This window comes from Meles meles, chromosome 1, assembly GCF_922984935.1.
Source record: "Meles meles chromosome 1, mMelMel3.1 paternal haplotype, whole genome shotgun sequence".
Classification (NCBI taxonomy): Eukaryota; Metazoa; Chordata; class Mammalia; order Carnivora; family Mustelidae; genus Meles; species Meles meles.
Genome location: NC_060066.1, coordinates 199,407,867 through 199,529,762, shown reverse-complemented (window position 1 = coordinate 199,529,762; position 121,896 = coordinate 199,407,867). Strand labels below are relative to the sequence as shown.

The following is a 121,896-nucleotide window of genomic DNA, read 5'->3' as shown; positions in this document are numbered from 1 at the left end:
AGGGAGGAGGACGCAGGCTTCCCACTGAGCAGAGAGCCCGATGCGGGGCTTGATCCCAGGACCCTGAGATCATGACCTGAGCCGAAGGCAGAGGCTTAACCCACTGAGCCTTCTAGGCGCCCCTCTATGCCACTTTTTGGTTTTATGAATTTGCCTATTCTGGGTTCCTCCTGTGAGTGGAATCGTACAATACTTGTCCTTCTGTGTCTGGCTTGCAAGATACATCTGTGTTACAGCAGGTGTCAGACTTTCATTCTTTTCAAAGGCTGGATAATATTCCATTGTATGGATGTACTACATTTTGCTTATCCATTCACCTGTTGATGGGCACTCGGATTGTTTCTACCTTTTGGCTCTTGTGAGCAATGCTGCTATGAGGTGTACAAGGATCTGTTTGAGGGGCACCGGGGCGGCTCAGTGGGTTAAGCGTCTGCCTTCGGCTCAGGTCATGATCTCAGGGTCCTGGGATCGAGCCCTGTGTCGGAGGTGGGTGTGTGTGTGTGGGGGGGGGGTCTTTGCTCAGCAGAGGGTCTGCTTCTCCCTCTCCCTCTGTGCTTGTGCTCTCTCTCTCTTGCTTGCTCGTTCTCTCTCAAATAAATAAAATCTTAAAAAAGAAAAAAAAAGGATCTGTTTGAGTCCTTGGTTTCCATTCCCTTGGGTACATACCTAGGAGTGGAATTGATGGTACAATTGTTTATTTATTTGCTTGGTTATTATCTCCCTTCCACTGGAATACTGACTCAGGTGCCTCCGGTAGTGCCTGACCCTCAGTAGGAGCTCAGTACAGAGTTTGGAAAGGAACACATTTCTCTGGTGAACTGAACAGGGCAGCATAATCATCATCCACCTCGTAAGGCTGTTAAGAGGATGAAATGCAACTGCTCACGTCCTAGTATGGGGCCCCGGCCTGTCATCACAATTCTGTGTATGGTGACCTTCCGCCAATGCTTCATAGCCCAAGTTCCTGACCTTTATAACTGCTGTCTTGGCTTCTATTTACTTTTCTGTTGCCAGCATAGAGGTTTTTGTTTGTTTGTTTGTTTGTTTTTTGGGTTTTTTTTTTTGGTCTCCAGTTTGCCCAACACCATGAAGGCACGAGACATCAAAATGATCAAGACGCTGCACCTGTCTTCAAGCAGCTCAGAATCACGTTAAATTCAGAACATTGGCCTGAAAGCAGACTCTAGAGGAAAGGTTCATGGAAGGAGTTAGCTTGTGTTTTAATTTGAGTCAAATTGATTTCACAATTCACAGCATGACTTGGGAGTCCTATTCAAAGTGGGTGAAGAGAAACAGAGCACGAAAAGTCTCCCCCTTATTTGTATGCTTCTGCCACCTCTGATGACCCAAAGAAGACGCCAAATCCTGTGCTAGAAGCTGGCGCCACCCTTCAGCTTTTCCCTTCACCTGTTGCCTATCAGGTGGCAAGAAGCTGCTTAAACTTTTGCCAACGTACAGTCTCATTTCACCCTTCTTGGAACTCTGCTATGTGAATCTTTGGGGGGGAAATCTGGGGGAAAGATGGAAAGATGGAGGAAAAAGAAGCAGGAGCTTTCAGGAATAGACTTCAAACCAGTATCAAACCACCCATGAGTTCTTATTAAGCGCCAACTGTACGCTGCTTACAGTGCAGTGAGAATCAGGGTGGGGGCTGAGGGGAGTTCACTTACTGTCATTTTATCCTTCCAGAGTTTATGATCAGGAAGGGGCAGATAGAACTCCTGGCTGAGAGACTCCCAAAAGACAGAGATGTAGGGGTGCCTGGGTGGCTCAGTGGGTAAAAGCCTCTGCCTTCGGCTCAGGTCATGATTCCAGGGTCCTGGGGTCGAGCCCCACATTGGGCTCTCTGCTCAGCGGGGAGCCTGCTTCCCCCTCTCTCTCTGCCTGCCTCAATGCCTACTTGTGATCTCTGTCTGTCAAATAAATAAGTAAAATCTTAAAAAAAAAAAAGGATGTAAGTAAGTGCTGAGAGATAAGGTGGTTGCTGGTACACACTTAGACTGTCAAGGTGGAAGGGCTCATTGAAATATGGGCTAGTTCCTCATTTCAAGAGGGGGGACGTCTGAGGCTCAGAGAGCATAAGTGGTTCGCTTAAGACCACACAGCTAGATGCTGTCGAAGATCTCTGTCCCCCAACTTCTCTACCGTGGCCTTTTTTTTTTTCCTTCTGTTAAACCACAGGTATCTCTGTTAATTGAACAGTCTAGCGTGGCTCTGTCCAGGTTCTGTAACATGAGTCATATGAAAAATTAAAAAAATTTCTAGTAGCCACATTAAAAAAAATACAAAGAAACAGGTGAAGTTGATTTTATTAACATTTTATTTAACCCAGTGTATTTTAAATCTTATCATTTCCTCACGGAATCAATGTGAAATGATGAAATGAGCTGTTTTATAATCTCTTCATTGTGCTCAGTCCGAGAGGTGAGTGTACGCTTTCTCCTTCAGCACATCCTTCTTTTGGACCGGCCTCACGTCCCGTGAGCTAGAGCCGCGTGTTGGTGGCTGCTGTATTGGCCAGCCCAAGCCAGCTATTTGAATTTAATGATCCATGTATCAGATTTTCAGGGAAAATAGTGAAGAATGTGGAAGGTGTTGTATAGACATCACGGTACACTGACAAAGAGTCTGATAGCTGGCCGCCTGGGGTTTGGATCTTGAGTCACCCATTTGGTAACTGTGCAGACTCTGGCAAACCACTGACCCTCCTTGATCTCCGTTTCCCTAATTGGTTTACAGGCATCAAGGGGCAATTGTAGAGATCTGTTGAGCAGCTTACATGAAATATACATGTGTGTGTGCACATACAGGTAGATCCACATCTCTGTGGGAACGGGATTTGCTAGTAGAACATCTGGTCCTCAGAGTGTTATTTTCATGTTCTCTAGAACATGAATGATTTCAGAATGTTGTCCTGTGCTGAGCACTGAATGGATAATGAAATAACTTTATCAAGCATCTTTAGTATCCTACGAAATCAGTACAAAAGCAAGTGGGAGCAACTAAAGATGTGCCAGGATATTGAGCTGGGAAAGCCAGCTCATCTGGGCAAAGTCGGGAGGTGCAAATCTCTCTGAGCCCCCAATCTGTGTGCCTACTGGGCCCGACCCCAGCTCACAGCCTGTGGGTTTCTGACTGCCGGGGAGATCTGAGCTCTGGGGCTGGCAAGCTGCGTGCTCTTGTAATCTGCTGTGTGAACATATTCCCTTATTCCCTTAAATTTAGGATTCAGAGTTAGATGAGGAAAGCTCTGCTGGGAGCTGGGTGGCCTCAGAGCCTAGCTGCTAGCCATCTTCTGATAAACGGAGAGCATCAGTTACCCAGGAAGGGAGGCATGTTTGCATCACCACCTGGCCGATGAAAATATGGAGTTCTGGAAAGGTTCAGCGATTAGGCCAAAATGAATGGGCTGAGAGTTGAACCCAGGTTGCCTGACCCTCAGGCTGCTTTAGAGATTAGAGGACTGAGTATTATGTACCCAGAAATTGAGTATTAGAGACATAGTCATTAAACTGAATGCAGTTAGTTGCTCTCCCTTCCTCAGAAGGCAGTCTGGAGGCAGCACTTAAAATACTTCTGTTTTTAGTTCTTCTAGTGGCTTCCCGTACAGCTCTAAAGATAGGTTTTGTGTGGTTATTTCTTAATGCATTAATTTTAGACATTGCTGTTGATTTCTTGTCGGGGGTTATAGAACCTCCTTTCCTCTCTTCTCGTTTTGATGTTATGTGGATTCAAGCTGCTTAAACCTCTTTCCTTTCCCTCCTTAGCTTTCTGCTGTTACCTTTGGCTTCCAGTAAACAGAATTTACATATGAGCATCATGTAAGTAGATCCAAGCAATGTGCTGACACGGCGTTTCCTTCTCTGCTCACTTAGTGCCCCTAGAGGAGAGTGTCCCCAGAGTCAGTTTCAAATGGATTCTTCTTTCCTACCCACCAGCAATGGTTTAAAATCACGACATGTTTTATTTTTGGATTATGTCTATCCCATACGATCCCTTCACCCTGGTATTTCTTTTTTTTTCTTTTTAATTTTTTTAAGACTTTATTTATTTATTTGACAGAGAGAGATCACAGGTAGGCAGAGAGGCAGGCAGAGAGAGAGGAGGAAGCAGGCTCCCCGCTGAGCAGAGAACCCGATGCGGGGCTCGATCCCAGGACCCTGAGATCATGACCTGAGCTGAAGGCAGAGGCTTTAACCCACTGAGCCACCCAGGCGCCCCCACCTCCACCCTGTCATTTCTGAGCCTCTGTTTTCTTGTTGGGAGTGGCTAGTAAAAAATTGCTGATCTTTTCTGAGCAATTGCTACATGCTGGGTACATTACTAAGGCTCTACACATAATTAATCCTCGCAGGTACCCAAAGAGGAAGGCACAAGAGTTTCTCTGTTCTACAGAGGAGGAAATTGAACCGAAGAAGGTTAAGTGAGGGAGCTGTGATTTAATGCGGACGGCCTGGCTTTACTTGCCTAGCCGCTGTGCTCTACCCAAGGGACGTGTGCCATTGTCACCGTATCCCCAATCCATTCTCATCCCTGCTCATTCCGTGTACTGCTTCTTTGTTCTAATTTAGATTGGTTTCTTTGCATTTAGACCAGGCCTTCCTTGTCCAACTATTATAGTTTATTTTAAATTGATATCTTTGATACTCCCATTATTCTGCTTTCTGCACCTGTGGGAGAGGTCCATGTAGATCCTGGAAGTGAGTTTGGAGACTTTTGGTCAGGGAATTCTGGTTTCTGGACACTGGGTGCATAGTTAATAAAGGGGGGATGTCATAGACTCTGTGGGGCCGTGTTCCCTTGGCTTCATGGACTCCTTGACCCATCGAGAGGGGTGTGGCCAGCAGAGGGTCAGAGAGTACCCCATGAAAGCATGGGGCCTGGGGGAAGAAGACCCTCTTGCCTGGGTCTAAGGCCAATGCTATTTTCTCCAAGAGATTTTAAGCAGTTTTTGAAAATAAACCCATCCTCAAACCTCAGTGATTTTCTACCATTTGCGGAAATGATTCAAAAGAATGTATGTTGAGTTCTGACTGTATGGTTGTGGGCGGCCACTTAAGGGTCAGACTTGCTAGGCTGTCTCTGCAATGCCAAGGCAAAGGGTGCTCAACCTTCTCCAATCTCTGAGTTATAGATCTAAAATCAGATGGCAGAAATCCCTGGGGCATTTCCCAGAAGGAATGGCTGCTCTGAGAGGCATGACCCCTTGCCCATGTGGGCTCCTCACCTAGAAGGAGCTATTGGAGATTGAAGCAAGGACATTAAATCATTATGAGGAGTTGCACTGATGGTATGTCCATGTAGGCTCTAACTGGACTGATCCTCCTGCAGACTGTAGCTGTTAACCTGTGCTCTGTACCGCCTACACCCCCAAATTTTACCTGAAGCACTGGAGGATAAACAAAAGCAGGCAGATCCTGGAAAGAAGTTTACACTTGGAAGAAAACAATGGCACAGAATGAGTTTCTAATATTTTATGGCCTTCAGCACACTGTAGTCAGTACCATTTGAGGCTCTCTTAACAACCCAATAGAAAATCTACAATATTTCAGGCCTGAAACCCAGAGCGCAAAGTTGAGGGCAACCACAGCCACTGGAAAGTGAAGGAGAAATCCTGGAAAGGTAAGAGTTATAGAGAAGAGGAGCCACAAGTTCTTTATAAACTCTTTCCTAATCTCTGGCTGACCAGTAAATTGCACATATAGAGGAAAGACTACAAGCAGATCAGGTAAGGACACAAGAAGTAAACTGATATTTGATCTGCTTTTCCAAAGACAATGTGCTTTGAATCCAACCAACTTAATTACCTGGCAAAACAACAATCACAAAAATCAGCACTCTTTAGAGGAATATAACAGAATCCAGAGTGTCCATTACATAACATCCACAGTGCAATCCAAAATTATTTGACATGCAAAGAAGGAGAAAACGTGATCCATTTTCAAGAGAAAAGATAATCAACAAAGATTGGCCCTGAAATGAACAGATAATGATTTTAAAGCAACTATTTTAACTGTGCTCTTTGCTATAAAGGAAAAGATGTTCATAGTGAAGGAAAAGATAGGAAACCTTAATAAAGAAATATAACTATAAGAAAGAACCAGATGGAAATCCCAAAAGTAGACAGTACAATGTCTGAAATGTAAAAAGTCATCTGAGTCTCAAAGGATCATGAAGTGAGGGTGCCAGTTACCACTGATGAATGAAGGAAATGAGCAACATAAATGGTCCTGGATCAAGGAACACAGAGAATAAGGAGAGGCTAGTTTAGCCAAGATAGGGCAGATGTCTGTGGTAGCTTTTAAAACATTCAAAAGTCTTCTTTTATGTTTCTGTTTAGAATATAAATGCAGGTTTATTGTAGAGATTTTGGAAATACAGATAAGAGAACAAACATCTATTGTAATTCCACCACCTAGATAACTCACTGTTGACATTTTGATGTTTATTCTTCTAGTCTTCTAAAAATATATATCATCTTTATCTTAATCAAGTACATTCACACTCTATATACTATTTGAAATCTGCCTTTTGATGTTAAAACCTATCCTGAACATCTTTCCATGCCTGTAAATGTTTTCTTTTTTTTTTCCTGCAACATCATGTTTGATGCTATGACTGGATTGTAATTATATATTAAATATATTAGTGTTATGTTTTTCATATCCATTACAAATAATTTTCCCAGTTGGTTTTGCTTTTTTTTTTTAAGATTTCATTTATTTATTTGACACACAGAGAGATCACAAGCAGGCAGAGGGGGAGGTGGAAGCAGGCTCCTTGCTGAGCAGAGAGCCTGATGCGAGTCTCGATCCCAGGACCCTGGGACCATGACCTGAGCTGAAGGCAGATGCTTAACCCACTGAGCCACACAGGTGCCCTGGTTTTTGCTTTTTATACAAATTATGGTGTACCTATGCTTTTCTCAGTTGGCAGCAGTTCAATAAAAATAAGCTCCTGGGTGACACAGTTGGTTAAGCATCTGACTCTTGGTTTCGGCTCAGGCAGTGTTTTCAGGGTTGTGAGATCAAGCCTCCTATTGGGCTCTATGCTCGGTGTGGAGTCTGCTTGAGATTCTCACTCCTCCCCCTGCCCCTCCCACTTGTGCTCTCTCTCTCTCTCTCTCTCTCAAATAATACATAAATAAATCTTAAAAAAAAAAATCAGCTGCCATCTCTCTGGGTAGCCATCTGTTAAATAGCATTTCCCACATGGGCAGCGTCCCTGTCTGGTTTGTTCATCTCCATATTGCCAACACCTAGCATATTGTCTGGAGTGAAATAGCTACTCAATAAAAATATGTGTTGGCTGATCAACTAACTTCTCACCTGTGCCCCTGAGGGGAAGGCCCAAGGTAACATCACTGTTTGCTGGTTTCCATTCTTGCTGCATAGCTAGGTTTGTTTTTTTTTTTAAAGATTTTACCTATTTATTTGACAGACAGAGATCACAAGTAGGCAGAGAGGCAGGCAGAGAGAGAGGGAGAAGCAGGCTTCCCGCCGAGCAGAGAGCCCGATGCGGGGTTCCATCCCAGGACCCTGGGATCATGACTGGAGCCGAAGGCAGAGGCTTTAGCCCACTGAGCCACCCAGGTGCCCCGCTAGTCTGTTTTTGATCTAATAATTCATGCTCTTTGGCCAAGCAATTCCTCTTCTTGAATCTATCTGAATTTTTTCAGAGATGTAGGCAAAGATCTATATCAAGGATGTCCATCTGAGTTTTATTTATAATAACGAAAAATTGGAAACAGTTTCAAGGAATATGGAAATGACACATAATCACATGATACACAAACACAAATATGGGGTTTTAGAATGCTTCTTGGGCATGTGAACAAATTCTTATGATTTAATGGCATATGAAAAGTCCAGAAGGTAAAATTATAAGAGTTCCCAACTCTGTTAAGATCAGCAGGAAATAAACCAAAAAATGTTAACAGGTGGTGTGTGAATTGGGAATGCTTTCAGCTCTAAGGAACTGAAAATCTGACTTATGGTGCCTTAAATACAGAGGGGTTTAGTTTTCTCTGATAAGTTGTCTAGAGGTTTGAGGGAGTGCCATCAGCAGCTTGGAGATGTTAGGTATGGCATCTTGCAATGTTGCTTTCTTTATGGTCACAAGATGGCTGCCCCAGCTCCAGGCATCATGTCCACATCTGAGGCAGGAAGGAAGAAGGGGAGTAGCACGGTGCCTGAAGCATCTGTCCCTTTTATTAGGTACCTCTAGAGCCTACCGAGGTGCCCCAGCAGATTTCTGCTTAATTCTCTGACCTGAATTGGATCGTGTGGCTGTCTCCATCTACAGAGGAGCCTGGAGAAGGGAATATTTAGCCTCCCAGTTTCCAGAGTGGAGGCTGCAGCAGGGATGGAGTAGGAATATCTGTTATGTTAGTTAACAAGCAGTGTCTTCTACTCTGCTTATTTCTGGGTGGCGGGCTTATGAACATTTTTGCTTTTCTTCCTGGTTCTTTTCTGTGTTGTCCAATGTATCTGCAACCCACCTTTATAATTTCTTTTTCTTTCTTTTTTTAAAATATTTTATTTATTTGACAGAGAGAAATCACAACTAGGCAGAGAGGCAGGCAGAGAGAGAGGAGGAAGCAGGCTCCCTGCTGAGCAGAGAGCCTGATGTGGGGCTCGATCCCAGGACCCTGGATCATGACCTGAGCCGAAGGCAGAGGCTTTAACCCACTGAGCCACCCAGGCGCCCCTATAATTTCTATAATTGAAAAAAGGTACAACAGATATTCTTTTAGAAATTCCTTGTGAAGTCGTGGGCTTCTGTCTCTGGAAGCATCTGTATTGTCATCAGTCACAAATGTGCAGAAACAAGTGCTGAACTCTGTGGGAGCCGGACTTACTCATCTGTCTTCCCCCCGCCCCTGCCCCCACTTAGGCACTGTGCTAGTTCCTTGGCCAACCTCCCTTTACCCAATTCTCACAACAGCCACCTTTTCCAGAAGAGATGTAGGAAGGTTGCATAATTAAGTCGCACACAGAATAAAGCAAAGCCAATTCCGTGATGATGGCACCAACTTTAATTTTGTATATTCCTTCCACGCAGCAAGCTCAGTAAAGATTGTGTTGAATGAATGCAGAGTAGATGAGTCATTTGGATGTACAATTTTTTTTTGGATGTAATGGATTTCATAAAAATTTCTAAAAATTATGCTCCTCAAAGAATACCACTAAATAAATGACTATCCAAGCTACAGACAGGAAAGTATATTTTGTGAAACATCATACCGATGGGTACGCAATTTTTTTAAACTACAGCTATTACTTGATAATGATGTCTTGTAGTGTATCTGTGTTAGCACTAATTTTAATCAGTGCGATCGAAAAATAACAGACTGTTCTAGATTGCCTGCAAGAAAAGAACTCAGCTCTCTTGCCTATGTCTAATATCCTTGACTAATATCTGGATAAAAAAAGCTTACTATGACTCGAGATGAATGGTAGTAGAACTGCCTGTACCCACCGAGTCGATGAGTCATCAAGATTTTGCTAACTTTTTCATTTATCTCCCTCATTCTACTTAAAAAAAAAAAAGAAAAAAAATCCCCCAAACCAAAACAACCCAACAAACTGGAGTATTTTAAAGCAAGCCCAGAGACTGATTTCATCATGAACATTTCTGTAATTGGAATAAAAAGGCTTTTGAGTGGCCTCGTGTTTCTTTCTTTAGATCTGCTCACATAGGAAGCAATGACGTGCGAGTCGGCCAGCACCATGACCCAAAAGAGGCCCAGGAGTGGAGGGCACGTTCCTTCCAAGCTCTGCAACTTGTTTTGCTCCCAACCCAGGGCCCTCCTTTGCTGAAACTCCTCTGGCTTTAAGATTTATACTTTTTTTTTTTCAAATGCTGAAAATAAAAAATATCTGGCTTCCTCTAGCTAGAGACATCTGGGGAATGTTACTTCTGAAAGTATTTTTGGCATGAAACATTACCCAAGTTGCTGGAAGTGATTTGGAAATTTTAAGGTATTGAAAGCATCTGACTGGGGTGGTGGCTGAGGCCAAGTGGGTAGAGGTTAAGTATTACCCTGGCTGGTCATTTCCCATTAGGATTCTTGCTCCCTGTGCTGTGTGTTTATTCTTAGGTCTTAATGTTTTAGGTCAAGGATCGCTCCCCAGGCTGGTATGCGGAAGGTGGCAGAACAGGTTCCTGTAGGGAACGAGTGGCCTGGGGGGCAGAGAGAGGGGGGAACCCACTGCCATTGTTCCCCTAACCCTACCTGGCTCCCTGGAAGTCCAGCATGTTGGGAGAACCACAGAGGGCTCCTGGGGGATGCTGGGCTCCTGTGTTCGCTGATGGGCTCCACCAGATAAGAGACACAAGGTTCTGCCTCTCTGAGTCCCACGCAAGGTATCGGGGATTAGGCTAGACCAGCCGAGATGTTTCCCAGGATGAATCATTACAAGAAGAATACAAGAAGCCAGTGGGAATTGCAGCTAAGGAGGAAACATAGGGGTCCAGCAAGCAGGTGCTGAGAATAGCCTAGGCCGGGTGGTTCAGTGGGGAGGAGGCCATTGGGGACAGGCTGGGAAGGGAAGAAGAAGGCGAAGGTGAAGGCCAGTGGTTTGGACATTGCTCGGGTGTGGGGGGGGGGTGGCGTGGTAGAGCAAAACATCCTCTGAACCAGGACCCAGGGATTCTCGTTCTTGTCCTGACTCTGCCGCTTACCGTTTGGACACTCAACAACTCAATGATGCTGTTGCATTTGATGACAGGAGAATGCTGCCTAACCTTTGAAGTGTTGTACGCACGTGACCATCATGACCTCTGCCTACCTGCTCCCTGGGTGGAGACGATCTTGTGGAGGAGATGCGAAAGTGCTTTGTGTTACGATGAAGTACAGACGTGAGCACGTGAGCCTGGTATGGGAGTGAGCAGGAAGAGCACGGCTATTGTGCTTCCTGATCCCTTGGAAATGTGTGCTGTTTTGCAGGGACTCATGAAAGAAGCCACGTCTTCTCTGAGATGCCAAGTACAAGAGTGGGAGCAGGGGCTCGGATACAGCCTTCATTTTCACCAGTTAGGAGACGAGCAAAGCAAAAGAGAGTGAGGTTCGGGGAGGTAACAAAACTCTTAGGGTCAGCTAGAAGGGCCTTCAAAAGTGATCTTTCAGCCTTCTTGTTTTATAGATGGGAGTGAGCCCCAGAGAAGGAAAAGAATTGCCCAAGAGCACACAGCAAGATGTGGCTTCAACCCTAGGAGTGTGTGTTTTCCAGATCTGCCCAATTCCCATGCTTGTTCCCAGCTAGGGACAGTCATGTTCCCCCCACACCCTTCGCTGAACAGCGGGTCTGGCTCCCCCAGGCAGCCTGGAATGGGAGCCGCGGGGCGTGTAAGTTAACCCGCCATGCTGCCCCCATGTGTAGTGGGCAGACGGAGGAGGCATTCATTTTCTCCTCGAGGTCAGAAGGCATTTCAGAAACCAGAGGCAGGGGTTATCTCCTGGTGGTGGGAGTATTGATGATTTTTATTTTATCCTTTATAATGTTCAGGGTTTTCCAAAATATTACAACAAACATTTATAATTTTATAAACCCCACTCCCTCCAAATCTAATTTTTTAAAAAAGATTTTATTTATTTATTTGATAGAGATCACAAGTAGGCAGAGGCAGGCAGAGAGGAGGGGGAAGCAGGCTCCCCACCGATGTGGGGCTTGATCTCAGGACCCTGAGATCATGACCTGAGGCGAAGGCAGAGGCTTAACCCACTGAACCACCCAGGCGCCCCATCCCTCCAAATCTTATTTTGAAAAAGAAGGGAATGGGAGGGCCGCGACATGCCCAGGTCTGGATTGAGGTCCGCTGGGCAAGGCCAACCAGTATCTGTCACACCAGTATCTGTTCCCCGAGCTGGGAGAGGTCCTGAGGTCGTCCACCTCTCCAGCCTGGCACGCAAGGCCAGGCAGGCGGCATCTCCCCACCTCCTGAAATGTCCTCCTCCCAACACCACTGCCAAACTGAACTCGTTTATCAGGGTCCAACACAGTTCTGCTAGGTCCGTAAAGGTGTTTTCAAGCCCACCTTCCCCCACTGGGACGAGCATCTTTCTCCCTCCTCTGACCACTAGAGGCACTTTCTTTGGATCCGTTTTGTCATCCTTATCTGCCTTGTCCTGGAGTCTTTTGTACCCAGGGCTGTCTCTCCTGCTGGGCTGAAGCTGGAGGGTTGGGCCCGCATATCATTTATCTTTCTGCTTCCACTGCCCTCCCCAGCCTGACACTGAGGCTCAGATCAATGTTCGCTGAACTGAAGCGAATTGAAAATACAGACTCCTAAAGGAGGAATATGTCATCCAGCGGTTTACAGCAGGGCTCCTCACCCTTGGTGCCCCTGCCCTTTGGGGTCCGATAATCCTATGTGGTGGGGAGCTATGGTTTAGTAGCGTCCTTGGCCTCTACCTACCCGATGCCAGCAGACACCTCCGGTTGTGACAAGGACATGGCCAAATGTCCCTCCGGAAGGCAAGGTGCCTCCTGTTGAGAACCCCTGGATATGGTTGATACAGGGTGTTTCAGAAACAACCCTTTGGGGTAGGAATTTCCATTTAGCAGATGAGAAAGTCAAGGCTCATGCAGAGTTTGGATGGGGAATGGAGTCTTGCCCATCCCACGACCCCGAGACCCTCCCCAGAACCCCGGTAAGTTCTTTACTTCTGTGCTTTGGCATGCCCACTCCACTCTCACCCCCCCCAACCCCCTGTCCTGGGTTCCATCCTGTCCCCTTCCCCGCTGCCTGCCCCTGTGGCCTGTGCCAGGCTGTGACCTACTGGTTGACCCCGCTGGTCCATGCAGACTAGACCACAGGTGGAACCTCAACCTGCACTCTCTTCTCCAGCACCTTGGCCTCCTCTCCATGCTTGAACACGCTGATGGTGACCTGCCCCGTCTCAGAGCCATACTTATTCTTGACGAAGACACCGTAGCGCCCACTGTCCTCACTGTTGACCCTTTCGATGGTGATGGTGACCTCCGAACCCCTCACTTCCATGCGGTAGCGGTCAAGGAAGGTGACAGGCTGGTCATTCTTCAGCCAAGAGATTTCGGGGGTGGGGTCTCCCGAGATGACACAGGTCAGGCACAGGGTCTGTTAGAAAAGACAGGAAGGGAATGCTCCACCTCACCTCCTTATAATCATACTTGGCATCACCTTCACTCCCCCAGACAGCTCCCAGTACAAGTTGCTCCTGGTGATAAATTTATTATGTGAGTTCTATTATAATCCATAAAAGGATAACATTAAAGGGAGAGACATTTTATTTTAATCCCACATCCTCCATCCTCAAGATTTCTACAGGAATGCTTACTAGTTAGAATTTCCATCATTACCCTAGCAATCATCTATCCCACACTGGCCTGAATTTTGCTTTATTGCTTTTTGTCGCATATATGCCGTTATGATTTTACCATGCAAAAAAGACTATATTGCTTTAATAAGAAGATTTATGAACTGGGTTTGAAAATTCTCGAACAAGCTCTAACACAGAGCACTACAGTGTAAGGGTCGAACACGCTCTGGAGCTGGGCACCGGCAGACTGAATCTCAGCTCTGTCCCTTCAAGCTGTGTGACCCTAGGAAAGTCTCTTGACCTCTCTGGGTCTCAGTTTGCTCCGCTATAAAGAGTGACTAATGGTAGTACTAATATTCTATTTCCTGTGGCTGCCTTGATGGTTAAACAGACTACAGTATGTACACGTACAGGGAACAGTGTCTGGCACAAAGTAAGCACCATAGAGACATGAGCAATCATTTTCTAGAACACTAGGCTTGCATACTTTCAGGTCAAGAGGGGCTTTTAGGGCTCATGTAGTAGAACTCCTATGGGAATGGAAATGGAAGTTCATAGACAGAAGTCTGTGATGCCCAGGGCCACCTGGAGAGGTGGGGTGAGCACCCCCACAGGACTGACACCAGGCTCAGTGTTTCCTTGTGACCAACAAGGTGTGGTCACTTGGCCCGGCTCTTTCTGTCCTCGAATCCATGGTGCTACTTTGTACCATGATCTCTGATGGGTACAGAACAGTGGGAGCACAGGGTGGGCCGGCCAGCCACAGGCTAGGGTTGCTCACTACCTTGTCTTCCATGATGGTGGCTACATCTGGCAGGCCCCTCACCACTTTGGCACGATCTGGAAGGGAAAAGAGAGACTCCCGTGATGAATGGTTTCCCGCCAGCTGCTTCCCAGAATCAGGTTCCACAGAGCTGGGGTTTATTTTTAAGCCATGTTTTCTTTTCTCCCTTTTCATCATTTTGGTTGGAAATCTTTAAGTTTGCATTACGTGTTTCCTTGCCTTTCCCAGCAGAAGATGGGGGACATACTGCACTTGCGGTGTGGACTTGAAGTGATCCTGGTAATGACTGGTACCTGGAGGGGACAGGGAGGTGCCCCTGCCCTCAAGAGTGGGGAAGGAGGAACTGGCTGGGGACACGTAATGAAGCTCAAGTAGGTGGATTTGATGGGGGCGTTCCTGTTGCTCAGCGGCCAAGCCACATCTCTCTGGGGTTGGGCCTGTGTCCCAGACCAGGGGAAGCCTCAGTGTTCCCATTGGCCAGAAACAGCTTTAGCTCGGAGGCTGTCCCTTCCCCAGGCCTCATCCAGAGAGCCCGCCCAGCCTCATTCCTGTCTGTGGGGGCCTTTCAGGCCCCGACTGCTGCCCTTGACCTTGTCCGTGAGCCTGGTCGGTCCACACCCACCATCTCCCGATCCTTGGACCCCCTTATCCATCCATCATCTGCTTTTGGGCTGCTGCTGCCCACGGCTGCACAGACCCCATGGGGAACCGGGACTTCAGACGCCTGCCAGGAGGTAAACTCATGGGAAGGTGCCCCAAACCCAGACACGGAAACACCAGAAATACGAGGGGACTTACTCTTCTCAATGATGGCCAAGGCTCTGAAAAACAGAAGTGGGAAAAAGGCTCGAGTTCCATTTGTGAAAGATCAGGCCCGCCCCGGGGAAGGGGTGAGGGGGTGACGAGGGAAAGGTGGAGCCAGCCGAGGCTCCCAGGAGGGGGTCCTGTACCCAGCTCGTGTCATACCCCCAGGGGCCTATGGTTCACCCAAGAGATGCAAAGGGCACTTACTTCAGTCTCTGGTGCTCAGCCAAGGCGTCGTCAAAAGCTGCCAGAAGGAAAGAGGGGGAGGGGAGGGGAGTGTCAGCCTCTCAGCCCCCCCTGTGACCTGCAGGAACAGGGCTTCGTGCCGACTGTTCCTCTGCTGCCCTCCCCGTCCTGTGTTCTCTTAGGGCAATGCCCGGACTGGGTAGGGAGAAAGGAGTCCCTTTCCCCGCAAAGACACAGGATTCTCTAAGCAGGTTTCTCTGCGGACAGACAGGTGGCCATCTCACCTTGTCCCGAGAGATCCGTTGAGAGCTGCCGGGTGTCCTTCCCTGCGGCTATCTCCAGGGTGTATTTGCCCTTGTCTGAGTCTTTGGGGTCCAGGATGTGGAGCCAGATCTCATCCAGGGTGGTGCCAGCCCTTATCCGGTCACCGCTCTCCAGACGCTTTTCTCTGGGTATGAGGACAAAGAAATGTGTAACTTGGCTCAGCTCATCGTGCTGGCTGGCTGGGGGGCTACAGGCACTCCCTGCCCCAAACTCCTCTCCTGGGGTTCTGTTTCCAGATCTGTGAGCTGGCCAACCACCCACCATCCATCCTTCCATCATTCATTCGTTCGTTCATTCATTTTCATTCAGCAAAGCTGTGGCACATCGGCTATGTTCCAGTGCTGAATCTACTTGTGACCCGTCCTTCAGGCTGCCGGGTCAGTGCCTACCACCTCCCCCACCCTTGGGGGTCACTTCCCCCCTCTTTCTTCTCCTCAGCTTAAACCCTTCCAGCATTTCTTTGAACAATCATCCTTCCCCAGCCCTTAAAAACCATAGAAACTCCCTCCTTTCTTTAATGAAACATCATTCTTGGAGACACTTGGTCCACGTCTTCAGTGTTGGGTCACAGAGGTGACACCTCTGGTCTCGGTCACTAGGCTCAGTAACTCTAGTTGGGAAAGGAGCCCTTGGCTTTGGCTCTCACTCATTCGACAAACTTGACCAAGTCAGTCTAGCCTTCTCCATAGGGCAGGTGCAGCAATGTCTGCTCTGTGAGGCTGAGGCATGCAAATGACAAGCAGCCTTAGGAAAAGAATGCTCTCAAGCTGTCTGTGGTCATTTAGCTCCTAGCTGAGTCTCTGTGGGTGACTTATCCATCCTGCCTTCAAGCCCTGCCCTCAGTTAGTCGTCAGCCCCACAGGTCCCTCTGCCTGCACCTCTCTCCTCAGCCTCGCTGCCTGAGTTGACTGGGGCTACAAAGACCCTGCAAAGACAGGGGCACTGTGACTCCCCTGACCATCTGTTCTTTGTTCTCTCCCCCAGTTCCCAGATGCTGCTTTTAGACAATGATCCTTCTGTAGCCACAGATGTTCAGGAAAAATGGTTTTATCACCAGGGTTCTGACCTTTGCTGGGGAACCTCCCTTCTCTACCTTTAATTGCTGCTCCCTATCCCCGACTCCCTCTGCAGACAGTACGACTGGTGGGAGACCTGTGTCTGCCAACTCCTTGGGACTGGGCTCTGGGGCAGATGCCCACTGTCCTTCCCCACCCTCTACCCCCCTGGCCTGCAGGGAAAGGCCAACTTACTTGTGGAACCAGGTGGTTCTCATATACTGGATGTCAAAGTACTTGACCTTACTGAAGATCCGGATCCCCTCCTCGGTCCCCTGGATCTTCAGTGGGGTCGCAGAGAGGGCTGGGGAGGCAAAGGAGAAGGCCAAGGTCCTTTGGGCAGAGCATTCTGGGGCCAGTCTGCTCAGCCCTGCTCTGGGGGTGTGGTGGTGGGGGGGGATGTGGCATTGCGAGGAGGCAGGGATTCTTTGAGGTTGGAAACGAAACACAGGCCCGGTATCCCAGGCTGACTGGAGGGGCCCTGGAAGCTGTTGGCCTCAGGACAGGGCTAGCAAAGCAGGGAGTGGGTCTTGCTTACCACCAATTCTGCCCAGCTCAGTAAAGATGGCATCCAGGGCTGGAGGAAGACAGAGAGAATGGTCAGCTGATATAGGGACCTCCCAGGGATATGTCTGGGGTGGGTATGTCCCTGGGAAAGGCTGGTGGAACCATGAAGAGCTCAGTGCACAGGGGGCGCAGCAGGATGACTCCCATGGCTTGGGGGTGGAGGGGGTCTGGGGCACTCACTGCTTGATGGGGCAGGGGCGCACCATGGAGGGAGGACAAATGGGCCAGCCTGACAATTTCCTTGAGGCTGGGCCAACCGGCCTGATGAGGAGTCTGGGGCCCAGAGTGGGGCGGGGAAGCGAACTCTGGCTTTGGCTCACTGTGGTATACTGCAGAGAACGTGGGTGTCGGTGTCAGAGACCGGGCCCCTGCCACTGACCAGCTGTGCAGCCTTGGGCAGGTCACTTAGGCTCTCTGTTGCCTCCAAGTGATATGGGGATCCCATAAATTTGACCCCACATCTTCTGAATCTGTGTGATCCCCTGGGTCCCCGTGGCCCATGTCTAACCTCGCCAACTCCTACCTTCCCCTGTGAGGTCCAGAATCGTGTCATCCTCCCCTCGGTCATCAGAAACCGTTGCTCTATAAATTCCCTTGTCCTCTTTGGACAGCTGGAAAGAAAGATGAGAGATGACATGGTGTCAGCATGGGTTCTGGAAGGAGTACCAACCAGCCTGGACTCCGGGCCTGCTCCTAACTCTGTATGATCTCAGGCAAAATTCCCCCCTTCCTCCTCTCTGGGCCTCAGTTTACCCATCTGGAATGGGTAATTGCTGAGGCTCCTTCTAGCCCCAGAGCTCTTTGAATCCAGGTTTGGGTCTTGTCTGGGCCTCGGGGTGGGGATGAGGGGGAACTGAGGGCAGAAGCAGACACCCCACATTTGGAGTCACAGGCAGCTGCGCCAACCAGAGCATGTGATGAGCTCTCCTTGCAGTCGCCTGAGCTGGCCTCCTCCCTGGGGGTCCCTGGATGGGGGGACCCAGGGACCTCTCTGCCCTTGTCCAAAAGGAAGTGTGTTATCTTTGGCCCAGGACAAGGGGCTTCTTTCTGGCCCATGCTTGCCATCCCCAAATGAAGTCTGAACTAACCCTTGGCCCAGCAAGAACTTGGGTTGGACTTTGAAGCCTCTCCTTCAGGACTTGGGAAGTGCTCTCTGCTTCCCTGTCCCCTCCAGGGGGCCCTCCCACCTTGACCATCTCTACGTCTCTAGGTAGTATGTTTTGAGGCAGAATCCAAGGCAGAGACAGCTCTTAACCTGGGGACAGAAGGGCTGAGCCCCAGTAGCCCTCTCTTATGTCTCTCCACTCTTTCCCCAGGGAAGGTTCCAAAGTCCCAGCTGAACCTGGGGGGAGAATGACTGGAGTGACTTCTGAGCCCGCTCTCTAGCCTTGTGTCTTAGTATGTAAACCCTCGGGGCCTCCATTTGCTCATCTGTAGAATGGTGGCGTCATCCTTGCCTGGCTATGCACTGTAGTTGCTGTGGGGATCAAGGGAGGTAACCCTTGGGAAGCCAGAAAGTTCTGTGCCAACTGGACAGACTGTTAGAACAAGTCTCCGTAGCTAGGAAGCAACTACTTGTTGATAATCTCATTCAAGGAGCTTACACTGTGGTGACAAAGGCCAAGTTCTGGCTGGGATTTGGGGGGAAAGACCCTGAAATCATTATTTCCTTCCTAGTCAGCAAACCTGCATGTGCTCCAGTCCTCCTGGACACCCCGTGAGGCCACAGAAACCAGCAGCGGGGCAGAAAAGCATTGAATGTTTGAGAATAAGTCTTGTTATTCTATTGTAACCAGGCCACCCCAGGAGGAGATCGAGGGCTGGAGAACGGGCCTCCAGCCCTGCTTTGCTCTGCCCAGCCCTGCCCCACAGAGAGAGCCTTCCTGTCCCGAATCCCAGACTGTTGACTGAGATAGGACCAGACCTTTGAGAGACAGCATCCCTCTGACCCATTCATGTTATAGATGAAAACCAAGGTCACAGAAGGACAGTGACCAGCCCCAGGCCACACAGTGGCAGGCCCAGAAATGGAATCCAAATGAAAGGAAAAATCAGTGTTACTGTTTTTGACTTTATTTGATATTTTGCTATTTCCTCCTCCATGGGATTTTTTTTTTTTGCTTTAATTTTGATTAAAAAAAAATACTGCCTGAAATATTAACTTGATTACTGAGTTTTCAGTGCCCCCTTATATTTTGTGCTGGAGGCGAGCACCTCACTTGCCTCCCCCGGCCCGGCTCCTGACCCTGTGCCTGGTGCTCTGGGTGCTGTCTGGGGGGTGGGGTTGGGGGGGTGTGAGCCCTGAAGCGGGAGCTGTACATTTTTTTACCTCCTCGATGCACAGAGTTCCCACTCCAGTCTCTGGGTCGTACTGACCGTCCGGTGTCTCTCTCTTCTGGAAGAACCACTGGAAGCGGGTTTCCTTCTTGGTGTTGGTCGCCTGAGAGGGGTGGGGAATGAAGAGAGACTCCCTCACGTTTTCTCACATTTTTAAGTAAAAACTCATCAGCCTCCCCCCAACACCCCTGCAAACCTGACTGTGTCCCACCCCTGTACTCACTCTTAGATCTAATTCCTTCCTAGATCTCCGCTAGTCCTTCCTCACAGATCTCCTCTGCAGGTTCAGCATTCTGGATTTTCACTAATGGTGTTCCCTCCTCCTTTTGCTCACTTCCCTACTCCATTTGTCCTTGTAAGTCCCTGTGCATCTTAAGGAAGCAAGGAAGATGTCACCTCCTCCAAGACGCCTTCCTTGAAGCACCCCAGAGTGCCTCAATCATGATTAACTGATTTCTTGCAGTGTCTGGATCACAGCAGGAGGCACGCTGTTTTCTAAGGATCCTGCCTCAGACCCCTGGGCTCTGAGAGGCCCAAGAAAACCCCACTTCTTCATCTTTGTATGCCCAGGGCCGTGGGGAGTGCCTGGGGCCTAGCAGGTGCTTTGCGTTTCTCTGAATGGATAGGATTCCCGGAGAGCACTCTCCCCTGCCCTTCCCGCCCTTCCCCAGTCGTCTGTAGAGGCTGCAGAGTGCTGAGAAGGAGCCCCAGCTTTTGAGTCAGACGGATCGCGTTAAAACCGAGCTCTAGACTCTTCCCGCTTGGGTGTGGTCTTGAGCTCTTTCTCTACTTGTTTTCGGATCCATGCCTCACAGACGATAGTGAGGCGGATGAATCCCGAGCACAGGGTCTGGGAAGGCGACTAATAAACGTCAGGGAATCCCCCTCAATCTATAGATCCCTCACTTGTTCCCAGATGCCCATGCTCCATAGAACCCCTTTCCGGAGCAGCCGGGAGATCTGGCTGGAGGCTGATCCTAACCACACTAATTCGGCTCCGTGGACTCTTGCGGGGGACGGGGGGGGGGGCGTAAATTTTGTTTCCCAATTAAATGTGGTCTCCCGGTGGCTACTTCTCCTCCGGGTCAGCCAAGCACAGGAACTCGGGAAAGTGGGCAAGGACAGCCACCGGGAGGAGCCACACGCGCCCAACTCTGGGCCAGGGGGCGGGGCTGGAGGCGGGGGCGGGGATTTGCCTTGCAGGTCAGCAGCACTTGGCAGTCCTCGGTGACCTTCCACTGCAAGGGCTCCACGAAATGCGGACCTGGGAGCACAGAACAAACACGCCCACCGTCAGGGCGCCACCGGGTGGCCAGGTGAAGAGGCAGCCGGCGGTGGGGTGGGGCAGCTAGTAATTACAGGCCCCTCAGACTGGGCCCCCACCATGGCAGGGACTGCGGCGACGGCGACGCAAGGGGGGTGCGTAGGGCGCACATTTAAGGAGGTGTTGCTCTCAGGGGTGTCGCTCTCTGTTTTGTTCTTGCACGGGGACAGAACTGGATTGCATTGCAGGGGCCCTCCCTCTGGACCCGGCGGAGCTGAGGGATGGACTAGCCCACCTGTCCAGAACCCAGCAGGTCCCCAGCACGGAAACTGAACACTGGCCTCCTTTGAACTCCCCCGACAGCAATTCTTACCCTGTTTTCTCTTCCAGTCTCTTCTCTGAGCCTCTGCTTTCCTCAGAAGTTTGTCAAAATCTGTGAACACAGGGGGGCGAACTGGCCTGAGTGGGTGGCGCGTAGGTCCGGAGAGGGGCAGCGGGAGGGACAGAAGGCCCCAGGCCAGAGAGCGAAGGGCTGAGGTCTGGCATGTGGGGGTTGGGCAGTGGGCGTGGCTGACCGTCATCCACCAGCGCTAGGGTGATCTGGTTTTTGGCTTTTCCATCCTGGAGCAGCGCGGTGTACGACCCTTTGTCATCCTCCGACAGGTTCTGGATGATCACTTCCACCAGGCCCTTCTCTCGGACAAAATTGATTTTGCGGTTCTGGGGAGAATAAACCCGGAGAATCTTTTTATTTATTTATTTATTTATTATTATTTTTTAAGATTTTATTTATTTATTTGACAGAGATCACAAGTAGGGAGAGAGGCAGGCAGAGAGAGAGAGAGAGGAGGAAGCAGGCTCCCTGCCAAGCAGAGAGCCCGATGCAGGGCTCGATCCCAGGACCCTGGGATCATGACCTGCGCCGAAGGCAGAGGCTTTAACCCACTGAGCCACCCAGGCGCCCCCGGAGAATCTTTTTTGCCCTTTTCCTGTCCCAGGGGATTTGTGCTGTGGGGCACATATCAGAGTGTACTTGGACTTGGGGGGTGGTATGTGTGGAGTGACAGGCTGGGGCAGGGGTCCTGGGAACACCTGTGGGGCCCAGCAGGCACAGGAAAAGAGTCTTGGGTGCTTGAATTAATTGCAATTAATAATAAACCCCCGCCCCCCCACAGTGCCACATTCTCTACTTCTTTCTACAAATCCCTATAAAGGTATGAAGGATAATATGAAAAATGCTTGTGAACTTGCTCCCCAGAATTAACACTCATATACATTTTGTTGTGTTCTAACAGTTTTTAAAAGTTTTATTTTCCACATTTAGGATTGTATTCCCTCTGGATTTATTTGTATGTATGATTTGAGGGAGGCAGCTAGGTTTATTTTGTTCTGCTGTAGGGAAGACCAGTAGTCCCAATGCTGTGCATGGCAGACCGCAGACTTGGTCACACATCCTCTATCATGTGCCAAGGTCCTGATTAATCTTTAGGCAGAACTTTTGGATCAGCTTTCTCATTTGCTGCTTCTGATTCTGGGACAACCCACGATCATTGTACAGATACAGAAACTGAGGCACAAAGAGGTGAAGGGCACACAGCCCACAGGAGGTGGGTAGGAGTCCTGAGCTCGCTCTTCTCTGTCCGAACCAGTGCCCCTCTCTGTAACGCATATCCTCTGATGGTAACTTTGCCACCCAGAGATGGAATGTACAAGTAACCAGAGATCATGATTCAATCTCTCCTGAAATCAAAATCGCCATGTTTGTAAAAACATGATTGATTATGGGCAGTTCATGGCTCAGTCAAATACAACCTACACACATGATCCCCACCCCACCCCCCCCGCCCAGGAAAGCAATGTAATACCAAAACTGTCATATGAAGAAGAAATAAAAGCCAAACAAAATGTATTTCAATAGTAGCTGCTCAGACATAATCTCACTCATGTGCACTGCTTTATAATGAACTGGTTTGAATTTAAGGGAAGTTAAGTAAAGCAAGAAGGTCAAAAGCTATTTTACGAGGAGTAGAGGAAAATGAGTGAAAGAACATAAGTAAAGTGATTTATAGGAAAACGTCTCTGTTCAGTGTATATTAAAACCGTGCAGGAGCCCCTGGCTGGCTCAGTCAGTCGAGTGTCTACCTTCCGCTCAGGTCATGATCTCAGGGTTCTGGAATCGAGCCTCGCCTCGGGCTCCCTGCTCAGTGGGGAGTCTTCTTCTCTCTCTCCCTCTGCCCCTTCCCACTGATTGTGCTCTCTCTCTCTCTCAAATAAATAAAAATAAAATCTTTTAAAAACCCGCAAACTAAGCAGAAGTCCTCTTTGTATTTATGTTACCAGGTTAGGGTCTAAGCTTGGATAATTATGAGCATGAATGTAGGTTTTTAATCTTAAGAATGTCTGGTAGGACATTCAAAAGTTGTGGGGGGGGGCATGGGGATTCTTTATCTATGGGAGAGTCCCTTGCATTGGCGGGCAGCTAGCCAGGAGCCTCCCCCACCACTAAAAGCTAGGTGTCCCCCACAACTCTCACGCCATCCCTAGGACAGCCAAAGCATGTGTCTGTTTCCGAAATTTCCACTAGGGGGCGGTGTTGGGCTGTGGCGAACCACCGCCCCTAGAGGCCCTGTCCCGCGCAGCGGTACCTCCCAGAAGCAGTCTGAACCCCCGCTTACCGGCGAGCTGAAGATCTCCTTCTCATTGAAGATGAGATGCAGCTCAGCGGCTGGAGATAATTTTTCTACTTCCAGCCACAGCCGCACCTCTCCTTGTTCGAGGATGTCGACGTTCCAGCCCGAGATGAGCTTGATCGCTGGGAGGCAGAGGACACGGAGGGGGTGGGTGGGGCACCCATCCGCGCTCCGCACTCCCAACCAGCCCCACCTTGAGCACACCCTGGGCATTTAAAGGGCAAAGTGCCCGAGGCATCTGAAGGCCGTGCGGCTCACTCATGTTGCACCGATTTATAATGAACTGGTTTGAATTTAAGAGAAGAAAAGCAAGAAGGTCAAGAGCTATTTTGCACAAGAACGGGGAAGTAAAGGTTTAAATAATCCCAAATCTGAACTACCAAGGGGCCAGTGATAATGATTATAAGGAGAGGAAACCCCGTCCCCGCCCTGCCGGCCACCCCTTTCCCTCTCAGGGATGGCTGACTCCCTGGGCCCCTGACCTTCCTGCCCCATGACTCTCCCGTCCTCTGCCCCTCAGCTAGGTTCTGGCTCTCCGCCCCATTCAGCTCTGCTCTGGACACCCCAGTGGGCCCAGCTTACTTGGGTTTCTGATCTCATGGCTCAACTTCTTCAGCTTGCCCAATTCTGGGACAGGAAGGAACAAGGGGAAAAAAAAAACCAAAAACACAGAATGAAATGCCTGGGCAGTGGTGTCCATGCGGGCCATCCCAAGAGACTCCCTCCGCCTCAACCCGGAGTCACTTGCTACACAGGGGGTGATGGTGAGCGCTGTGGGGCTTGACCCTGGGGCACTGACGGGGATGGGGGGATGCTGCTGCGGGACACCCTGAGATCAAGGGCCACCTCCTCCGAGAAGTGTCCACCGGGGGCCAGGCACCTCACTAGTCCTCACACAGAGCTGTGGGGCAAGCGCTGTTGTCCACTGCCGCCCCCCACTCCAGGCTCACTGGTTCCTGAGCCCCAGCGCTCACCCACTGTACTCTGCTTCCCATCTTGGAGGGTCTGGCCCCTGCCCTTAGCACTTCAGTCTACAAGTCTCTAGAGCAGCTCGGTGGCGTGCTGTCTCTTCGCTTACTGCCTCTGTGGGTTAGGTCTGTAGATTTGTCTCTTCTGCTAAGCTGAGCTCTGGACCTCCAGGAGTGTCTGCACACGGCACACAGTAGGTGCTCAATAAATATGTGTTGATGGGGGCTCAGCTGCTAAGCATCTGCCTTGGGCTCGGGTCATGATCCCACAGTACTGGGATTGAGCCCCAGTATCGGGCTCCTTGCTTGGCAGGAAGCCTCCTCCTTCGTCTCCCACTCCCTCTGCTTGTGTTCCCTCTCTCGCTGTGTCTCTCTCTCTGTCAAGTAAATAAATAAAATCTTTAAAAAAAATGTGTTGCTAGAAGAACTGGCAGGGGTAGAGCCCATACTTCATTTTCCCTGATGAGCCCCAGCATCCTTAGTATGAGTCTGGACTCGTGGCAAGTAAAAACAAAATAAAACAAAACCCAAAACATCTCCTGTGTGTGGACGGCTTTGGTGTGCCTAGAACATTGTGTCTGAGTAACAAAACCCTGAGGGTTATGATCTCCCCTTACAGATGAGCAAACTGATGTCCAGAGAGGTGACGTAACTTGCTCAGCGTAAGAGAGCCAGAGAACGATAGGACTGCAATTGGACCCTGAGCCTGTCTGGCTTCTGCTTCTTCACAAAGTCAGAGGGTCTCCTAAGCAATCAGCAGGGAAGGCCCTGGGTGGTCCCCCAGTGACTCCGGAGACAGCGGAGCGTGAGTCTCGTCAGAGCTCACTGTAAGGGCCTATTTAGCCAGAGGGACTCCATCTTGGTTAAAAGCCATTTTGTTGTTTGTGCAGTAAAACTCAAACAGACCCTGCCCCCTCCCCCCAGAGAAACTTACTTAGAAGCAAGTCTGGGAAACCAGCAGAATGTGGTCAGCCAGTTCCTAATAACAGAGCCCAGAATACAAGGCCAGGTCGGCCAGTTCCTGATAACAGAGCCCAGAATACAAGGACGAGTCGGGCCAGGTGGAGACATCCAATCCGTAAGAAACACACATACTTTTTCCCTAATCACCAAAGAATGTAAACCCCGCCATTTGGGCACCAACCTTGAGCACCAATTCTGACCAGAGTAATAGGTTAGGTCAAACAGCTACTGTAGGGTAAATTGTAATTCAATTGGCCACCTGCGTGTGACCTAACATGACTACAATCTCATTGGCCACCTATGTGTGGCTAGACTTTTGCTCTATGAAGGGTGGTCTATAAGATGGGGAGGGGTCGCAGCCCTGACCAGTCAGTCAATTCTTGAGCCTGTAAGCTGGGGGTGATCACTCTCTTCGGAGACGGCCCTGGCCGGTCAGTCTGACTTCTAATGCTTAGCATAACATAGAGCTTTGCATAACTTTCACCTTGTCTCAGTCTCATTCCCCTGGCCGATCAGTCTAACTTCTAATACTTATCATAAAATAAAGCTTTAAATAACTTTCACTTTGTCTCAGTCTCGTTTTGTTTAATAATGGACCTAACACTCAGCACTGGTTTTGGTTCTGCTTAAATCATCAAATGTGGATGACCCTTGAGTACAGCATCTACTCTCCGGTTTGCCACAGTCCCCACTGCTCCCTGTTGTCATCCTCGCTGCTCAGACCAGCTGCCATCTGCAATTTATCTTGACACTGCACTGTTGTATTTCTGGGGCTCCAAAAGAAGGGAAAAGGATCCTGGTACCCTTGCTTTTATCAGAAGTAGAAAAAGGAAGGAGAGACCCGAAGGACGTGAACTCCACCAAGCGGGGACTTTTGACTGTTGTCCCCCCTGCCCCGGTGTAATGCCCAGTGCCTTGGACAGTATCTGGCTTAGCGTAGTGCTCGGTGAATCCTGATTAACTGCCTGGCTGGCTGAACGGGTGGGTGAGGGCCTACTTCTCTGGAAATCCCTGGTTTATTAATTTTTGTTGCTTCTCGCCAGCCTCTGGGGCCATTTGCATCTGGGACTGTCGATCGAGGCCTCTCTGGGGCGGTGGTAGTAGAGGCATTACCTTCCTCCGTCAGCGTGTGACTGGCCGAGATGTCTTCATCAGCATCGGTGACCACGACGGAGTAGGTGCCCAAGTCCTCAAGGCCAGGGTCTTTCAGGATGACCTTGGATCTGGCAGACAGAGGAGAGTAGAGCCTTAGTGAGGCACCTTGTGCACCGGAGGCCTGGGTGCTGGGGGCCCCGCACCCCAGCCACAGCTCTGGCCAAGCTAGGCAGCGGGGATGGTTGCCTCCTTGCATCCCCGTGGGGAGCCCTACCCAGGGCAGCTCTGGCTTGGCCCCTTCATTGGCCCTGTGGGCCAGGCTCTCTTCTTACTGGCTGCACTGCCCAGTCTCTCCCCCCAACCCCCCCCCAGGGCTCCAGTCATTGTCTGGACAGGGCTGAAGCCAGAGCTGCTGAGGTTGGCGGAGTGAGACATGGGGCAGCTGACATCTGGTCCCAGGCCCCTTCTTTAACAGATGAGAGTGCTGGGCCCAGACAACTTTTAGGAGCAAGTCACCATTTGCAAGTGCCCATTGCAAGTGCAAGGCTAGAGACCAAGGGCTTCATGTTTCCTGGGAACCACAGGTGCAAAGACACACAGCATTCCTCGCAGAAGGAGAATCGTTAGTGAATGTTGTCCTTTCTGCCCTTAAATTCACTGTCCCCTCCTTGCTCCCTAAGGTGGTACGTGGCATCCTTAGTGAGGGACCGGGCAGTCCCTGGCAGGCCCATTACCCGTGAGTCCTGCCAGGTGGTCTCACCCATGACCTTCTGCAGACTCACCTGCGGACCGGGTAGAGCACCCCCTCTCCCCTCACTTACTTGTTAGCCTTCTCCTCGATCTTGACCCTCTGGGGGTCTGGCGGGCCCTTGTAGTCCTTGGACCACTGAAACTCTGCTGAGTCAGGGGCCTCGGGAGCTTCGAAAGCCAAGTAGATAAGGCCTTCTTCATCCACACCAACCTTGATCTCTCGGGCATCTGAGGGCAGGATTCAAGGGCGGGGGCCAGGAGATATTTAGAAGCGACAAACCAGGTCATACACCTTCCATGGTTGCCCATGGTGCTTGAATAAAATACTAATCCCCGTCCCCTTGCCATGGTCTCCAAGGCCTTGTGATCAGTTTCTTCTCAGCTCAAATGTCACACCTCCTCAGGGATGCCCTCCCTGACTGCTCTAGCTAAAGTAAGCCCCACTCCGCCATACCACCGTGTTCATTTCCTTTATAGCACTTACTAGCCTCTTGGATCATCACCTTCACGTCATCATTTCATCATCACGTGTTTCCTGTCCATCCTGCCCGTCCTGCCCCTCCCCCATGCTCGAGAAGGCGCCTTGCTTTCTCGTCACTGTTGCGTCTCCAGTACAATGTGGGTGTCCCCCAAGATTTGTTGAATGAGTGAAAAAGTAAAAGAATGGAAAGAGAATGTGCTTTATAGTTTGCAGAGTTGAGTGATTCCGTCATGGACTAGCCGTGTGACTAGATCACTCAAATTCAGAGCTACAACAAAATTGGTTCTAGGGTGGGGGCGATGATCCCTCACGCAGGGGCTTGTGGGGAGGACCAGGGCCCTTTGAGGATCTACCTTAGCATCTGGTGTGTGTGGTAGGAGAGGACCTCAGGAGTTGTGACTGCAAGAGAGACAAAGCCTCATGGGGCATCTGGAGTGCAGCTGGGTATTATTTTAAACATTGAGGAAGAGCTGTGTGAATTTATGAATACAGCATATGAAAGAAAGGAGAAAGAAGTGCTCATATCTTGGGATCCCAGAGAAAGAAATGGGAGTGGGGCATGGGGGAGAAACAGGCAAGGAGGAAAGTCAGAGCTGGGTGACGTGTGGCGGGGGTCAGCGGGACGGGGTCCCCTCCTGCTATAGATCCACACGTTCCTCCCCACCCTCCTCTGACCTCACCTGTCCTAGGTGGCACAGTCCGGCCCTATAGGGCTAACACCTCTGCCCGTCCCTACCTGGCTTGTCTTCCAGGAGTATGGGATCAGTGGGCATGGATGGTTGTCCCGGACCTGCCGAATTCACGGCCTGAACTTGGAACACGTAACTCTTCCCCGGCTGCAAGTCAGAGATCTGGGGGAGGTGGAGGGGTGGGCAAGAGTGAGCACAGAGGAAGAAGAAGACCGGCCCTCCCTCCAGCCCTGGCTGTGGGCTGGAGGGAGCCCCGCCCTCATGGGACTCAGCGGGGTGCAGGCTGCCCCGGGGTGCATTCCCCAGTCCCAGGTCCCAGTTTGTAGTGGGTCCTTGCAGGGGGATTACCTCCCACTCCCATGGGCCCTGGAATTCTGCCCGTTCAACTCATCACCTACCTCTCCACAAGAAGACACTCTCCCTTCCTGCGCCCCGACTCTCCTCCATCCATCACCCCAGAGAGAAGCCGGGGGACCATCTCTGACATCTTTTTCTGGAGCCCTATACATCTAATCAGCGAGTTCACATTTTATTTCCCTAACATGTCTTGAACGTGACTTCTCTCCATGTCCCAGCTGTGGCCCCGATCCCGGCTTCATTTCTCCTCACCTGGATTAGTCCAACAGTTTCCTAAATGCTGTCCCTGACTCTAGGCCCTTCTTCCCAGTCAACGTTTCCTTCTGCCAGTTTTTCCAAGATGCCGATCTGACTGTGTTGAAACCTTTCAGTGGCCTTCGGGGTAAAGTTCAGATTTTGCAGTTTAGTCCCCGAAGTCTTCCTAATCTGGCCTTAGCCTCCTGCGTTCTTACCTCTCTGGGGGTTCCCTTTACTCCATGGCTCCCTCCAGGTACCCGCGTTCATCTCATCTACTTCCCTTTTCTTTTTCTTTCTTTCTTTTTAAAATATTTTATTTATTTATTTGTCAGAGAGATAGAGAGAGTACAGGCAGGCAGAGTGGCAGGCAGAGGCAGAGGGAGAAGCAGGCTCCCTGTGGAGCAAGGAGCCCGATGCAGGACTCGATCCCAGGACCCTGGGATCATGACCTGAGCCGAAGGCAGCCACCCAACTGACCGAGCCACCCAGGCACCCCTCATCTGCTTCCCTTTTCATAGCTCCCTGCCTTCATCCTTGCTGAGCCCTCTCCCTGGAATGCCCTCCCTTCTTTCTTGGTCTGGCCAACGCCAACTTGTCTTGGACCGCTCAGCTCAGGCAGATCCAAGGATTCCAGGAAGAGCCTCTTACCTTCCTCCATGGAACTCCCAGAATCCCTTTGGACCCCCTCAATGGTACAGTGCACAGTCTGGTAATTGCCTGATACCCTAAAGACCCAGACTTATTTAACTCTTTCTGTGTAAGACCAGGTTCCAGACCTAGGCGCTAAGTTAGTATCAAGAGGCATTTAGTAAATGACTGAATGAATGCCCGCCAACGATCCACACTGCAGAAATGGGCCAAGTAACCGAGGCTTGCCCAGCCCTGGCCTGGGCCAACCTATGTGGGATCCAGAGGGACCGTCCATCTTGCAGGGCTCTCTGCGTAGATGTTTATTAATGTATGAAATATATATGTAGTATGTTTTCTAACATGAGTAGCCTACTTGTATTCTGATTTTTTTCTTAGCCCCCTATGATGGATATATTTTCATGTCAAAACATACCTGCAGGTCCACCCCATTGTCCTTAAAATACCATAGTCTACTACTGGGCATAGGATTCCGTCTGAAGGATACACTGATTTATTTAAGGGAAGCCCCTATGGATGGACATTTAAATTGTCTCCAACTTTTGCCTTGATAAATAATGCAGTGTCTTTGCCCTTAGATCTTTGCCTGTTTGCTTAATTCTTTCCCTACAATCCAATCCCAGAAGCAGAATTCCTTGCTCAAGGGAGATGCATGTCCAATGCTGACCTACCTGGCTGATGGGGGTTTAGGGAGGAGTCTGCCCAGCCTGGAGCAGGTTAAGACAAGCAGCCATCCAGCCAGCCCGATTGTCAACTTACTGTGTGACCCTGGGTAGGGCCCATCCCCTCTCTGGTCCTCCGCTGACATTAAGTGAGGGCAGCGATCTCTGAGGGTCATTCTAGCTCTGATGTTCTGTAACCCTGCCATGTCCAGTGGCAGGGAAGGCTCGGGGTGGGTGGTCAGAGGGTGAAGGGGCAGGGACTCACCCTCAGGTGGGTGCCAGAGATGAGGTCTGGGGTGACCGGCTTCCATTCTTCAGAGCCTTCCTCTTGGACACTGATGCGGTAGCCCGTGACGGGCCCAGCCCCAGTGTACAGTGGGGGCTCCCACTTCAGCATCAGGGAGGTCGCCCGCACCTCAAACGCCTGCACATCATACGGGGGTCCTGTGGGAGATGGGGGAGAAGAGGAGTGGACCAGCCAGAGAGGTGGGCAGCGAGCTGGGTGGTCAGTCACCAACCCTTGCCAGTCTGTCAGTTACAACCGGGCCCGGAAGTGCCTGTTCTGGGCACAGCGGGACCTGGCAGGTCTTGGCTTCATGACAAAGCTTGGTCTTGACCTGGGCCTGAGATAGGGTTAACTCTTCAAAATGGGCTCAGCCTTACTTTTTCCGGAAGGATCCGTGATCTTCCCCTTCCCTATCCCAGGGGCAGTAACCCTTCTAATGTCTTTGCTTTTTCAGTGATCAGGGTAGGGGCAAAGGCGTGACCTCAGAGTCAGCTCACCGGGATTCATGCCCCATCTCCACCTTCTCAGGCTATGGGGACTCTGGGCAAGTTATTCAGCCCCTATGTTCCTGTCTCCTCATCAACAAAGTAGGGATAATAATAGTTCTTAAAATCCAGCGCTGTTATAAGCACTGAAGGCAAAACTTGTGGAATCTGTTGGTACATGGTAAGTACCCGACAAATATCAATTGTTCATAATTATTGTCTCAAGCATCCCACATGCTAATGATCTGCCCTTCGCTCGAAAAAACCAGCACTGAGCTGAACAGAATGATGGAAAGTTGTGATCCTTCCTCCCTAGGGAGGAGGTGAGGGCTCATTTGGGGAAAAGCTAATGGGGTTGTGGGAGTGGTGGGCAGGGTGAGGGTCACCCTAGCGGTGTGCCCTTGGGGTTTGACTTTGGTCTGTGGCCAGAGCCAGAGCCCCGATGGCGTGTTGAACTAGGGGATAATTATTGCTGAGCCAGTAGATGGCCAAGGTCACGGGTCCTCTAAGGCAGGGTTAAGACTGTCTGTGTCAGAGGTTATGAGGTTTCTTGGTGGAAAGGGCCAGTGGTCTGAGGTCTGGGACCAAAAGAAAGCTCAATGGTGCTCATCTCACTGGTTGGACTTGGGTGGGGGGCGGGGCGGGAGCAGGTGCCGGACTTCGGCATCTTCGGACCTCTCACCTGGTTGGGGCATCGTCCACTCTTTGCACTCAAACAGGCTGCTGGGCGCCGACAGCTCACCAACCCCTGCCCAGTTTGCTGCCCGGGCACGGAACTCATAGAAGTGGCCTTCATGAAGGTTACTGACCTTGAAGAACAGAGACAGATGGTGAAAATCAGGGCTGGAACCGAAGGGGAAAGAGGTACGGTGGCAGGGGAAACATCAGAGCAGGACGTCCAGGGGGCCTTAAACGAAATTGGTCATATGAATCTGCACTTGAGAATTAGCCAGATTATCAGGCTCAGGGAATCTGAGGCCTCTCTTGGCTTTAGGACCTCCAATAGTGACCTCTGGTCTCCACCTGCCCAGGCCAGTGGCCCCATTCCGGGCTTACCTTGCAAACCCGGGTGGGGATGGGCTGCTGGTTGACTGGGTGCCAGTCCAGCTCCTCTGAGTCATGCTGGTCCAGGAAGTAGCCCAGGATCTTGCCACCTCCACAACGTTTGGGGGGCTTCCACCCAATGACCATATCATTCTTCCCACAGTTCAGGAGCACGAAATCATATGGGGCAGATGGCGTGGCTGTGGGGAGGAAGTAGGTGAGGACTGCTGCTTCCTGGGGGTGGCCGGATGGGGCAGGGGGTCCCCAGGGAGCCAACAAGCCTCTCCCAGTGGATGCCCACCCCTGCTCGAGTGTGGGGGGGTACTCGCTTAGCCAGGGGCATTTGCTGGTAACCTTGACTCTGCTCCCTGCAGGGCACTTGGGTCCAGAGCTGGTCAGATATCGTCCTATGATCTCAGGCCATTGTCCTTTCCTCCCAAAGGAAAGGGGGAGGTCAGGATCGCTCTAGATCCCCTCATAAAACTTACAGTCCTTGGCCTCTGGGGTTACACCCTCCAAGATGTGATCTATAAGCCCCTGCTCTCTGCCCAGCCCGGGACTGCCCCCAAGAGACTTGCAGGCTGCACCTGCCCTTCGGACTTACCCAGAGCCTGCTTGACCCTGATGGGTTCAGTGGCGGGTGAGCTCTCGCCTACCCCAGCCTCGCTGACTGATCTGATGCAAAACTCATACTCCTTCCCGGTCCTTAGCCCAGGAACTGTAAACCTGGAAGAGACATGGGCAAGCTTTCAGGGAAGGCCAAACAGGTTGCAGACATCTCTGAATTTTCTAGAACAACTTGTGGGATAAGTGGCCATCAGCAGCAGGATTTCAGGGTTTGGGACTAGCTCTTACCTAAAGATATTGCCCTTGCCCCCACAGTGATGCCTGCACCCTAGAGGGTGATGTTCTTAAGATTTGAAAGGCTGGAGGAAGGTGATCAAAAGGTACAAACTTTCAGCTCTAAGAGAAATCAGTACTCGGGGTCTAATACACACCACAGCGACCACAGTTAACCTCACTGTGTGATATACGAGGAAACTGTTAGAGAGTAGATCCTAAAAGTCCTCATCACAGGGAGAAATCATCTATTTCTTAAAAAAAAAAGATTTTATTTACTAATTTGAAAGAGGGACACTTGGGTGGCTCAGTTGGTTAAGCGTCTGCCTTCCGCTCAGGTCATGATCCCAGGGTCCTGGGATTGAGTCCCGGATCAGGCTCCCTGCTCAGCGGGAAGCCTGCTTCTCCCTCTCCCAGTGCTGCTCCCCCTGCTTGTGCACTCACTTTCTCTGGCATATAAAAAATAAAATCTTTTTAAAAAGTCTAATTTGAGAGAGAGTGAACGAGAGAAAAAATACAAGTGGGGTGAGGGGCAAAGGGAGAAGCAAGCTCCCCACTGAGCAGGGAGCCTGAGGCAGAAATTGATCCCAGGACCCTGGGATCACAACCTGAACGGAAGGCAGACACTTAACCAACTGAGCCATCTGCATGCCCCTCTTTCTTTCTTTTCTTTTTTTTTTTTGTATCTATATGAGATGACGGATGTTGACTAAGCCTCTGGTGGTCATTATTTCATAATATCTGTAAATCAGACCATCATGCTATCCACCTTGAACTCACACAGCCATGGCCCAGGGAGCCAAGCCCAGACCTGTTCCACCGGGCACATCTCCAGGACTTTGGGCCTCGTCCCTGAAACACAACAGTGGCCCTTATTCCGAGTGCTGTGATTCTAAAGCCTGGCGTCCTTTCCAAGGCCCCCAAGGAGAACTGTCAACCAGAGACCTACATCCAGATATGCTCTGGTTTAGAGAAAAATGTCCTCATCCTGTCCCTTCTTGATGACACCCAAACGGCAGAGCCCTTTCTCTCTTTTCCCTTATCAGCAGCGTCCTGCAGCAAATCTGGCCCTACAGGGAGCTTCTCTCAGCCAGGCGTCCCTGATGAGACCCGAGGACCGAAATCAAGTGCGGATGGCTGACAGAGAAACTAGTTCCCTGCTCGGGGACACGCGCTCCAATGCCTCAGTAAGAGGCAGGAAGCACCAAGGGGACAAGGCTCAGGGAGGACCTGAATGGGTGAGGCCATGGGTGACTCCCTGGAGACTGGCCCCTGTGGACCTCAGAAGGTGACAAGGACAGCAGTGACTGCAGCCACGTGCACACATCTAGCCACGGCTGCCCCTGTCGTCTACGTAAACTCGGGACCTCGTCACAACACCCCTGTTTTGGAGATGAGGATGAAGATGAATGTTGGAATGTTGTGGGGGGCGGGATCTCGAGGGATCAAACTGTCCCGTTTCTTCATTTTACAGGTGGGGAGGGCCTCCCCCAGAAGGAAAGAGGCGAGTCGAGACCACACAGCCAGTTAGGAACAGAGTCGGGACTGCAGCCCAGGCCTCCTGAATCCCAGTGCAGAGCCTGCCCTTCTGTTAGTCACCCATTCAGACATTCGGATGCTGTCTGAGCACCTCCAGTGAGAGCCCGGTGCTGTGGGGCCGGCCATAGCGCAGGGAACCGAACCCCCACAGCCCCACGGGGCTCCCTTGATGCCTTCACACAGGCAGCACTCCCGGGCGGTGGTGGTTGCCTCTTTCCAGCCATGACGCGTGTCCCCAACGGCACGCATGCACGAGTTCTCTAGACATTCCAGAGGAGCCCGTGCCCCCTCCCCCAATACCGTGTGTGATACGTGTCCCAGACATGCCACTCCCTTCCAGGGACTCCCTCATGGAAGCGCACCAAATGCAAGCCGGGGGGAGATGTTCTAGAGACAACCCGGTCAAATCTGTCAGAATTTGTAAAAACTTTGATGATTCTCCAACTTGGGATCTTTAGCAATAACAAGTTATGAGTGACCCCTCACAGCTGACCATGAGACGTCAATGACTGGTGGGGTTCAAGGTCCTGTCCTTTTTTCTGGGTCAGATGGTCAAGGGGCTCCTGGCCAAGGGGGCCCAGCTGAGGGTGCTCAGGGCCCAGCCAGCTGGCTGATGGAAAGGTGATGGAGAGCCCTCGCCACCCAAACCCTTGACCCCACAGAGCCTCAAAACGTGAGCCCAGAAGCCTCCAGGTTCACTGCCTACAAGGACCAGGGGCTTGTGAGGCGGAAGCTTCAGCGGGGTGAAGAGTGTGGTCCTACCCAGCTGAAAGCGGGGTCTCTACAGCTCCCCCAGGCTTGGGGAGGCAAGAGCAAGAGCTCCAGGCGAGGGAGGGGTGCAGGCAGAGCCTGAACCCTGGCCTCCGTGGCCGCATCCTCTGCCTCTCTCTGTCTCTAAGGTCCTGGACGAATGAGACTCAGTCCATCTCCTCTACAGACAGCATGCCCTCAGCCAGTGTGTGCTGAAGACGAGGTCGTCCTGGCCAAGTCCCAGTGTCTCCATGACTAGCTGAGGAAGTCTGGGCAAGTTACTTTAGTGCTCTATGCCTCCATCTGAGAAGAGCTCAGAACAGTGCCCAGCATCGCACTGTGAATGGCAGGTGTGGGCAGTCCTTGGGGCAAACTCACTTGCGGCCCTGGATGGGCTTGTTGTTCACTGTTTGCCACTCAGATGATCCCGCCTCCCGGGAGTAGATGTAATAACCCAGGAGCTCTGGGGCGTCTTTCAAGGGCTCCCAGGTCAGGGACACAGATGTCTGTGTGTCTCGGAACGCTTGAACTTGAGCTGGAGGAGGGAGAGTAGCTAAAAAACAGAAACGTGGGCTGTGTGAGGATGCTGGTCTGACAGATTGGGGAAGGGAGGGGAGTGGGGAAAGGCTGGGAGAACCCCCCCCCGCAATCCAGGGGGCCAGGACGGGGGGGGGGTGGCAGTCATGACCATGACCCAGGAGCCTTGAGTGGGGGTGCCCTTCCCGGGCCGGGTTAGTCTCAAGTCCTCTCCCCTCTCACCTCCAAATACCTCTGCTTCCTCACGAAAGCCTCCATTCATTCATCTTCAGTCTCCGTCCCTTTCCCCTCCCTGGCCACTCTTTTTTGCTTTTTTGGTGTTTTCCCATTTTTGTATAATAATCTTACTTTTCTCATACAAGTAAATGCTTTTTCTTTTTTGTTCCCTTCCCTCCCATCCCCCGCTTTCTTCTCTTCTTTCTTTTACTGATGTGTACGAGAACTTTGCCCTAAAACTTCCTTGTGCTTCAGAGACTGCGATCACACAGTCAGTCATAAACCGCTCCCTGGTCAGACCCCAGAATCGTGGCTAAACTGGGCCAGAATCAAAGGAAAACAACACTTGCTCACCAACCTGTTCGTATTTGCTATGAATGTATATATGTATATATATATGTATACATATATATATATACACACACACAAATACACATATAATACATATATATATATGTACACACACACATACATATTTCCTATATTATTGGAACAGAGCAAATCTAGAACTTTGCTCTCTCCCCTAGATGGACCCCGCAGCCTACCAGGCTCCCCTGGGCTCGGTAGTGCTGCAGCTGGGCTCCTTAAAGGGCCGTCAGTTGTGACAGCTGCAGGGAACTTCTGATCTGATCTTATCAAAACTCAAAGAGCCCCAGAATCCGGAGGCCTCAGGAGACAGAGGGGCCCCGGGAGTGGGGACCAGGACGGAGTGCACCAGGGAGACTCAGGTGGGGGTGGAAGTGGGAGCCATAACCAGACCTTGGGAACAACACATTTGGCAGCTGAGGACAGCAAGGTTTGCGGGTACGCAATGACTCGCCCAGGCCCACGCAGGGCGGCTGCTGTGAGGCATCCTGCCTGGGGAGCCAGAGCTTGGGGTGGGACAGCATTAGACCTGAGGGACCCCCCACTCACACTTGGCTCCTACGCTGGACCAGCTGGATTCTACAACATGTGAATTGTTGACCTGGAAAAAAATCCCCGAACTCTCACGAGCTCCCTACCCAGAGAGATGTGATTCCTGGTGTTCTGAAACTTGACAGGCCTGATATCATGTTGCTTTGCCGTTTCAAGATGGGAAGAAGGGGTCAGGGACAGGGAAATGAGCATAGCTTTGTCCCTGTGGGCGATGGGGCCCCGGCCCTGGAGGCTGACAGCCTGGCCTGGCCTGACTTGGCCTGGCCCCCATCTCCAGCATCACATCAGTACCTGGCTTCCCTCTCAAGGCGATGGGCTCGCTGGGCTCCGAGGGATCGCTCATGCCATACTGGTTTATGGCTCGCACTTTGAAGACATACGACTTCCCTTTCTCCAGATCCAAAAGGGCGAACCTTGGGGATTTCACAGGAGTGTCTGTATGGATGGCCTCCCAGGTACCACTACCTATGACTGACTGTGACAAAGGAGAGAAACATGCATTGGTGAAGCAGCCGCTCGCGCCGGGGCTCTGTGCTGGGGGCTCTCATTCACTTCTGACCCCTGGCCCTGGCTGCCTCTGAACACCGAGCTCTGGACCCTTCTGCCTCCTCCACATCTGTGCCCGGTGCCTCCCGAGCATCTCACATCCGCCATGTCCGGAGCTCCACTCTGGATCTTCTCCCAAAATCACCCACATTTGGTTAACGGGACCTATCCTTCCAGTGGCTCAGGCCAAAAAAAGCCTTGAAGGCATCTTGGACTCCTCCCCTTTGTCCCGCCCACCCCAAATAGGCTCCATCAGCAAATCCATTTGACCCCACCTTCAGAATTCATCCAGAATCCCATCCTGGCTTACCGCCCTGATGCCCTTGCTACAACCTTGATCCAAGCCACCACCATCTTTTACCGGAGCTATATCACTCTTTTCTCCAAATGATGGTCGGAAGGATCCCTTCACAACACAAGTCCGATCACCGTCCCCGGCTGCCCACAACCACCATCTCCCTCAGAGCCAAAGCTTCTCCGTGGCCTGATCCCTGCTACCTGTCTGGTCACATTCACTCCCCCTTTACCCCGTGCCTTCCTGCTATTCCTGATGGCACCAGGCCCAACACCTGCCTCTGGGCCTTTGCACTTGCTTACCCCTTTGCCAGGGATGTTCTTCCCTGCAGAAATCTCTGGTGGGCCCCTCCTTTCCTTTAGGTTTTTATTCAAAACTCACCTTTTCAGGGAGAACTCCCAGCCTCTAATCGAAAATGTCAGCCACCCCTTCCCTCAACACTTCAAACCCCTTCCCTGCTTTTTAGTCTTTTGCCTTTGTGCCTACCACTAGCTAATGAGCTAAGGATTTTCCTGATTTATCTCCTTTACCATCAGTCCCCAGACCCCTGACTCGAAGCTCAGCTCCATGAGGCAGGGGTTTGCCTGTTTTATCCACTGCCACGTCCCCAGGGCCAGGAAGAGCCCTGGCCCATGGGAGGTGCTCAGTGAATTCTCATGATAACCGTGAAGGGGGGTGTTAATTTCCCCACCAGGGAGAAAACTTGTGCTCAGGGAGTTTAAGTCCGTTGGCTGAAAGTCATGCATCTAATAACTGGTGTATTCGGTATTTAAGGCCAGGTGTGGGTGTCCCCAAACCAGTTCACTCTCCCCAGCATAAGGGACCGAAAAGGTAGCCACAAATCTTGCATCTTTGGGCAGATAGAGGGTGACGAGCTGAGGGTGGTGCAGGTGCCAGGAAAGACCCGGAAGCACTGGGGGATCTCGCTGACCCCGCCGTGCACCCCACCTCCCCACCTGCCATGCTTTTCCCTCCCAAGGCCCACCTGCCTGCCAGGAGTCCAGAACTCAGCTTGGCCACACACACACACACACACACACACACACACACACACAAACCCACAATAAAACCAGCAAACATCACTGAGCACCTCCTGTGTGCCAGGTTCTCTATTCTAAGTCTGTAGGTGCCTTACTTGGTCCTTGTATTGGCTCTATGAGGTGTGTATGGTTATTATCTCTCTTTTACAGAAGAGGAAACTGAGGCACAGAGAGACTCCATAACTTGCCCAAGGTCACACAGCTAGTAAGTAGCAGAGACAAGATGTGAACTCTCCCACACCCCCCAACCGTGAGTGTGCCAAGAGAGGCCCGTATGAACAACCGGAGGCGGAGACTCCTCCCTGGGACTTTCACTAACCCTGTACTGCCCGCCTGCTGTGTGCCAGGCCCTGTGTTGGGCGCGGTGAGTAACGAGAAGCAAACCTCCCCTCTTCCTCTAGGGGGGTTAGGGCCAAGAATGTGTCCTCGGGATGCGTTTTCAGGCCCGGAGCTGCTGGCCCTGATGTCATCCTCCATTTGCCGCCGGAGGAAACTGAGGCTCAGGGAGCTCAGAAACGTGGCTCGCGCAGCAGAAGCCAGGATTTGAGTTGATCTTAACACCACGCTCTTTCTCACCCTGCCAGCTGCCTCAGCTCCGCGGTGAGATCCGCCCTGCATGCATGAGCGGCCCGCACCCCCCCCACACTTGCCCCCCCTCCATCCGGGTGGGAACTGCCTCCAGGCAGCCCGCCCCCCCGAGCCCCTGCTGTGGGAGGGCTGCCCACTGTGACCCTGGCTCGTGGGTACCCTTCCAGCATGGCTGTGGCCAGGAATTCCTGCTGGATCCGATGTGTGGCCCTGTGCCAGCCGGACCCGGGGGCGGGGAGGTACCCAGGAAATGGTGGATCGTACTGTTGTCACTGTCGTCTGTATGTCTTAATTCTGGGCATTTCCATGAACAGCCCCAGGAGCTGCTGCCGGTCACTGGCCGCACGGGGCTCAGGTCACTTTGGAAGGGGCCCCCATGGAGGGCTATTCTCAGCCCTTCCAGGCAGGGATTCTTCTCTAGTCTCTGAAAGCCACCCAGGGACACCATTTGCTGTCTCTCAAGCTGTCCCCCGCCCATGCCCCCCATGCCTCCCATGAGCCGGCGTGTCTGCTTTTCAGCCCAGCCTGGGACTGGGGCCCGCGGGGTCTCTGTACCTTCTCCAGAGTGTATGTCAGGGGAGCTCTGCCCCGAGGCCTTGGCTCCTCCCAGCTCAGAACCACGTAGGCCTCACGGATCTCACTGGCGTGGACGTTGGTGGGGGGCGAGGGGATGGTCACAAAGTCTGGAATCAGAGTCATCGAGGAGGAAATGGGGTGGGCCCCCAGAGGCCCCTCGTTTCATGGAAGAGGAAATGGACCCGGAGAGGGGCAGGAACTTGCTCCTTGTCATCCAGCAGGGCCAGGCAGAGCCAGGGCCACGAGCCGCGTCTCCCGATGTCCTCCCCAGGACTTTCCCCAACATGCCACCTCCTCCACAAGGGGCACGGCAAGATGGGCCGCGGTCACCTGAGGACACTGGCCTCCTCCAGATGGACCTCACCCGCCCTCGCCTCCCCACATCCCGCACACAGACACCCTCTGACTCTCTGCCACTTTGTTTGCCCGAGTTTCCAGAAACATAAAGGAGGCTGACTCACAGCTGGAGGCAGAGTGTCAGGAGGTTCACACGTACCTTCGAAATCATCTGTGTTGACTGTGATCTTGTTTCCCAGGTCAAAGGAGATCTCTAGGGTGGAGAACGGAGCACGTTGGGGGAGAAGCAGGGGGTGCAGGATGTGTGGGGGTGGGGCCGGGTCAGGGAGGGTCAGGGCAGGACCCGTCTACTCGGGATGCTGATTCCTCACCCTCTTCCCAGTCCTGGCCTTTGGGCCCCTCATCGTGTGACCTCAGGCCGGTGCTCTCTGAGCGCACAATTCTCCAGGGTCCAAAGTGGAACACTGCTGTTCTAGACCCTGAGAGATGCCCTGTCTCCTTGTGACAAATGGGGACAGAGGAGAAGTGATGGGCCTGGGGTCGGATACTTAGGGTAAGGTGGAGCTGGGAGGCAAACCCAAGTAAAGGTGACCCCTCAAGGCTGAAAGGGTGGTGCCTGCAACCCCCCCCCCCCCCATATCTCTCCCAGCTCAGGGCTCCTGAGGCAGGGCTGTTTTTCTCCTTCAGCGTATCTGAAGAAGGTGCTGTGGTCCCCCACATCTCCTGTGGACAGATTTGTGTTTCTTCCGTCAGACTAGTTGTCCCTTCCCCCTCAGGCTAGGGGTTCCTAAGGACAGTACTGTGCTTCCTCCCACAGCCTAGGGGTTCCTGAGACTCTGTCTCCCCCATCAGACTAGCAGTTCCCGAGGGCTGTGCCTTGTTTCCCCCCACCCCTTGGAATAGGGCTTGGAATGGGGTCAGTGCCACCTGTGTCCTGCATGTGGCGGTCCTCAGGGTGCCCTGATGGATGCTCTGGAATGTCCCTCAGGGCCTCTGCACCCACCTGTCTTTCTCCTGGCTTCATCATGGTCGTGCATGACAACCAGTTCTGACGCCTTGGAGGGGAGGCTGCTGCCTGCTCTGCTGACGGCTCGCACCCGGAACCGATAGCTCTGGCCTTCCAGAAGGCCTTGGATGGGGCACCGACAGGTCCCGCCGGGGGCCTCGTGCCAGGGCACCCACTGCCCAGACTCGCCCTGGCACCTGCGGGAGAGAGGCCCCGGCTTCAGGCCCTGCCCCCGACTCACACCTGCCGGGTCTGAGTCCCTACCAAGGCCATTCCTTCACCCCAGGCTGCCAGTTCAAGTCCTGCTCTCCTCTCAAAACCTCGTGAATGATAGAGCTCAGATTTTACCCAAGGGATGCCCACTCCCTAACTTGGTGTGCAGTCCAGACGGACCCTCTGAGTTTGGGCTCTCTGTGCCATCCGGGTACCACTGTCCTCAGGCGGCACGCTGGCACGCACTGCCGGCTGGATGGGACAGTGGGCTCGTGGGGTCTGAATCCTGGCTCTACCACTGAAAAGCAATGTGACTTTGGGCAAAGTCATCACCCCATGTGCCTCAATTTCCTCATCTGTAGAATGGGGCACCATAGAGTCCCCTGCTGCCCTGGAGAGGATTGCAAGGACTCGGTGAGGTTAGGCATAGGCACGTAGCTTCAGTACCTGCTGTGAGCCCCCTCGGGGCAGGGCCATCTGTCATCTCAGACTAGGGCCAGGACCTGGCAGCTTGTGCAGGGGGTGGGATGTTCCGGGCCCTCCCCTCCCCTCTGGGTCAGTGCTGTCCTGTCTCTGTCTGTCACTCAGGGAGGAAGGGAGCCAACATACTACTCAGGCTCACTTCCAAGCACTTCATGTTTGCCCTCCCAGGGTCCACATGGCTGACTCCAGTGGTGGGATTCCAGGTATCGGAGGTGACAGGTTTGGAGGTACGGATGCCTTTCTCTTGCCTCTAAATCATATGACCTGGTCTCCTTCCCGCCTGGTTCTGAGGCTAGGCATGGGCTCCCTCTATCCTGTGGTCCCCGCTCTTATTCTCATGACCAGGCAGAGGTCTCCCCCGGGGGGCTCTGCCCCTCAAGAGGCTGACTCACAGCTCGATGGAGTAGCTGGTGACGGGGTGGCCCCGGGTGTCGCTGGGTGGGGTCCAAGTCAGGATGAGGCAGTCTCTGTTCACATTCAGGCATCGGACATTCAGAGGGGAACCTGGGGCCCCTGGCTTCTCAGCTGCTGCATCTGAGGCCCAGAGCAGGGGGTCGGGGGAGGGGAAGAGGAAGGTTCCTCACTTGGTGTCTCTTTGGCCACGGACCCTCCCACTCCCTCCCAGCAACCACTTCAGGTGAACCCTCCAGGGCTCACTTGTGATCTTTTTATTTTATTTTTTTTTTAAAGATTTTATTTATTTATTTGACAGACAGAGATCACAAATAGGCAGAGAGGCAGGCGGGGGGGGGGGGGGGAGCAGACTCCCTGCCGAGCCCTCCTTTTTAACACCAGCATCTGGGAGGCTGTAGGAGTACCAGTCATTAGGGGCCCATTGCACTCTGTGCCCCCGAATGACCAGTGTAATGAAACTCTGAGCCCTGTAGCATCCCTCCATTTTGTGGTTGGGAAAACAGAGTCTCAGAGGAGAAGTGACTTGCCCAAGGTCACCAGCTAGTGAAGTGGCAAAGTCAGGATTTGAACCCGAATCTGTTTAAAGACCAAGAGGCAGAACTTACCAGATGCTAGAATCATCCCAGCATGCTCAGCGATCCCTCCACAGCTCCCACTAGGTCTGAGACTCAAGCTGTATCTTTTTGGAGGGTCATAGGATGCCGAAGGGATTCTCAGAGACTCTCACTCAACACCCCTATTTACAGGGAAACTGAGGCCCCAAGAGTGCTGGGAAACTTGCCGAAGGTGCCACAGCCAATCTGGTTGCTGGGCTCCAGGTACACCTCTTACCCTCCAACCCCTTACTCACCTCTCACAAACACGTAGGTGCTCTGCTCCTGGAGCCCCAAGGGGGAAGGCACCTGGACAGTGTAGAGCCCCTCATCCTCCTTGTAGGCGCAGGACACTTTCAGGGATGCCTGGCGGTCTTCGTAGAGGATCTGCCGGCGTCCTGAGCGTCTCAGTAGTCTCCCTGAGGAGAGGAGGGGTCCAATATGGGCCCTGGCCTCACCTGGGTACCCTTAGTTGGTCTGGGTTGAGACAGCAGTGTGGCTGGTGTGGCTGGTGTGGGTGGTGTGGGTGGTGGGGCTATAGCCTGAGGCTTAGCCGGGGAGTTGGGGAGGGGGTGGTAACCTCCAGGGCTCTGCCAATGTGGCCCCGAACTCTCCTCTGCTAAAGGTTTGGGGAGTGGGGCCGAGTCCAGGGAAAGGGGACGGTGGCTCAACATGGGAGTGAGTGTTTAGAGAAGTGGTCAGAGGCCCAGGGAGGAGTTGGAGGTGCTGTGAGAAGGTGGAAATGAGAGACGGGTCCTTTTGTGAGGGTCAGTGTCTCTGCATGGGGGCTGGGGGGTCACTGTGGGTGTTGGGGGCTCAGTGGGGGGGATCGTGAGCTCAGGGAAGGGAGCGGGGGCTTGCTGAAAGCATGGAGGCTCAGGAAAGGGGTTAGGGGCTTACTGAGGGAGCTGGGGCATCCGTGCAGAAGGTAGAGGCCTTGTCGAGGGGTGTGGGGATCAGTGAGGAGAGTGGGGACTCAGCAGTGTAACCTCAGTGAGAGGGACGGGGACCCGGTGAAGGACCTCTGGGGCTCAGGAAGTGGGTCCTGCCCTGAGGTCACACCGAGGCCACACTGTGGGGCCGTCCTGCTCTGTGTTCCCCTCTCCTGTCAGGACCTCCATTCTGGAAGATCTACAGGTTTGGGAAGACATCTCAGCCTTATCACAACTGTCTCTCGGGGCTTCCTTCCTGTGGCTTCCCACTCTTCTGTCTCCCCGGCCCCCTGTCCCTAGCCCCCAACCCCCAGCAGGTGTGGTCTCCCTAGGGGTGCTTGCCGGCCACTATGTTCCTTGTCCTTTGGCTGCAGGCCTGGTCACAGGTGGGGAAGGAGGTTCAGACATCCTTCCCCTCCCTGGCTATCACAGTGGCTGATAGGCAGTGGCTGTGACTGCGCCTTGGCCTCCCCCTGCCTCCCAGATGTAGAGCAGCGTGGTCCCTCTCTGGCTTCCATCTCTGCCCCTGAAGGCTGAGGACCAGGATGGAGTGGGGGGCGGGGCTCACCATCTTGGCGCCACTGAATGTTCTGCTCAGCATCCAACACATCTTCCGAGAATAAGCAGGACAGGGAGAAGGGCTCCTTCTCTCGCGCGAAGACTGGCTTCAGCACTGACGTGAATTCCACGTTGGGGACCAACATCAGTCCTGGGGTGGGAACAGAAGTTAGGGCAGCAGTCTTCGGAGGCCACCAGCCTGGCCTGGGACATTCCCACTCCTCCGAGTCAGGATGCGTAGTTTCCGGGGTGGTCTTAACTTAAAGGAGGGGCCCGGTCCTGGGGGTGGGTGGAGGTGGGGCCGAGATTTATCTAGGTGGGATCAGATGAGCCAGAAGAGCCGCTATCCAAAGGCCACGTTTGTTTGTCTGTTTGGCTTTGCCTTTCTCACTCAGTTTTGGCCCCTGGATAGCTCGGCGGTTGGGGGCCGCTCTGGGGTGCCTGGGGACCCCCACAAGCCAGTCTGCAAGTATGAACAGCTCATAGGCAATGACATGCCTCTGTGGGCAATGGTTGGTTAATATTCTAAAGGGGGCTATGGAAGAAGGTATGACGAGGAGCCCAGACACCCTCTTCCCCAAAGGCCGTCGCTCCCTGAGCCTCCTTACTTTTAAAGATCTCCGAATCGAAGCCAGCATCCTTCCCCACGTAAGCTGAAAATCCAAGGCAAACAGAATTTGAGAAGGTTCAGACCTCACATTCCTATTAGATTAAGGCATGGGTTTGGCTGTGGGTTTCCGTCCTGGTCTATTGGTGTGTCTCCCTCTGGCCGCTGGAAGTTCCTTCACTCCTCTGGGCCTCTCCTTTCTCGGTAACTTGGGGGCAGTGGCTCCTTGCTCCTGATGGTGGAGTTCTGAATAAGTGAATTCACATGGATGAAGCCCTCAGCCAGAACCGGGCACACAGTTAGTGCTCAATAAATGGTGATTTCCATCCTCTGCCCAGACCCACCGTCAGGATCACACAGTCTGCATAGAGGCCAAGTCTGGTCGGCATGGGATTTCTGGTGGGGACAGCGAGCAGGGGAAGGGCAGTGCTAAGACTGGGGCCATGTCGGGGCTTAAGGGTGATATCCAGGGTGATGTTGACAAAGACCACAGAGCCTAATAATAGCTCTCGTTCACATGGGACATATTAACTCACATATTATCCTCACAGTGCCTTGTCTGCTGGTGCCATTATCATCCTCTTAAGCAGATGAAGAAACTGAGGCATAATTTCCCAGCAGCCTGAAGCCATGACGGGACTAGTCCCTGGTAAGGCCCTTCCTGAGTGATGCCTGGAGGGGGCTGGGAGGCTGCTCAGAGTCACACAAAGTCAGTGAAAGACTCAGGATTAGAACCCAGACCTCCTGCTTCCCAACCCAGGGCCTTTTATCAGTTGCTATGGAGATGAGAGCCGGGGAGGGATGGTAATGACTGTGAGTGGATCCCCTTAGCAGGAGGCTGGCTGGAGACTGAGGGTGGATCCCAGAGTTGCTGGCGTTGATGGCGAGAGGGATAGGGGTCTGGAAGAAGGGATGGAAAGGATGGGTGGACGGAGGGAGGCAGGGCCCTGATGCTTGACCTTGGTCTTGAATCTAGGCAAGCCCTTGAATAAGGGCAGCCCAAATTCCAGAGAGAGCCGGACTGGCGGAGGGGACAGCTGCCTTCCAAGAGCTATTTGGGGAACAGGGCAGATGGGGGGAGAGGACTATGAAGGACAAGGTCTGATGAGAGGCAGGGAGGGGGCTGGACGCCAGCCTGTCTGCTGACCAGGGAGTGTGTGTGAGTGCGTGTATGTGTGTGTGTGTGTACATGTGTGTGTGTATGCAACCTCTCCCTCAGGGGCCCTGAGGACAAGGCAGCAGTCTCCTGGACCCAGAGGCATGGCCTGCTGGCTATGCTCCACCCTCCTCATGGTGCCGGGACGAGAGAATTACGGCTTCCCCAAACCTACTACAGGCCACTATTTACCTCTACCATCTCATTTAATCCACCTGAGCACCTGAGTGAGGTGGGGGGAGACCCCCTTTACAGTCAAGGAAGCTCAGAGAAGTGAAGCGAGGCACCCCAGGCTCACACAGCTGGTCAGCTGCAGAGCCAGAATGTGGATATGGGTCTGGCTGACTCCCAAGTGTCTCCCCTGCCTTGTGCCGTCATCTCAGATGCCCCTGGGGGAACCCCACCAGTCGGGAACTGCTCCATTGGGAAATATGCACCAGAACCCAATTGGGGCAGTGAGGTCCAGAGGGGAGTTTGGAGGGCTCAGCCTTTCCCCCTGAGGACCCCCTCAGGAGGGCTGGCAGGACCAGACCACCCTCCTGGGGGCCATAAGCTGGGTCCTGACCCCCAGCCCAATGAGATGAACACGCTCTTTAGAGATAGCTGTATAGGTTGTGCAATCTGAGGGACTCTCCCTTGTTCCGCAGGCTCCAGGGAGGTGAGTCTCTATGGCTATCTTGGTCACCGGGTCCCAGGCCCAATAGCCCTGCATTAAGGGGCCATCCTCAAGTCCAAGCGCAGATTCACGTCCTCCTCTGCTCACCCTGGGTGTGCTGCTGGCTAACCTGGCTGGTGGGAATGGGAGTGCTTACTTCGGACAAGGACTTTGGCGAAAGAGGAGGCCTGGCCATAGGCATTCTTCACTTTCACCGTGTATGTGGCTGTGTCCTCCACGGTGCATCTGAAAAGGAGAGAGGAAAGGCCCCCCAAGACTGCTGGGCTCCATGTGGAACTCAAGTGGATGGGAGAGGCAGGCATTCACATGAAGGCTTTGTGGGGGTGGTGGTGGGGGACTTTAGGCTTTGGTTCAGGCCCCACCTCTGAAAAGCTGTGTGCCTTTGGACTGGCCACTGCCCTTTGCTGGGCCTCAATGTCCTTCTCTGAAGAACTCAGGACATAACACCAGCCTAACCCAACTCAGGTGAAAGTACTGTAAAAAATATGATCATCATTCCTGAGCTGGTAGGATGAGACAGGTCAAGTGACTTGCCCAGAGTCACACAGCACCCAGAATTCAACGCAGCTTCAAGGTGACAAGTTCACTCCCAGGCATAGCCTCCTGCCCTGTCAACACCTCCAAATCAGAGTCCTGGAGCAGGAGCGGGGCACGGACTTGGAGCAGGAGCAGGGCACCCCTGCCAGTCTGTGCCAGAACTGGGCCAGATGCCCAGATGTTCTCAGTCTCAGTCCTCGGTCTCATCACTAATCAGGCCAACCCCATCTCATTCCCAGAGCTTGTGCCGGTCCATTCCAGGGCTACACTGGGGACAAAGAGAGTCATTGGGTTGTGGCCATCTGGCCCCATCAGCAAGCAGAGAAGCTCCTTGGCATCCCCGCTCTTACCCTGACTGCTCGGGGTGGGAATCTGCCTTGCTTCAAGGACTGAGCCCACCTGCCTCTCCAGGCAACCTTGACCCTGCATGCCTTCCTTGATTGCCCAGCCCATGGCCCCCACTCTCTGCGGTGTCCTGTGGTCCGATACTTATGTCTACATCTCCCCACTTTGCTTCTGGAGGGTAGGATCGATGTCCTGTCCAGATTTGTGGCTCTGAAGCCCAGGTTGGTTGAGATGGAGGGATTGGTGCATTGGAAGGAACCCAGCGGGGGGAACGGCCTCAAACTCAGGTCCTGCCCTACACAAGCCATGCAGGACCCTTCATCTTTTGGAGCCTGGGCGTCCTTTACTGCACCACGGACAAGGCTTCCCTGTGGGAATGGTGGTGGGCAGCATTAATTGTATGTGTGTGTGTGTGGCCCCTCACACAGGGCTTGGCACCGGCAGGAAGTCAGCACGCGGTGGCTCATGGGAGCCCTAATGAGTGCTCTGGGGGCCACTGTGCTCACAGCCCCTGGTGCCCGCACTCCATGCATGCTGCTTCTGCCTTCATTTTTTTTTTTTTTTTGAAGTAGGCTCTGCACCCAATGTGGGGCTTGAGCTCACGACCCTGAGATTAAGACCTGAGCCAATATTGAGAGTCAGATGCTCGACTGCCTGAGCCACCCAGGAGCCCCACTCCTTCTCCCTTCAAAAACCATGCTTAAGACTCACTGTCTCCTGACAGGCCCATCCAGCTCTCTCCCCTCCAACCGCCTCTCCTTGCTCCTGTGCCTGTGTGTGTGCGTGTGTGTATGTATGTGTGTGTTTTCCCTCCCCAGCAGGGAGCACTCTCAGCATTCCCAGCTCAGCATTCAGTCCGCCCGGCTGGCCTCTGGCTAAGAATTTCTTCTCGTGGGTATTCCAGGGCATTGGAATGACATAAGAGTATCTGTTAAATACTGATTTCCAGGCCCCATTCCAGAATAAGACACACTTAATCTGACTCTCTGGAGGCAAGAGGAGGGCCCATGTCATGAATCGGTGTTTTAATGAGCACCCAGATTCTTCTGAACATGAGGTTGACTCAGTCAATAAGGATTTGAAGTCCTGCTCTGGCTTTGGGTGGGGGGGAGGTTGGGGCTTAGGGGTCATGGGTCTCTCTTGGGGTGACAGTCTCACCTTCTAATCTCCAGCGTCAGGAGCCCATAGTTGTTGGTGATTCGGTACTTCCCGGCTGGAAAGAGGCGGGGATCGATTCTCATGTCATTTTTGTACCTGTGGGGACACAAAGGTCTGTGGCAGGCAGGGGGAAGGACCCGGAGGCTCTCAGGCCTGGATTCCAACCTCAGCTTTGTGCTGTTTCCTTGTCTATGGGACGCGAGACAGCACTTTCTCTGCTCTGAACCTCAGTTGTCCTCATCTGTGAGATGGGAGTAATAAGAGCACTGACTTCATAAAGTTGCGGTGACAACCTAATGCGGTAAGATATGTAAAGCTTTTCTCTAACGCCCCGAGCTCTGTCCACGCTCCGGGGTTCATTCTCCATCTGGGCAGGGTGGGGGGACAGAGAAGACGGAGCCTATAATTAGGGGCAGCTGCCCTCTGGGGGGGTTGCCACAGAAGGTGCCCCATTCTTCCTCCCTTGTCAGCTTCTCAGTAGGGCGGTTCTTTATCTTGGTTCTCATTAGGGTCCTTTGAGACAGCTTGCCGGGGTTCTGAACAGAAGCCTTTGGAAATTTGTAGAAGAAGCTGTTTATTGGTCTCCAGCGGCCATTCCCTCTTCTTTCTTTCTTTCTTTTTTTTTTTTTTTTTCAAGTTGGCTCCATGCTAGGTGTGGAGCCCAACACAGGGCTTGAACTCAGGACCCTGAGATCAAGCCCTGAGCTAAGATCAGGGGTCCGGGAGGCAAAACTCCTGAGCCACCCAGGTGCCCCTCCCTCTTACTCTAAAGGAACAGGATTCATCACTGAGCCACCCAGTGTGACACCAACTTCCTGCCCTCTTTTTTTTTTTTTTAAGATTTTTAAAATTTATTTGACAGACAGAAAGAGATCACAAGTAGGCAGAGAGGCCAGCAGCGAGAGAGTGGGGGAAGCAGGCTCCTCACTGAGCAGAGAGCCCAATGCGGGGCTCGATCCCCGGACCCCTAGATCATGACCTGAGCCGAAGGCAGAGGCTTAACCCACTGAGCCACCCTGGCGCCCTCCTGCCCTCTTTCTACTAGGTGTGGCCATGTGACTAAGACTTGTCAACACAAAGTATGCACAAGTGCCATGTGGCCGCTACTGATGACCCTTTGCCCCCTTCTATGTCATAGTTCCCTCCGTGTGACGGCAAGAATGTGGCCCAGACGGTGGCCATCTTGCACAAGGAAGCCCAGGGCTGTGCCCTCCAGCCGTGAGGGGAGCAGAGTCTATGAGCAGAGTCACACAGCTGCCCCACCCTGGCCAACTCAGGCGCGCAGACAAAAGAAAAATAAACTCCTGTCTTATTAAAGCCATTAAGAAAATCTCCGTGCCCAGCCTGCGTCCCAGATCATTCTGGAGTCAGAATTTCTGGGCGTGGGGCTCTGTCCACAGTCCCTTGTCGGGGTTTGGAGGCTTAAGGAGTCACGGCTGGCGACTGAAAGTCTGTGAAGCCTGGGAGGCCTGGGTTCTAGACCCAGCTGGCTGTGTGACCTTGCCCAAGTCAGTCCCCCTCTCTGGGCCTCTGTGCCTATGAGGCTGTTGCGGGGACAGTCAGCCCCAGTGGTGTTTGAGGTCGAAGGGAGGCCGCCGCCAAGAGAGGGCGCCCTGGGCTCAGTGCATCACCTTCCTGGGACTGGGATCCCCCCCATACCCTGTTTGTGTCCATGGCAACCAAACAGTGCCACAGCCACGCCCCATCACCACCCCCCTTCCAGACTGCACCCTCTTCTGAAAGAAGCCCAACTAAGTCTTCTTTGGGGAAGGCAGTGCCTAATCTTGACAAGCAATCTTTCTACCTCTCCTAGGCCTGGGGGCCAAAGTCGGTTCCCCCTACCCCCACTTATCAGGAACATTCCAGACACCTCCGCCTGGCCAGCTTCCAACTTTCAAAGGAAAAAGCAGCAGCTGCAGCTCTGGGCAAGGCCTGGACAGCCAGAGACCTCGGTGTTCATCTTGCCTCTCGCTGGGCCCCCGTCTCCCACCTCAAGGCAGCCCCTTGAAGACACAGGCCGTGCAGTTGACCCTACAGGACAGCCAGTCATAAAACAGTGCCCAGGTGACAGAGGCAAGGCGTCGGGCCCACAGCCTGGCTCAGAGAGGCCCTCATAACACAGTGAGGTTTTTATTATTTATCTCAATGTTTTTTTCTTCACACATTTCCGTATTGGGTTTTACTTTTGAAGGCTGCTGGGCCTGGGAGACTGATTCCAATATCATCTAGAATCATGGCAGGGGCCTACCTGGCCACGTTAATGTGGCCAGACTGGGCCTTGCCTGACTTGTCCTGTTGTTGTTCCTGCATTCAGGAAGTGCTCAATAATTGCTGAATGAATGTACTCGCCTGACGAGCTTGGGTGCGCCAGGATCTTCCTTTTGACCTGGGGGAAGTGTCTGCCAGGAGCTGGACAGAGCCTGGGGGCCAATGCCAGGACAGTGCATGGTCCTGCCCAAACCGACCGGCCGATGGCGGAAAACTGGATCCCCCAAACCAGGAGAAGCGGGGGCCACCTGTGTCTCTCCCGCTGGAGGGGGGCCTGGCCTTGCTTCCACCACTTACCACACTCAGCTCCCTGTGGTGGCAACATTTCTGGCACGGTGGACGGGAGTCTCTTCTCTGAGAGGCTCCTCTGGAATGCCTTAGATGTGGGCCTCGGTGCCAGAGCGAGGCAGGGCAGGGCGGGGCCACCGGGCAGGACAGCTGAGGCACTGACCCCCTCCTCAACCCAGGCCAGCTGGCAGGAGCAGTCCTCCTACCTGGCCAGCCGTTTCCAGACAGGGACTGCCTTGCTCCCCATAGAAATCCAGTGCCCAGCACGAATTCCAGCTCCCCGCACCCTTTTGTGAGTGCGTGTCATCTGGCAATGACCAGCCCCGAAGCCCGCTTCCTCGATGCCTCTCCTGATTGCTCCTGGACTAAGTGCTTTCTCTGTCTCTGACTTGTGATTACATGTGCCTCAAGGAAGAACAAGAAGCCCAATTTTCACTTTCGAACTCTCTAGGTAGGTAGCAACACCGATGGTTGGGAGGCAAGAGACCCAAGTTTGAATTTGGACTCAAACTGGCTGTGTGACCTTAGACAAGTCACACTACCTCTCTGACCCATGGGTGGCCCCAGGGTTCAAAGGAGAAGAAAGTGGTGGTGGGTCAGTAAAAGTGGGTTCAAGGATACGATGTTGCTTTTTTCCTTCATGATCTCCCTTGTTTGTGTGCTTATCCTCTCTCTCCTACGAGACCATGGCCTGATTCACCCTCAAGATCCGGCTTATTTGTCACCTCCTCTGAGATGCCTTCCTGGATTCTCCAGGGGAGGCAGCCACCTCACTGTCTTCATCTTTACTCTTGTATTCCCATCTGCACCCATGAATGTACTTCTCTGTATGGTGACATTTCTCTTTGGGGCTGAGTGTTCTTTGAGGGGATGTTGTATCTGGTTCATTTCTATGCCTCGGTGCCCAAGTCTGGGCCTGGGGCTGATCGCTCTCCTGGTAGCTATTTGTTGAAATCCTCTCCTTATGCTCAGCATGCCTGACCCCGGGTCTAAGACCCAGAGGGAGCCCCCTAAACAGTGGGAGACACCGGCCACCTCCCTTCCCCTCCCATCCCCTCGGTCAGCTTCTGCTGTGGTTACACTCCCGGGAATGGCATCTTCTACTTTCCCAGCCCCTCTCAAGCTCTGAGGCTTCCCCGTAAGTGTGCATTAAATCCTCACCACACGCAGGCTGGGCAGGAGGCTTTCAACCCATTTTACGGAACAGGAGAAAGGAACAAAACCAGAGAGGCTGAGATGTGGCTAGAGCCAAACCCTGCGTTTGTAGAGAGAGCAAGTTCTGGACACAGGACTCTCACTCCAGGTCTGAGTTCCTTGCTGGGGGGGGGGGGGGGGGGGGGGGCTGCCCTCCCCGCCTCCCGTTCTGCTCCTCTGCCCCCTGCCCTGCTTCCCACCATCACCTTCCAAGCCGAGAGACGTCCAGCTCAGAGCAGCTGCCTTCTGCCACCAGAGTCATATTTTTACAAGTGCTGGCTCCCCAGTGGCCCCGTCTTCCTGCCCCAGGCTGGCCAGGAGGAGGCTAAGAATAACCCATCCTGAGCCTTGGAGCAGCTGCTGCTCTCTGGGGTGGGGGGTGGGGGGCAGGCCGAGCTCAGGGTCTGTGGGGTTGCAGCGTTCCTAAGGCAGCAAGAACTTCGGGGGGAGGAAGCGGGCTCCTGGAGGGAGGTGCTGGGATGTAAAGTACACACACTCAGTTAACCCTGCAAGCTCAGAGCCTGGGGGCAGGTGAGGACCCCCTTCTCTCCTGCCGCGGTGGCTTACCAGGTGACCTGGGGTGGAGGCGAGGCCTGGACAGTACAGGTCAGCAGGACCGTGGCGTGCTCCCAGACGGCGTGGGAGCGCAGAGGGATCCAGAACCAGGGCCCCCGGCCGGAACACAGCTCCCTCAGCTCCTTGGCCTCCCGGACCTTCTCCTCTGTCTGGAGGTGGGAGAGGATCTGTGACTCCCATGAGCCAGGGGATCCCATCTCCCCATCTTCGCTGTCACCGTTCCCCCTGAACACTCAGGCTCTGGGACTGTCAGCTGAGCAGCAAGGTGGCACAGAGGGCAGGGCGTGGGCTTTGGAACAGCTGGCTTGGGGTCAAGGCCAGATTCTGCCACTTCCCACCTGTGAGACCATAGGCAAGTCCTCAGTTTCCTTATCTGTAAAATAGGGGTGATAATAATATTCCCCCACCTTCCTGTGGGGTTGTGGGAGGATTAAGAGAGTTAGTATGTGAAAAGTCATGGGCAATGAGAAAGCCCATGTGAGTGTTAGCTATGTTCTCCTGTCCTGGGAGGGGGCATGGAGGGTGGCTTCAGATCCCTGATGTCTGTCAGGAACAGTATTTCCAGAAGGTCATTTTACAAGCCCAGCCTGGTTTAAAATCCCCACCTCAGCCCTGAGAGTGTGTACACCACACACATCTGTTTTACAGGTGAGAGAACTGAGGCTCAGGAAGGGTCAGCTTCTTGCCCCAGGTCACACAGCAGGAAGGCGGGGACCCTGGCCTTCAGACCCAGTCCCAGACCAGAGCCTGGACTCTTTTCGGGATGTCCAGCCGGCCCTTGGGAGGAGGGCAGGTGAGGGCAGGTGGGTGGCCCGTGATGGGTCGCAGGTCCCCAGACCCCCTCACCCGCCGCCTCAGCGCCTTCTGGTCGCGTCTCTGGCGCAGCAGCCACTGGGTCTGCAGGAAGGCGATCTCCGTCCTCTCCCAGTCGTTGCCAAAGCCCACTCGCTTCTGCCCCCGCTCCTCCAGCTCCACGGCGGAGGTCTGGCGCCTCAGCTGGGACTCCCTGCACAGCAGAGGCCGGCAGCGGCCGAGGGCCCAGGGTTTGTGGGGGCACCCTGGCCAGGGCCACCCGGCCTCCCCACACCAGCCTTGCCAGCTGCACTTTAAGGTTGTTGAGGACAAGAGCAGCTTTTAATACTCTCTTGCCTCCAAAATACCTGAATGCCCTGCTTTCAGTAGGTACATAATAAGTACTATGGCTATAGTTCCCAAGGCCCTTTCACAAGTCTTTGTTCCTCTTGTCTTCATGACGACCAAGTGGACAGGAGTCGTCCCCCTATTTTATAGGGCAGGGACTCGCTTCAAGCTGCTAGGACCAGGAACTGGGCCTTCTCACCCAGGACTTGGCCTCCCGATGCTCTCCGGCAAAGCCCCGTGGTGAAGTGTGGCCCCCACCCTCTCCCACAGGGGTGGGCCTCACTACTGCCTGGGGACCCACCCAGAGAGTGGTCTGGGCCCCCATGCTAGATGTAACTCTGGGCAGAGTTTGTAGGTCCAATGTGGGAGCCTAGTAGAGGCAGGGGACTGGCCCGTTCTCAGCCCAGCGCGGTCTGAAAAGGTCACCTGACTTACCGAGATGTCTCTGAGGAGGCCGTCAGAGCCAGGGCTGCGGCGAGGGCATAGTCTGCGGCGCCGAACTGATACTCTTCCTCACTGCCCGGTGAAAAGGGAGTTAAGGGCTGGTGCAGGATTGCCTGGAGATCTGGCCCCAGTGTCCCTGAGCTTAAGGCAGCATCTACCTAATCTGTCTCAGGACACTAGCGAGCACAGCTGTGCCTCCCCCCTCAGACTGGGACCTCCACAAAGCAAGGCTGTGCCTCCCCCGTCAGGCTGGGATCTCCACAAAGCAGGGCTGTGCCTCCCCCCTCAGGCTGGGATCTCTGCAAAGCAAGGCTGTGCTTCCCACCTCAGACTGGATTCTCCAGAAAGAAGGGTCTCCAGACGACAGTGTTGAACTTCTTACCTCAGACTGGCTTATCCGGAAAGCAGGCTATGCCTCCCCACTCAGACTGGGGACCCTTTGGGGTGGGGCAGTGGCCTGGGTGGGGTCCCTGATGATCCCACCTGCTGCGGAAGGTCCTCCTCCGCACTGAGGAACCCATGTGCAGGCTGTGCTGCCGCTCCTCCTTGTGCTCCTCCTCCTGGCGGTGTTCCAGCCGGTGGACCTCTACGGCCTGGGGGGGCCGGGGCTCCCCCACATTTCCAGGGCTGTGGGGCAGAGTCATGGCTGCGAGAGCAAGAACCTGCCAAGTGGGGTGCACGGTCATTCTACCAGGCACCTGCCCATCCCTTCCCCACGTGGTCCCGGGCATCCCTGGGAAGTTTGTGGGGTGGGAGTTCTCGCCCCAGGGGGCAGACAGCAGGGAGGCCAGGGAGGGGCAGGGACGTGGCCAACAGGACAGAGACAGGCTTCGCACTCTGAGCCTGGCTAGTGCATCAGTCCTTGCACTCTGCGGCTGGGGAGCAGCAGCTCTGCCCTCCCCTTGCCGGTGACCTGAGCAAAGCCTTCCCTTTTCTGGGCCTCCACTGATGAGCGACCCAACACCGTGGTGTCCGAGGGCTGCTCTGTGACCCAAGATGGGCGGACGTCCTCACTCGTTCTGCACACGCCCACCCAGCCCTACCTCGGAGCCTTAGCCTGCACTGGTTGCTTCTCTGGGGGGAGCCTTTCCCCTCTTCTGGCCTGCTGAACCCCACTCAGGCTTTACAGCCCAAGCCGAGAGATAATACTTCCGTTGGTGCAAGGGTCAGGGGTGGAGACTCTGGGCGTGGTCCTGCTTCTCATTCCAGCTATAGGTGTGTGCCCTTGGGCAAGACTCGGTGACTTAGTTTCCTCATCTGTGAAATGGGTCTACTGACTTTCCGGGATGGTGGTCAAGGTTGGAAGAGTGCTAGGAGCATAGCAAGTGCCACTGAAGCATTAGATATTAGCATGATTTTTCGGAGTAACCCTGCCGAAAAACTACCCGCCACCTAGAATTTTTCTCTCCTTTAATCCTTTTTATGCTTTTTCTGTCTGCACTCCGCAGTCTAGCTCTGATTCAGAACACCTCCCCTTATGAAATTATTTTGTATTTGTACATCGTCACTCTCCAACAAGACTATAAGTGCGTTCAAAGTAACAACAGTGAGTGTTGTCAGTGTGCTGGCCCCATTATCTTCCTGTCTTACTGATGAGGAGGGAACGTGCTTGTCCAAGTTCACCCAGCTGGTTGAGGCTGGGACTATGATGGCACCTGACTCTGAGCTCTCTTGACATCTATGACACATGTCTACTCGAGACCAGGCCTTGACTCTGGCTGGGCACGCAGTGGGCCACAGGGCCGTTCTTCTCATAGGGGATAATAACAGAGGGCTCCCCCTTAGTATTCCTGAGGCTCAGGTCTGGGCCACAGGTGGTACCCAGTCAGGGCTGGGTTCAGTGGATGTAGAGGGAGCCTCGGGGTCAGGGAGTGACTCCATGGGTGTGGAGAGGCAGGCAGGGGGAGTGGGAGGCCCAGGAATGAGCTGTTTTGGGTTCTCGCACAAAGTTCTTGCTTTGTGGTGTCACGGCTGGTCTCCGAGGGTCCCTCTGGTGCTGAGGCTCTAGGATTTGGGCCATAGTCCCTGGAGTAGCTTCCATATCTCCTTTAGGTGGGAGTTTAAGGGGGCAGGCCTCTGACCCAGGAGAGTCCTTGCCGGGCTTAGACCTGATGTTGTCCTTGGCCCCAGCCTCCCTGAAGGTCTTCCTGGCAGCGGTGGAATGTGTGTGTGTGTGTGTGTGTGTGTGTGTGTGTGTACCGCTTCTCTAAGTCTATAGCATGGGAGATGGGCCCGCTGGCCTCATTAGCGCACCTTGGCCCCGTGGGCCTGTTGTGGGGTGTCGGGGGGACAATCTCCATGGGCATTTACCCTTTCTAGTTCCCAAAAGTGCTCCCTTTCAGTATCTGGATTACTGCAGTGTTAGCCAGAACCAAAGCCTGCCTCCCAGCCTCCTTGGCCTCCTGCAGATGACCTGAGCCGAATGTAAGAGGACAGTCACCCCTTGGGCTTCCCATGTGCCCCCTGCCCCGCACCCCGAGGAACAGGGTCTGCTTGCTCCCAGAGAATGACTGGACCAGGCTCATTCTGTGCCTCCTTCCGCACAGCCCCGGGAACTGGCCTCGATGGGGAGGCCCCCTCCCCCCACCTTTCCTGGGACACCGTGGCCCTGGCCCCAGCAACCGAGGAACGTTCGCTGGCATCAGCTGCTGGCTCCCTTCCCTGGATGCTCTGTTCCTGATTAGCACCGTGGTGGGAGGGGGTGACTGGCACCCATCCCTGACCTCCTGGGCCTCCCGCAGCCAGGACCCCCCCCCTTTAGCAGATGACCCATCAATTATTTTTAAAGCACTGACTGCTTGGGATCAAACAGCAGTGGGCGTGAAGCGGCACGTGTTCCCGGCAGGGAGGGGTCAGTGGGGTGTGGACCGAGGGGAAGCAGCCCCCTGCCCTCTCCCAGGGGTACAAGGCCTGGGTCACGGGTCCTGCAGCATGGCCTCCCCTTTTCTCTCCAGCCCCGGTCTGCTTTCCCTCTGACAGGCACCCCCAGCGACCAGGGGCAAGAAGGCCAAGCCCCTTCCTCAGGAGGGAAAGGGCAGGGCACAGCGACTGAGTGACTGGCAGAACCCGAGGGCAGAAAGCTGGGTCCCAGGGGCCGGCCGTGCTCTGCCAGCTTCTGTGTCCAGAATTCTGACCCTGCCGCGGAGTGGCCGAGGCCACCCCTTCCCTCTCCGGGCCTCGGTTTCCTGCCAGTGAGCCTGGGCTGGACGTGTGCCCTCCTGGCCCTGAGAGTCAGGCCTGGAGGGCTTCCTCCCTGTCCCCGCCTGCCTGGTGGGCCAAGCAGGCCTCCGGAGGCCAGGAGTCCATTAGCCCTGCCGGGCCTGCCAGCTCACCCTGGGCCCGTCCACTCTGCGAGCATTCCCGATCGTCTCTCCAGCAGCTGTCACATCCCAGAGGGCTCAGCACAGACGACGGAGGGCCACACAGAACAGCAAGGGGACGCGGGTCGCCACAATCCCCTCCGATTGTCTCTCGGGGGTGCTACCTAAGCACGCGTGTACTTTTTCTTCCCAAATCCCTCAGGCTCCTTTCCTAACACACACACACACACACACACACACACACACACACACCCCACTTCCTAATGGAAAACCGAGGGGCTCCTTTCTGAAGGTGTCCCTACCCACCCCTGATCCTTGGAGGGGACTCACAGAGGCAGCTGCGCCCGCTCAGGCGTCTGTAGGGAAATGATTCCAGAGGATGAGCCGGACCTTGGTTTCTTCTTGCCCTGGGCTCAGCAGGGACGGGGAGAAGAATGTGATCCTGGAGCCGGTGTGGGCCTTAAATATAGCAGCGCTGAGACAGTTGATGACAATGGATGGGAACTATGGGGAGGGGGGGCAGAGAGGAGGGGCTGTCCCTCCAGGCCAGCCCTGCTCAGGCGGCAGCAACAGGTGGAGCCCTCCCCACCCTCACCCCAGCCTCCGCACAGGGCTCCTTCCCTGAGCGGGATTCCTTCTGCCCAATTCTAGAGCCCACCCTCCCACCTCCAGCCCCAACGGAAGTAGAGGGAAGGTAAGAGCTCAGGCCTGGTTGGAGGGAAGGCAGCTACGGGGTGGTCTTCGCCGCTGCTGGGGTTCTGACTGGCGCCTTGGGGCAGACACGCAGCGTCTCTAATCTGAGCCCCCCCCCCCCCTTGAGCAGTGGAACTCTTCGTGAAGACAGTGGAAAGAATGTGACCTAAAAACAGAGTTTAGTGCTGGTACCGTATCACTGGTCAACATGGAAGCAGCTTGCTTCTCACGCCAGGCCCTGTGTCGCGTGGGGTGTGGCCCGGGCAGGGGCCTCTTCCTTCACCGGCGGCATTTCTCAGGGTTCCCGAGTGGCCACTCTGTCTTCCCAACCTTTGCCACAGCCCCTCCTGAACCTCAGTTCTTTCCCCCATGTTCGTTTATGCCCACCCTTTGCAGGCAGAAGGGAGTAACTCCCATGGTGTTACTTTAATTTAGGTGGGGAGACAGGCAGGAACAGAGGTGGTGGGGGGGGGCGATTAGGAAGGTACCCCTGAGCCAGGTCTCGGGGATTGAGCAAGTTTGAGGAAGGGGGTGTCAGCTCTGGTCCAGAGAGCACAGCTCCCCTCCCTGGCCTCCTCCTGGGGCCTCAGGGGGCCGGCAACACCATTGCTCTTTCTAGTGTCTCAGGGACTGCTCTCCAGAATGGGGTAGGGGCGTGAGGGGATTGGGAGGAGGGAGAAAGAGAATGCAAGTGAGCTCTTCCGCTAAAATCTTAATCTCCTGCCATATTTGAAACCCTCTCTAAGCTCTCCTGTTTCTCCCCCTTCCTCCCTGGGGGCAGTGTTAAAGGCCTCTTCTGGGGAGAACAGTTGGTGTCTGTCTTCCTTCTTGTATGGAGCCGACCTCAAAAGGACTTTCCAAGACCCACATGTATACACTCTCCGTGAGGTGTGAGTGTGAATTTGTACATACAGCAGGGCGGTGTGGGCTTCCGAAGCCGCAGGAGATGGACATTTAAACTGGTCCTGTGACTGCCTTCCCCCCAAGGCAGCCTGGGGGAGGGGCCACCGCTACTAGCTATAGGACCTTGGGTGAGTCACTTCCCCTTTCTGCCTCTGTCATCTGTACAGTGGGCTCCATGATGCTGGTCTTGCAGGAAGATTGAAAAGATTGGGTTAGGGCACATGATTGCCCGGCTCCCTGGAGACACTTGCTAGATGAGAACGCCACTGATGATTCCACGGCACTACAAATGCTGAGAGCCTACCCTCCTTCTCTGTGTGAGATTCCCATTCAACCCAGTGATGCCCTCCTTCCTCACTGGGACAGTGCTTGGGGGAGGTCCGGAAGTGTCTTAAGGAGCACGCAGCCGACCCCGCAGGTCACAGGGTCTAGCAGAGGTGAGACTTGGAATTCTGCAAACCTCGGTTGAAATCCAAGCCTCTGGCCCCTGCACTCACTAATGGAGGGACCCTGGCTTCCTCTCTGGGCCGACTTAGTTTCTTTGTTGGTGAGTTAGAGGTAAGTTCTAAAACAACAGGAAGCTCACCTGCTTGTCTTATCTACTGCATCCCTAGCCCCAAGAACAGCGCCTGCCCTACAACTAGCCCCTTCATATCTGCTTGCTGAAGAATGAATGAATGAATGAATGAATGAATGAATACCCATCTTGCAGAATGGTTGTGAGATTCAAATGAGGTTAAGATGCATAAATTGCCAGGTACAGTAGCTGGCTCCTTGGGGTAGTACCCCTCAATATCTCCTTCTTTCTCCCCTTTCCTTCTCTTCTTCTCCCTTTTATTGCCTTCCCTGGAAGTATGAGCATTAAGGACAATTGTTCAAATTCACATACCCAACACCTTGACCTTCCATGCCACTAGTTTTCCTCCCCCCCTGCTTCCCTTCTCTCCCTCCTTCTGTCCCTCTCCCCACTCAGTTAATTCCGCTGACAGTTCTTCTCAGACTTACAGGTCAAAATGTATCATCCCTCTGCTACTTCCTCCTGAGCGTGGGAAAGGAAAGTGGCCTTGAGCAGCTCAGGGGCTGAGCGTGGGGTCCAGGGTCTCAGGGTCGTGCCCCACCAGCCACAGCAAGTGAGGACATTCCTGCCTCTGCTGATTGATTCTGTCTCACTTTCTGGAAGGTAGGCTGGGGACAGCCACAGGGAACCAGACTTGGCGGTGACACGGTCATGGCCTCCTTGTTCAGGCTGATGCTTGGACCTGGAAGGGGCACAGAGAGACTCAGCCTCTGGGACCTGGGAGGAGCTCTAGTCTCATGGGCCCTATCCTCTGAGTGGGAACTCAGGCAACCCCTGTATGTGCCCGGGGCCAGGGGCGTGGGAGGGCAGAGGTCTGCGGACTTCACGGGTGGAAATACCTCCTGAGTAGCCTTGCCCCACACCCCCATCCAGGAACTGGAATAAGGGCGACTCCTGGGAGGTGATTTGAAGCAATCCACAGGGAAACTCTTGGTATGAGGACCTTGTTCCCTCCACTTGCCTAAGAGGCATCACCAAAGGTGTTTATTAGAAATACAGATTCCCCAGGAGCCATTGATTTAGCGTCTGGGTGGGGCTGGGGAAGCTGCCTTTTTCATATGTTCCCAGGGGATTCTCACGATGCAGCAAGTTTAGGACACCAACATGGGCAAGTAACCTCTCTAAGCCACATTTTCCCTTGCAAAATATCAATAATGCAAATTTCCATGGCAGTTTACCAGGAGGATGAGTGAACCCCTAAGCGACATGGCTGAGTTCCTCCTTCTTTTTTTTTTTTTTTTAAGATTTTATTTATTTACTTGACAGACAGAGATCACAAGTAGGCAGAGAGGCAGGCAGAGAGAGAGGGGAAGCAGGCTCCCTGCTGAGCAGAGAGCCTGATGCGGGGCTTGGTCCCAGGACCCTGTGATCATGACCTGAGCCGAAGGCAGAGGCTTAACCCACTGAGCCACCCAGGCTCCCTGAGTTCCTCCTTCTTGCTTGCAGTCCTGCTAGCCGCCGCCACATCTGTTTACTCCTGCGAAGACTCCCTCCGCAGGGCTAGGTGCGGCAAGGCTATGCAGAATCCTGGTAATGGGGTCAGGGCTTAGGACATTCAGGGATGCCCATGTCTCTGCCCAGAGGGGCTTCAGGCCCTTTGCCTTCTAGCTGCTTCCAGCCCTATCTGCCAGCCTGGGCTGCCTGCTTGGGAGGCCAGAGACCTGGGCCTGCCCCTTCGTGGGGCCTGGGCTGCCTGCTTGGGAGGCTCACAGGGGTCAGAGCCATTCCTCTCTCCCCTTAGGCACTCAGGCTCCACCCTCGGAAAATCATGGAGTAGTTGGGACATCTGTCACCCCGAGGAGCTTAGAGAGCTTCACAGTCCTTTTATGGCCTTAAAAATAGATCTCTGTGACTCCCTGTCCCACTTACCTGGTGAGAACAGTCCGGCTGTTAGGTTGTTTTTCATTACTGAAGATAGTCAACCTTTGGCCAAGTTCACCCCAAGTGACAGGAAGTAGACGTGTTTGCAGTGTTGGGGAGGGGAATAATCATGGGGCCACCTTAGCGGCTGCTGAGAGAGCAGCTGAGGTGGTCAGGAGGGTGGCCCACCCCTCTGTTATGGAGATATTGGATCTAGACCCGTGCCCCTGAAGATGTTAAAAATTAATAACAAGCAGATAAGAGCACCACCAGCTGGTGCTGTGTTGTGTGTTGGGGGTGGGGGTGAGGAAGAGGAGGGAGACACATCTGGGTGCAGAGAACGGAGGACATTGTGTACTCAGGAAGGTCATGCTGAGGCAATAGACGTTGATCTTGTTTCTCAGAAATGTTCAGAAGAGGTTTTGGGACAACAGGGTGGTGACAGGTCCTGGCCCCTTAAGGACCCCATTGGGGCTGCCTTCCTTGCGCCCCCTCCATCTCATCTCTGAGAATCCACACTAGTGTGGGAAGCTCCTTCTCGCGAGGAGGATGGAAACGCTGGGTTTGAGCTCCAGCGGTGTCCCGGCTTCAGTGGGAGGCCCCTAGCTGGGTCCCTTCTCTCTGGACCTTGGTTATCTCATCCTAGGGTCATCTGAGAGGTGAATGACACAAAGGACATGTCAGCACGCTGTAAGCACAAGCAAGGAGCCATTTCCTTATGGGAGAGCAGCCACGGGGGCAGAAAGGCAAGTGATCGAGCACTGAGTACCGAGAACCAAGCACCGAGTACTGAGCACCATGTACCAAGTACTGAGCACCGAACACCAAGCACCGAACACCAAGCACCGAGCACCGCACTGCCTCTGCTGAGGTGTGGGGAAGGAGATCTTCTGGGAATGCCACCGCACTCCCAAACAACTTCCCCCTGCAACCTCAGGGAGAAGGCTCCATTTGTCTTTGGGCCCTGTTTCCAGAAGGCCCTGCTCTCCTTCTAACTCCCCCAGGTAGTCTAGCCCCCTCTGGCCTGGCCTCGAGCAATCCTGAGAAAATCAGGATCATTTGAGCCCATGCGAAAATGCCCCATGTGAAGCCACCCTGAGCCGGGGGAGTGGGTCACTCACTGTGCGGCCCAATTACAAAAAATCACGAGGGAACGTAGCTACATTGATTGGGCACTGCTCACAGGCCAGGCCCCATGAAGTACTTTATAGACATTGTTAATGTCATCCTCACCACAACCCCATGGAGTCGGTCTTGTGATCCCCATTTTACAGGTGAAGAAACCGAGGTTTTGAGCAGTGATTCATTTGCTTGAAGTCATACAGCTGGAAAGTGGTAAGGTGGAAATTTGAACCCAGATGAGCTGAACCCAAGGCTGAGTTTTCAAAGTTTTGAAGTGCATACTCTTTCTTGGGAGCTGTGTGCGTGTGCCCCCCCCCACCCCCTTTCTTAGGAATCCTGCTCTTCGGAGAGGGTCTACAGCTTCTGCGGGCTGGAAAGTCCTGTGTGTTCTCCCTCACGGGCAGACCTGATTTTCCCCTGGGGTAAAGCCTCTGGCAGAGGAGCCAGGTTGAGACTGTGGATTTCCAACAGCGGCTTGGTGGGGACTGAGCCCCAGGCCGCACCCCTCCCTGGAGTCTTGCCATCATGCTATCATGGGCCAAGTTCTGGTTTGGCCCAGACTGCTGTGGGGTGTCCTTTCCAGGCTCTGTTTCTCAGGAGGAGGTAAAGACCTCACTCTCTGTCGAACTAGCTTATGAAACTGGCTGGGAGTGGGGTGGAGAACTTCGTGTCCAGCATCTTAGGAGCTGGCGGCACTGTATCTCCATGAGGTCTCCGTGCATTAACACCCGGCACTCTGATGGTCCCCTCCTGCCCCGCGGAGCCTATCTACACATGCTGCACACCCAGAATCCTCCGGCCGGAGTCCTCATCATGGCGCTTTGCTCCGACACCTAGCTCAGCTGTGGCAGGGGCCCCGGGTCCCTCTTTCCTCTGGTTCTTTCAAGAGAACCCCCCTGAGGCGAGGCTGCAGAGCACGTGGCAAGGTTGGGGGTGGGAGTGATAGCCGACGATGTGAGCCTGGGTGGGGACAAGGAGGAAGCCCCGACCTGCCCTGTTCTCTGCTCAGGCCTCCCACTGCACGGTCAGGGCCAGGCCTCTAAAGAGAGAGTCCAGTTCTGTGGGTGGCTCTAGGTCCAAGGCCTGAGAGGCTGGGCTCTGGGCCTCCATCCCAGACTCAGGACCCTCATCCTTAGGACACACGAGGGACTCCAGCAGGCTCCAGGGACTTGGTTCCTGGTCTGTGGGGGAACATGGGAGGGAAGGAGTGTGCAAAGGGAGGGAGACCGGGAGGCCCTCAATCTGGACAGAGGCGAGGAGGGGGAGTTGGCCCTTTAGGTATGATGGTGTCCCCGGTTCCCCTCTATGTAGTACCCTGGGGTCAGGTACTCTGTCCGTGTGAGCTCCCAGAGGCTGGTGGAAGAAATTTGCTTCTTGGGAGTCCTTCATATCCAAGGAGGTCACCCCTTGCAAAGAAAGGCCATCTGGGATATGGGTTCCAGCTGGTGCCTTTTTCTGGAGCTGATCTTTAGTCCTGCGGTGTTGGGGACTAGAGGGTGTCACAGGTGGGGAGTCTCTGCCAGAAACTTCCCCGCAGGTCCCATAGGAAGGCCAGCGGTCTGGAGTGGTCTGAGGGGTGTAGGACGGAGGCTGAACCTCAGCCATGGCCTGGGCAGCGTAGCATGGAGTTTTAGCTTCGGGGGTTACTTGGGGCGCATAGGACGGGGGCTTGACTTCAGGGGCCGCCTGGGGTGCGTAGGACAGTGAGGAGAGTGTCTGCTGAGGTGGCGCTCCAGAGGCCCGGAGAACGGAGATGTCTGGCTGCCCAAGATAGGCGATCTCAGACACACTGTGCCGTGGTGGGGCTCCTGGGGGCTCCCTGGGCCCGGAGACCTTGACTTGGGAGTACTGGACGGGCTGGGCCAGACTGCTGGGGCTGCTCAGGTCAAAGACGGGGATCAGCACGTGCTCCTGGATGAACCGCAGAGGCTGGAAGGTTAGTACTCGCTGGACGTTCTGTGCGGGGACAACAACAGTCCACCCATTAGGGCATGTTCTAAGATCCCTGAGGGGCCGCGGGTGGTTGGGTCCTCCATGGGGAGGCAAGGGGGGATGGGGTAGACCCCTGGGGGGACTTTTCAAAATGTACATGCCGTGCATCTGGTTGGTTTTCCAGAGACTCCTCTCAGTTCTGGGCCTCCCTGAAGGTGGAGGCCGTCCCTCCTAATGATCTAGGAAGTAGGTGACTCAGATTGGAGGTTGCCTTGGGGTACACTCCTCACTCACGGTCCCTAAAAGCTTGATGGAAGGGACCAGTCGTGAAAGGATAGCAGATAAGGGGAGGCCGGGAGAGTTCTACAGGAGATAGCTCATGTGGGCTTTGACATTGAGCGAAATGCCCTCAGGCTCCCCTGTCCCTCACATAATAACCAAGAACGAGCTCCTCGAGCCCCAGACCCGTCAGATCGGGCCTCTGCAGCAGCCGACCTGCTACTTCAGCAGAGAGCCAGTGTGTGCCGCCATATTGGGACGGCCAGTGGGACGTGGGTGCTTTATATGGGGCTTAGTCCGCACAGAGACCCCTCAGCGCCTCGCAGAGGCAGAGGCTCTCCCAGGTCCCACATTACCTGCCTGATGTGGGTGCTTTCAAGACAAGTGGGTTTCTACTCCAAGCCCACTAGTTCCGATCACCCACCCTTCTCCAATACACCCTCCTGGGCCATGTCTTCACCGACTTTCTGTTGGAGAGGAGAAATGAGGCCTAGGTTTCTGCCCTGTGTGCTTGTTCCTGCCCTTGAGGGAGAGCCAGGGGTCCCTGGGCCTGTGTCATCATCTGCTGGTTTGGGGATCTCTACCCCACCCCCACCCCGGGACCTCTTTTGCCCCAGGTGCAACTGCTCACCAGGGAGTTGGGAGGTGGAGGTGGCTTGGAGACGTATCTGTAGCTCAGGTAACAGAGCACCGCGACGATGAAGCCCATGGAGAAGAGGATGGCGCCCGAGAAGGAGTATGTCCATGTCCGATCTGGGGGAGCACAGGGGCCAGAGCAGGGAGACTGAGGCCAGGGACTGGTCTGGGCCCAGTCCTGTGTGGATGCTGAGGACTGGGTGCTTTTCCTCCCTGCCCTCTCTGGCCAGGCTTGGGAAGTCCTCTCCTGCCCCCAGGGTGTGCGGGGCTGGGTCAGGAGCATGAGGAGAGGGCCATGTACTAGATGTCTAAATATCCAGAATTTATAAATCGTATCCGTATACTCAGTAACATATGTGAATTCTCCTGCCCTGACAAATACACTTTTGATCACAACCTGGGAGGCCAGGTTTGAGTTTTGAATTCTTGGACTCCTTGGGGTCCTGTGCTGAACTGTGGAGGGACAGGGAGAGCCTGCCATGGTCCCCTGGCCCACCTCGGCTCCATCCCTCCCTGCCAGGGGCCTCATGCACGTGGATGTGGACTCCTCAGCCCACACGGCCAATTTCATCCATGACCCTCAATACGGAGCTGCCTGTTGGCCGCCCTTTGGGCTGAGGCTCTGCACATCAAGAGGATATCCTCCCTGGAGGAGGGATGCAAGGACCAGATCCGTTAGACTGGACACAGGATCAGGGCATTTGTTCAGGGAATTTCGGGGTCCCAGGAACCCAGAGTGTGGCCTAGAAGGGAGGTCACAGACTCTAGTGGGACCTGTGCAATTTGACCTTCAGATTCCTTTTCATCTTGTGGGGGAAGGCCATGGCCAGAGCAAGGCCAGAGCGGAGCTTTCTAAATAGGCCTCTTTTGCCTGGGTCTGAGGTCAGCGCGGCCTCCTTGCAGGGGGCTCTGGGCAGAGGCAGAGGGAGAGAGGTGGCAATGGGAGGGGCCTGCCCTCCTCGCCCTGCTGCAGAGGTGGGGGGGGCAGGTGTTAGGGAAGACCTTGCTCTGGAGGGAGCCTGGGGCAGCACCACCCTTTCTCAAGGGGAAGCAGAAGGACGACTCAGGGCTTCAGTGTGGAGCCTTCTCCTGTGGTCCCGCATCTTCGGGATGGCCACAGCCGGTTCTCGGTGTGACACACTTCCTGCCCCCATGGGACTGGTCGGGGGTGTAGGGTGAGGAAGCTATAGTTGGGTTTTTGTTAAAACTAGTGACTTGTGTTCTCCAGGGGTTTGGACTCTCCAGGCCACCCTCCTTTCATTCCTTCTGGTGGCTTCGGCATGGGGTGCTGGTCACCAGCTGCCAGTGACCTTGGCAATCGCCGTGAACCCTGGGAATCGCTGGAGCTTCCACGTCCAGCTCCTCCCCAGCCCATGAGGCTTGGGCCTCCCTGGGTCAGCTTCCCACTTCAGTGACATCCTGTTCCCCATCACATAATACTCCCGTTGCTACTCCAGGGAGAAGACACAGCCAGAAAGTCTCTACGTGACATGCCTAACGGTATGGGAAAACCAGCGCTCCTCTGGCAGGGTAGGACAGGGACTCGGACCACTCCCATGTGCCATTTCACCCATGGGAAGGCAGGAAGAAGTAATGGAAACAGCTCTGGAGTGTGGGGTGTTAGAGATCTGGTTCAGCCACCGTAGGCTGAGAAGCCTTCTCTCTGCTGCACGACCCTCTCTGGTCTACTCTGTATTAAAAAGAGTAGCCAGTAGCTATGGAGCTCTGAACTGTTTGCACTGTGTGGTGTGCTTTACCTATGATATCCCACCAAACAGAGAGGGCCAGAGATGCTCTCTTCTTAGGGATGATGAAGCTGAGTGTCAGAGAGGCTGAGTGGCTTGACCAAGGTCACGCAGCTCCTCGTGGGAACCAGGCTTGTCATCTACACCTACAAAGCTCTCCTCACAGGCACCGCACAAGGATGCCTTAGTTGCCTCATCTATAAGAAGTGGATATGGGTTGAGAGTCCTTTCCAGTATCAAGATACTGGGATGTTACTCCGTGACAGGTCTAGGAGTAGACGTCCCAAGAGGGAAAGTGGGAATTCTGGACTCCGGGCATAAGAATAGACCACAGGCTATGGAGTCAAGGGCAGGATATATCACTCTGAAGTGGAAATAAGAGGAATAAATGTGCAGTAGAGAGGTCTAGCTGTGAACAAAATTGCAAGGTGTGGTTTCAAGATCAGATGAACTAACTGGGTTCACTGACCAGCTGTGTGGTTACTGGTGAGCCCTTCAGCCTCTCTGAGCCAGAGTTCCTCCTCTTGGGAATGAAGCTACCCAACCTACAAGGTTCTGATAAAAATTCAATGGGACAATATATATAGAACATTTAACACAGTGTCTGGCAATGGAGTGGGTACTTAATAAATGGTAGAACTGTTATTCACATACTTTATTTTTAAGGATGAGGTGTCTTCTCTATGTCAGCAAGAACTAGCTAATAAGAAGTGTGATTTATATGAAAGCAGCTATGGTCTTAGAAAAAAAGAGTATCACATCAAGAACTAGATCACGTAAGAACAAAAGGATAAGTGTGGAGTGGTCTGCATGTTGTCAGAAAGCAGGGTTGGGGGAGAGGCGGGGTCAGGAATGGGCAAGATTTTTCTGGTCCCTCCAGGGGAGAGGGTCACAAATCATATACAGGCTCCCAGCGCGGTGCCTGCAAAGACAGTTTCCTTTTCCAGTTCTGCTCTTGCCAATTTCTATTCTGGTCTCCCGGGTGGCACTTTCCCCAGGAAGGGCATGCCTCGTGCCAGTGGCCAGAGCTGGCTGCTCTACCCAGCACCTCTTCCCCTGAAAATTCATGCACTGGACTTGGCTGGAGAAGTCAGTCTCTTGTGAGCTCTTGGGGCGACTGGTGAGTTGAGTTTCTGAACAATACCAGGGACCAGAACCTATGCGATGACGATTCTACCAAGCAGCACTTGACCATAGGACCCTGCCTCTAGCAGCCAACTTGCCTCTGTTCATCAAAACTGAAATTGCCTACTGACATCATTACTCTGAAGCTGATGACTAAGGAGGAGACTCTTTTTTCCAAATCCACCCGACCCACTACTATCACTTTCATCTTCTAAACTTGTAGCTCTGAGCATTACAACATTTCTATCTCTGTGAACATGAACGCTAATAAAAATATCATATGCTGCTTAACGATGAGAGTCGAGTTTCAGTGTGCTAGAGGAAGGGAGCATGGGGCACCATCTCCCTGAGCCGATAACTCAAAACAATTTCTACGGTAGTGCCGTGGTGCTTCTGAATTCAGCCTAGTTCTATCCTTTGCCACCTGTATGTCCTTGGGCAAGTTACTTAACCACTCTGAACCTCGGCTCCCTCAGTAAAACAAAGCAATAATCACAGCCGTCTTGTAGCTGGTTCATGAGGATTGCACTTAGTGGTGCCTGGTCCCTGGTTAGCCTTGCAGAAATGTTAGTTCTTGGGGTGTCTGGGTGGCTCAGTCGGTTAAGTGCCTGCCTTAGGCTCGGGTTGTGATCTTGGGGTCCTGGGATCGAGCTCCATGTTGGGCTCTCTGCTGGGTGGGAGATCTGCTTCTCCCTCTCCTTCTGTGCTTTCTCCCCCCCTCTCTCTTTCTCAAATAAATGAATAAAATCTTTTTTTTTTAAAGATTTATTTATTTGACAGAGAGAGATCACGAGTAAGCAGAGAGGCAGGCAGAGAGAGAGGAGGAAGCAGGCTCCCTGCTGAGCAGAGAGCCCAATGTGGGGCTCGATCCCAGGACCCTGAGATCATGACCTGAGCTGAAGGCAGAGACTTAACCCGCTGAGCCACCCAGGCGCCCCTAAATGAATAAAATCTTTTAAAAAAGAAAGAAATGCTAGTTCTCATCACTGTTACTACTCTTTGACTTTGGAAATATTGAGGGAACTTTTCTCTGCTTTCCCTTCTGCAGATTATTTCCTAGGATATCTCACCTGGGTTAATATTAAGCAAATTTGCTTTGCCAGGGTACACAGAAAGCTGGCCAGGGACAGGAAACCCAGTGGGCTGGAGGGCGGGGATTAAACGTGTTTAACGATAACCCATCAGCTAACTCAATGAATGGATTAACGGAGACTGGATTCGGTAACACAGTAATAATCCTGCAGTTGTGTGAGCACTGCCAAACCTCACCTGGGTTACAGGGAAAGAGAGCACTGGGCGGACATTTGAATCAGGAGTCCCACCTCCCACCGGGTTTACGCTGAACTCACCTGGCAGTGTCTTCACTCGGCATACGTAGGGGGCGCTCTCTTTGGACCAGTTTGGAACAAAAATCATGGTGGTCCCAAGGAACTCTGTGTCAGGGGTCAGGCCAGTGAACTCGTAGTCTCTCTGCTTCCCTCCAAGGTGCTGAATTAGACAGAGAACCCAGAGTGACTCCTCCTAGTCATCAGTCTCCACTTGGAGCCCAAGTCAGCCTGCGCACACGTCTGCCTGGGTCACTGTGCTCAGTTCAGTGGTGCCACCAGTTACCTAAACCAAAAACTGGTGGGTCAGTCCATAATGCTCTGTTCCTATTTCCCTACCCTCTGCACCATCACCATCACCATCCCCACCACCATCCCCACCAACATCATCATTATCCCTCCTTCTCCTAGTTCTTCTCCTCCTCCTCCTTCTTTAACAAACATCAAAAACTCCTGACTATCCATCCCTCTCTTGCCTTCCTCATCGCTTCTGCCTTAACTGGGCCTCACCATCTTGAGTCTGGGCTCCTGCAGTGGCTTCCTCACTGGCCACCTGTCTCTGGTTTTGCCCCCGTCCACCTCCATATTCATCCTAGTGCTAAAGTGATATTTCTAGAAGAATAATATCATTCTAATGCTAGTTCCAATGCTCCCCTATTTAAATCTTTTGATGGCTTGGCCCATATCATGAGATGAAACCCTGGTCCCTGGGGCGCCTGGGTGGCTCAGTGGGTTAAGCTGCTGCCTTCGGCTCAGGTCATGATCTCAGGGTCCTGGGATCGAGTCCCTCATCGGGCTCTCTGCTCAGCGGAGAGCCTGCTTCCCTTCCTCTCTCTCTGCCTGCCTCTCTTGTGATTTCTCTCTGTCAAATAAATAAAATCTTAAAAAAACAAACAAACCCTGGTCCCTGTCTCCCTGTCCACTTCTCTCTCTATGGCCCACCTAGCCTATGGGTTCCACCAACGCCGACCACCCGTTGTTCCTGCTGCATCTTGCTCGGTGAAGCAGCCCATGCTCCTTTGCAGTTGCTCCTTCTGCTGGAGCTGGGTTTGTGTGTTTGTTTGTTTGTTTGTTTGTTTGTTTTTAACTCTCGCCTTTTGGTGTGTCTCTAACCTCTTGACCTTGAACTTCTTCCTTGGCTACCTTGTTCCATTATTCTGGTTCATCCTACTTCTGTCTTCGGTCTCAACACCTCAGTTCTGTTGTTCTGTAAGATTTGCTCTTCGTCCAATTTTTTCTCTCTCCACTTACTCTCTCACTGAGTGATCTTATCTGGCCCCATGGCTCCTGAGATCACCAATGTGTAGAAAATTCCCAAACTTAGCAAGAGCTATGAGGTTGGACGTGCACTTCGAGCTCACTGCTGGATGGCACCCTGCGGGCATGTCTAACTCAGCATGTCCAAACGTGCTGATGTCTTCTAGAAGTCTGGGTTCCACCCCCTCCCAAACCTCAAACCTGCACCTGTGTGTGATTCCCTAGCTCCATTCATAGTGTCTATCTTGTTCCAGGATTCAAGGCCCAGAACTTGAAGCCATTTCTGGCTAAGCCCCCTTCACATCTCTTTTACCTAATTGGCTTTAAGTGAGCCATAAACCTTCCTTTAAAGGGCCAGGAGTTTTGTTCTTGGACGTTCAAAAACAAAGAATTTTCTTCTTTGTTTTTTTGCATTTCAGGTACATCTTCACCTTTCTGGGCACATGGAAGCCAGGGTTTAGGGTTATTTTTATTTTTATTTTTCAAGGGTGGTGTAAGTGGGTGAAGTACAGAAATAGATTTCATGATTTATTGTTTTGTGTCACTCATATGGTTAAAAGGGAACACATTAAAGATCATGTGACACAATCCAGCAGAGTTCCTATGGCCCAAAATTCCTCCTTCCCCAGATACTGTACTGCCTCTGGCCTGCTTCAGGCCCAGTGATTTCCAGCCCTACTATTGCAGTGGGCCCTAACTTTCTACCCTGATCTCTCTTTCATTTTCACATTTGATCTCTCTTCTTTCTGCGCCCAGTAATTTATAGCTTCTTTGGATCAACCCTCCCTAAAGCAACAACTGTAAACTCTGGCCAAAACCACCTGTCAGCACTGGAGAATAAGCAAAAGCAGGCAGATATTGGAGAAAGGAGGCAGGGAAAGTCATTGGGTGAATTTCTCGTCTTTTAAAATGTCTTTTAGCTTGAAAGCAGGCCTTCACCTTGTGGGATGGTTTAAACCTAAATAAAAACCTGTAATCTTACTGGTTTGAAAAATAAGAAGACAGAGTTCTGGGCAATCCTAACAGCTAGAAAGTGAGGGGAGAGACTGTAGACAGGAGAGATCCACAGAGAGGGAGGCCCAAGTTCTGAGTATAAAATTGGCCCAGATCCCAGCCTGGCCCCTAAAGCAAGTAGGGTAAATTCCAAGAAGCCCAGGTAAAGGTGAAAGAATGGGATGGAGATTTTGGAGTTTGAAGTTCAGCCAAATTATCTACCTGCTAAAACAAAACAAAACGAAATGAATCAATCATCTTCAGAGGAATAGAACAGAATCCAGAGTCCCTCAACTATACCATTCACAATACCCAGGCTACATTAAAAAATTGTTAGACATGCAAAGTAAGAGAAAACATAATCCACATTCAGGAGAGAAGACAATCAATGGTAACCTACTTCAAGATGACCAAAGTACTGGAATTAGCAGACAATGATTTTCTCTCTCTCTCTTTTTAAGGTTTTATATATTTATTTATTTATTTGAGAGAAAACGAGTTTGAGAAAACACAAGCAGGGGCAGGGGCAGAGGGAAGGGCAGAGGGAGAGGGAGCAGGGAGCCTGATGAGGGGGCTTGATCCCAGGACCCTGAGATCATGACCTGAGACAAAAGCAGATGCTTAACTGCTTAACTGACTGAGCCACTCAGGCACTCCCAGAAAATGATATCCTAGCAGCTAGTATAAATATATACTAGTATAGTATACTAGTAGTAGTATAAATATAGTACACATAGTATGCACTATATATATAATATATAGTATACTATGTAGTATATATAGTATAGTATACTAGTAGTAGTATAAATATAGTATATAGTATATATAGTATATGGTATATATAGGGTAGTATATAGTAAATATAGTATATAGTATATATAGTATATGGTATATATAGGGTAGTATATAGTATATATAGTATATTATAGTATACTAGTAGTATAAATATAGTATATAGTATATATAGTATATAGTAGTAGTATATAGTATATATAGTATAGTATATAGTATATATAGTATAGCATAGTATACTAGTAATAGTATAAATAGTATAAATATGCTCAAGGAAGTGAAGGAAATGTGCTTAGGAAGGAAAATGACTAGGAAATCTCACTAGGACGTAGAAACCGTGAGCATTGGTAACGTTAGAACTGAAAAATATAATTTCTAAATAAAAATCCTACTTGAATGGTTTTAATAACAGATTGGAGTTGAGAGAAGAGTCAGAGCACTTGAAAACAGTTTAATAGCATAAGAAGAATTAGCGGTGATGGTCACATCATGGAGCTGTACACTTTCAAAGAGAAGATTTTATGGTATGTGAGTTACATCTCGAAATAAAAAAGGGCAGAGATGTCAGAATGCGTCTTCAAGAGATGCGCTTTAAATATAAGACACAGTGAGAGCGACAATACATGGAGGAAAAAAGATGGCAGGCAGGGGTGCCTGGGTGGCTCAGTGAGTTAAGCGTCTGCCTTTGTTTCAGGTCATGATCTCAGGGTCCTGGGATTGAGTCCCACGCTGGGCTCCCTGCTCCGCAGGAAGCCTGCTTCTCCCTCTTCTTCTGTCCTCCCCCACTGCTTGTGTGCACTCTCTCTCTCTCTCTCTCTCTGGCTCTCGCTCTCTCAAGCAAACAAATAAATAAATAAATAGAACCTTAAAAAAAAAAAAAAGACGCACCAGGCAGATTGTGAGTGTGAGAGGCTGGAATGGCTCTATGAATCACAGATATTCATATAACAAGCAGTCTTCACTACGAAGAGTAGCACTGGAGGGGAAAAAAGGACATTTCATAACGATAAAAGGGTCGACAAATCAGGAGGCTGTAACAGTCAGAAATGTGCATATGTTCGAGAACAGTGTTTCAAAAGGCATGCAGCTAATCTGCACAGAACTAGGGGGGGGGAAGACCAATCCACAGTGCTAGCTGGAGATTTTTAACTCTCAGCGATGAAAAGAACGATAGATCTTCTCCAAACCAGGAAAGACACAGAGGACCTGAGTCACACGATTAGACACCTTTATGGAACGGATATTGACAGAGCGCTCCACCAGACAATTGCAAGACACACATTCTTTCCAGGTGCACGTGAAACGCTCACCAAATGGGCCAGATGCTGTGCCATGAAGAAGAGCTGCAAACATGCCGAGTGTGTTCTCTGACCACAAACTGAATTAAGTTGTCAGTGAGATATTCACTGCAGCCCAAATATTTACTAATAGGTAGTGTGATAAGGTCTCGTCCTGCTCAGTAATCTCTAGTTGCTCCCCTGACTACTGCCATGGATAGAACTTCCTCTGTCCACCACCCCAGACCTCCACCTGTCCGCCCAGGCTTATCTCTCTTGCCTCCCCTATACCAGGTCTCCAGCGTCAGGGTGGGTAAGAAGCACTCCAGCTGCCAGCTAAAAACTCAGACCCTAGAGGTACCGTTGCAGAATTGCATTGAGTAGACTGGAGGAAGGCCCAGGCCTCTGCATTTTAAATAAATATTGCTGGATATTCTGATGCCATTTGGGACCAGGTTTTGAGAAACTGGTCTGCATGTCTCCATGCTCCAGCCAGGCTGGGCAGTTTTGTGCTTTCCAGGAAGCTTTTAAGTTTTCCTGCTTCTCTCTCTCTGATCATGGTGGGGCAGTCTAGGGCAGGGAGGGAAAAAATGTGGGCTGCGGACTGTGCTGGATCTGAATTTTGACTAAGCCATCATTTGCTGACCACTCTTGAGCAAGCGTCTTAACCCCTCTGAGCCTCTGCTGTCTCATTCAGAAGACGGAGAAGGTAGCCCCTACCTCACAGGGTTGCGGAGAGGGATAAATGATGGAGCAAGTGTGTATTATTGACTGCCTCAAAAGTTGGTATTGGCACCAGAAAGTTTTTCTGGAAGTTTTTCCAGAACCTTTGGGCTGCCATCTCCCCTCCCACCTCCCTGCCCCTGCTCCACGGCACACAAATCTTTACTTTCCTCTGTCTATAGCTATTTAAAGTCTTATTTAACTCCTTTCCCATCTACTAGATTATAAACCTCTTGGGAATAGCCATTCAATGGAATTATGGACCCTGGAGCATGCTAAGGAGAAAATACATGTGTTCTGGATATAAAAGAAATACCTCATCTATTATTTGACCATTTATGCCCCTGCCTTCCACCCTTCATTGCTGGTGATCTTAAGACCCTGCCTGTATCCAGTTCCTGCCAATGGAGGAGAACCAGCAAAAAGAACTGCAACAGTAGAAATAGATTTCAGCATTTTCCGAAGTGGACATCTGAAGATGTGAGTAGAGGTTGCTCTCCAGAATATTATAAGGCATTAGGCCAAAAAAAAAAAAGTTAAAAAATTATGCAAAATAAAAGGAGTTTCTCTGGTCAAGAAATTTGAGAGAAGTCGTATTCAATGAAATGACACTGGAGCCTTGGCTTTGCAGGACTTGTCAGAGACTTTAGCAGGATCTTGTCTGTGTGATCTACAAGAGGGAGGGTTGCGTTTTGGAAAATGCTAATTTATATAAAACATGTCCTTTCTACTTGAAGCCATGCAGATCTAATTGATGGAGAAATGAGTTCCCAGGGAGAGATGGACCAGAGATGCACATATATTTACCATTTGGTAGGTGTGGTTGACCTGGAGCTCTAAACGGTAAAACAGGTCAGGGAAGATGTCCTCCAGGGTGAGCCGGTGGCCATCCCCTGCTCGGATAGGTGTGGAGGTGGGATGGATGATCATTTGGATGGATCTCACCTTGGGGATACAGGTCACATCAGGTGGCTTGATGGTAGCTGAAAAAGGGAGACAGAAAAGCAAAAAGAAAAGGCTGGAATTAGCCAGGAGTTTCTGAGGTTGCTGCCTCCCCTCTCCTCCCACCCCAATCCCAGTTACGCTTCTGAAAATAGCAGCTAGACAAATAGGCGAGAAGTTTAAAGTGCTTCTAGCAACCGGTGTTTGGGTTTAAGGCTGGCAAAGGGGTGCCCAGAGTGAGTGGGCAGAACTCAGGGAGAGATGCACTGGCCTCCTAGATTAGCCATGCCCCTGTCCCTGCCTCCACAATCCCTACCTTGAGTCCGCCCAGAGCACCGTTCTCTCGGTCTATTGGCAATGATAGCTTTGGGGACTGACGATTCAGCAGCATAAACTAAGTAATGTTCGGGGCACCCCAAATTATTGATTTGGCCTCAAAGGCCAGGCCTGAGACTTCAATCTCTCTCAAGATGTGATCTTCCAAATAACCAAATAACCTTTACTGGCTTATAGATCCTCTTAGGAATTTGATGAATGATACGGATCTTCTCTCCCCCAAAATGTACCTATACAAAAATTTTGACTTGATTTTGGGGATTCATGAGTTGTACTCCCCCTGAAGCGAATTTATAAAATTCCCTCAAGGGCCCATTGATCTCTGAGATGGATGATATTAGAGCTAGAAGGATGTTCACTTCAATTTTGTTTACAAAATTGAAAAACTGAGTTAAAGTCCTCAAAAAGGGAATTGGAGACATAAATTAAGATAACCTCCACAGAACAGATCGTTTTGCAGCGGTGTAATGTCAGGTTGCAGAGAAGTACTTAACGACATGGGCAAATGTTCCTGAGGGGCATTGTATGAAAACCCCCCAACCAACCAGGTCACAAAAGAGTAGTGACCGTCGGTAGCAGCTATGGTGATGTTTAAGTGTTCACATTCTTTTGGGCTTCTTTCTTTCTTTCTTTTTTTTTTTAAAAGATTTTATTTATTTATTTGACAAATAAATCACAAGCAGGCAGAGAGGCAGGTAGAGAGAGAGGAAGGGAAGCAGGCTCCCTGCTGAGCAGAGAGCCCGATGTGGGGCTCGATCCCAGGACCCTGGGATCATGACCTGAGCCGAAGGCAGAGGTTTTTAACCCACTGAGCCACCCAGGCGCCCCTTCTTTCTTTTTTTTCTTTGTGCATTTCTATATTTTCCAGATTTTTCTATGACAAATATGTATTAATTGAATAAGCCAAGAAAAAAATTAACTTGTTTAATTTTCTTTTTTCTTTTCTTGGAAAGCCACCTGGCTGTGAGGTCCCTTAGTGAACACCATCGCCTGCTCGGTTTGCATGGGAGGTTTGGTGATTCATATTCATTCACTCATCAGTTACGTTGTGGGCCCTGCTCCATGCCAGACCCTACGCGAAGGCCCGAGAACGCGGGATTCCATGCCCCCACTCAGAGGCAGGTGGGCTACAGGCAGGCAGATGCCATCTCTGCAGATGGGGATGGGAGCTATGAAGATGATGTACAGCTGACCGTGACAGAGAGTAGCAGGTGGTGACATAGTGAAATGAGGTCGTTGGGGCCGAGAGTGGGGACGCCTACTTAGGAGGTGATGTGGAATCCCGGACCAAGACTAAGGATGAGAAGAGTCAGGGCCAGAGTAGGGCACTGAGTTAGGAGCCCTTGGCTGGAGTCGAGAGGCCAGAGGAAGGTGATCTGACCTTGGGAGGCCAGGATGGAGCTGGAGAAAGACGACCAAATGCGCACAGATGCTCTCTAGATGGGACGACCTTCCCTAAAAGTCACATCTCGAATGGTCCCCTGCCCTTCGGGGCCTCCCCCCGCCCCTCCCCTGCAGTGAGGGGTGCCCACTCACTCTGTTGCAGCGAGGTGAACCGGTCGGTCATCTTGGTGACTGACTGGCCTTCCGCGCTGATGGCAGTTACCCGGGCGTAGTAGGGCTCCATGAAGTTGCCCGTCTCTACGGTCAGGTTGCAGGATTTCCGGGTGATCCGCTGGCAGCCCTCCTTCACCAGCCACTTTCTCTCCCCATACCTGTGGGCACGGGAGGGGCCGGAGCACACCTTGAATGATTGGACCTGGCACCAGGCCTGCGGTTTATTAGTAATGATAATGATATCTAATATTTACTTAGCACATTCTGCGTCCCAGGCCCCTTCTGTGACTGATCTGTTGGTCCTCACAATGATCCCGTGAGGTTCAGACATGGTTTTCCCTCCTTTCCAAATAAGGAAGCTGAGGTTTAAAGAGGTAAAATTGGGACCGGTGTGGATTTGAACCCAGCCAGTCTGAATTCACATTCTGGGCTCATTGTTACCATAAGCCTTTGAGGCAGGCACTATTATCCCCGTTTTATGGATGAGGGAACTGAGGCTCAGAGAGGGGAAGTGACTTGCCACAGGATGAAATGGCAGGACCAGTGATGGAACCCAGGTTTGCAGACCCCTAAGCCCATGCCAACCTCCTCCTCTGTGTAGGAAGGGAGATGAGAAGGAAGAGGGGCATGGACTTGAGGGGGTGGACATGACTCTTTGTTGACCTAGTCTCCCAGATAACAACAAAAAAATTTCATTACCTGCCAGGCACAAGCCCTCATGCCTATCTTGTTTAATCTACCTAACGGTCCTATGATGGAGATCCTCCTGCTAGGCTTACTTTATGGATGGGGAAACTGAGGCTTGGCGAGATTACTGCATTGCCTCAGGTTATAAAGGCCAGAGCTGGCAGGTAAGCCTGGGCAGTCTGACTCTAGAACCTGTCCTTTTAACCATTATTTTATCCTCCCTTTGCAAAAGAAACCACAAAGGAGCAAAGCTCTGTCTGGCAGGGTCTGGTTCAGGCTGTGTCCCATCATTCCGGGAGTGCCGGGGGTGGGGGGAAGGGAAACATAGGGCAAAGAGGGATTTTCTTGGAATGGTTGGCTTCAGAGAAGAGTCTGAAGAGGTCGTGCGGAGAGGGAAGCCTACGTTTTATACTCCACGCTGTAGACCAAGTCTGGGGCGCTCTCCAGCCTGCTGTCCCACGTCAGGATGTTTTCGAAGTTGCTGGACTGGAATTTTACGTGCTGAAGAAGATCTGAGGTGTTCTCAGCAGTGTGAGCTGCGGGAAGTGGGAACAGGGTGAGCGGACGGGCACGAGGATCCTGCCCCCAGCCCGCCAGCAAGCCCTCTGATGAGGAGGGTGGGACCAGCACCCACCGGGGACTCTGGGGCTGACCATCTCTGTCCTCCTTCGCTTCTTTTCAAAATTTTTATTGAGCTATAATTCGCAGCCCATAAAATTCACCATTTTAAAGCATGCATTTCAGGGGGTTCTGAATATATTCACAAAGCTGTGAAACCATTACCACTGTCTAATTTCAGACCATTGTCATCACCGTAAAAAGAACCCCTGTGTCCATTAGGAGTCCCTCTCTCTTCCTTCCCTCCCCTAGCCTGAAAGCAACCACTAAGCTGCTTTCTGGGTCTATGGATCTTCCTATTCTGGACTTTTCAGACTATTTGTATGAAAAGTGTCTTTTGTGTCTGCCTCCTTTTACTTAGCACAATGTTTTTGAGATTTCTTCATGTAGCATGCATCAGCCCTTACTTCCTTTTCATGGCTGAATAGTACCCCGCTGTGTGGCTATTCTGCAATTTGTTTATCCGTTCATCAGTTGAGGGACATTGGGGTTGTTTCTACTTTTTCGGCTATTATGAACAATGTTGCAGTGAACATTCATGTGCAAGTTTTTAAGTGGCCCTACGTTTTTGGTTCTGCAGGGTATAGAGCTCAGAGTGGAACTCCCGGGTTGGATGGTAATTCTGTCTGACTCTGTGAAGAACTGCCCAGAACTTCACACTCTTTCCCAGAGTGGCTGCAGCCCCTGTGTCCCCCTGTGTCCCCGCCGGCTTTGTGTGTACTCCACGCCCCTGACCACACTGGGGGTTGTCTGTCCTTCCCTTCTGAGCACACCTGAGGCGGGTGCCCTCACCCACGGGATACTGGAAAGACACTCAACTACACATTGACCCTTCAATGAAACACCAAAAATGACTTTCTCCGAGTCAATAATTCCAAGCAAGGCTGGAGAGGATGCTTGTGAGCTCCTGCCTCTCTGTGGGCTGAACCAGTCCCTGCCTGCCTTGCACAGGGAGGAAGGCAGAGCACAGACTTCACCAGTGGAGGGGGGCTGACGGAGGCCACAAGGGAGGGGCCACTGCCCCCTAAGCGATCTTGAACTATAAATGAGAGACTTCACTTATGAAACTATTCTCTCAGCCTTCCCGGCGTGGTCTGTGGAAAGGAAGAGGGGTTGTAGGAAAATGGCGGCCAGAGCCGGCAGTTGGCTCTGAGCATGCTCAGAAGGGCCTGGCTGGCTGGGGTGGGAAATAAGCAGGTGTGGACCTGGTTGGGTCCCCAGTCATGTCAAGGCCTTGGGGCCTTGAGTGCATATGTGTTTTTGATGTGTGTGCCTCGCTCCACCCCAGACATAGTCATAACCACCAACAGGGCCAAGGTGTAAGGGAGCGGATCGTTATTTACTCTCCACTCCAAGCCTACATACAATATCTCGCAAGAGGGGTTCAAGGACTTAGGAGGCCCCTGGGGATGGGGAAGAGTGTTTGGACAGCCCAACCCAGCTGTGTATCCACTGGTTAAATCTAAGGCCACATTCCTCTTTGAATCTGAGCTGACCAGCTCAGCTGACCAGCCCCAACAGCTATAGAAACCTTTGTTTTTCAGGTTTCCTGGAACTCCCAGAACAGGGCCTAGGGACATGGGGAAGGACAAGTCTTACTGTCTCTAGCCAAAGTGATGGCTATGTTACTGAGCCCTGAGGTGTGGCCAACATCTTGTTTGGTTTTGAGTCTGGGCAGAATTGGGGTCTGTTCCGGATTCAGGGCTCGGTCTTAAGATGAGGGTCAGAGTCTACCTGAGGTCACAACTGAATGGTGGCTTCCAGTGGGGTGATAAAGTTAGGGCAGGAGAGAGGGAGGGTGGGCTTTGAGAGAAGGCTAGGGTCTATCTGGGGTTGGGCTTAACTACCGCTAAGTGGTGGGTTAGGGGCAGCACTGGGAAGGTTGCTGGTTGGGGTCAGTATTCTGGTAGGCTAGTTGTGGTGGGGGAGCCTTGTGGCTGGGGCTGGGACATGCTCAGGAGGTAGGGGCCCAGGCTGGAAAAAGGTTGGCATCATTTTCCAGGAGGGAACTGAAGTTGACTTCCAGAAAAGGAGTAGGTAAACCTTGGCTGGACTCTTCTTTAGAGGGGCATTGAGGGCTAACAAGATCTCTCCCTTGGGGCACGTGAGTGGTCAGTTGGTTAAGCGTCTGGCTCTTGATTTCGGCTCAGTTCATTATCTCAGGGTCCTGGGATCAAGCCCTGCGTCGGGTTTTGCGCTCAGTGCAGAATCCACTTCGGATTCTCTTTCTCCCTCTGCCCCCCTGCCCCCTGAGCTTAAGTGTTCTTCATATAAATTCTTCAAAAAAAAAAAAAAAGAGATTTCTCCCTCTCCTGCCCTGCCCATTCTCCCCCCACTCCAAGCTATCATGTATTCCTCAGCCTGCGTTGTTTTTGTACTTCCTGGGTGAAAGTCTACATTGTGAAATCCTTAGGGAGACATGTGTTGTCTAGAAACTGACAAACTGGTAGCTTCTATGAAAGGAAGTTTCCACATTCATTTGGAAAAACAATTTTATGTCAACAAGTTAGGAAGATAAGGAAAAACCAGCAAAAATCATCCAAAATATTCTCTAATCAGCCTGAGAATGCCAGGGCAGTGGAGATCTGGGACCCCGAGAAACTTCTCGTCTTGTAACAACTCCTAAGGTTGTTGCTCTTTGGTCCCCAACCGCAAGGGTCCAGAGCCTCTAAGATTTCCAACCAGAATGGAGTCTTTGGGGAATACAGCAAGTCTTCCTCACTCATCAAGGGCCCAATGCGTTGGGAATGCCAACGCTGGATGCTGGAGTTGAACAGACTTGAAGGACCCAGACAGCGGGAAACACTGAGATACCACCAGTTGACAAAAAGGACAGCAGCAGAGAGGGCTGGGAAGCTCCAGCCCCTTATGGGCTTCATCCTGCCCTTGAGCTAGAAGGGGCCTTGCAAGGGCCATCTCTCTCCACTCTAGTCCAGACAATACGTTCACTTCCTGAGAAAGTTCCCTGAATTTTATTAAACGTCTTGGGGAGCAGAGAGCCAATCCGGGATCTCATGTATCTGTCTGAAAGTTCTCTACGATGTTAAATCACGAAATCCATTTTATTGGATTTGAAAACTATGCCCTTTTGTCCCGTTTTCAAAAGGGCCCTGATGTTTTAAGACCTTTTAATGCAGCAGACCTGGCCCTTCTGGGAGAAAATGTTCTTTTACTTTATTTCTTAAAACTTTTTATTTCCATTTGATTTAATTAACATATACTGTATTATTAATTTCAGAGGCAGAATTTAGTGATTCATCAGCTGCATATAATACCCAGTGCTCATTACTTCAAGTGCCCTCCTTTATGCCCATCCCCAGTTAAACCCATCCCCCACTCACCTTCCCGCCAGCAACCCTCAGTTTGTTTCCTAGAGTTAATGCTCTTTTATTGATTTATTTATTTTAAAGATTTTTATTTATGTATTTGAGAGAGCAAAAGCGAGCACGAGTGGAGGAAGGGGCAAAGGGAGAAGCAGACTCCCTGCTGAGTAGAGAGTCCGACATGGGGCTCAATCCCAGGACCCTGTAATCATGACCTGAGCTGAAGACAGATGCTTAACTGATTGAGCCACCCAGGTGCCCCAGTTAATGCTCTTTTAAATCTAGTCTGAGGGGGGGCGCCTGGGTGGCTCAGTGGGTTAAAGCCTCTGCCTTCAGCTCTGGGATCGAGTCCTGCATCTCGGCAGGGAGCCTGCTTCCTCCTCTCTCTCTGTCTGCCTCTCTGCCTGCTTGTGATCTCTGTCTGTCAAATGAATGGATAAAATCTTTAAAAAAGAAAAAAAAATAAATCTAGTGTGAGGGGTCAGAAGAGGCCCCCCTCGGGTGGTGGAGAGAAACAAAGGGCGCCCTCAAGTTTTGCCCATCTGTCCTTCTCCCCCTGCCCTTGTTGGGCCAGTGCTGACCAGAAGCGGAAGAAGGGATGGTCTAACTATCAGAATTGTTCCAGGGGTCCAAGGATGTCTGCCTCCCTCAAGCCAATTCTCCATCCACCGAGGTAAGGTCTTCTGGCACCCCAGTTCTGACAGCTGGCTGCCTCCCCAAGTCTTGAGGTTAGTTGAGTCTCTGGAAAAAGCCAGATCTGAGGGACCCTCTCATCCGTCCCAATACCCCCATACTGAGGTGTTCCCCAGTTCTCCAGGGAAGCTTGTCCCCCAGGGCAACGCTGGTGGAGAAACTGAAACTGGCCGGCTGGAGCTGTGTGTGTGTGTGTGTGTGTGTGTGTGTGTGTGTGTGTGTATGGAACCCTGGTTAACCGTCCTGGGTGTCGGGGGCGTTCTGACCACAGGGCAATGGGCACTCACCGGCCAGGGATCCCGCGGCCAGGATGGTCAGTAGCGTCCTCATGGGGCCAGGCTCAGAGCCCTCTTCTGGCCTTGGCTCTGGGCTGAGGCCAGATGGAGGGCTGGGAGGCTTTGCCGCCTTGCCTCGGCAGCACTGGGCTCTACCTGGCCACGCCACAGGGGCGGGGAAAGGAGGGGGAGGTGGGGCCTGAGCAGGCGGAGCGAGGTGCAAAGGTGTCTGTTCTATGTGCTTCGGAATTCCAAGTCCTGGGCAGGATCCAAGGGAGTTCCCTTCCTACATGCAAAAGACAGTAACAGTGACAGGCCAGCTTGTTTATCTGGTCTGGTGACTGATTTTACTGAAGACTGTTCAGTGCTTTATCAGGAAGCTCAGAGGCCAAAAAAAAAAGGCAAAAATTTGACGCTGTGTTTCAAAAACCTGCAAGATGCATGTGACTTTTGTCCCTGTGATTTTATTGCTAGGAATTTTTCCTGAGGACAATAACTGGAGCAGGCAAGGAAACAGAAAATATGTTCCAGAATGTTCCTTGTTAGCAAAGGAAAAGCTGTGGCTGCCTGGCTTTGTTCTGGCAGGAGGAGATGGAGGATGTTTGCTGCTCCTCCTTGTGCCTCGTAGCAAAGCAGTTTCCCCATGTGGTATGATGGCCTACGGCTTTTGGATGTGGTAAACTGTAATATCCTGGAATCTGCATTTAAATTTTTCTTTTCTGTGTTGTAAATGTTTTCTATCTATCAGCTTTGAGTCTTTGGTAAAGTGTGTTTGACAAAAATAGCTAAATCTGAGCTGTGCTTTGGGGGAATGAAGGTAGGGCTTGTGGCAGTCATTTCCTGTAATTTCAGAAAATGATAAGAATGTGGGAACAGGGGCGCCTGGGTGGCTCAGTGGTTGGGGCGCCTGGGTGGCTCAGTGGTTTAAGCCTCTGCCTTCGGCTCAGGTCATGATCTCAAGGTCCTGGGATCGAGTCCCGCATCGGGCTCTCTGCTCAGCAGGGAACCTGCTTCCCTCTCACTCTCTCTGCCTGCCTCTCTGCCTACTTGTGATCTCTCTCTGTCAAATAAATAAATAAAATCTTTAAAAAAAAAAAAAAAAAAAGAATGTGGGAACATTCAGACATCATTCCTAATAGTAAATAGGAAAAAAAATAAAAAAAAAAAGGAAGAGCCTCTATGTTAAACAATAGAGGGTTGGCTAAATGAATAATGGTTTGTCCACCCAATGCAAGATGAGTACAGTGTTGCATATGAATAGCGCGGGAGAAAATGTTAGAGGGCCAAAGATTCCCCATATTTTGTTAAATGACAGGAAGCATGGCATACACTATGTACAGTACAAGCACGGTTAAAACACACATACACATTGGAGTGCCTGAGGGGCTCACTCGGCTAAGCATCTGCCTTCAGTTCGGATCATGACCCCGAGGTCCTGGGATTGAGCCCTGCATCGGGCTCTGGCGAAGTGGGAAGTCAGCTTCTCCCTTTTCCTCTGATCCTACACAAACCCCATCCATACTCTCTCATAGATAAATAAATAAATAAATAAATAAGTAAGTAAGTAAGTAAGTCTTTAAAAACTACCCACATACACACATAGAGAAAAAAAGTCTTACATGTTAGGTTTATAAAAGAAAAATGTAAGTGCAATTATTTCTGGGAGGTGGATTAGTAGAACAATAGGTGGTTCTTACTTTCTTTCCCTGGCACAGTTGCATTTTCTAAAGTTCCTCAAGGCAACATATGGTTTTATATATTAAAAAAGCACCATCACTGGGAAAAAAAAAAGGCATAAGGAAGTGCTGTTGTCTAGACTGATCCAACCACCTGCAATTTCATTTTCTCTTTCGTTGAGAGACCATCTTTTCTTCAGACATATATGGGAAGGAAATCTTTCCTGGAAGATGTTACTGACACTTCAGCTCAGCAAAGCTTGACCCTAAAGAACTTCTAGTGCTCTTGATCTGCACTTTGGGATGATCTAGTTTTACTCTACAGGTGTATCAAGATTCAAAATAAAAAGGAAAGACTCAAACTAAAAGAAAGCTTAGACATCAGCACCACCTTTGAAAAACCAAAATCTCAACCTTACCCCTTAACGCCCAACCACTAATGGTAACCCTAACCCTAAAACAAACCCAACCCTAACCCTAACCATAAAACTAACCCTAACCCTAACCCTAACCCAGTTTAAAAACTAAAAAAGACAGACTAAAAGATGGCAACATCTTTGAAAAAACCCAACCCTAACCCTAACCCTAACCCTAACCCTAACCCAGTTTAACTAAAAATGAAAGACTCACAGTTATGGCAAGCAGAGACATCAGAAACATCATAGAAAAAACCTAAGCCTAAACAAACCCTAACACTAACCCGAACTGTAAACCTTATGCTATCCCTCATCCCTGACACTAACCCTAACTGCAACACTAAACCTAACCATTAAACCCACCTCAAACCTATACTGAACCCCTAAGCCTAACTTGAATGCTAACCCTGAGACATAACCTAACCCTAACCCTAATCCTAACCCTAACTCTTAACCCTAACTCCAATCTGAAATCTAACCTAACACTAACCTCTAACACTAAACTTAACCCTAACCCAGTTTAAAACTAAAAAGGACAGACTCAAAGTAAGGGCAAACAGAGACATCAGAAACACCTTCGAAAATACCTAACCCTAACCCTAACCATTAAACCCCAACACTATTGGGAACCCAAAAACAAACTCCAATGCTAAAACTAATACTTAACCCTAACCCAAACCCTAACCCTAACCCCTAAACATAACCCAACCCAAAACTGTACCCATAAAACTAACCCCAATCATAACCCTGACCCCTAACACTAAACCGAACCCTAACCCAGTTGAAAACTAAAAAGGACAGACTCAAAGAGAAGGCAAGCTGAGACATCTGCACCATCATGAAAACTCCTAACCCTAATCCTCATTCTTGACACTAACCCTAACCTCAACACTAACCTTAACCCTTAAACCCAACCCCAACCTTATCTGGAAACCCTAAACCTAACCCAACCCTAACCCTAACCCTAATCCTCAACCTTAACCCTAACCCTTAACCCTAGCCCTAACCCTAACTGGTTGCGTGAAGAGTCTAGCCCCCTTTTATGTAACTACCTCCAAACAGGAAAACCAGAGCAGCAGTGGGGGCACATATAAGGGGGTAAATTCTTTTGATTAAAGAGATAGCGCTCAGTATGGTAGTGTGGTTGACCTTACGATGGGCTTCTCTTGGTTGTTGGGACTATTCAGTGAATGGCTGTGACCACTGCTAGATGTTCCATAATGACTCCATTCTCTGGTCTTTAAAATGCAATGGTTCTTGTCTCCCCAGGGAGGGAGAAAACATTCTGAGTGCAAAGAGCACCCCTTGTATTTCTCAGTACCCTACAGGTGGCTGAATGTAGAGCAGTTTTTCAACATTGAATTGACTTGTACAACAGCAGATTCACCCTGCTCGTTCTCTCTGTTTCAGATTGCCAGAAGAATGCATTTGTTTGCTTTCTGATAAATTTCTCCAATGCACTTTGCATCATCTTGACTGTGAGCCTTTGTCCAAACTGTACTGTTGCCTGGAATCCCCTTTCCACCCCCCTTTCCCTACCTAATTCCTCTTTATTCTTCAGACCTCTTCTCAAACTCACTTCCTCCAGGAAGACGTCCTGGTGTGAGCCTCTCCTTAGGTTGGGTTAGGAGCCCCAGCTCTGTCCTCCACTGGCTTCCTGAATCTCACCCATCCTCATGTGTATCACACATTGTGTTTGTTTTCCTTGTTGCTGACTATGGGGACAAAAGGTGTGACTTGCTCTCCTTGATATCTCAGCATCTACCGTGAGCTGGCAGAAAGCAAGTGCCCGATCATACTTGCTGAATGGATGACTATGCTGGGGGGAGCCGGCCAGTACTGGTGGTGGACACCCCTAAACTGTGGACAAAGCTCATCCTAAAATCACAAGTACTCGGGAATGTGACTTGCTTCTGTCCCTTCCTTCAATACCCAGGGATGTCAGAACCTGTTTTGCACTAGCAAGAACACCAGAGGGCAGTGGGGTGTGCGCTGGGGGAGGGGAGAATGTCCCTCATTGCTGACTCAGCAGGGAGAGAGCCTGAAAGGGGTCCCTGATGGTTCAAAGATGGCGAGAGCAAGGGACTAAGCCCTGGCAGCCCCAGGCCTCTTCTTAGAGAAGAGCTGGAGAATCAGACTCACTCGAGTCCTGCCCCAAGCCTGCGCTGTGTCAATCAGGGACATTGACTTAGTGTTCCAGGTCGGGAGCCTGGGTCTGCTCCCCAGCCTGCACCTGACTCCAGGTGACCTTGGTGGGTTTCATCTCCTCTCTGGGCTTCAGTTTCTTTGTTTGTAAAGGAGGCTGGGTCTAGAAATCCTCTAAGGGTCCTTGGAGTTTGAGTGGTCACTTTGGGATTGGAAACCTCCCTTGACATCCCAGAATTCCCTTCATGGCCACTGTCAGTGACACAAACACAAATTCATCTCAGTCTTTATTGACTCTGCTTATCATTTCAGCTTGCTCTCAGAGTGAGGAATTCCTGAAGCTTATTACATGCTTAGAAGAACATGCTTCTTCATCAAAACGTTAAGGAGATCTGTGTCTCATGCTAGAATTGGGTGTCCAGCTTTCTGTGTGCCCCGGGAGCCAGGAAGTGAATAGAACATGGGCTCTGGGCACACAGACCTGGGTTCGAATCCCCGCTCTGCCACTGAACCCGAGGTGTGCAGGTAGCTTAATCTCTGACCCCCAGGTTTCTCATCTGCAAAAGGGAAGCGGAAGTCTTTACTCTTCAGTGTTGTTGGGAGGATTGAACATGCCTGTGTCTCTGGACAGTCTCTGAGGAGGCACTCTCACGGGAGTCTCTTGCGCAAAATGAGGTACCAAAGACCAAGGGAGGGCCTTTAAAAACCTTTGCAACAACCTGGACTCCTGGGGGTCTGGGCATGGGGTTGGGGGGAGTGATAAATATTCTCTTAGGAGTCTGAGTTTTCTGTAGTTTCTGAGGCCAAATTCCAAGGGATGGGAGAAGCGAGGGCATTGATCCTACAGATTAGGCATTGTGCCTGGAGTGGGACAGGGGGTATTCCACGACAGGGCCTGGAGCTCAGAGATAGGAATTGGGGTGCTGGGAGTCTGAGCCCCTGGTGGAATCTGGCTGCTGAGATGTCTCCATAGTGCCCAGAGAAGCTGAGGCTTTCTGTGGGGTGGGCTTTGCTTTGCCAGAATGGATAGGACTTGCCCTGGAGGCATCGACCCCTGGACAGGAGCCTCCCACACCTGCTGGTGATTTTTCCCACCACGGCAGGGTACCCCGAGATGGTCTTACCTTGAGATCCCCGCCTCGTCCTCCTCCTCCACTTAGAGAGGCAATGGGGGGGGGTAAAAAAAATTCTCTTGATAATTTATAAAAAGCTGTCAGATCTCTGCGTTCTGTATCATCACATGCCAAGAGGTGGGGCTGCCTGGGCTGGAATGGGTCCAGGCACCAAGCAGCATCTCTTGAATAATGGACTTGAGGATCTGACTCACTCATTTAAAGTCTTTTTTTTTTTTTTTTAACGCCCCCCCCCCCCCCCACCAAACTCTCATCCCGTTAACCCTACTTGGTGCACACAGTGAATGAACCCAAGGAAGCTGTAAGCAAATAGCCATCGATCAGGTCCCAGATGATGGGAAATAAGAAGTTTTAATTAGGGGGTGAAAGTATTGTGTTGTCTCCCGTGTCTGCTCCCTTCCTCACCATTTCACTCACTGAGCAGCATCCATCCCCTGCTCCCCTTCCCTTGGAGCAGAAGCTGGGCTGAGGGAGGGCAGTTATTCACTTGCCACAAGAATTTAAGATGTGGGACGGTGTCATCTACTATGCAAAGCTCTGGCTACCTTCTATGGAACTGAGCCACAGCCAGCCCCTACTGACTCCCATTCATAGGTCAATTCACTTGTTCATTCCTTCATTAATTTATTCAACACCAAGTCCCCCACCCCCATGGCAGGTGCTAGTGCCAGGAAGAAAACCGTCACTTCCCTCAAGGGAATTCTCAGGAATTCCCTCAAGGAGTTCTCAGGAACACCTGCTACCCTAACCCTCCCCTCTCCCAGCTCCAGGAACCCCTGTGATCCAGCAGCCCTGCTAACCCACCACTGGCTGCCAGGTAGGCAGCAAACAGTCCAAGAGTCCTTCCAAAGGCGACCTGGCATGGGAGGGCCGGCTGGGAGGTGACTGGGGATCACTTGGAAAGGAACTTCTGCCCTGCGTTCTGGAAAGAACCACACATCCATTCAAGGGTCAGATGCTCCGACCTGATCACGAGCTGTAACATGCACGGTCTGGTCTCTTTGTGAGTTGGCAGGAATATTCGGTTACAAGGAACAGGCAGCCCAGGGAGCTGATTTAAAACTATGGTGCTGGGAAGCCGGGGACAGGGCGGCAGCTGGGCCTCAGGAATGGACGGGATCCAGGGTTTATCACTTCTCATCTCGGCAGTCCCTCTGGCTGCCTCGTTCTTGTTTCTTCTGCACGCTGTGCTCTCCTGCTTCTCAGAGAGGGAAATGGGGCCACAGCAGGCTGGGACTTACCTGTTGTAGATCCAGGCAGCCAAGACTTCTGAATTCCATGGAGAGGGACTTGTTGGATAGGGTCAGCTTGGGTCTAGCACCAGCCCTGGCCCCTGTAGATGATGGTGATCTACACGCACCATGCTGGTCAGTTACCAGGAGGTCCTGGGAGAGTCGCTGGAATCCGGGAGCTTCTTCTCAGCAGAGATCTACTGGAATGAGTTCAGGTTTGCCAGGCTGGCCGCAGAAGATGTTCTGTATCCTTCCCCAGACCATCGTTGCAATAGGGTGAGATGCCAGGGTCGTGGGCACAGCATGGGCCTCACTGTAGCTGGTGACCTGGGTGTTCTTCCCCCAACCTCGTGGTACTCATCTTTCTCACACACTCAGCTCCATGGATTCCAACAGCACAGTTCGAGGTCTCGCAGTGGGGAGTGGCCCTCTGCATAGGACTGACGGGTTGGGGGATACATTCCCCAGCTCCTGCTCCTGGACAAACAAATCTGGAGAGTTCCACAGTGAACCCCTAAAGCCCTGCTTTAGGCGGGGACTGAGCCCCAGTTGCCCAAAGCAGTGATATGTTTGATTACGTACCTGGACAGGCTGCCTTCCCTTCCTGCCTGGCTTCCCACTCCCCTGTTGGTGCTTTCTGGAATCCCAGCACTGCTTTATACGTCCATATCCCGGTCTCTGGGTCTGTGGCTGAGGACACAAGGCAAGACCCTTGTGGTCTAAGAGTTAGATGAATGGGGAGGAGCTTTCAAGAAATAAGACCACACACATCTCTCCATGCAATCCTGCCATTTTCTCTAAAAATAGAGCTTTTTATTTAGAACAGTTTAGGGTAAATGCCCAAGACCATTAGGAAATTATTTAAATACGCTATCAACACAGAACAAAATTAGACATGGATATAAATACCTAAGAACAGTGCATAATTTCAGTGCACTAAAGAATCACAGTATGGCTTTAGCCAAGAGTATCCCCCACCCATCCTTCCAGCTGGTCCCAGAGCTCATGCTAGGCATCCCCGACTGGGTGCAGGAGAGGGGTCTGTAAACTGTTAAGGGCTGAGCGCACCTGACAAATTATGACATTGAACATTGTGCTATTTCCTAATGTTTCCCATGGCTTTTTGTTAATGACTTAATGATGATAAAAGAGCTGGCATTGAGAATTACTGAGAAACTCAACCTCTCTCAGAAATGAAATTTTGAAAGCAATGCTTAAAAAAATAACAAGATTTAAAATAAAAATAACAAGGTTTAAGAAAAGAGATAAAGTGGTTCCTTCACAGAGGCCTAAGACAATAGTGATGAGACCTTGTAGTTTTTTGAAATTACTTCCATGTAGCAGCTCATCTGGGTCCCAGAAGCCCTTCCTCTTCTCTGTGCTTAGGGACGCGGATAAACCTCAGCTCCTGCGGACATACACACGTGTGTGTCTGCCTGTGTGCGTGTGTGTGCATGGATGTGTGAGTCCCAGCCATGGTGAAGGCCTCTTGCCAGCTTTGTGCGCCTGGAAATCCTTGCTGAGGATCCCCGCACTTTGTTGACATGCCAAGGGCACATGGGTTGGCCCAGCTGGCCAGAGACCAGACATCTCACCCTTATGAACTTGCATAGTGAGTTGACATTTGTTTGAAACGAAAGACAGGTATTCAATTAAAAAAGTGGTTTGCTGGGCACCTGGGTGGCTCGGCTGTAAAGTAGCTGCCTTCGGCTCAGGTCATGACCTTGGAGTCCCGGCATCGAGTCCCACATCGGGCTCCCTGCTCAATGGGGAGTCTGCTTCTCCCTCTGCCCCTCACCTCACTTGCGCTCTTTCTTTCAAATAAATACATAAAATCTTAAAAAAAAAAAAGTGGTTTGCTGACTTCTTGAGCCATGGAACCCCCTAAACACCCTCACATGGAACGCCGTGGGCTCAGGGAGGCCGCTCTGCTTGAAGTGGGGGATACTATGGCCCATGGTTCCCCCGCGACTGGGACGCCTTCCATGAAACCCAGGACCTGGAGAGAAGCCCTGGAGCAGATGCCCTTTTCTAGATCTTTCATTTAACGGTCAACCTTCATATTGCCTTCAAAACAACACAGCTCCGTGGGGAAAATGGCTACGAAGATGCTTTCTTCAGAAATGGAGAAATGTAAGTCCTGGCAGTTAAATGGCAGGGCCCAGGTCACAGAACCATGATGGTTCAGAGCCCAGTCACAAAATGACAAAAATCTTGGTTCCTGTGGATACAGACTCAGCTCTGCTTGCCCATATGCTGGTGGAAATGGGTTCCCAAGGCAGTGGCTCGAGAACACCCAGCACTAGCCCCCGGGTAAGGAGAGTCCCCTTGTAGGGGCGCTGACCATACTGATTCCATCTTTGGCTCTCCATCTTGTTCATGTTCGCTCCATGACCTCTCTTGAGGCTATGTGTTCTGGGCTCTTAGAGATTCATATACACACCTTAGAAATGCTCACAGGGCCGGGATGAGGGTGGGAGGCTTGTTTTGGCCTCCCATGAATCTTTTAGAGATAACATAGACTTTCCCCTTCCTGACGTACAGGTGGTGCCAGAGGATCTAATGATAAGTTAGCTGTCAAGGAGGTGTGCTCCAGCCCTCTGTGCGTGCAAACCCTCTGCTCCCACAATGCCCTTCTGAATGTCCCCCGGCTCTGTCATACCTGCAGCCCGAGGCCTGGATTTTGCACAGAATAACTATGCCTCTGCATGGATTACCCTCCACCCAATCCCCCCGTCAGTGAGTTACCCTGAAATAAAACTGTGCATAAACTCTATGCAGCAGCCTTCTTCATCTCCTGGTCTTGAAGTGCCCTTTCAGTTTGGGGGATGCTTTACTGCTTCTCCCTCACTTTTTAACATACCCGCTGCTAGAAGATGCTGGATTCTTCTAGCATCTTCTAGAATCTTCTAGCAACTTCTACAACTAGAAGGGAAAATGGGATTTCTTTATAATTAAGGAGTCGGTCTAAAGTGCTGTCAAAGACAGGGATCACAGCCCAGGAGTCCAATTCTCTGTGGGGTTGCGACCCCAGTCCCAACAAAGTAGACCCCTGGAAGGTGGGTCATTTGGTTCCTTCTTTTCCGGGGAAGGGGAGAAGGGTCAGGGTCCCTCTTTGCTGGGCTCTAGCTTCTAAGAGTGCAGTTTCCTGACCAAGAGGAGAGAGGAAGTTAGGGTAGAAGGCAGGAGGTAGATCGGAGGTGAGACCCACTAAAAGGTGAGTGTTAGTTGCTCAGAGTTTAGGGGTCACAGGTGGGAGGTGCCAAGGAGTCTTCTCAGAGCCTGGGAGGATGGAGAAGCCTACCAGCCACCATGCAGAGAGTACCAGTGATGTGCCAGGCACCACACTACACGTCTCTCTCTTAGGACCCTCAGCAGCAGGTGAGAAAACCCAGGTAGAGTGAAGGAAGGTGGCTTACCCAAGGTCCCATGACTGGTAAATGGCAGAGCCGGAATTTGAATCCAGGTCATCTGATCATAAAAGGTATGTAATTCCATGAGTCAGAGGCTGGGATTTGAATAATGACTACCTTCTCTCTTCCTCTCCAACATCCCCTGCTTACTCGATCTTTCTTTACTAGGGCCCACCCAAGACGATTCATGAACCAGGAGGCTGAGACCTGTAGGTGGGGGAGCTCGGCAGGTGCCAGAGAAAGATGTGACAGTGATAAAGATGTGCTCCCAATTCCCTCCCCCCAGATCCAGATGGCCCCATGTGGTGTCAGGACAGCCTCTGGTGTCCACTGTGACCTGACTTCACCAGTTTCATGCTATTCAGAGATGAGTCTTCTAACTGGCCTGTCACTCCAAAGGCAGTGGGGGTGATAAGAACATCCAACCAACCTCTGACCTCAGTCCATCCCTGTCTCCACCCCTCCCGCAGCTCAGCCCAAAGCTGGTGAGTCAAAGACGATGCGGTGGCTTTTTTCTGCTCAAGGCAATGGACAACAACCCTGGGCTTTCCGAAATGCTTCAAGAGCCCTCCACGTCTTCAGCGGTGATGCTCCCAGACTCTCAAGTCTCAGTGGTGTCTCGGTCCTAGGAAAGCTCAGTGGCACCGGACTTGGTGGGGGGCGGAGCTGGGGAATGGCTCACCTGGCCATGTAATGTCCCAGGGACTGACCTCTGACCTCAGTCTTCTGTAGGCTCCCGGCCCCCCAGCTGCCAGGACAGTCATCCTCAATTTCTGATTCCCTCCATCCTCCCCCTCCTCTTCCTCCTCCGTCTTCACTTTCTTCTTCATCCTCCTCCTCCTCCTCTTCCTCTTCAGGGTTGCTGTCCCAGCAAAAGGTCAGTGTGCGGAGAGAAACTGGGGGCTCCCCAGGGAGCAGGTCCAGCCCTGGTGATAAAGAGCCCCAGCTGGTCCAGGAGGAGAGGTCGTCTTTCTGGGGATCTTCCAGGAAACTCAAGTCCTTGGAGAATTCAGGCAGTGGGAGAGGCTCCTGACACCCATCCCCACCTGGCCCTTGGCCTGGCGTCTTCTTGGCCAAACAGCAAGAGGACTCAGACTCATCCCAGGGGGAGGAGCCCCCCGTGCTGGCCCAGCTTCTGTCTGAAGCATCGATAGCAGACCAGCCTTCGACCTGGACGGGAGGGCTCCAGGTGTCCCCTGTCTCAGAGTTTCCCAGGATCTGGTGCTCCTGCCCTAGGAAGGAGGGCGGTTCAAGGTAGGGCTGAAAGCTGACATTGTCGTCTGCGTCCTCCTCATCGTCCTCCTCCTCAGCACTGTTCTTCTCTGGTCCTGCCTGGATGGTGGCTGGGGTCCTGACTCCGGGGCTTGGCCAGACCCTTCTGGTCAGTTCCTTTTGGGGACAGAGGATCAAGGTATCCAGGGGCTCAGGACCACTGGGATGAAGGGTTGCCACAGGGTACCTGTATCCAGAAAAGTCCTGATTTGGGGAGGGGAGAAAAGAACAGAAAATCAGGCTTTCCTGAAGCAGCGGTTCTCCTGACAACAGACCCCGAGACAAGGAGTCAAATGTGGTTCTTTTGGGAAGTGATCCCAGGAAACACCAGTAAGGGAAAATTCTCTAGGACTGGGGGAGAGCCACCAAGAGAGGCTGTCACCAGGCAAGTTCCCCCAAGAGCAGCTGGAAGCCAGTGCAACCCGTGGACCTCAGGGCACCATCGGGTGAGGGGTGGGAAGGGTGACAGTGATGTTGGTTCCCCGGCCAGCCACGTGCACGGGCGCAGTGGACACCAGAGGCCAGAGGAAGCCCCCTTGGGCAGGTGCTGGCTGCTGGAGGCTGAGTGGTGACTTTCTATGTAATGAGCAGGTGGAGGGGTGTGGCAGAGCACAGAAATGTCTAACACACAGCTTGTAGTTCAGATGGGATTTCCCTGCAGATCCCAGAGCTAGGGACTTCGAAAACACTTCTGGGCAGCAGGTACCCAAAATCCATCCTCAAAGCCATCCTGACCCGAGGGCCCACTGAGCTGCCCCTACAGCCTAGCCAGCCTCACCAAACCCTCATTCGAACAAGTCAGACCCCATCTGACCACTCAGGCTTCCCCCTGCCCCATCTTCTAAGGGAGTGACTCAGCAGACAAGTGAGGAGATTCCAGGGTCAGCCTGGGCAAGACTCACCCTTGGTTAAACTGTGAACTAAGTGCTGGGGTCCTTCTAAGATTTCCCCTTTTGGCACCACCCTCTCTCCCTCCCCCTTCTGGGCATCCCTCCTGAGTCCCAAGGCTGGGGGGTTCTGCTCTCAGCACTTGACAAATCCATAGCAGAGAGGATTTCATATGGGGACTTAAGGCACGTCTCCCTCCCAGGTATATTTGCCATTTGAATTTGTTGCCAAAGGAATGAATTACTAATGGTGGAAATTTAGACGTGAAGATAGGAGCTTTTTGCAGTCTGGACTAACTGATACTCTATCTGACTCATGTCTTTAAGTGCAGCCCCATTTCCTTATTCTTCAACACCCCTCCCCCTCTGTTGCACACGCCCAGCCTTGCCATACCAGGGCCCATGGCATCTTTGTCCGCTGAAACCAGGGGTTTTCTCTGAAGCTCTTCCAGATCACAAAGCTTATGGCAATGACCAACAGCAGGGAAAGCAGAAGTGGTAGCAGCACCAGGAATGCCCAGCTGGCTCCTAAGTGAGGAAAAATAAGAACTACAGAAACATGGGGGCGCCTGGGTGGCTCAGTCGGTTGAGCATCTGACTCTTGGTTTCAGCTCAGGTAGTGACCATCTCAGAGGATCATCTCATGGGATTGCGCTCAGGAGGGAGTCTGCTTAAAAGATTCTCTCCCCCTGTTCTCCCCCCGCCAGTTTCTGCACGTGTGTGCGCACGCACGCGTTCTCTCTCCCTCTCAAATAAATAGATAAATCATTAAAAAAAAAAAAAAAAGAACTACAGAAACAATGACCATGGCTCCCATCTCTAACTGTATGTGTGCTGCGGGCTTCACATGCATTATCCCGTGTAATTCTCATAAGAGTAAACCCATCCTACAGACTATGGAAACCAAGATTCAGAGAGGTGATGTAAGCTACTCAAAGACACACAGTGAGTGCAGTGGAGCTGGGATTCTAATTGAGGGGAGTCTATTTCCGGACTTAACGCTCTTAACCACCACAGGATGGAGATAATATGTGGGGGGGGGGCGGGGAAGTCCTCACCTCTGTATCACTCGGCACTCACCAGGGGCGTCCAGGAAGAAGCAGGTGGGCTTGGAGAACTCGCTGTATTTAGGATCACCAAAGGTGTAGATGGTCCTGGCGCTGAGGCAGTAGTGGCCGCTGGCGGCCGGCTGCAGGGGGATTTGCACTGGCCGGCCACGGGGGGTGACTGGAAATCGTGTCTGTTTGGAGAGATGGCAGGGTGTGGGCAGACCCGCTGTGGGGACAGGACAGGGTGGGGTGGGAGGATACAACCCAGGATCCCTGCCTCTTCTTTCCCTGCATTACAGTCTAAGCACGAGGAGGCAACGTTAGCTGGTGCCTTCTCCACTGAGTCTTCAAGTAGAGAAGGTGCGCACTCAGAACAGCGCTGTCCCTCAGGGTCACCCGTGTGGGCGCCCCCTGCCCACCCCCCCCCCCCCCGCCCCGTGCCTGCAGGTCCGCATTTTGGAGGCCAGATTCCTCAGGCTTCCCGCCCTCAGGGCCTCCCAATGTATCTGGGGAGTAGGGAGCATCATTCAGTCATTACGGACCCAGAAAACTCCAGGGCTGCTCTGCCCAGTCCAGCAGCCCCTGGTCCAAACTGAAATGAGCTCTGAATGTAAAATCCACATCGGCTTTCAAAGACTCTGTGCAAAATGGATGCGAAACCTGCCAGGAACTTTTATATTATTTACATGTTGAAACGATAATGTTTTATTGGATGAGATGAAATATATTATTAAAATTAAATGAACTTGTTTCTTTTACGTAATTTAATGAGGAACATTTAACATGACACCCATGGCTCCCACTATATTTTTACCAAGGGTCCTGGAGACAGGGACCGTGTCGGAAGATCTAGAGTCCAGAATACATGAGCAAGTGGTCAGGAGTGTGAATGTTGGTGGGTTCCGTGAAAGAAAGAAGGAATAAGAAAAGGGGTCAGTAAACTACAGCCCATGGGTCAAATCTGGCCTGCCATCTTTTTTTTCCCACACATCGCATTTCCCTGGAACACAACTATGCCCATTTATCGACCCGTTGTCTGTGGCTGCTTTTCTGTGTTAGAGGCAGAGTCCACTAGCTGGACAGACCACGTGACCCTCAAAGTAAGAAAATATTTGCTATCTGACCCTTTACGGAAGACGTTTGCCAACCCCTGCCATCAAGCAATGTGTACAGACACACACACGTGCGTACATGAGAAATAAGTCTGAAGCTGGATATTTGTGGTAGTCTCTGGGCACTTTTAGGTTCCTTCCAAGAATGTATCTGTGTTTTCTGATTTTTTTGTTGGTAATGAAACCAGTGGCTTGGCAAGCAGGCCTCCTAGGGCCTATCATACTTCAATCAGCTTTCATTGGACAAAAAGGGTTTCATAATTTTAAAAATATATATTGGATAGAAAACGGGTGTGCTGTTACTACCTATAATGTGCACGGGCAGGACATCTTATACTTGACTTCTTAGGTGGAGAAGGGTGGTGGCAGGAGGGGCGGTGCACAGGCCAATCAGGGCCTCACTACAGAGTCAGGGGTGACTGCCAGGAGTGAGAGGTATGTGGGGAGGGCTTCCTGGAGGAGGTGTGCAAAAAGTAGGCAGGCAGGGTGAGAGGCACTGGGGTTTGGTGGGGCAGTGGGGGCGGGTCCAGCCTGGGGCGCAGGAAAGGGGCTTCTTACCTTGTTCTTGATTCCCTCCTTCCAGAAATCCACCTCATACTTCAGATCCGGTTGGGGCATGCAGTGGGGCAGCTCGTAAGTGGCATTGATGCTCAGGACCTCCTCTGTCCGAGTGACTACCAGGGTGGGTGGGGCTGGCTCCACTGGCAGAAACGGAACAGGACCTGTCAACATCCATCCCCTCTGCCTCCAGGCAGGCCTGCCCTCCCACCCTGCCCCCTGCCTCCACCCCCCAACTCAGAGAACACTCCCGAAAAGGCAAAGTGGCTCTGGTGTTTGTTAAGCACCTACTATGCCTCAAGAGCCTTAAAGTCATTTTATTTCAGCTTTGCAGTGACCCTGGGAGGGAGACAGCACTATTCTCAACATTCGGAAGGGCAAACTGTGAAATGAACAGGCCAGGCTCACAGCTCACCTGCCTTTCCTCCTGCTGCCCCCCTGCACCTGGGTGCCTGCACATACCACATGGGTCTGTCAGAATCCTGTCCCCTGGCACTTCCTACGGCTGCTGACACATCACCACAAACAGGGTGGCTTAAAACAACACACATGTGTGACTTCCCAGTTCTGTAGGTCAGAGTCCGGGGACACTGATAATATATTAAGTCCTGAACAGGAAGCTGGAGGGAACCGGGATCTTGACCTCCAGGAGTTGGAGGAAATTATGGGGCAATGAAATACGCAACTATCAACACTCAAGAGAGTAAATGACCAGGGCCCCAGCCGAGGGTGGCGAAAGTCAGGAAGGCTCATTCCGGCTTGGGGACGTGCTGTGGGAGAGTCAGGAGAGCTTCAGGGAGGAGGAGGAGGCAAACACACAATTAATAATAATAAAAAAGTAACCTCCTCGCTGTATCTTTCCTTTCACCCTGATCGCTTCTCCCTGTCCCCCCAATTACCGGTTCGTCCTTTGCTCTTCTAGCCTGCCTGGCTGCCTGCGTGCCCATCCTTCCTTTCTTTCCAACCAACACTCCTTTCTTTCTTCCTGTTCCTTTAGACTGTCTTCCTGCCTTTAGGCTAGCCAGCCCGCTACTTCCCTGCCCTCCTTCCTCCCTACCCACCCATTCTTCCTTACTTTCCAAACATCATTCCTTCTTGTCCTTCTTCCCTTCCTTCTTCCTTTGCCTCCCCCTTTCCTCCTGTCTTTCCACCTCTTCCCTCTTCCCATCCTTCTATCTACCCATGGATCCATCCATCTGCCTTTCCTTCCTGTCCTCAGTCTTCCCATCCACATGTGCTTCCTTTCCAGTTAGCCTGTGTCTTTCCAGGCAGCCTTCTTCCTTCCCCGTCTCTGCTGTAACCTCCTGCACCCCCTCCCTTCTCCCCTTCTTATCCATCTACCCAGCCAGCTTCTTGTATGCAGGTTAGTTCTTCCTTTCTACTATCCCTCCCTGCTACCTTTCATTCAAGCCCTTTCTCCTCTCTCTCTCTCCAAGCCATATTCTGCTCTCACATATTTTGAGAAGACTGGGCAGCAAGTTGCAGATCTCAGCTTCGAGAGGCTATTGTCTGAATATTTCTCTTCTCCTTCTTACTACCACACCTCACTCTTGGTCTGGTCCAGTACCATGATCAAGATTAGAAAGATCCAGATTCTCATTCCATCTCTACCCCTCATTAGCTGTGTATCCTGGCAAGTTCCTTAGCTTTTGTGAATCGTGCTTTATTTTTTTTTTTAAATGGGTTGATGAAAAGGAACCCCACAAGTTTGTCATTAGGATTAGAAATAAAATATACTGGGAAAAGAAAAGTACTCTCCTGGCTCAGTGTTAACACCGGTGATTTCTGAATATGGTACCCATGGGGGATGTTTTCCTCTCTATTTTTCTCTCCTTCTCTCCCCCGCCCCAATTTTCACAGTGCACAGAAGTTACTTTTGAAGCTGGAATTTAAAAATTCTTTCTTTTTTAAAAAAAGATTTTGTTTATTTATTTGAGACAGAGAGCACAAGTTGTGGTGTGGGGGGCAGTGGGGAGGGGGAGAGGGAGAGAGAGAGAGAAGCAGACTCCTAGCCCGATGCAGGGCTTGGCTTCGGGACCCCAAGATCATGACCTGAGCTGAATGCAGATGCTTAACTGGCTGGGCCACCCAGGTGTCCCCCACACCTAAAATTGTTTCTTAAAGAGAATTTGAACATAAAAAATAAGAATAAATATATAAAATGCCTCACGTAGTTCCTGACTAAGGTTGTGCTCGCTAGAAGATAAAAAGCATCGCTAGAAAGAGGTGTAAATGGAATTGCTGGTGCTGGCAGAAGTCCCCTAAGCCACCGCCACGAAGCCAGGCTACGTGTGGCTGTCCTTGCTTTGGGGACGTGGGAGACGGTGGCCAGGACAGCAGTGCCACTTAGCCCAAGTTCCTGGACAGGGAGTCTCCCAACCAGGTCCCTTAACCGCAGACTTACCTTCAAAAAGGTAATCTAGGTACTTGGACTCCACCATGGGGGACCTGGCGCCGGCAGAAGCCGCCCATACACGCCCCTTGAACTTGTTGTACAGGTCCTGTTTCTCCAGGCACATCAAAGGACACACCAGCTCTTTGGTTCCTTTGCACTTCTGCACTTTTCTCCACCGTCTGGGGGTCGCAGCGCTGAGGGAGGAGAGAGGGGAGTTTGGGCTGTGGACTCAGCCTCTGGGGTGGGGGGGCTTAGCGAACAAGTGCTCCCTTGTCCATCTGCCTGACTGTCCACACGTCTGCCTGTCCTACTAGCCAGCCGTGGGCTGGGACAGAATGAAAGCAGGCTAGTTAGGAGCTCAGGCTCCAGGAGAAGCGGGTGCTGGGACCCTGGCTCTGTCCTTCACTAGCTCTGGGGCCTCAGCGGATCACCCCCTCCCCCATCCTCCTGCCTCCCCAGGGCCACGTGATGGCCACAACTGTCAGTGCTAACAACCGGTTCCTGAGTTCTTCATTCAGGCCTTTCAGGCCACCTGCTGTGTGCCAGGCACCGTGCTGGGTGCTTTGTGGCTATCAGAGGGGACACGCACGTCTGTGATGCCAACCTTCAGACATCACCGGGGTCCGAAGAAGGGACTTGCATACTGGGCATTATTCTTGGGGGAACCGACAAGGCCTGACAGGTCGGGGACTTCCATTCTGGTGGGAAGGGGAGAAAGACAATCATCCCGCCAGCGAGGTGAACCCAGGAGCGGGTAAGGGCAGCGGGAATGGGGAATGGGGAAGGACTGCTTTCCAAAGGTAGGCCAGGAGGGTCGTTTTGAGGCCTTGATAGCAAGGAAGTCAGGGTAGGCCCGGGGGAAGGAATGGCAAAAGCAGAGCCTGCGGTGGGAAGGAGTTTGACCTGTCCGGAAGAAAGCAAGGAGGCCAGCGTGGCGGCGGGCCAGTGGGCAAGGGAGGGAGACGTGCGCACAGGTTGGAGAGGTGGGGGGAGGGCTGGATGGGTAGATCAGGTGGGGCCTCTGCATCCTGGTAAGGAGCTTGGATTTTATGCCAAGTGTGCTAGGGAGTCACTGGGAAGTTCTGAAGAGGGGGCCTGAGATGATCTAATTTCTGTTTTTAAAAGATCACTCTTGGGGCACCTGGGTCGTTCAGCTGGTTGAGCATCGACTCTTGGTTTCGGCTCAGGTCACGATCTCAGGGTTGTGAGATCAAGCCTCACATGGGGCTCTGTGCTGAGTGGGGAGTCTGCTTGAGATTCTCTTCCTCTCCCACCCCCTCCTCCCCTCCCCCACTGGCTCTTGTGTGCATGCATGCTCTCTCCCTCTCTCAAATAAATAAATCAATCTTAAAAAAAATAAAAGACCACTCTGATAAACCAGCTGGGAGGCTGCAGCAGTGGTCTAAGGGAGAACGGAGGTGAGGCTGGCAAGAAGGGGCTGGACTGAGGATATGGTCTGGAGATAAAGCCGGTAGGACTTGCTCATGGATTGGATGTGGAACACGAGGAGAGGAGAATCCACAGTCACTCTTGGGCGTGGGCACCAAGCAATACATGAATGGAGGAGGCTGAGATGAGTACGGCAAAGTGAACAGATTTTCGGGAAGAATTCCTTGGTTTTGTTTCTTGGTGGAGCTATAGCATGTAAACATTAACAATAATAATCAAAACAACCCTGGTGTGGCTATATTAATATGAGACCAAATATAGACTTCAAAGTCCACAGAAATATGAAAGATGAGAAGAATCACCACATAATGAGAAATTATTTCATTTCTCAGGAAGATATAAAAAAATCTCTTTTATCTACCTGCTAAATAGCTACACGCACTATATGGCAAAAACAGACAAAACTGTAGGACAAAACAGAAGATCCACAATCATCATGAGAGATTTTTAATAAACCTCACTCAGTAATTGATGACTGAACAAAGAAAAATAAGCAGTAAGTACATAAAATACACAAAAAAGAAAAATGTAATTATCAAAGTTGGTCTAATAAACATAAATGGAACTGAACTAGTTGAGCCACACATGAAACAAAATATGAACAAAAACATTAGCACAGGGGCGCCTGGGTGGCTCAGTGGGTTAAAGCCTCTGCCTTCAGCTCAGGTCATGATCCCAGGGTCCTGGGATTGAGCCCCACATCGGGCTCTCTGCTCTGCAGGGAGCCTGCTTCCTCCTCTCTCTCTGCCTCTCTGCCTACTTGTGATCTCTGTCTGTCAAATAAATAAATAAAATCTTAAAAAAAAAAATTCACCCTGACTTGCATGTCTCTCTCTGCCTTTAAAAAAAGAAAAACAAAAACAAAAACAAAAAAACGTTAGCACATAGTTCCCTTGGCTTAGGGCTCATCCTTGTGACTGCACTTAATCTTAACTGCCTTGTGAAAGGCCGCATCTCCAAATACACTCATGTCAGGGGGTTAGGGCTTCAGCACACGAAAATGCTGGCGTACGACTCAGTCCATGTCAGGGCTGTTATGAGTTAAACTGGTATGAATGCTCATGTACAAGTCTTTGTATGGACATAGCTTTTCATTTCTCATAAATAAAGCTTTAGGAGTAGAATCTGGGAGATTTGGCAACTGAAGGTGAAACATGACAAGAAACTGTCAAGCTGATTTCCAAAGCAACTGTACATTTCCACCAACAACGCAAGAATTCCATTTCCTCCACATGCTTGCCAACACTTAGTATTGTCAGTCCCTTTCATTTTAAGCCTTCCAGTTGGTGTGTGGTAGTGTTTCATTGTAGCTTTGATTCACATTTCCCCAATGACTAAGGCTATTGAACATCTTTTTATGCGCCTTTTGGCCATTCGAGTATCTTCCTTTGTGAAGTGACAATTCAAGTCTTTTTGGGTGATCTGTCTTCTTATTATTAAGATGCAGGAATTCTTTATCTGTTTTGGATACTAGTCCTTTTCCAGTGTATGTATCTGGTGAATATTTTTTGTATCAGTAGCTGGCTCTTTCATTTTCTTCAGCTTTTTTTGTTTTAAAGAGTTAAAGTTTTAAATGTGATGAAATCCAGTTTATTAGGTATTATGGACTAAATTGTATTCCCCCCAAATCATATGCTGAGGCCCTAACACTCCCTCATATAGGATGGGGCCTTTTAAGAGGTAATGAGGAATAAATGTAGTCATAAGCGTGGGGCCCGAAACCAATAGGACTTATATCCTTTGAGGAAGAGAAAGGGATACCAGGCACGCTCTCACACAGAGAAAAGGTCACATGAGGACAGAGAGAGAAGGCAACCATCTGCAAGCCAAGGAGAGAGGCCTCAGGAGAAAGAACCTGCGGATGCCTTGATCTTGGACTTCCAGCCTCCGGAAGTGTGAGAAGTACGAGTCTGTTGTTCAAACCCCCCAGGCTATGGTATTTTGTCTTGGGAACTCTGGCAGACTAAGACAGATTTTGGTACCATAAATGGGGTGCTAATGTAAGAAATTGCTAAAAATGGAAGTGGCTCTGCAACTGGGGAATGGCTAGAAGCGGGAGGAATTTTCAGGTGCATGCTAGAAATTCCCAGAGTGCCCCGAAGAGACTATTGGTAGGGATAGGGAGTCAAAGGCGGTTCTAGGAAGAACTTGGATGCAAAGGAAGAACGTCTTACTGGAAACTGGGGGAAAGGTGATCCTTGTTACAGAGTGGCAAAGACATTAGCTGAATTGCGTTTTGGTGTTTTGTGGGAAATACAAGTTAAAAGTGATGAACTTGGATATGTAGCTGAGGAGATTTCTAGGCAAAGTATTGAAGACGTGACCTGGTTTCTCCTTACTGCTTATGGTAAAAGGAAAGAGGAGAGAGGTACGTAGAAAGCACTGTTAGGCCAAAAGGAACCAGAACTGGAAAATTCTCAGCCTATGCATATGGCCAAAAAAAATGAGAAAGTAAGTTCTAGAAGGAACACCAAGGGTGAGGGCATGGTTGGGAAATTTGATAGGGAGATCATGGATGGGACTCACAATTAACTTAATCAGCCATCTCCGTAGAAGCCAGAAACAGAGGTGGGATTAGAATGATCTGTATACCTACCTACCTGCTTACCTACCTACCTGTCTCACCCTGTTTACTGGAAAGATTGAAAGCAATAGCTAATAGCACATACACTGTCCTTTAAAACCATTTTCTACTAAATGGTGGAATGGCTGATTCAGGTTTTAGGTCGGGATTGTGCAAATGAGCCTGGAAGATCTGGGTGTAACAGCAACAAAATAATCAAAACTACTAGCATCACACTAAAAGGACTCAGGAGCTACCTTGAAAGGATTTTTCACTGCCTCCAAATGGGACAATTCAAGTTTTAATGCGCAGACAAGTTGCATTAGATTGAGACCATCAGCTACGTTTAAGTACTAGAGTTCATAATGATAACAAAGGAACCAAACTGATCACCTTTGGGAGATGACAGAGAACCAACTCATGACCTTGAAAACTTGCACAAAAAAATGAAGCATTTGTCCTGTCTTACCTATCTGAAAGGTACACTGAATGTCAAATACTCTAAGAGAGGAAGCATCTCTTTGTAAAATAATTCCACCTAATAAGTGAAAAAAAAATCATACAATTAGAATATCATTTAAGAATGCTCACAGGTGTTTAAAAAGTGTAAAAGGAAAAGACAGTATCACAAAGGTCTGGAGGATGGACTTTGACCTCTAATCAGCCCATCCTGGCTCCACTATTCCCAGCGGCGTGACTGAGCAAACTTGCTCTGGGCGCCCCCGTTTTCTGTCCTGTAGACGGCAGGTGCCACACCCCTTCTCATGGGGCTGTGTGAGAATAACTTCCATTGATGTGTGGACACAGTGCCCGACACACAACAAGCACACAGTTCACGTTAGGTGTTTCCTGCCTCCTGATACATCCCTGTACAGTTCTTATTTTGAGAACTCGCTGGCAATCTGCCCTTTTCCAAGCTAGGCCTCTCACCCTCTTACTCACATCCAGATGCTATAGAAGGAGGGACTATGACAGAACAGGAAGCACGTAAGCTTTGGGGTCAGACAGGCTGGGGTTTTTCTTCTGGCTCCATCCCTGGTTCCCTCGGGCAGATCATAGCCCCTCTCTGAGCTCAGGTTCCTGGTCTCTAAAATGGGAGGAAGGGCAGGGCTCAGTCAGTTAAGTGCCTGACTCTTGATTTCCACTCGGGCCCTGATATCAGGGTCCTGGGTTGAACCCCCTGTCGGGCTCCGCGCTCCCTCTGTTCCTCCCCCTACTTGCACTCTCTCGCCCACAAATAAATAAAATAAAATCTTGAAAAAATAAAATAAAACGGGGTAAGTGTAGACCTGCCTGGGTATACAGGGAGAAGGAAGTGAAACATTCATGCGAGACGTTAGAACTCAGCCTGGCACGGGTGGGTCCTGCGTACTTGGCACGCACCTCCCCTTCCTGCTTCGCCCTCCTCACCCGGCCTAGAGGAGTCCTCTTGACTACCTGCTTTCATCATCTTACTCTCTTACTAAAGAACCTCAAGTGTTTGCTATCTATGTGCAAAGATCAGCAAATCTGCTTCCACGATCGGATTTCTCTGGATTAGTTATGGTTGCCTGGAATGCCAGGCTGAGAAGGATCTCAAGGCTCTGTAGGGAAAAAGCATGATCCTCTGGGATGCCCACCACGGGCTCTGCAGGAGATACGTCTGCCCTCCCTTGTCAGCTGGAACAACTCCAAGCTCCTCATTCAGGCCCTGGAGAATGCCACCACTGGGTCCCTGTAGCTCTGCTCGAGCCCTGTTCTGACTCTTCTCAAAGATCCTCCCGAGCTACCCTATGACCCAGCAATCGCACTACTGGGTATGTACACTAAAGATATAAATGTAGTGATCCGAAGGGGCATGTGCATCCCAATGTTTATAGCAGCAATGTCCACAATAGCCAAACTGTGGAAAGAACCAAGATGTTCATCAACAGATGAATGGATAAAGAAGATGTGGCATATATATACAATGGAATACTATGCAGCCATCAAAAAAAATGAAATCTTGCCATTTGCAACGACGTGGATGGAGCCAGAGGATATTATGCCAAGCGAAATAAATCAATCAGAGAAAGACAATTATCATATGATCTCTCTGATATGAGGAATTTGAGAGGCAGGGCGGAGGTCATGGGGGGAAGGGAGGGAAAAAATGAAACAAGATGGGACCAGGGAGGGAGACAAATCATAAGAGACTCTTAATCTCAGGAAACAAACTAAGGGTTGCTGGGGGATGGGGGTGGAGGGATAGGCTGGCTAGGTGATGGACATTCGGGAGGGTATGTGCTATGGTGAGTGCCGTGAATCGTGTAAGCCTGACGATTCACAGACCTGTACCCCTGAAGCAAATAATACATTATATGTTAATTAAACAAATAAAAAAATAAAAAAAGATCCTCCAGAGCCCCAGTAGACCCAACACCTGTGCCCTGTCCCCTAATTAGCATCATTCCCACCTCCAGACCTTTATCAACGCACTCTCTAAACACCTGCCACATGCTGTCTCCCATGGGACACAGAACCGGGAAGCTGACGACACCCAGTGCAGGTGTCCCAGACAAGCCCCTCCAGCCTCTGCCCACCTCCTCAGGCTCCCCAAACACGACCGGAGGCTCCCCTCTACCTTTGATAGGCCACAAAATAGGTCACGTTCTGGGAGTAGCCAGGCCCTGGGAGCCATGTCAGGTACACACCGAAGTCCCGGGAGAGCAGCGTCACGTTCTGGGGAGGGGGGAGAAGGGGCTTCCCTGTGGGAGAGAAAGAAGTCATGAAGCCTGGAGCTCCTGACTGGTCTTGACACGGGCCATCTGGAGCTGATGAGCAATGTGGTGGGCAGTCACGTGCTCAGTGAGTTTGAGAAGCAGGCGTCATCTGGGGTAGCTAAAACACGGACAACATGAAGTAGACTGGGCACCCAGGGCCAGGACTCGGATCACAGCCATGCCACTAACTGCCTGTACCACAGCCCCTTCCCCTTCCTAGGCCTCCGTGACCCATCTGGCACCTGAGGGTTTCAGTGGAAGACCTCCAACAGGAACCATCTAACATCTACTGAATTTGCTGGACTCCGGGAGGGAACAGCCCTGAGGGTCACAGGAGCAGACGCTCAGTTCTGTTCTTAGCCATGTCCCCGGAGCTTGCCTGCCACGGTCCCTGATGATGAACAATATGTATTTGTTGAATGAATGTGAAATTTTGTGAAATTTGGATCATTCCAAAGACCTCCTAACTGGTCTCCTTGTTTCCAACCTTGTCTCTTAGGTCCGTTCTCCATAGAGGGGCAAGGGCTAACGTGAAAGTCAGCATCATGTCCCTCTTCTGCTTTAAACCCTCTACTGGCTTTCACATCGTTCAAGGATAAATCAAAAGTCTTTATAACCCCACCTCCACCCCCGAGACCTACCTAATTCCACCCACTGCTCTCCCCGTGCTCCCTGCTCCCAGCCACACAGGCCTTTCTGCTATTTCTAGAGCATGCCAGGCACGCTCCCCCTCCAGGGCTTTCCATGACCTGTTCCCTCTGCCTAGACTAGTCCCCCTCCTTGGATCTCTGTCAAGCTCATGCCTTTCTGTCCTTCACATCTTGGCTTAGATGTCACCGTCTCAGTGACCTGGCTCCTATGTCTCCTCCTTGACACGTCTTCCCCACTGCTAACCCTTACCTCCTGAAATATACACCTGATTACACCTCTCCCCAGTTCTATGTCCTTCCCTGGCCCTTAGGATAAAGTCCATGCTCCTTATTGAAATACGTGACAGGCCACCTTGTCGACCTCTCCCTGATAGCTCCCCACCAGGCTCACCAGGCTGCAGCCAATCTTGGTTCCTGTCCTTCTCAAACAACTACATTCTCTTGGGTGACTTTGAACCTAGGAATCTTTGACTGCCTGGTGTTCACCATTTAATTTTTTTTTTACCATCTAATCTTTTATTTTTTATTTATTTAAAAAACTTTTTAAAAGATTTTGTTTATTTATTTGACAGAGAGATCACAAGTAGGCAGAGAGGCAGGCGGGGGGGGGGGGGGAAGCAGGCTCCCCGCTGAGCAGAGAGCCCGATGAGGGACTCGATCCCAGGACCCTGGGACCATGACCTGAGCCGGAGGAAGAGGCTCTAACCCACTGAGCCACCCAGGCGCCCCCCATCTAACCTTTTAAAGACTTGATTCAAATGTCAATTCCCTGACATCTCTAAGAAGTGGTAGTGAGGGTGATGGGGACAATGGTGATGACGGTAATAGCTAATGTGTATTGTGTCCTAACCATTTTCTTTCAATCCTCCCCACCTAGGAGGTAGGCACTAACCGTGATCATCACATTAGAGATGAGGGAAACAGAAGACTTGTCAGGTAATAAGTTATAGAATCAGAATCCAAAGCCAGACCTAGTCAACTCCAAATCCTGAGCTCTTGACCACACTTCCTTCCTGAGGGTCTCATGGGGCCTTGTTCAACTTTATTCTTCCAACATCTCCGAACCGCTACTGGCCAAAGACATCTGGGGACCACTGTGTGCCAGAAGTCTCAAAGAGGAATATAATCCCATTCTTGCCCTTTAGGAGCTCATGGGTCCTATGAGAATTCAGTTCCCTGAAGTATACACACAGGTCACACAGTGTGTATTTATGATGTGTAAATTAAATGTGTATGGATGATGGACATCCATACCGGTTACAGAATGGTGTTGGAGAGGGGGGATGGGGCAGGGGCAGGTCTACAGATGGCTCTTGCTTCAGCTCCCCACCCCTGGCCTTTTAACCCAAATATGGGTTAAAATACAGGTTAAATACAGCTTCCACCTCATCCTGTGATCCCCACTTGGAACTGGATCCCTGGGGTGCAGACGCCGTCACTGTTCCCAGCTTTCTAGCGGGTGAGCTGCAGAGGCCAAAGTCTGTGGATTATAAATTATCTTGTGGCAGCCCACGCCCAGCGCAGAAACAGCCGCTGGGGTGGTTACCGACTACTGAGCCCTCGAAGGGTGGGAGGCACTGGTTTGACACTTGCTGCACAAAACCTCATTCCGTCCTTAGGACAAACCACTCTGTGGGGTGGATGTCACTCTGCTTCCATTCAGGGGACTAGACTCGGAGACAGATGGTAAATAATTTGCCTGAGGCTACGCAGCCACTTTGTGTGGGGGCCAAGATTTGAACCTGGATCTGACCGTGCTTTGCCCTAAACCATCACAGGCTGCGGCTTGTGTCGGGTACATTAAATATTCCCCAGATAAAAGTGTAGTTAGATCCAGACAGGAAAACTATTGAAGTTGACAGTGAATCAGGGGGACAGACGATCCCTCCCCACCCCCACATACACACAGAGGCACTGTCCTTTACCAGCTGCAATGACAGCCCCTGCTGTGGACGTGCCAGGGGCTGGGGTATCCATGAGCTGACCCAGGCAGACCAATGGTCTTCAGCCAGCTGCCCACCCCGCGGCCAGAGCCTGCCATGCTTTCTTCAGCTTCAGGATTCTCTTCCTGGCGCTTTCCTTCTTGGGTAACTCCCCTGATTGCTCTGAGCCTCAGTGTCCCCATTTGAAAAGGGAGAGAACAGTCCCTACCTCATAGGACGGTGGGGTTGTGCCACTTAAGTAGGGGAATAGAAGTTGCTCAAGAAACGTTGGCTTTTGATATTAGCATCAGATGATGCCCAAGGGCCCTTCTTGCTCTTGAACTGTTAGCCCAAGACCAGGAAGTCCAAGACAGGGGGCAGTACTGGACCTTCTCCTGACTGATTGGGGTTTGGTGGTTGGGTCCCAGCCTGGGGTATTTTGTACCTTGCCTCCTTATTTACCAGTGGGAGCCCACAAAAGAAGTTGGCTTGTTAGAGTAACAGCAGCGCACAGATTCCGCTCAGTCTGGGCGCTTCTGAAACCCGCCGTCCGGAGGAAGGGAAGGGGACTGCCGCTGGAGGGCAGGACTTCCCCTAATAGCGAGGATCCAGTCTCATATGAATGCAGGAGACAGCGCCTTTAGGAAACCTTAAGCAGCACTTTATAAAACAGCGCGGCTGCTTTTCCAACTGCCACTGTCTTTCCGGTGCACCTGGAGCGGAATTGGCATTAGGAAACTGGATCCGTTTCGTACGGGAAAGGCATTTCAAAGTCTTGGGTCTCTTTCCTCCCAAGTCCCAATTCAGAAGACGACGGGAGGTGGGTGGGCGGGGACGATCGCACTAGCTCGGCTGGCGGCGGGCCGGTGGCGGGCCGGCGGCGGCCACGTCCGTCCCTCCCTCCTGGAGCTCCGCACTCGGGGTGGGCGCCCCTGGCCGCCCCGCGGCGCCCCCCGCCCCGCGGCGCCCGCGCTTACCTAGAGTGGACTGCAGCAGGCCCAGCAGCAGGGGGACCCACCGCCCGGCCCCCGCCAGGCCGGCTCCAGCGCTGCCCGCCCGGCGCGGCCAGGTCCTACCTCCCGGAGCCTCCGGGCTCACCGGCCCGCAGGTTGCGGCGGCCAGCAGCCACTGGGAGGCCGATTCGCGGGCCCGGGGCGGGGCGGGGCGGGGGCTTTCCCCGGGGTAGTCCCGCAGCCGCGAGCGAGGCTTGCAGCCGGCTCCGCGTGCCGCCCCCGCTCCATGAAGGCTGTGGCTCCTCGGCGCCTGCACTGCCCTTTGTTCAGCCGGATCCCGGCGCTGGGGGTGGGGGTATCGGTAAATCCGTAGATGGGGGGAGGGCAGGGAAGGAGAACTGCTTATGACCAACAACCGCAGTTAGGAGTTCCAGTTTGGGCTTTCGAAGAGGACTAAGAGAAGTGTTCTGAGCCAGTTGAACAACACAGCCCCAGACACCGCTGGCGGTGTCGGAGCGAGGTCTGGGCACCGGATACTAAGCCAAGCCCTTCCCACACACTGTCTACTTTAATCCCTCTGAAAATCTGGTGGGTCGGTCCTTTACCGTGTGTCTCCTTCACACCGGGAGTGGCAGCCTCCAGAGCTAAGGGACTCGTTCTGGGGGAGGCGGGAGCCTCCCACACCAGAGCCCTGGTGAGTTACCCCGCATCCCAACAGGAATCGCCCCCGAGCAAGGACCAGCCTCTCCGCAGAATAGCCTACTGTCATTTAAAAGGATGTTGCCCAGAGATATGTAATGACTCGGGGATGTTTCCAACATACTCAGTAGCAGAAAAGCAAGTAGCCAAATACGGCCCCATTAACAAAAAATCTCTGTGTCCCATGGGGCGCCTGGGTGGCTCACTCGGTTGAGCGGCTGCCTTCCCCCCTCAGGTCAGGATCCCAGGGTCCTGGGATTGAGTCCAGACTGGGGCTCCCTGCTTGGTGGGGAGCCTGCTTCTCCCTCTCCCTCTGCCTGCTGCTCTGCCTGCTTGTGCTCTCTGCCAAATAAATCAACAAAATCTTAAAATAAAATCTATATGTCCATAGGCATGGATAACAGATCAAGGATCTATACCAGCATGTTCGTGGTTGTTAATTTCTGGGTGATGAAGAGATATATATCATATATATATTTAAATTTCTTCTTTCTGCTCATGTTTGGTTTCTAAGTTTTTCAATAATTTATCTGTATTGCTTTTCCAGTCAGATTCTGAAAGGAATTATTGCTCTCCTTTATTAAATGTTCTTTTTTTTTCTTGCCACCACTCTCCAAGGAAATATGGCCTCCTCTTTACAGCTGAGGACACTGACATTCTGAGGCCCAGAGGGCTGACACAGGTGCTGGATTCTGGGTTGAGGCCCAGGCCCAACTCCACCACCACAGCACCTCTGGGTAACTTGCTTTGTCATCTGGGGATCCGTGGGTATCTGACGGGGTGACCGTGGGGCAGCTGTGACCATGCCCATGAACAAGGAGCAGACACAGAGCAGAGAGAATCCCGGACTCATCTCCGTGCCAGATGCTGGCTCTCAACTTGTAACCCAGCAGTTCTTGGTTGAGAGAATGCGTTTTCACCGAACTTGGTGGATCTCAAAGCTGCCTTGAGTTTGGTTTTGGGTGAAAACATTCAGAAAGTTGTGGACGGTTCTGAGATAGGCCTCATGACTTCAGCTCAGTCGGCACTTTTTTTAAAAAAAAGATTTTATTTATTTATTTAACAGACAGAGATCACAAGTAGGCAGAGAGGCAGGCAGAAAGAGAGGAAGGGAAGAAGGCTCCCCGCTGAGCAGAGAACCTGATGTGGGGCTTGATCCCAGGACCCTGAGATCATGATCTGAGCCGAAGGCAGAGGCTTAACCCACTGAGCCACCCAGGCGCACCCCCCCTTTTTTTAGGCTGTCAGCACTTCTTCACAGGGGCTCACAGGGACCATATTTGAACCTCAAAGGCAAGGAAGATGAAAGGACGCCTAGGTATCTTTGAATTTCCTTTTGAGTCAGAGACTGGGTCTTCCACCAATGAGCTGCCAATGAGCTGCGGCTCTTTCAGGCCCCGAATCCCACTTGGCAGTGGGGACAGGGCCGTGGGGAAACGTCTCCATCTGCCACTTGTTCCACCCACTTGGCTTGTCTGAACCTGGCACCTGTTCTTTTGACAAAACCTGTCACATGCTTGTTCTCCCCTGTGGACCCCCCCACCATCTCAGGTTAGGAAATCGTGTGTCTGGATGCCTCGCTGTATCAACATGAAAGGACATTTTGAGAGCACAAATGTCAAGCTCATTGCAGCTCTTGAAACCTTCAGAGAAGTCCTCTTGGTTGTGGGCCAGAAAATCTCAGCCAGTGACCACAACCTAGCCTCCACAGAGGTCCTCACTGTGCTGCTTCGACTTCTTCCTTTTCTTTCTTTCTTTTTTTTAAAGATTTTATTTATTTAACCAACACAAATCACAAGTAGGCAGAGAGGCAGGCGGGGGGCAGTGCGGTGGGGGGGGGGGCAGGCTCCCTGCTGAGCAGAGAGAGTGATGCGGGGCTCGATCCCAGGACAGTGAGATCATGTCCTGAGCCGAACGCAGAGGCTTAACCCACTGAGCCACTCAGGCACCCCCTGCTTCAGTTTCTTTCCACTCTCTCAAATACTGAAAATGAGGCCATTCTGGAATAAAATGAACATACTTCTATTCTCTCTTTTGATCTCTTTATCGAAAACAGCCCTTGATAGCATTAATTTTTTTTTTTTTTTTTTTTACATTTTATTTATTTATTTGAGAGAGAGACAGTGAGAGAGAGCACAAGTGAGGAGAAGGTCAGAGGGAGAAGCAGACTCCCCGTGGAGGATAGCATTAATGTTTATTTGAATCCTTGTTACACGGCAAGTGCTACAGTTTACATATATTGTAGTATTTGATCCTCACAACAACCCCACCGAGGTGGGTGTTAGGATCCCTTTGCATATATGAAACTCTGGGAGGTTCCACTGCTTACCCAAGGTCACACAGCTGATTAGTGACAGGCCTGGAATTTGGACCTTGGTCTGGCTGTCCTCAAAGCCTGTGGGTTTGAACTTCTGCTATTCCTCCTCCAGATGGTTAAGGGCAGACAAAAATAAAATTCCCCAAGCTTGATCACTTCCTGATTTGCAAAGATCACAGCATTAAATTGTCATGAGTGCGAGGATGTCGACTCCCTCTGTGGACTGGATTCTCAGGTAGAAGCAGCAGTGGGAAGGTGGAAATTGGGAAATGTTTCACGACAGGGTCTCGGTGGGCGGGAGGAAGCCCTGCTTGGGTAGCGTATGTGGAAGGTGTGACTACGTCCTCCGCAGTCCATTTCAGCGCGAGGTCACTGAACAGAGTTGTGAAGAAATGCTCCCAGCTGGTTATGTAAGCCTGCTTTTCCACGAGGTGGAAGAACTATCACCGAGATTCTCCGCATTTAGAACAAAGCGCATCCCAAACCCTAAGTGGCTTTTGGGGCCTCTGGTCCGCGGCCGGGGGCTCAAGATCTCTTACACAAAGTCAAAGTTTACAACATGGCCTCCACCTCGCCTTTGAACTTTTCCTCCAGTTCTCCAGGCTCCAGCCTCACAGATAGTCCTGCAGGTTTCTCTCCCTCCCTCTCTCCCTCCCTCCCTCTTCTCTCTTCCCTCCCTCTCCCTCCCTTTCCCTCACCCTTTCTCTTTCTCCTTCCCTCCCCCTGCTCACCTCCCAGCCTTTTCCCTTCCCAGGTTTTTCTCCCCTCTAGTCCTCCAGTCAACTTCTATTCCTGCTTCCAGTCTCTGCTCCGACGTCACTTTCTCAGGGTGCTTTTCCTCACCTCCTGACTTTGATTTGTTCCCAAACCCCACATATGTCTCCTTTGTAGTATTTAACCACCATTTCAGAGAAATCACCTTCGTGCCTTTAATCTCTCTCTCTCTCTCTCTCTTCCTGAAGCCTCATCCTCAGAGCCTGGCCCATGATACGTAAGAGCAACAGACCTTCAACATCTGGGGCTCAAACAATTCTGTATGCCCCAGACAACTCAGCCTCATTCCTGCCTCTTAGCTGGCGCTTGATAGCCACTCACTAAATGTTTACTAAGCTGAACTTGACATTGACTCATACTTAAAAAGACCTCAGTATCTCTTCTGAAAGTATGACTTCACGGTCACGCCTCCCTCCATAGGTGAGATTTTATAAGCACGCCTCTTCCACTGACTCTGAAAATAAAGTGTATAAAACTGCACTGCACAACGATTCACAGCCTCTCCTGTCTGGGCCAGCAAGGGGTCCAGCAAGACTGGATCTATAAACACTGAGAAAGGCAGATAAAAGTTAAGAACCAAATGGGGCTTAGACATTTGAGGAAGAAAGCAAGTTTAGGGGCCAGCTGCTGTAAAAGTGAGATGTATGAAGGGAGAGGTGGAGAAAATAGATTTTGGAACTTTTTGTTCTGTTAGGACTGGAATCCCTTGTGGCATCCCCCCCTCCCACCCCCGGGAATAAAGATTTTAAATGTCTTTAAACTCCAGGGATTTTTTTAGTTGTTCCTTTTTTTTTTTTTAAGTGAGGTCTTTATTTTTTTAAAGATTTTATTTATTTATTTGACACACACAGAGCGAAAGAGATCACAAGTAGGCAGAGAGACAGGCAGAGAGAGAGGAGGAAGCAAGCTCCCCGCTGAGTAGAGAGTCTGATTTGGGTCTCAATCCCAGGACCCTGAGATCATGACCTGAGTCAAATGCAGAGGCTTAACCCACCGAGCCACCCAGGTGCCCCGTTAGTTAGCTTTAAAGTAATCTCCATCCCCAACATGGAGCTCAAACTGAGATCAAAAGTTTCATGCTCAACCCTCCTGAGCCAGCCGGGCACCCTCTATTGTTCTGAGTGTTGTCCCTCCCCTCCCCTTCTTTTTTTCTTTCTCTCCCTCTTTTTCTTTCTCTTTCTCTTCCTTCCTTCAAGATTTTATCTTTAGAGACAGTGAGAGAGCGGTTGAGGCAGAAGGAGAAGCAGGCTACCCCTGGAGCAGGGAGCCAGGTAGACTCCATCTCAGGATCCCGGGATCAAAACTGGAGTCGAAGGCAGACGCTTAACCCACTGAACTACCCACGCGCCCTTGAGTGTTGTTTTACTTTTTTTTCTTTTTGAGGTTTGTTTTTCTTTTTCTTTTTTTTTTTTTAAAGATTTTTTTTTTAAATTTATTTGACAGACAGAGATCACAAGTAGTCAGGGAGGCAGGTAGAGAGACAGAGAGAGAGAGAGACAGAGAGAGAGAGAAGGAAGCAGGCTTCCTGCTGAGCAGAGAGCCGGCTGCGGGGCTAGATTCCAGGATACTGGAATCGTGACCTGAGCCAAAGGCAGAGGCTTTAACCCACTGAGCCACACCCAGGCGCCCCTTGAGTGTTGTTTTTCTTATTATTATAATTTTATTTTATTTTTTTAAGATTTTATTTATTTATTTGACAGAGAGAGAAATCACAAGTAGGCAGAGAGCCCGATGCGGGATTCCATCCCAGAACCCTGGGATCATGACCTTAGCCGAAGGCAGAGGCTTAACCCACTGAGCCACTCAGGTGCCCTTTTTATTATTATTTTAATGAAATGCTGGGCGAGGCAGGCTCCAACACCAGAAGGCCCCTTTTTACATGGTATATTTAAAACTTCTAGCAGTAACAAGAACCGAAACCCCAAAACCCGCCCAAACAAAAAAGCAATTCCACAAACTCACCAGACCGGGAAATTCAAGGATGGGCGTGGCTACGGGACATCTGTAGCAGAAAGAGTCTCATTGGCCTGGCTTGGATTACATGCACTCCCTGAACCAATCAGCGTGGTCGGGGAGGATGGGATGCTCTAGTTGGTCAGTCTGCATAATATGCCCTCCCCTCGGGCAGGAGGGGTGACTAGAGCATCCTGATTGACAGCTCTTCCTGCCAAATGCCGCAGAGGAAGTGCCAATCGTGTCTACTACAGTGGGTTACATATAAAGAGACTTTAGCGCTCACCGCCGCCAGCCCCTTATGCTGCCCTGAGTCTCTCTTCTCTCCAACATCATGGAAAGATGGGCATCCAGGTGCTGCTTGAGGTCTTCCACTGATGAGCTCTCACTATCCTTTGGAGCCACGAATGCTATTTCTGAACCATTTCAGTTAGGAACGTCTCCCGTCGATTGACCGACTTCCTTGTAACGACCCCCAATAACCCAGCTCTTCATTTTGGGGCATCACAGAATAATACGAAATCCTCTTCTGCATGTCAACCTTCCAGATGTTACGTTTTCTGGATTCTTCTTACCAAGTGGTGTAGGGGGGATCACCAGTTTCTCGAGGATAAAAGACCAGCCTGGAAATCAGGAGGCCTGAGCTCCAGCCCTCACTCTGACTTTAACGCAGAGTAGCGGCCACCCTCGGAGTAATTGTGCACTGTTCCCATTTTACAGATGAGGAGACTGTAGCCCCCCACATTCGTATGTTGAAACCCTAACCCCCAAAACAATAGTATTCTGAGATGGAGCCTTTGGGAGGCAATAAGGTCGTGAGAGTGGCCTCCATACCAATGGGATTAGTGCCTTCAGAAGAAAAGACACCAGAGATTATTATTTTTTCTCTGGCATGGGATACAAGGAGAAGACATCTGCCATCTCTAAACTAGGAAGAGTGCTCTCAGCAGGAACAGAACCGGCTAACTCCTTGATCTTACCCATCCCACCTTCCAGAACAGTGAGAAATAAATGTTTAAGCCACCTGGTCTATGGCGTTCTATTACAGCAGCCCCAACAGAGACAGATATTGTAGTAAAGGAGATTAAGAGACATGTCCAAGGTCACACAACGAGAAATGGGGAAGGTGGAATTTGCATCCAGGATGGCATCATTCCAAAACTTCTGTTCTTTATCATTTTATGGCCTCAAGCAAGTTAACTCATTTGTCTGTGCCCCAGTTTCCTCCTTCACAATTTGGGAACTTTAGTGTGTATTAGAATGACTCACCACAGATCACTGGGGCTCATCCCCAGTGTCCCTGGATTCAGTGTTTCTAGGATGGAATCTGAGGATTTGCATTTTAACAACTTCCCAGGGGCTGCTGGTCTGGGTCCCACACTTTGAGAACTACCTGTAGTAATGGATTCCAGCTCTAACATACCAGGATGTGGGGTGGGGGTGGGAATAGGGCAAGATTTTACCTTTCCACTTAGCTTGAGCTTAGGTCACTGTTGAATGGTGTGTGTGTGTGTGTGTGTGTGTGTGTGTGTGTGTATGACAGAGAAAGAATGTGTGTGTGCGTGCATATGCGCCCAAGTGAGCAGGGAGCAGAAATTGGGCTTCACAGTAAAGTTAATTCAAGGAAATTTCAAGAAATAGGTAAAACGGATGTCTGGGTGGCTCAGGGGATCAAGCGTCTGCCTTTAGCTCGGGTCATGATCCCCGAGTCGGGGGATTGATTCCCCCATCGGGCCCCCTGCTCAGTGGAGGGGCTTCCTGCTCAGTGGGGAGTCTGCTTCTCTTCCCCTGCCCTGGGTCATGTGCTTTCTCTCTCTCCCTCTCACTCACTCTCTCTCTCTCTTTAGGTAAATAAAATCTTTTTTAAAAAGGGAGAAAAAAGAAAATAAAAAAAGAAATAGTTAATATAAGTGGGGAGAAGGAAGAGTAGATGCCCAGTCAGATTTGAAGGGAAGCAGAAGGAACAGTCTCAGAGCCCTATAGTTTTTGTAATTATAATAATTCCAGTACCTGAACACCTACTATGTGCTAAATGCTTTCGATACTTTAGCTCATCCAATTCTTACAACCAGTCTGCAAGGTTAAGACTCAATAGTGAAGCTTTGCCAGAGGAAACTGAGATTCAGAGAGGATAAGAAATAGGGCCAATGGGAAGGTAATAGGAGGAAAGGCTGACAGTGTCTCAAAAAGTTAACCCTTGAGTTACCATATGGCTCAGCAATTCCGCTGCTGGGCATAGCCCCAAGAGAATGGAAAACATGTCTGCTTAAAGACTGGACACGAGGGTCACCTGGGTGGCTCAGTCATTGACCATGTGCCTTGGGCTCAGGTCATGGTCCCAGGGTCCTGGGATTGAGACCCTCCTCGGGCTCCCTGCTCTGTGGGAAGTCTGCTTCTCCCTCTCCTGCTCTCCCTGCTTGTATTCCCTCTCTCACTCTGTCAAATAAATAAATAAAATCTTAAAAGAAAACCTAATGAGTGCTCATAACAACATTATTCATAATAGCCCCAAAGGGGAAGTAAGCCCACTGTCCCTCAGCAAATGAGAGGATAAACGAAGTGTGGTAGGTCCCCACACAGGACAACTATTTAGCAGTAATAGGCAGAAAGGACTGACACGCGCTGTCTCATGAGTAAACTTTGAAACCATTACGCTGAGTGGACAAAGTCAGACACAAGAGGCCACATATCATATCATTCCATTGATATGAAGTGTCCAGAATGGGCAAATCTACAGTGACAGGAAAGCAGAGTTATGGTTGCCAGGGGTTGGGGGAAAAGGAGAAACTTAGGGAAGTGACTGCTCCTATGGCCTTTCTTCTCCCCGGTGCTGAAAATGTTCTGGGATTAGACGGACGTGATTGTAGCATGACTCTGACTCTATTAAACATTGCACACTTCAAAAAGGCGAATTCTGTAGTAGGTAAATGATAGCTCATTAAAGAGAGGGGGTTGCTAAGGGCACAGACGGAGGGGTGGAGCTGGGATTTGAACCCAGGGGCATATGGCAGCCTGGAAAGAGCCTCTGATTACCGCCTTGGCACAGCCCTTCACCTTGGGCAAGCCATCTCCTTCTTCTCCACCGGCCTCAGCCATCCCTGAAGTTCCCTCCGGCCCTGATGGGAGAAGGACATGGGGAAGGTGCTGCCATCAGAGCGGGGGCGGGGGCGCCTGGGGGGATTGGGGAGGGCAGGGCGGTGCTCACCGAGAACCCCTTCTCCCTTTCCAGTAAGAACAGCCCCGCTCTTTCCAAACCTGCCTCTGTCTGCTCCTTCCAGGCCTGGGAAGGCCCCCGGGCGCTTGACAGCGGTTCCCAGGTGTGCTGACCGCCGGGCGTGCAGGGACAGCCGGGCACCTGCCGGGACCCGGCCCAGCGCCCCAAGCCCGCCCGCTCCTTCTGGGAAAGCGGGGGCGGCTCCAGACCTGTGCACCTCAGCACCCCAGCCTCAGCCCCTGCCAGATTCATCCATCTCGGTGGGGTTCCTCTCGCCTGTTTTTGCAGGACTTCGGCGGGGGGGGGGCACAGCCTCCTGGGGGGCTCCTACCTTCCTCCTTTACCTCCTTTGGGTCTTTCTCTTACCTGTTTGTTTTTAATAATGAATTTTTGATGACACAAGCAATAAATTAATAGGCTTTCCTTTTCACACGTTTAAAGAGCACGGATTCACGGTCTCCCATCTACCGTCATTCACACCCAAACCACAGGTCACTGCCATTATCAGTTTGGGGGGAGGGGTGGATTTTCCAAGTGTTTTTCTACGGACCCATGGAAAACAGACAATAGTGTGCATCTGTCTGTGTGGTTTTATACTCTGCCATTCTGTAACTTGCTTCTGGCATTTTTCACTCCACAAAACTCCATGGAGAACTTCCTACATTGGACACATAGTACATTTTTTTTTTTCACCGTTCAAACTGTTCCACAGGTCAGATGCGTCATATTTTCTTTACCCCTCCTCCAGTTGATCCGTATGTAGAAACGTTTTAATTTTTCAAGATGACAAAACACCTCAAGGATCACCTCTGTGTACACTTAGGTGGGTGTTTTTACAGGGTAGACAATACTGAGATGTGGGTCTGCTGGGTCAAAGGATACATTTAAAAATGTCACAGGTAGGGGCACCTGAGTGGCTCAGTGGGTTAAGCCTGGGATCCTGGCTTAACCCAGGATCCGGGGATTGAGCCCCATATCAGGCCTCTGCTCAGCAGGGAGCCTGCTTCCGCCACCGCGTGCCACCCGGCCTCCGGCTGCCTCTCTGCCTACTTGGGATCTCTGTCTGTCAAATAAATAAAATCTTAAAAAAAAAAAAAAAAGTCACAGGTACTGTAAATTGCTCCACACGGTGGCTAAACCAATCTAACCCCTACCAGCAGCCTACATGAGGATATCCTTTTCCCAACATCCTCATCAACCTTCCATCTCTTCAAACTTAAAATTTGTTGCCAATGTTTTCTTACTATTGTACTAATTTGCATTTCTCTGGGAGTTTCCTAAAGTTCCAGGTTGCTGGTTTGTGGACAGAACTCAGGAATTGGGAGAAAGTGGTCTGAATCCCAGATTCAGCACCCTGTCACCATCTGCTGTGTGACCTTGGGCATGTTTAGTCACTTCTCTGGCCCTGGGCACACTCATCTATGTGAACTCTCTGCAGCCGATTTTCCTCTCTGCCTGAGAATCTTGGTTGTTATCTTGGCTTCTCTGCGTCCCTCTCTCTGAGATCTGAGTTTTCTTGGTCCCCAGGAAACCTCTTCTGTCCCTTCTGCCACCACCCTCTGCCCCGCTGGGACCCAGACATGCTTGGGTAAGGCACTGGGTCTAGAAGCCTCCTGCCGGAATGCACACATGGGTCCCCTGGTAGCGTTTAGGAGGGGACATTCCAACCAGCTC

At 51.5% G+C, this 121,896-nt stretch overlaps 3 protein-coding genes across 5 annotated transcripts; all 3 read right to left on the bottom strand.

Moving 5' to 3' along the window:
• Positions 1-11,651: 11,651 nt before the first annotated feature.
• MYOM3 (myomesin 3) lies at positions 11,652-59,107 on the bottom strand. 3 transcript variants are annotated; one of them, XM_045980794.1, is made up of 37 exons: positions 58,042-59,107; positions 55,193-55,371; positions 54,701-54,781; positions 53,972-54,131; positions 53,117-53,274; positions 48,800-48,895; positions 46,896-46,984; positions 44,929-44,973; positions 44,331-44,471; positions 43,088-43,249; positions 42,216-42,357; positions 41,125-41,324; positions 40,321-40,374; positions 39,804-39,931; positions 37,071-37,254; positions 35,487-35,661; positions 32,584-32,705; positions 31,992-32,179; positions 31,618-31,744; positions 30,430-30,608; positions 28,308-28,422; positions 27,162-27,318; positions 26,359-26,468; positions 23,897-23,941; positions 23,300-23,436; positions 21,200-21,344; positions 20,998-21,057; positions 20,557-20,624; positions 19,353-19,463; positions 17,547-17,634; positions 16,995-17,033; positions 16,652-16,760; positions 15,362-15,525; positions 15,099-15,135; positions 14,886-14,908; positions 14,088-14,143; positions 11,652-13,101 (listed from the first exon to the last, which is right to left on the bottom strand). In XM_045980794.1, exons 2-37 carry the CDS (start codon positions 55,351-55,353, stop codon positions 12,811-12,813), a joined length of 4,347 nt encoding a protein of 1,448 aa, XP_045836750.1. In that variant the 5' UTR covers positions 55,354-55,371; positions 58,042-59,107; the 3' UTR covers positions 11,652-12,810. The 3 variants fall into 3 exon arrangements, with proteins under 3 accessions (XP_045836750.1, XP_045836740.1, XP_045836759.1); XM_045980784.1 differs by having other exon boundaries at positions 58,360-59,107; XM_045980803.1 differs by lacking the exon at positions 58,042-59,107 and adding an exon at positions 55,753-55,784.
• Positions 59,108-60,552: 1,445 nt separating this feature from the next.
• Positions 60,553-90,968, bottom strand: IL22RA1 (interleukin 22 receptor subunit alpha 1). The gene is made up of 10 exons (XM_045980817.1): positions 90,884-90,968; positions 90,311-90,792; positions 83,712-83,985; positions 79,194-79,326; positions 78,083-78,261; positions 76,076-76,251; positions 70,251-70,389; positions 66,027-66,148; positions 61,042-65,140; positions 60,553-60,884 (listed from the first exon to the last, which is right to left on the bottom strand). The coding sequence occupies exons 2-9, from the start codon at positions 90,347-90,349 to the stop codon at positions 64,190-64,192; spliced, it is 2,013 nt and encodes a 670-aa protein (XP_045836773.1). The 5' UTR covers positions 90,350-90,792; positions 90,884-90,968; the 3' UTR covers positions 60,553-60,884; positions 61,042-64,189.
• Positions 90,969-91,075: 107 nt separating this feature from the next.
• IFNLR1 (interferon lambda receptor 1) lies at positions 91,076-120,104 on the bottom strand. Its single transcript, XM_045982088.1, has 8 exons — positions 120,042-120,104; positions 111,290-111,608; positions 107,602-107,725; positions 100,997-101,181; positions 98,593-98,735; positions 96,954-97,113; positions 96,268-96,401; positions 91,076-95,190 (listed from the first exon to the last, which is right to left on the bottom strand). The coding sequence occupies exons 1-8, from the start codon at positions 120,102-120,104 to the stop codon at positions 94,393-94,395; spliced, it is 1,926 nt and encodes a 641-aa protein (XP_045838044.1). The 3' UTR covers positions 91,076-94,392.
• Positions 120,105-121,896: the final 1,792 nt, after the last annotated feature.

Coding starts and splice junctions, on each gene's coding strand:
- MYOM3 (XM_045980794.1), bottom strand. CDS start 55,353: ATGACTCTGCCCCACAGCCCTGGAAATGTGGGGGAGCCCCGGCCCCCC. Junction 44,472..44,928: donor CGATTCGGAGATCTTTAAAA/GTAAGGAGGCTC, acceptor TTCCCACCCCAG/GACTGATGTTGGTCCCCAAC. Junction 30,609..31,617: donor GTGGACGATGCCCCAACCAG/GTGAGAGGTCCG, acceptor CATCTCCCACAG/GACCCCCGTATGATGTGCAG.
- IL22RA1 (XM_045980817.1), bottom strand. CDS start 90,349: ATGGAATTCAGAAGTCTTGGCTGCCTGGATCTACAACAG. Junction 83,986..90,310: donor GCTGCCTGGATCTACAACAG/GTAAGTCCCAGC, acceptor TTTTGCATGTAG/GAAGGGAACTCCCTTGGATC. Junction 79,327..83,711: donor GGCCGCGGGATCCCTGGCCG/GTGAGTGCCCAT, acceptor CACTTCCCGCAG/CTCACACTGCTGAGAACACC.
- IFNLR1 (XM_045982088.1), bottom strand. CDS start 120,104: ATGGCTGAGGCCGGTGGAGAAGAAGGAGATGGCTTGCCCAAGGTGAAG. Junction 96,402..96,953: donor CTTCTTCCTGGACGCCCCTG/GTGAGTGCCGAG, acceptor TTCCTCACTTAG/GAGCCAGCTGGGCATTCCTG. Junction 95,191..96,267: donor CAAAGATGCCATGGGCCCTG/GTATGGCAAGGC, acceptor TCCCCAAATCAG/GACTTTTCTGGATACAGGTA.